This window comes from Opisthocomus hoazin, chromosome 2 (assembly GCF_030867145.1).
Source record: "Opisthocomus hoazin isolate bOpiHoa1 chromosome 2, bOpiHoa1.hap1, whole genome shotgun sequence".
NCBI classification, from domain to species: domain Eukaryota; kingdom Metazoa; phylum Chordata; class Aves; order Opisthocomiformes; family Opisthocomidae; genus Opisthocomus; species Opisthocomus hoazin.
Genome location: NC_134415.1, coordinates 131,269,837 through 131,396,994, shown reverse-complemented (window position 1 = coordinate 131,396,994; position 127,158 = coordinate 131,269,837). Strand labels below are relative to the sequence as shown.

The 127,158-nt window shown below is 57.8% G+C and overlaps 5 protein-coding genes across 8 annotated transcripts; 2 read left to right on the top strand and 3 right to left on the bottom strand.

Annotated features, from left to right (window-relative positions):
- Positions 1 to 6,902: 6,902 nt before the first annotated feature.
- On the top strand, positions 6,903 to 12,972 carry SCARA3 (scavenger receptor class A member 3). 2 transcript variants are annotated; one of them, XM_075411420.1, is made up of 6 exons: positions 6,903 to 6,990; positions 9,255 to 9,311; positions 9,379 to 9,498; positions 10,077 to 10,175; positions 10,615 to 11,658; positions 12,351 to 12,972. In XM_075411420.1, exons 1-6 carry the CDS (start codon positions 6,984 to 6,986, stop codon positions 12,788 to 12,790), a joined length of 1,767 nt encoding a protein of 588 aa, XP_075267535.1. In that variant the 5' UTR covers positions 6,903 to 6,983; the 3' UTR covers positions 12,791 to 12,972. The 2 variants fall into 2 exon arrangements, with proteins under 2 accessions (XP_075267535.1, XP_075267525.1); XM_075411410.1 differs by having other exon boundaries at positions 9,252 to 9,311.
- Positions 12,973 to 18,640: 5,668 nt separating this feature from the next.
- CCDC25 (coiled-coil domain containing 25) lies at positions 18,641 to 37,536 on the bottom strand. The gene is made up of 9 exons (XM_075415110.1): positions 37,370 to 37,536; positions 35,930 to 35,977; positions 34,209 to 34,248; positions 27,793 to 27,844; positions 25,936 to 26,011; positions 25,273 to 25,376; positions 22,225 to 22,427; positions 21,103 to 21,148; positions 18,641 to 19,298 (listed from the first exon to the last, which is right to left on the bottom strand). The coding sequence occupies exons 1-9, from the start codon at positions 37,392 to 37,394 to the stop codon at positions 19,269 to 19,271; spliced, it is 624 nt and encodes a 207-aa protein (XP_075271225.1). The 5' UTR covers positions 37,395 to 37,536; the 3' UTR covers positions 18,641 to 19,268.
- Positions 37,537 to 38,578: 1,042 nt separating this feature from the next.
- On the top strand, positions 38,579 to 62,377 carry ESCO2 (establishment of sister chromatid cohesion N-acetyltransferase 2). 3 transcript variants are annotated; one of them, XM_075411397.1, is made up of 11 exons: positions 38,579 to 38,632; positions 40,261 to 40,329; positions 41,883 to 42,879; positions 45,692 to 45,782; positions 49,350 to 49,410; positions 56,428 to 56,557; positions 58,685 to 58,816; positions 59,140 to 59,229; positions 59,886 to 60,029; positions 60,444 to 60,625; positions 61,744 to 62,377. In XM_075411397.1, exons 2-11 carry the CDS (start codon positions 40,277 to 40,279, stop codon positions 61,880 to 61,882), a joined length of 2,019 nt encoding a protein of 672 aa, XP_075267512.1. In that variant the 5' UTR covers positions 38,579 to 38,632; positions 40,261 to 40,276; the 3' UTR covers positions 61,883 to 62,377. The 3 variants fall into 3 exon arrangements, with proteins under 3 accessions (XP_075267512.1, XP_075267505.1, XP_075267494.1); XM_075411390.1 differs by lacking the exon at positions 38,579 to 38,632 and adding an exon at positions 39,437 to 39,514; XM_075411379.1 differs by lacking the exon at positions 38,579 to 38,632 and having other exon boundaries at positions 40,247 to 40,329.
- A 1,114-nt stretch (positions 62,378 to 63,491) lies between these two features.
- On the bottom strand, positions 63,492 to 74,905 carry PBK (PDZ binding kinase). The gene is made up of 7 exons (XM_009938689.2): positions 74,841 to 74,905; positions 73,671 to 73,761; positions 73,272 to 73,414; positions 72,006 to 72,175; positions 70,482 to 70,611; positions 67,713 to 67,883; positions 63,492 to 63,822 (listed from the first exon to the last, which is right to left on the bottom strand). Exons 1-7 carry the CDS (start codon positions 74,887 to 74,889, stop codon positions 63,617 to 63,619), a joined length of 960 nt encoding a protein of 319 aa, XP_009936991.1. The 5' UTR covers positions 74,890 to 74,905; the 3' UTR covers positions 63,492 to 63,616.
- A 3,545-nt stretch (positions 74,906 to 78,450) lies between these two features.
- Positions 78,451 to 123,348, bottom strand: SCARA5 (scavenger receptor class A member 5). The gene is made up of 9 exons (XM_075411357.1): positions 123,131 to 123,348; positions 121,928 to 122,046; positions 116,363 to 116,491; positions 106,858 to 107,532; positions 100,024 to 100,104; positions 97,097 to 97,195; positions 89,363 to 89,410; positions 81,282 to 81,479; positions 78,451 to 78,647 (listed from the first exon to the last, which is right to left on the bottom strand). Exons 2-9 carry the CDS (start codon positions 122,037 to 122,039, stop codon positions 78,511 to 78,513), a joined length of 1,479 nt encoding a protein of 492 aa, XP_075267472.1. The 5' UTR covers positions 122,040 to 122,046; positions 123,131 to 123,348; the 3' UTR covers positions 78,451 to 78,510.
- Between the last annotated feature and the right edge of the window lie 3,810 nt (positions 123,349 to 127,158).

The following is a 127,158-nucleotide window of genomic DNA, read 5'->3' as shown; positions in this document are numbered from 1 at the left end:
CCCCCCCCCCCCCAAAGAAGGGGGGGGACTCCAAAGAAGGGGACCCCCCTCCCCGCTAATTCCACCCCATCTCCCCCCCCCCCCGGACCCAGCGGGTTTATCGGGGTCTGGGGGGCTCGGGTTTGGCCCTCGTCGGGGCCCTTCGCTGGCGCTGGGGGGGTCTGCGGGGGGGGGGGGGGGGGGGGGGGCGGGCCGGCTGCCTTATCCCGGGATTTATAACCGCCCTATCCCGGGATTGATAAATTCCTTATCCCGGGATTGATAACCGCTCTATCCTGGGATTTGTAACTGCCTTATCCCGGGATTTATAACCGCCCTATCCTGGGATTGATGACTGCCTTGTCCTGGGATTGATAGCCGCCCTATCCCGGGATTTATTACTACCTTATCCCAGGACTGATAACTGCCCTATCCCAGGATTGATGACCATGTTATCCCGGGATTGATAATCGCTTTATCCCAGGATTGAGAACCGCCCTATCCCGGGATTTAAAACTAATTTATCCCAGGATTTATAACTACCTTACCCTGGGATTGATAACTGCCTTATCCCAGGGTTTATAACCACCCTATCCCGGGATTGATACCCACCTTGTCCCGGGATTGACAACCACCTTATCCCGGGATTGATAACTGGTTTATCCCGGGATTGACAACCATCTTATCCCGGGATTGATAACTGGTTTATCCCGGGACTGAGAACCGCCTTACCCCGGGATTGATAACTGCCTTATCCTGGGACTGATAACCACCCTGTCCCGGGATTTATAACGGCCCTATCCCGGGACTGATACCCGCCCTATCCCGGGATCCATACCCGCCCTGTCCCGGGATCCATACCCGCCCTATCCCGAGATCCATAACCGCCCTATCCCGGGATCGATACATTAAAAATATCTTAAAAATAGAATTAAAAGTGATATGAGAAATAGAAATTAAAAACATGTGTAACAAGAGAAATTAAAAAATATAAAAATATCTAAATTAAAAAGATGTATTAAAATATTTATTAAAATATAAAAATATATATTAAAGATATATAAAAATATTAATTAAAAATACATGTAAAAATATAAATTAAAATATATAAAAATATAAATTAAAAATAGATATAAAACATAAATTAAAATATATAAAATATAGGAAAATATCTAAATTAAAAATATATATTAAAATAGAAATTAAAAAATATATAAAAATATAAAATAAAAATTATAAAAATATCTAGATTAAAATATATATTAAATATATAAATTAAAAAGATATAAAAAGATAAATTAAAAATATTTTAAAAATTAAAAATATATAAAACTGTATAAATTAAAAAATATGTATTAAAAATCTAAATTAAAAATATAAAAACAGATAAATTAAAGATATATAAAAAGATAAATTAAAAATATATAAAACTATAAATTAAAAATATAAAAATATATAAATTAAAGATATATAAAAATCTAAATTAAAGATATATAAAAATCTAATTAAAAAATATAAAAATATAGAATAATATCTAAATTAAAATATACATAAAAATAGAAATTAAAAAATATATAAAAATCTAAAATAAAAATGTATAAAAATATATATTAATGGAAATATATATATAATATAATTTTAAAATATATATTAAAAATCTAAATTAAAAATACACAATATAGAAATTAAAAATAGATAGAAAATATAAATTGAAAAAATATACATAAAAAAACCCCGTATATGAGTCTCCCCGAGACCCCCAGTCACGGGGGGGGGGGTGTGACCCGAGCACCCCACGCCCCCGGCCGTGGCCCCCCGACCCCCCCGCCCCTCAGCCGCAGCCCCTCCCCCCGGTGCCCAGCCCCCCCCCCGCCCGCTGACCGGGCCCAGCGCGGAAACGCAGCCCGGGGAACTGGCGGAACTGGCGGCACTGGTCGGCTCGCAGCCCCGGGGTGGGGGCGGCGCCGGGGGGCTGGGAAGCTTCCCCCCCCCCCCCCCCCCGACACCCCCCTCCCCTGGCTCCTCCGGCTGCGGGGGGACCCAGACGGGACCGCGCTGGGGGGGGCTGCCCGGGGGGGGGCTGCTCCGCGGCCGTGGCCCCCCCGAATCCACCGTGAGGTTGGCGTCTGTGCGGGGGGTGTCGGGTTGGGGGGGGAAAGGGGCGTACGGGGCTTGCTGGGGGGCTTTGGGGCAGGAGTGGGGGCTTTAAGCAGGACTGGGGGGGCTTTTAGGCAGAACTGGGGGGCTTCAAGCAGGACTAGGGGGCTTTGAGGCAGGACTGGGGGGCTTCAAGCAATATTGGGGGGCTTTTAGGCAGGACTTGGGGGCTTCAAGCAGGACTAGGGGGCTTTGAGGCAGGACTGGGGGGCTTCAAGCAGTACTGGGGGGCTTTGAGGCAGGACTGGGGGGCTTCAAGCAGGACTAGGGGGCTTTGAGGCAGGACTTGGGGGCTTCAAGCAGTACTGGGGGCTTTTAGGCAGAACTGGGGGGCTTCAAGCAGGACTTGGGGGCTTCAAGCAGGACCGGGGGGGGCTTTTAGGCAGGATTGGGGGTCTTTAAGCAGTACTGGGGGGCTTTTAGGCAGAACTGGGGGGCTTCAAGCAGGAGTGGGGGGCTTTGAGACAGGACTGGGGGGCTTTTTAGGAAGGACTGGGGGCTTTGAGGCAGGACTGGGGGGCTACAAGCAGGACTGGGGGGCTTTTAGGCAGGACTGGGGGGCTTTAAGCAGGTCTGGGGGGCTTTTTAGGAAGGACTGGGGGCTTTAAGCAGGACTAGGGGGCTTTGAGGCAGGACTGGGGGGCTACAAGCAGGACTGGGGGGCTTTGAGGCAGGACTGGGGGGCTTCAAGCAGTACTGGGGGGCTTTTAGGCAGAACTAGGGGGCTTCAAGCAGGACTTGGGGGCTTCAAGCAGGACCGGGGGGGGCTTTTAGGCAGGATTGGGGGTCTTTAAGCAGTACTGGGGGGCTTTTAGGCAGAACTGGGGGGCTTCAAGCAGGAGTGGGGGGCTTTGAGGCAGGACTGGGGGGCTTTAAGCAGGACCGGGGGGGGCTTTTTGGCAGGACTGGGGGGCTTCAAGCAGGACTGGGGGGCTTTAGGCAGGGATGGGGTGCTTTTAGGAAGGATCGGGGGGCTTTTAGCATGACTGAGGGGCTTTAGGCAGGACTGGGGGTCTTCAAGCAGGACTGGGGGGCTTTTAGGCAGGACTGGGGGTCTTTAAGCAGGACTGGGGGACTTTTAGGCAGGACTGGGGGGCTTTAAGCAGGACTGGGGGGCTTTTTAGGAAGGACTGGGGGCTTTAAGCAGGACTGGGGGGCTTTGAGGGAGGACTGGGGGGCTTTAAGCAGGACTGGGGGGCTTAAGGCAGGACTGGGGGGCTTCAGGCAGGGCTAGCGATGTGCAACCTCTTGCTACGGCGTTGAAGCGCGGGGAGGTAAAAGCCTTATTGGGCATACTGGTTTTGACTGGGATGGAGCTGGTTACCTTCATAGCGCCCAGTATGGTGTCCAGCCGTGACCCCCAGCCATACTGGGAGCACTGGGCTGGCTGCCAATCCCCCGTCCCCGGGGCCCGGGGGACCTGGGCCAGCTCTGGCTGGGGACCGCGGGCGATGGTGGGCGGTGGCCTTGGCATCGCCGCCTGCGATTTCCTGATGTTCTTTCCTCCTTTTCCCACTTATTAATTATTAATTATTATTAATTATTAAAATGATTTTTCTCTCACCCAGGAGTGTCGTTGCTGTTCCTGTTCCTTACTGTCCCAGGGTTGGTGGGGGCACGGGGACATTTCTCCGCAGTGGCCTGTGGTTCGGACCGGGTCTGAGAGCAGCGTTGATAACGGGGGTGCTTTAATTATGGATGCTTTAATTATTGCAAATTTAAATTTCGCATATTTAATTATGCGTCTCAAGGCTCAGCAGCCTTTGGGAGCGGTGGAGGAGGAGACCGGAGCCACCCGTGTCCTACAACTGAGCCTCATCCCCCGTTAGTGACCTCCGGGTGATCTCCTGCTGGTCCTCGTGGGCTTCAGAGGGTCATGGTCCACGTCCTTCTCCATCTCCACCGATGGAGAACCATCTCGGCTCTCCAAGCCGCTCCGCTACGTCAAACCGTGGAGTCACTGAGGTTGGGAAAGGCCCTGAAGACCATTGAGTCCAACCCTTCAACCAAACGATGGAGGGCAACCACAAGCCCTGTGGGTGCACAGACCCTGGGAACCCCCCCAGCTCTGGTCCGAAAGCTGCTTGAAAGCCAGAGGAGGTGGGAGCTGTGCGATCACCCGTGGGTGCCCAAATGCAGAGCTGTGCTTAACCTGGACAGGCTGGAGAGTTGGGCAGAGAGGAACCTGATGAGGTTCAACAAGGGCAAGGGCAGGGTCCTGCACCTGGGGAGGAACAACCCCAGGCACCAGGACAGGCTGGGGCTGAGCTGCTGGAGAGCAGCTCTGCGGAGAGGGACTGGGAGTGCTGGGGGACCACAGGGTGACCATGAGCCAGCAGCGTGCCCTGGCTGCCAAGAAGGCCAATGGGATCCTGGGGTGCATGAGGAGGAGTGTGGGCAGCAGGGCGAGGGAGGTTCTCCTGCCCCTCTGCTCTGCCCTGGGGAGGCCCCATCTGCAGTGCTGTGTCCAGTGCTGGGCTCCCCAGTTCAAGAAAGATGAGGAGCTGCTGGAGAGAGTCCAGCGGAGGGCTGCGAGGATGAGGAGGGGACTGGAGCATCTCTCCTGTGAGGAGAGGCTGAGGGAGCTGGGCTTGTTCAGCCTGGAGAAGAGAAGGCTGAGAGGGGACCTTCGAAATGCCTCTAAATATCTGCAGGGTGGGGGTCAGGAGGATGGGGCCAGACTCTTTGCAGTGGTGCCCAGCGACAGGACAAGGGGCAACGGGCACAAACTGAAGCCTGGGAAGCTCCAGCTGAACCCGAGGAAGAACTTCTTCCCTCTGAGGGTGACGGAGCCCTGGCCCAGGCTGCCCAGAGGGGCTGTGGAGTCTCCTTCTCTGGAGATATTCCAGCCCCACCTGGCCGCGGTGCTGTGCCCCCTGCTCTGGGTGACCCAGCTTGGGCAGGGGGTTGGGTGGGTGACCCCCAGAGGTCCCTGCCCACCCTGACCATGCTGTGAGTCTGTGATTGACGGTGGGATCCGGAGCGTGGTGGGCAGCCATGGGGCTGGTGGCCCAGGGCCCATCTGCCACCCCAGCAGAAGGTATCTTCAGTGCTTCTGCGGCGAGCTGGCCCCGAACGCTGAGTCAGCACGGCCGCCAGAAACCCGTCAGATGGCCGGGGGGGGGGGTTGGGGGGACCCCAAAACCGCGGGGTGGGGATGTCCAGGAGCCACGGCCGAGGGCGGAGGGGCAGGCGCTGCTGCTGCGGGGGGAATATTCTAGAAAATTAATTAATAGAACCCAAATGAGAGGGACTGGCCGGGGCTGGAGGGGGCAGGGGGCTCTGGAGAGCTGGAGACCCCCTGCCCCGTGTACCAGGGGCTGAGGAGGAGGAGGGAGGCCATGCAGGGAGGAAGGCTGCTCGGGAGTAGCAGCCTCAGTGAGGAGGGGGTCTTGGCAAGGAACCCCCCCCACAAACACCCCCAACCACCACGGGACCCCCGTCCCAGGTCATTGAACTGGGAGCCAAACCACAGCACCCCTGGGTCCCAGGCGGGACCCCAGACCACAAGGCACAGCACCCAGCATCCAGGGGCCAAAGCAGGACCCCAGACCCATCTCTCCAAGCCCCTGCCCCAGATCCAGGGGCCAAAAGCAGGACCCCAAACCCAGGGGCCCACAGCAGGACCCCAGACCCATCTCTCCACACCCCCTGCCCCAGTTCTAGGGGCCCAAAGCAGGACCCCAGACCCAGGGGACCAGAGCAGGACCCCAGACCCATCTCTCCACGTCCCTGCCCCAGATCCAGGGGCCCACAGCAGGACCCCAGACCCATCTCTCCATGTCCCTGCCCCAAATCCAGGGGACAAAAGCAGGACCCCAGACCCATCTCTCCACGTCCCTTCCCCAAATCCAGAGGTCCAGAGCAAGACCCCAGACCCAGGGGCCCAAAGCAGGACCCCAGACCCATCTCTCCACGTCCCTGCCCCAAATCCAGGGGCCCAAAGCAGGACCTCAGATCCAGGGCCAAAAGCAGGACCCCAGACCCACCTCTCCATGCCGCTGCCCCAGATCCAGGGGCCCAAAGCAGGACCCCAGACCCACCTCTCCACACCCCCTGCCCCAGTTCTAGGGGCCCAAAGCAGGACCCCAGACCCACCTCTCCATGCTCCTGCCCCAGATCCAGGAGTCCAAAGCAGGACCCCAGACCCAGGGGCCAAAAGCAGTATCCCAGACCCCAAACCCCAAGACCCCGTGTCCCTGCCCCAGATCCAGGGGCCCAGAGCAGGACCCCAGCCCCATCTCTCCACACCCCCACCCCAGATCCAGGGGCCAGACCCCTGCCCCATCACCCCACATCCCCGACCCAGATGCGTGTACCCCAGCCCCGCAATCCTGACCCACAGCTCCCCCATTTCCCTAAGCCAGACTCCCGCATCCCTCCGCCCCTTGGACCAGGACCCCCTTCCCCGGACCGGGACCCCCTTCCCCAGACCCCAGGCCCCCCCAGCCGCCGCCGAGCGAGGCCGACGCGGCGTCGGTCGGACATTTGTTAGTCATTAGGGCTGGAGGGAAGGAGGGCGGGCGCCGAACTTCTCCAGAACATAGCCCCAACGCCTCGCCGTTGGGTGGCCGGCGTCCACCATGGGCGAACCCATGGGCGAACGGGCGGCCGTTGGGATGCTCCACCAGCACCGTCGCTTTTGAAGGCTCCCCAGGAAGTTTTTGGGAGCTTGGGGGGGGGCAGGAGGGATTGGGGGGGTGGGGGGGCTGGGAAAAATCCCGGCCATGCTGGCCGCTCGCTGACGCTCGCCGGGAAGAGACGCGCCGGGGGCGGATGCGGGAACCGGGGCGGTGAGGCCTGGGGTGGTGCAGGATTGAACCCGCTGCCCCCCCAGCTTGGGGGATATGAGAGGTGAGTGGGGGGCAGACGGGGTGGTGGGGGGGGACTGGAGGGGACGGCTGTGCCGGAGCGGGTAGCGGAGTTGGGGGCTCCCGGTGTTGGGGGGATGGACCCCCAGAATCCCACCGCATCCCTGCTCCCCGCGGGCAGCGTCTCCTCACGAACCGGGGACCCCCACACCACTATGGGGGGGGCACAGAGGAGCCGGGGTGGGTGGGTGCGGGCGGGGGGGGGGCTTCCAGCAATGGCAGATGACTTGTTGACTCCACTGGGCGGAAAAGCAAAATTTGGGGCAAGAGAAACCAAATTTGGGGCGGCCGAAAAGCCGGGGAGGACGGAGGGAATCGCCTCGGACCTGGTGACCCCCCCCCCCGGCCCGCAGCCCCCCCGCCTGCCCCCCACCCACCTTGCGTGGGGGAGACCGGGCTCTATAAAGCCGGGGGGGCCACAGTCACTCCGGCCGTGCCCGCAGCCCCCCGTGACCCCCCCAGGCTGGAAACCCTCCTTCTGCGGGGCCGGAGGTCGGCGAGGTCCCGGGCAGGGGGTGGCGGGGGGCTGCGGGGGGCTGCGGGGGGCTCTCGGGCACACGGGGGGCTTTGGGGAGCCGGGGGGGGGGGGGGAAGAACCATCCTCCCACCCCGGGCTCCTTCGGGGTCGGGTACCGGGGCGGAGAGCATCCCCTGCGCCGGAGCCACGGGTGGGATCCAGCCCCCGGCGTCCCCCCACCCTGCGGGAGCCCCCGACTTGTGCCCCGCCGGGGGGGGGGCCGGGCCGCGTTCCGGCTGGGCAGCGCCTGGCTTCCTTTTCTCCCGAGGGTTTTCCTTTGCTCCCGTGGGTTTTCCTTTTCTCCCCAGGGTTTTTCCTTTGCTCCTGTGGGTTTATTCTTTTCTCCCGTGGGTTTTTTCTTTTCTCCCGTGTTTTTTTTCTTTTCTCCCGTGGGTTCTTCCTTCGCTCTCGTGGGTTTTTCCTTTGCTCCCGTGCGTTTTTCCTTTTCTCCCGTGGGTTTTCCTTTGCTCCCGTGGGTTTTCCTTTGCTCCGTGGGTTTTTCCTTTGCTCCTGTGGGTTTATTCTTTTCTCCCGTGGGTTTTTTCTTTTCTCCCATGGGTTTTCCTTTGCTCCCGTGAGTTTTTCCTTCGCTCTCGTGGGTTTTTCCTTTGCTCCCGTGCGTTTTTCCTTTTCTCCCGTGGGTTTTCCTTTGCTCCCGTGGTTTTCCTTTGCTCCCGTGGGTTTTTCCTTTGCTCCCGTGCGTTTTTCCTTTTCTCCCGTGGGTTTTCCTTTGCTCCCGTGGGTTTTCCTTTGCTCCCGTGGGTTTTCCTTTGATCCCGTGGGTTTTTCCTTTCCTCCTGTGGGTTTTATCTTTTCTCCCGTGGGTTTTCCTTTGATCCCATGGGTTTTTCCTTTCCTCCTGTGGGTTTTATCTTTTCTCCCGTGGGTTATTTTTTTGCTCCCGTGGGTTTTCTGTTGCTCCTGTGAGTTTTTTCTCTGCTCCCATGGGGTTTCCTTTGCTCCCATGGGTTTTTCCTTTGCTCCTGTGGGTTTTTCCTTTTCTCCCGTGGGTTTTTTCTTCTCTCCCATGGGTTTTCCTTTGCTCCTGTGGGTTTTTCCTTTGCTCCTGTGGGTTTATTCTTTTCTCCCGTGGGTTTTTTCTTTTCTCCTGTGGGTTTTCCTTTGCTCCCGTGGGTTTTTCCTTTTCTCCCGTGGGTTTTTTCTTTTCTCCCGTGGGTTTTCCTTTGCTCCCGTGGGTTTTTCCTTTGCTCCCGTGGGTTTTCCTTTGCTCCCATGGGTTTTTCCTTTGCTCCCGTGGGTTTTCCTTTGCTCCCGTGGGTTTTTCCTTTGCTCCTGTGGGTTTTTTCTTGTCTCCCGTGGGTTTTGCAAGCAGGGGCTGGGAAAGCCACGAAGCCCCTGGGGGTGGGGGGCCGTCAGCTTCTCCATCGCCCCCTTTTTTGGGGTTTTTTGGGGCCAAAATTCAACCAAATTTCCCCAAATTTATAGTCTTGGAGTGCAAAGGGCCCCAGCCGAGTCCCACAGGGGGGAGCGGGGGGGGACGTGTCCCCTCGAGATGGTGCCACCAGGCTTTGGCCAGCTGAGGGTGGCTCTGACATCGCTTCCAGGCTTCTCCCCCGGGGGTGACACTGGGTGATGGCGGGCGTCCCCAGGGACCACCAGCACCCTCCGGGCTGGGAGCAGGGGATGCCGGGTGACAGTGGGTGTCCCCAGGGACCACTGGCACCCTCCAGGCTGGGAGCTCAGGTCCCTCCCGCGTTGGCTTTCAGCAGACGAGGCGGCGGGAGGAGAGGAAGAGGAGATGCCGACCTTCGGCTGCCGACCGAGCGGTGAGGACAACCTCCAGGGTGGGCAGGGGGTGCCAGCAGGGCCTGATCCTTCCCTCTCTGCTCTCAGGCAGGGCACGGACCAGCTGCAGCCGGTGCCAGAAGAACCTCTCCCTCCAGATGGCCGTCAAAGTCCTCTACGTCTTCTCCATCCTCCTCATCGTGGCCGTGACCGCATTGGCTGCCTTGGGTGAGCACGGGCAGGGTTGGCAGGTCCATCTTCTGCCTCCCACCCTCCTCAGAGCAGCCCCTCATAGAATCAGAGGTTGGAGAAGACCTCTAGGATCATCGAGTCCAACCATCAACCCAACAACACCCGCCCTCGGGGATGCTGGAGGTCCCCCAAAGCACCTCCAGCACCCGGCATGGAGAGGAGCACCCAGCTCCCCTGGGGTGCACGAGTACCCTGTGCGTGATGCCACCTTGCCAGGGGATGGCTTTACGCCCACGGGGGACCTCAGGGACCACCTCGAAGCCCAGAGGTTGCCACCCCATCACCTCCACGGGCAAGGAACAGCCTGGTGGGCTCAGCAGAGGAACGGCACCGTCCCCGGGGCTGGAGCCCTGGAGATGCTTTGTAGACCTTGGCCAAGCCCCGAAGCCAGAAGGCCCTGGGGACACCCACCCCGCAGAACCAGCACCCACCAGCCACCCAGCCCAGCTCTTGAAGCCCTCCATGGCGGGGAACGAGCCCAGAGGAAAGATCTGGAGGACGATCACGTCCCAGCGCCTGCCCATCTCCCCTGACCTCCTGCCTTTCCTCCACAGTGTTCAAGAAAGTCAACTCCATCTCCAACGATGTCAGCTTAGCCCAGACCTACTACGAGCAGAAGATCGCGTCCATCCAGGAGGACCTCCAGGGGTTGGGTGAGTGGCTTGCGCCTGGACCTGGAGGTCTTCTCCACGTGTCCCTCCACCTGAGCGGACCTCAGCTGCTCGACGCTGCCAGCCAGGGGCTGAAGCATCTCCACTTTTCAGGTCCTGGGGGTCCCCCAGAGCGAAGAGCCCCGCTTCTTTCCCAGGGCTTTGGGGAGGGACAATGGTACGGTCCCAAGGGTGGGGTTGGTGGTCTTGGGCTCTTTGGGGAACTTGCTGCGCGGAGGTGGCAGGAGCAGGGTGAGGGTGGGAGCTGGCGCAAGCTGGTGGCATCAGGGTGGGCCAAGCCGTGGCTCCGTGGTGCCCATCTCCAGGGTCTGCAAAGACAATCCGTGGTGAGGCTGCTCCTCTGCTCTAGTCCTCAGCAGGAGGGTCTCCAGGCCTGGTGAGGGGTGGGGTGGGATAACAAACCCCTCTGCTCTGCGCTCAGATGAGAAGACCTTGGGGAACTGCTCCCTCTGCCACGAGACGGGACAGCTGGGCCAGGAGATCACCAAGCTGCAGGGCGAGCTGGAGGAGATCCAGAAGATGCTTCTGGTTCAAGAAATCCTGCTCGACCGGACCTCCCAGACCCACAACCTCCTCTCATCCGCCAGCAACAAGATCACCAGCGAGGTGGACGACTGCTCTTTCTCCATCCGGCAGGTCAACGAAAGCTTGGGGCGGTTCCTGGCCCAGGTTGGGGGCTGGCAGGTGGTCACCTCCCAGCTCGACGGCTCTCTCAAGGGCTTGGCCCAGGAGCGCTACGATGTCCGAGCGGCCATGCAGCAGATGAACTTCACCCTGGGGCAAACCTCCGACTGGATCCAGGTCATCCAGAGGAAGACAGACGAGGAGACGTTGACGTTGCAGAAGATCGTCACCGAGTGGCAGAACTACACCCGCCTCTTCGGCGGGCTGCGGGCCACCTCCTCCAAGACCAGCGAGCTGGTGAAGAGCATCCAAGGCAACGTCGGCGCGGCAGCTCGGCAGGTCGGCCAGAACTCGGAGAGCATGCACGACCTGGTGCTGCAGGTGATGGGGCTGCAGCTGCAGCTGGACAACATCTCCTCCTTCCTGGACGACCACGAGGAGAACATGAACGACTTGCGCTACCACAACAGGTACGCGCAGAACCGCACGGCCGAGCGCTTCGAGACCCTGGAAGGTCGCATGACCTCCCATGAGATCGAGATCGGCACCATCTTCGCCAACATCAACGCCACCGACAGCCACGTCCACAGCATGCTGCGCTACCTGGATGACGTCCGCCTCTCCTGCACCCTGGGCTTCCACGCCCACGCCGAGGAGCTCTACTACCTGAACAAGTCCCTCAGCCTGGTCCAGGGCACCACGGACCTGCTGCGGGAGCGTTACAGCCTCCTCAGCGCCCGGTTGGACTTTGACATCCGCAACCTCTCCATGGTCATGGAGGAGATGAAAGTGGTGGACGTCCGGCACGGGGAGATGCTGAAGAACTTCACCGTCTTACGAGGTGAGGTGCATCCTGGTGGGCGCAGCCCAAGCCCTGCCCGGGGTTGGGGCCGGGCATGGCGGGTGGGCACTTTGGGGGGGGGGGGGTTGTTCCTTCTGCGGCTGAGCTTGGTGGGATCGGGGCTCCTCGGGAGCGTCCCTCACCGTGGAGAACCCAAACCACCATCGCTGAGGCCAAGGTGGTGTTGGGACGGCCACCAAGACCCGTGGATGCCGCAGAGTCCCGGGGATGGAGCTGCGGGGACTCGGCTCGCAGAGTGGGGGGGACAGGGGCAGCGGGGAGGTGACCCACCTCCTTCCAGCACTTCCATACTGGTCCCAGTGACCCCTCTTGCCTGGTGGAGAGGACATGGCTGCCCCTGGACGAGGGTGGCCTGGGGACATCTCCATCCACCCAGGGGGGCTGTCCCGGCTCCACGGAGCCCACCAGCACCCTAGTAGCTTCCCCGCTCCTCCATGGACCACCCACCCTGGAGCCCTACGGCCACCGGTTACGCGGCCGCCCTAATTAACGAGCCCGGACATTTCCCGGGTCCGACTTTTTTGGGGGGGGACCCTTGCGGTGGTCCCCACGGCACCATGTCCCCACACAACCCCAGTTGTCCTTGGAGCCCGCGACCCCCTGGGTCTCTCCCTATTTTGGGGTGCTGCCCCCCACCCCGGTTCCCACTCACCCCCTCCTCTCCCCCCCAGGTGTCCCAGGCCCCCCGGGTCCCCGCGGGCTCAAGGGCGACGTGGGCGTCGAGGGACCCCCCGGAATGGACGGCGACAAGGGCGACGCGGGCAGCCTGGGTTCACCGGGACCCCCGGGACCCCCAGGCCCCCCGGGACCCCCCGGCCCCCCGGGCGAGAGGGGTCCCCCGGGGTTCAAAGGCTTCCCCGGTCTCAAGGGTGCCAAGGGCAGCTTCGGGCAGTCGGGCTCCCGGGGACAGGGGGGGCCCAAGGGAGACCCCGGCCCCCCGGGACCGGTGGGGGGGCCGGGGCCAGCGGGACCCCCGGGTCCGCAGGGGAAACCGGGGCTCCCCGGGACCCCCGGGGCCGTGGGTCGGGCTGGCCCAACGGGGCCCAAGGGAGACCCCGGTTTGCGGGGTCCCCCGGGGCTGCCCGGTCCCCCCGGCCCCCCCGGCCGGTGACCCAGTCGGGGCACCGGGGGAGGGGTCCCCACAGCCCCCCCAGAGCATCCCCCGCCGGCCGGGGGGAGCGGGGGGGGGCCCGGGGCCGGACCCAGTTGGGGGGGGGTCCCCGCGGGTCGGGGCGCAGCTGGTTTGTGCTCCCCCCTCCCCCGGCCACCTCTGTCCCCCCCCAGCCCCGTGCGGTGCCCCCCCATGTACTCCCGGGGCAATAAAGCTGAACTGGGGACAGGCGGCTCCTGCGCTGGGGATACTGGGAAGGATGGGGGGGGCGGCACTGGGGATACTGGGAGGGATGGGGGGAGTGGCGGGGGGGCACCCAGACCCCAGCTGGGGGGGGGGAGTGGGGGGGCAAGAGGTGGTGGAAAGCGTGTTGCACGCGTGTGTGCGGCGGGAGGGAGCAGGCGTGAGCATGCGTGTGTGTGCACACGCGTGTGCATACGTGTGAGTGTGCGTGAGTCTGCATGCGTGTGCACGAGTCGGTGTGCGAGTGCACACGCGTGTGCATACGTGTGAGTGTGCGTGAGTCTGCATGCGTGTGCACGAGTCGGTGTGCGAGTGCACACGTGTGTGCATACGTGTGAGTCAGAGTGCGTGAGCGTGCATGCGTGGGCCCGCGTGTGCACGAGTCAGTGTGCATGAGCTTGCACGCATGTGCATAAGTGCAGGAGGGTGCATACGTGTGCATGAGTGTGCATACGTGTGCATGAGTGTGCATACATGTGCACGAGTCAACGTGTGTGTGGATGCGTGTGCACGCATGTGCACAAGTCAGTGTGCATGAGTGTGCCTGTGTGTGCATAACTGTGCACGCAAGTCCACGAGCCACCTTGTGAGTGTGCAAGCGTGTGCATACATGTGCACAAGTCAGTGTGCGTGAGTGTGCACACATGGGCATGTGTGTGCACGAGTCGGTGTGCAGGAGTGTGCACGGATGTGCATAAGTGTGCATACGTGTGCATACATGTGCATGAGTGAGTGTGGATGCGTGTGCATGTGTGTGCACAGGTCAGTGTGCATGAGTGTGCATGCATGTGCACGAGTCAGCGTGTGTGAGGGTGGACGCGTGTGAATGGGTGTGCACAGGTCAGTGTGCGTGAGTGTGCACGCGTGGGCATGTGTGTGCACGGGTCAGTGTGCGTGAGTGTGCACACAAGTCCATGAGCCACCACGCGTGAGTGTGCATGAGTGTGCACACGCGTGCATGAGTCAGTGTGGGTGTGTGCTGAGTGTGCACACGTGCACGTATGCGCACAAGTCTGTGTGTGAGTGTGCACGCATGTGCATGTGTGTGCACAAGTCTGTGTGTGAGTGTGCACGGATGTGCATGTGTGTGCACAAGTCTGTGTGTGAGTGTGCACGGGTGTGCATACATGTGCATACGTGTGCATGAGTGAGTGTAGATGCATGTACATGCGTGTGCACAACTCAGTGTGTGTGGGTGTGCATGTGTGTGCATGTGTGTGCATGTGTGTGCACGAGTTCGGGTGTGTGAGTGTCCATACGTGTGCAGCAGTCAGTGTGCGTGAGTGTGGATGCGTGTGCACACACATGCACAAGCCACCACGCGTGAGTGTGCAAGTGCGTGCACACGTGTGCACGAGTCACTGTGGGTGCATGTGGATGCGTGCACACGTGTGCACGAGTCACTGTGGGTGCGTGTGGACACGTGCACATGTGCACAAGTCAGTGTGCACACGCGGGGCATGCGTCCACACACGTGCACGCGTGTGCATGACCGCGCCTGCACCGCACACGCGTGTGCTGGGGACGTTCCTGGTCCCTGCCTGAGGACGCGTGTCCGCACGTGCGTGTGACGCGGTGTGAGCTCCCCGTGCACAGGGACCCCGTGCACGCCCCCCGCCACGCTGCTGCTCCGCTCCGTGCCTCAGTTTCCCCAACCGAGCTACGGGAACCCGGCACCTTCTCCGTCCCCCACACCCGGGCACCCACGGGGCCGCGTCGTGGGGAGCCCCATGGCCGGTGCAGGCGGCCCCGGGCGGGTTCTTGCTGCTGGCAGAGAGCTTCCTTGGGCCCTGCGACGGTTATTAACGACGCCCGGTGATTAACGGCGGGGTTATCCGCAGGATCCCAGCATGGTTGGGGTGGGCAGGGACCTCTGGGGACCCCCCACCCAACCCCCTGCCCAAGCAGGGTCACCCAGAGCAGGGGGCACAGCACCGCGGCCAGGCGGGGCTGGAATATCTCCAGAGAAGGAGACTCCACAGCCTCCCTGGGCAGCCTGGGCCAGGGCTCCATCACCCTCAGAGGGAAGAAGTTCTTCCTCGGGTTCAGCTGGAGCTTCCTCTGCTTCAGTTTGTGCCCGTTGCCCCTTGTCCTGGCGCTGGGCACCACTGGAAAGAGTCTGGCCCCGTCCTCCTGACCCCCACCCTGCAGATATTGAGAGGCATTTCGAAGGTCCCCTCGCAGCCTTCTCTTCTCCAGGCTGAACAAGCCCAGCTCCCTCAGCCTCTCCTCGCAGGAGAGATGCTCCAGGCCCCTCATCATCCTCGCAGCCCTCCGCTGGACTCTCTCCAGTAGCTCCTCATCTTTCTTGAACTGGGGAGCCCAGCACTGGACACAGCACTGCAGATGGGGCCTCCCCAGGGCAGAGCAGAGGGGCAGGAGAACCTCCCTCGCCCTGCTGCCCACACTCCTCCTCATGCACCCCAGGATCCCATTGGCCTTCTTGGCACCCAGGGCACGCTGCTAGCTCATGGTCACCCTGTCGTCCCCCAGCACTCCCAGTCCCTCTCCGCAGAGCTGCTCTCCAGCAGCTCAGCCCCAGCCTGTCCTGGTGCCTGGGGTTGTTCCTCCCCAGGTGCAGGACCCTGCCCTTGCCCTTGTTGAACCTCATCAGGTTCCTCTCTGCCCAACTCTCCAGCCTGTCCAGGTCTCACTGGATGGCAGCACAGCCTGCTGGGGTATCCACCACTCCTCCCAGTTTGGTGTCATCAGCAAACTGGCCGAGGGTGCACTCTTCATCCAGGTCACTGATTATTAATGGTTATTAACGGCCCCGGCCCTGTTCGGGGGGCCGCGGCGGGGGGGAACCGAGACCTGCCAACTCATCACACAGATGGGGCACCCACAAATCAGCACCCACGCGTGGGATCTCAACGAACCGGGCTCCCACGCCGCTCAGTGCCTCAGTTTCCCCCACCTTGCTCCACGCCACCCCCGCCACCCCGTCTCCGGACCGGGGGCCTCGGTGGGCAGCTGGAGCACATCTGGCCGCCGATGTTTGCGCAGCGGGGCTCCCGGCCCGCGAAAAATGCGCCCGGGCAGGGTTTTCACCCCCAGAAGCATCCGGAGCTGCGGGTCGCGGGCGGGCGAGGGCGATTCCAGAGCTGGGAGGAAAAGGATTCGTAAATAAACGAGGAGCGGAGGTGGGGAAGGGCCGGGCGGGAAGCGCTGGCAGCGGCTGGCGGGTTGTTCTTGGCGGGTGCTGGTGGGTGGGGTGGGCACGGAGGGGAGCGGGGTGGTGGGGGCTGCTCGGCCTCGCGCCAGCCCTGTCCTTCGCCAGGGATTGTCCCCAACCCTGCCCTGGAAGGAGCTGGCACCTCCCGGCCCGGGACAGGGTGCCCAGGGACACAGAACCCCACGGACATGGATGCACAGGGTGCTGGGGACACAGAGGGTGCTGGGGACACTTGGCCCCAGGGACATCAACACACAGGGTGCTGGGGACATGTGGCCCCATGGACATCAATGCACAGGGTGCTGGGGACACACAGGGTGCTGGGGACACTTGGCCCCAGGGACATCAACACACAGGGTGCTGGGGACATGTGGCCCCATGGACATCACCATACTGGGTGCTGGGGACACACAGGGTGCTTGGGGACATGTGGCCCCATGGACATCCATGCACAGGGTGCTGGGGACACACAGGGTGCTGAGGACATGTGGCCCCATGGACATCGACATAGTGGGTGCTGGGGACACACAGGGTACTGAGGACATGTGGCCCCATGGACACCAACACACAGGGTGCTGGGGACACACAGGGTGCTGGGGACATGTGGCCCCATGGACACCAACACACAGGGTGCTGGGGACACACAGGGTGCTGGGGACATGTGGCCCCATGGACACCAACACACAGGGTGCTGGGGACACACAGGGTGCTGGGGACATGAGGCCCCATGGACATCACCATACTGGGTGCTGGGGACGCACAGGGTGCTTGGGGACATGTGGCCCCATGGACATCCATGCACAGGGTGCTGGGGACACACAGGGTGCTGGGGACATGTGGCCCCATGGACATCACCATACTGGGTGCTGGGGACGCACAGGGTGCTTGGGGACATGTGGCCCCATGGACATCCATGCACAGGGTGCTGGGGACACACAGGGTGCTGGGGACATGTGGCCCCATGGACATCACCATACTGGGTGCTGGGGACGCACAGGGTGCTTGGGGACATGTGGCCCCATGGACACCAACACACAGGGTGCTGGGGACACACAGGGTGCTGGGGACATGAGGCCCCATGGACACCAACACACAGGGTGCTGGGGACACCGAGGGTGCCCATGGACATGTGGCCCCACAGACACGGGCACACAGGGTGCTGGGGACACCGAGGGTGCCCGGCCCGCAGCTCTGGGACCCGGCCAAGGCGAGCGCCGAGGCCCCGGGAGCCGGGTGGGCGCCGCAGCCAAGCCCAGCACCCGGCCTCACCCAGCACCCGCCAGCACCCCGTGAAAGGGCCCACTGATGGCGGCGGGGCGAGACGGGGTCCCCCGGGACTCCGCGCTTCTCCCCTGCCTCTGCTGCGGGCAGCTGGGAGAGGGGGGGTGAAAACCAGTCGCTGCACCGTGCCTCAGTTTCCCCAACAGCCCCAGGGGTGTTCAACCCCCTCCAGGCCCCGGGGCAGCTCACACACCGGGTCCCCACAGAGGTGGGACACCAGGGAGAGTTGGGGGTGGTGTTGGCTGGAGTCACCCCGGCTGAGACAGGACACCGGCAGCCAGAGGAGGCACAGCTCACCATCCTCTTCCTCCCAGCGAGCAACTGGGGGCCAAACTGGACCCCCTCACTCATCCCAGATTACAGAGGGAAGGGGGTGGACGCTGGGTGGCACAGAAGACAACTTTCAGCGTAGAATTCCGGAGATTTGCCCTTGCAGCAGGGTCGCTTTTTCCTCCTGTAATAATTCAGTAATTGCCTGACGAGACCGAAGGTTTCGGTTCGTTAGGGCGCGCTTCCCTTTTGCCTATTTCCCCCCCAAATTCTCCCCCCCCCCCCCCACCGCCAGACACCATCCTGCCTTGGCGCTGGGGGGAAACAGGGCAAGGCTACCTGAGGGGCTACTGGAGAGAGCTGAGGGGCTACTGGAGAGAGCTGGGGGCTACTGGAGAGAGTCCAGCGGAGGGCTACGAGGATGAGGAGGGGACTGGAGCATCTCTCCTCCGAGGAGAGGCTGAGGGAGCTGGGCTTGTTCAGCCTGGAGAAGAGAAGGCTGCGAGGGGACCTTCGAAATGCCTCTAAATATCTGCAGGGTGGGGGTCAGGAGGACGGGGCCAGACTCTTTCCAGTGGTGCCCAGCGACAGGACAAGGGGCAACGGGCACAAACTGAAGCCTGGGAAGTTCCAGCTGCACCCGAGGAAGAACTTCTTCCCTCTGAGGGTGCCGGAGCCCTGGCCCAGGCTGCCCAGAGGGGCTGTGGAGTCTCCTTCTCTGGAGATATTCCAGCCCCGCCTGGCCGCAGTGCTGTGCCCCCTGCTCTGGGTGACCATGCTTGGGCAGGGAGTTGGGCTGGGTGACCCACGGAGGTCCCTTCCAACCCCTACCATGCTGGGATTCTGTGGTATCCAAGGAAGAGCCTGGGAAGCAAGCATAATTCAGAAGCAAATACACGGTGGGGTTATTCTCCCTCTGTGCACACACCGCAGCCCGTGCCCGCGCACTCGATGAGGCTGCAACAAGAGCCCAGCTCGGTCTCCACCATCTCCAGCTCCGCATTTAACGAGGAGCCACCAGCTTTACCACCTGCAAGGGCAAGAGCAGCCAAATCCACCCCCGCCGCTCGCAGAGGGATCCCGAAGCTTACGCTGCCCGTCGCCAAGAGCTGAGTCGCGCCGAGTCCCAGCCGTCTCCGAGTCGCCCCGCTGCCAGGACAGCGGTGAGACGGCACGGCTGGGTTTTCTTTTCTTTAAATCTCAGGGGATTAACGGCCACACCGACCCCTTCCCTGGAATAAATAGCACTGTCTTTGGAGAACTGAAAGTCATTTCTGCTTCCTTCCACCCTGCCAGAGAGAGACGTAGGTGCAGGCACTGATCTTCTCCGCTCAGAAGTTCGTCCGTGGCACGGAGCCGCTCAGCCTGCCGGGTAGAACCAGCGCCAGGTTCTGAAGAAATGGGAGTCAGAGTTCACTTTTTTGGGGGGTTTTCTTTTTTTTTTTTTGGCATTCTCAGCGATGGTGACATATTAAGACATCCCAAACCGCCTCAGGGTTGAGACTTTATTTACATGAAGTCATCGGAATCGTTGCCATCCTGTGGGAAGAAAGGACAAATCGGGATCGTTGCGTGCACAAAAATGGAAAATGGCGAGCTCAGCGGATTTCAGATCTGCCATTAATTCCATTTTCCTGCCATTTCAGTACCAACCCCACCAGCTCGGCCCAGCCACACACCCACCAGCAGCTGCGGAGCGGGAGCAGCGCTGGGCTGTGAGGCAGCAGTGCCTGTTCGCCATCCCCGCCACGCGGCGCTTCCCCCCGGGGAGGAACCAGGGCCCGGGGTCACGTCAGCAGCCTCGCCGAACCGTCCCCGTATCGCAACGCCAGCTTCGCCCCAAGCTGGGGGAAGAAACCCACTCTGGCCTCACGTGGGGGTCGGCTGCTGAGGGGAGGAGACCCCCCCCTGCACAGCATTCCCACCGTGCCTCTCGCTGGCAAGCGTCACTAACGGGGAGCAGCCGGCTCGAGCGTGTCAGAGACGCACACGCTCCAACCCAGTTCAAGTTTCAGAGGGGATCTTCAGGTCAGGCCAACCGGGAGGAAAAAACAAAAACTAAGAATTGCTGCGCAGAGAGGAACCTGATGAGGTTCAACCAGGGCAAGGGCAGGGTCCTGCACCTGGGGAGGAACAACCCCAGGCACCAGCACAGGCTGGGGCTGAGCTGCTGGAGAGCAGCTCTGCGGAGAGGGACTGGGAGTGCTGGGGGACGACAGGGTGACCATGAGCCAGCAGCGTGCCCTGGGTGCCAAGAAGGCCAATGGGATCCTGGGGTGCATGAGGAGGAGTGTGGGCAGCAGGGCGAGGGAGGTTCTCCTCCCCCTCTGCTCTGCCCCTGTGAGGCCCCATCTGCAGTGCTGGGTCCAGTGCTGGGCTCCCCAGTTCAAGAAAGATGAGGAGCTACTGGAGAGAGTCCAGCGGAGGGCTGCGAGGATGAGGAGGGGACTGGAGCATCTCTCCTCCGAGGAGAGGCTGAGGGAGCTGGGCTTGTTCAGCCTGGAGAAGAGAAGGCTGCGAGGGGACCTTCGAAATGCCTCTAAATATCTGCAGGGTGGGGGTCAGGAGGACGGGGCCAGACTCTTTCCAGTGGTGCCCAGCGACAGGACAAGGGGCAACGGGCACAAACTGAAGCCTGGGAAGTTCCAGCTGAACCCGAGGAAGAACTTCTTCCCTCTGAGGGTGACGGAGCCCTGGCCCAGGCTGCCCAGAGGGGCTGTGGAGTCTCCTTCTCTGGAGATACTCCAGCCCCGCCTGGCCGCGGTGCTGTGCCCCCTGCTCTGGGTGACCCTGCTTGGGCAGGGGGTTGGGCTGGGTGACCCACAGAGGTCCCTGCCCACCCCGACCATGCTGGGATTCTGTGAAAACCACACACCCCTCAAAACAGTGAGCTGGGGACTAGACTAGTCGGGGACTCTAAACAGCTAGTCAGGGATGCAAGAGGTGGGTGTTGAACTGAGGGTCTCTAAGAGGAGGCTGCCGTTAGGGAGATCTCCCCTGCTCGCAAGCCAGGTTACGTCCAAACAGCTCACGAGGTGACACGTCTGGTGCCCCGCTTAAAGCTCTACCCGTTCTTCCCCTCGGGTGGGAAGGGGGCCGGAAGGACTTCGCAGACATTTCCAGCAGCACAGGCTGTGCCTGGCTGACACAGAAGCAACAGGGCCCTCTCAGCAAGCGGAGGAGAGCGGCGATGTCCTTCGCCGAGAAGGGGGAACGGGGATGTGCTCTGTCATGCAGGAGTCACCAAAAAACCAGACTGCAGTGTGGGAGCTGCACTGTCACAACCCCGCATTGAATTTCAGCCATCTCTGAAAGGTTTCTGTGGGCACCAGCCAGCTCCTACCTGATTAGAGGACATGTTCTCAGCCTTCATTAACGATGAGTAGCTCCTGGAAGGGAAATGACATCATCTCGCGTGATATGTTTTCAAAACCCTCCAACAGAGAGGTGCTTTGATACAGCAGGTCCAAGTACCAGAAAAACAGATTTATTTTTATTTTTCTTTCTGTACTCCAGCAGGCTGGACCAGTATCTGCTTATCTCATACTCTTTGGCTAATTAAAGCAGCCAGAGAAAGCCCAGGCACTATGCAGACTGCTTCTCCACAGCTTTGCTCAGGAACTACCAGCTAGATCAGCCCAGGAGGCCGAACGCCCTTTACTTTGGGGGCTGGCCAAGAGGCAGATGTGGCGCAAGGTTAAACAAGCAGCCAGGCCCCTCAGTCTGAGGCCCAGACGTGCCCGCTGCTGACTTCTCCTCGGTTTAGTTTGCTTCTCTAAGCTCTCTTTTCTGACCTTTCCATGTGTTGAACCACTCAGGAAATCCCAGGGTTATTAAAATTCCGGTTTTGCTGTCGTTTGCAGATAAACATGATTTACTGAAGCTTCAAAGAGAGCTTTTGGGGCCGGCCAGTGGATACACCCGGTGCTGTACGGGGCCACCACGACTGGGGAAGAAGCTCAGCCGTGCTGCGGCATGGACAGAAAGGTCAACACGACGTTTCAAAACGCCATCCCTCGTTCTGCGTCTAAAGGAGCGTGGCATTGAGGATTCACACAGGTTTTAATTGCCAGCAGTGCTGCATGAGGAAGCTGAAGATCTCCAGTGAAGGCTCGGCGCTTTCCAAGGCTGGCGCAAAGCTGGAAGCAACCGCTCCCATCCCAAGGGCAGGGAGAGCCGAGCGCCTTGCCCAGTTTCCCCCAATGTCTTTGAAAAGACAGAGTCCTTTCTTTTACTGATGGTTTAACAACCAGGCTTATTTTAGGAGCAACGGGGGGGAAATGCCTTTATTCGAAAGACAAAAGGAAATCACTGGGCCGTGCAGCCGGCCACGCCAGAGCAGGTCAGCTGAACGCTGAGTAACGGCCAGGCCGGCTACTAAAGAGAAACCACTGACCCGTGACTCCCCCCCAGCACCGACGGAAACTGCCGAAGTTAGAAGCCGGCACCACGATTTGCGACTTACCTAAGTTCTTCCAGCTCTTTCTTCTTCTTCATCTCTTCCTTCTCCTTCCGCTTCATCTCTTGGATCTGGGCTTTTTTCTCGTTTCGCTCCTCTCTGTCCCGGGCTTCCTTCTCAGCAGCCAGGTCTGGGAAGCGCTCCACTTTTGTCTTCTCTAGCCGGTTCAGGATCTCATTCACCTTCTTCTCCACCGTCAGCATTTTCACCTTTGGAGTGCAAAGAACTGTGATCCTTATAAGAAAATACTTTCATTCTGGCACTTTCTCAACGGAAAGAAAACACCCTATTTCCACTTTACACATGGCTGAATCCCACAAAAACAGATGCAAGGGAAAATCACCGCCACCGAGGCCGACTCAGCAGGTTGTGTAACAGCAAAAAGAGGCCCCCTCCCAGCACTCAGAAGCACATAGCTGATCAGCACAAGCACTGCTAAGTCCACAAGCGTTACTAATCTCATTTCTTGGCACACGCCTCAACAAAGAGGCCAAGAGACAAGAACCGGTCTCTGCCGACTCCCGAAGAGGTGGCAGGGGGTCTCTGCAGACCGTTTCGGGAAGAGAAGCTCCCGTGCTGCTTGTTGACTGCAGGGTTTTTAGCATTTCTTGCCCTGGTACGGACCTGTTTTAGTCAAACAATTGCATCTCTAGAGAGACTTCGCTCCCAGCAGCCAGGCTACATAACTACTATTTAAGCATAGCATTATCTGCAGACGCTAGGTCAGGCTGGGGAATGGCTTAGTACACAGAATCACAGCATGGTGGGGGTTGGCAGGGACCTCTGAGGGTCACCCAGCCCAACCCCCTGCCCAAGCAGGGTCACCCAGAGCAGGGGGCACAGCACCGCGGCCAGGCGGGGCTGGAATATCTCCAGAGAAGGAGACTCCACAGCCCCTCTGGGCAGCCTGGGCCAGGGCTCCGTCACCCTCAGAGGGAAGAAGTTCTTCCTCGGGTTCAACTGGAACTTCCCAGGCTTCAGTTTGTGCCTGTTGCCCCTTGTCCTGTCACTGGGCACCACTGGAAAGAGTCTGGCCCCATCCTCCTGACCCCCACCCTGCAGATATTTAGAGGCATTTCGAAGGTCCCCTCGCAGCCTTCTCTTCTCCAGGCTGAACAAGCCCAGCTCCCTCAGCCTCTACTCGGAGCAGAGATGCTCCAGTCCCCTCCTCATCCTCGCAGCCCTGCGCTGGACTCTCTCCAGTAGCTCCTCATCTTTCTTGAACTGGGGAGCCCAGCACTGGACACAGCACTGCAGATGGGGCCTCCCCAGGGCAGAGCAGAGGGGGAGGAGAACCTCCCTCGCCCTGCTGCCCACACTCCTCCTCATGCACCCCAGGGTCCCATTGGCCTTCTTGGCACCCAGGGCACGCTGCTGGCTCATGGTCACCCTGTCGTCCCCCAGCACTCCCAGTCCCTCTTCGCAGAGCTGCTCTCCAGCAGCTCAGCCCCAGCCTGTCCTGGTGCCTGGGGTTGTTCCTCCCCAGGTGCAGGACCCTGCCCTTGCCCTTGTTGAACCTCATCAGGTTCCTCTCTGCCCAACTCTCCAGCCTGTCCAGGTCTCACTGGATGGCAGCACATACTAAGTACTAGTAGTACTTATTACTACTAGTACTACTAGTAGGCTGGACCCTACACCAATGCTAAGCAGCTCTGCCTTTTAACAGGTCTAACAATTTCAGAGGCAGCACTGGGACGAGAGCTCTCAGAGCAGGCAGTAAAGCTCACACCCACAGACATCTCCAGAACCCTGCACAGCAAGTTCAAGTCCTGAGCCCTTCCAGACACGCGATTACCCCACCGCCCGCGAGCTGATCTCAAGCGACTGCTCAGCCGCAGGCTCTTCAGCTGTAGTGAGAGACAGCTCCAGCGGAGATCAATTCCAACGGCTAGCGCAGACCGACCCGCGATCCCCTTCGGCATCGGCTCGTCAGCTGCAGGGTGCTGCAGTGCGGAAACGCTGCACAGGCTACGCTCTGCTAGAGGCTCAGCCAGTTTGCTGATGACACCAAACTGGGAGGTGTGGTGGATACCCCGGCAGGCTGTGCTGCCATCCAGCGTGATCTGGACAGGCTGGAGAGCTGGGCAGAGAGGAACCTGATGAGGTTCAACAAGGGCAAGGGCAGGGTCCTGCACCTGGGGAGGAACAACCCCAGGCACCAGGACAGGCTGGGGCTGAGCTGCTGGAGAGCAGCTCTGCGGAGAGGGACTGGGAGTGCTGGGGGACGACAGGGTGACCATGAGCCAGCAGCGTGCCCTGGGTGCCAAGAAGGCCAATGGGATCCTGGGGTGCATGAGGAGGACTGTGGCCAGCAGGGCGAGGGAGGTTCTCCTCCCCCTCTACACTGCCCTGGTGACGCCTCATCTAGAGTACTCTGTCCAGTTCTGGGCTCCCCAGTTCAAGAAAGATGAGGAGCTACTGGAGAGAGTCCAGTGGAGGGCTGCGAGGATGAGGAGGGGACTGGAGCATCTCTCCTACGAGGAGAGGCTGAGGGAGCTGGGCTTGTTCAGCCTGGAGAGGAGAAGGCTGAGAGGGGACCTTCGAAATGCCTCTCAATATCTGCAGGGTGGGGGTCAGGAGGACGGGGCCAGATTCTTTTCAGTTGTGTCCAGCGACAGGACAAGGGGCAACGGGCACAAACTGAAGCCTGGGAAGTTCCAGCTGAACCCGAGGAAGAACTTCTTCCCTCTGAGGGTGACGGAGCCCTGGCCCAGGCTGCCCAGGGAGGCTGTGGAGTCTCCTTCTCTGGAGATATTCAAGACCCGCCTGGACAAGGTCCTGTGCAGCCTGCTCTGGGTGACCCTGCTTGGGCAGGGGGTTGAGCTGGGTGACCCACAGAGGTCCCTGCCAACCCCGACCATTCTGCGATTCTGTGTGACCCACCACCACGGATTTCCAGGTGACGTTCAGGCAGGTTCAAACACCCTCCAGGGATCCCTCTTATGCTTCAAGAGGGGATGGTTCCCTGGCTTTAGGGCAAATGCTGAAGCCAATCCACCCAGGTCCTAACATGGAGCCGTTACAGTCTGTCACTGGCTTGCAGCAAACACTTACATCCTTCTGCCGGTGAAAGCCGATCTGCCCCACATCCATGTCCGCGGTCTTCTTCAGGTTAGTCCACGGTGTGTACACCACGTTGACGTTGTTCATCTTGCAACCTAGGCAGCAGGGGAGAAGGGAGACATTTCAGTCCTCTCCCTGCTCCAGGAGGTCTCAAAGCCTTCCACGTGCATGGAACCCAGCAGTTATTCTTGTTACAAACATCACTAGCTCGGCAAGAAAGAAGAAAGAGGAGAAGTCCTTCCAGTGTTACCGTGAAACGGAAGAACACCACGGCATCATTTTCTGCAGCAACACGAGCGCTGCAGCAGCGTTAACGAACTCCAGATGGAGACCCGACTCTGCCAGGAGAGCGACTGCTACAGAAGGGGGCCCCAAGGTGGTGGCAGAGAAGAGACTGCGAGGCCTCCTTGGCTCGGACAGCAACACGGAGGCACGAAACGGGAATTTCAGAGATTGAAAATTCCTCCTTCTGAAAGTCTAACGGGCAGCCCCAGCAGCTGCAGGCGACATCTGCTTCCCCCAAGACCCGCAGGCGTAGCAGAGCGCATGGCAGCAGAAACCTCAAACACGTCTGAGCCAAAAACCACGCGCCCGTGTGGACCAGAAACACTCGCCACAAGCAGCTCCCAGCGACCTCCCGGGAATCGGCGTTACCTTGAATGCTGTTTGCCTTCACCAGATGGGCACAGTCTATCAGAACTTCTTTGGGAATGTCATCCACCGTCTGCCCCTGCGAGAGAGGAAGGCAACGTGAGCGGCTTGCTGTGCTCTGTGGACCTGTGAGCACACGGAGGCCGGGAATCCCAGAATCCCAGAGTATTTGGGGTGGGCAGGGACCTCTGTGGGTCACCCAGCCCAACCCCCTGCCCAAGCAGGGTCACCCAGAGCAGGGGGCACAGCACCGCGGCCAGGCGGGGCTGGAATATCTCCAGAGAAGGAGACTCCACAGCCCCTCTGGGCAGCCTGGGCCAGGGCTCCGGCACCCTCAGAGGGAAGAAGTTCTTCCTCGGGTTCAGCTGGAACTTCCTCTGCTTCAGTTTGTGCCCGTTGCCCCTTGTCCTGTCGCTGGGCACCACTGAAAAGAGTCTGGCCCCGTCCTCCTGACCCCCACCCTGCAGATATTTAGAGGCATTTCGAAGGTCCCCTCTCAGCCTTCTCTTCTCCAGGCTGAACAAGCCCAGCTCCCTCAGCCTCTCCTCGTAGGAGAAATGCTCCAGTCCCCTCCTCATCCTCGTAGCCCTCCGCTGGACTCTCTCCAGCAGCTCCTCATCTAAGCAGGGCACCACGCTCTGCGAACACAGCCAGGACCACCACGCTCTGCATTTTACAAGGCCGGAGTCTTCCGTGGCGTTTGTAAGGAAAGGCTCGAAGCACCACAAGCGATTTACACCCCGCTTTTCCCAAAGGTGTTCTCCCCGTTGTAGTGGCGTGATAGTTCCTCGATACGTGCTTGGTGTCGAGCCAGAAATCGCTTGTTCTGCTGGGCCCGGCTGAACTCCCCCCTCCGCCCCGCGTCGCTCGGGAACAGAGGCTGTTGATTCATTCTCCCCACGGGGGGGTCACCCACAGCCTCAGGGAGCCCCGCAGACTGTGAGCAAAGAAGGTTTTGTGCGCAGGAATGGCTGCAGAACGGGCACGTGCAGCTCTTCTACGGGTGAATCGTAACGCTTTAAGATACCGGCGTCACAGAATCACAGAATAGTAGGGGTTGGAAGGGACCTCTGTGGGTCATCTAGTCCAACCCCCTGCCGAAGCAGGGTCACCTACAGCAGGCTGCACAGGACCTTGTCCAGGCAGGGCTGGAATATCTCCAGAGAAGGAGACTCCACTACCTCCCTGGGCAGCCTGTTCCAGTGCTCCGTCACCCTCAGAGGGAAGAAGTTCTTCCTCATGTTCAGATGGAACTTCCTATGCTTCAGTTTGTGCCCGTTGCCCCTTGTCCTGTCGCTGGGCACCACTGCAAAGAGTTTGGCCCCATCCTCCTGACACCCACCCTGCAGATATTTATAAGCATTTATAAGGTCCCCTCTCAGCCTTCTCTTCTTGAGGCTGAACAAGCCCAGCTCCCTCAGCCTTTCCTCATAGGAGAGATGCTCCAGTTCCCTCATCATCCTCGTAGCCCTCCGCTGGACTCTCTCCAGTAGCTTCTCATCTTTCTTGAACTGGGGAGCCCAGAACTGGACACAGTACTCCAGATGGGGCCTCACCAGGGCAGTGTAGAGGGGAAGGAGAACCTCCCTCGACCTGCTGGCCACACTCGATGCACCCCAGGATCTCACTGGCCTTCTTGGCAGCCAGGGCACACTGCTGGCTCATGGTCAACCTGTCGTCCACCAGGACACCCAGGTCCTTCTCTGCAGAGCTGCTCTCACTGAAAAGAGCTTGGCCCCATCCTCCTGACACCCACCCTTCAGATATTTGTAAGCATTTATAAGGTCCCCTCGCAGCCTTCTCTTCTTCAGGCTGAACAAGCCCAGTTCCCTCAACCTCTCCTCAATGTCATGGGATTACCTTGTGCAACCGAAGGTAGACGTGCGCGGAAGAGAGTTTATCCACGTGAAACCTACAGAATGAAATAAAAAAAAGCACGTTTAACAGAGGAGAAGAGGTGGTGATCTCTTCTGCAAGATTAATTTCCTAACAAGCGACAAAACAGCCACTCCACGGACAACGGAATTGTGGAAATGCTGGTGAGAGACAGGTTTAAAAGCAGGCAAGGGAGTCAGAGCCGAGCCTTCAAGAAGCATCAGTTCTCTCAACGGGAGACTGAAAAAAATAAGCACCCTTTCCCCTCCTCTCTTTCTTCCTTTTAAACGCTGTGCTACACGCAGGCAACCTCGCAGGGCGAGCCTCCGCACGCGCTGTTTTGGTCTGTGGGTTTATTTTTAGGAGAAAAAGCCAGCTCGTGACCTCTGCAGGAGGCACTGCTACGCCACTTACACCACAGAATCACAGAATAGTAGGGGTTGGAAGGGCCCTCTGTGGGTCACCCAGCCCAACCCCCTGCCCAAGCAGGGTCACCCAGAGCAGGGGGCACAGCACCGCGGCCAGGCGGGGCTGGAATATCTCCAGAGAAGGAGACTCCACAGCCCCTCTGGGCAGCCTGGGCCAGGGCTCCGGCACCCTCAGAGGGAAGAAGTTCTTCCTCATGTTCAGATGGAACTTCCTGTGCCTCAGTTTGTGCCCATTGCCCCTTGTCCTGTCACCACCCGTCTCCAGCTCCTAGAGCAAAAGAAAAAAAGAAATCCCCGTTTCTCACCGGTCAGCAGACCGGTGCACGGAGCCCAGTGCTCTGCCCCCGACAGCGGGAAGAGCCCAGGACCCAGCGGTTGCAGCGGGGACCAGTCCCGAGAGCGGGTGAGCACCAGTTCAGCATCCCCTCCAGCTGCTGAGGGAGGTTTCGTAAGCCTCGATCACCCCCCCCAGCCCTCTCCCCCCAGGCTGAAGACTGCTCTCCGCTCCCGTCCCTCCTCACGCCGTGATGGCTCCAGCTGCCCCTCTCCAGGCCTTTTCCAGCTTGACTCTGTTTTTACCACGCTCACCTATTTTTTAAGCCTCTGTCTTGACCAGGACTCACTCCAACCCGGACCACGTCCAAAGATGGAAGGGGGAGACTGATCTCACGCCACCTCCCAACCATTCTTTACACCGCTTTCTTCTGAACATAAAGGGACTTTTTCCCTTCCTGCTGCAAGATGGAAAACCCTTGAGCACCAAGTTATGAACTCTCACTTCTACCGTCTGAGCCAGCTACCCCAGTTCTACTGCACCCCTCTTCAACAGAATTAAGCCTAAAAGGTGTCAGACACCGTTAGGAGAACAGCGTGACCTGGACAGGCTGGAGAGTTGGGCAGAGAGGAACCTGATGAGGTTCAACAAGGGCAAGTGCAGGGTCCTGCACCTGGGGAGGAACAACCCCAGGCACCAGGACAGGTTGGGGCTGAGCTGCTGGAGAGCAGCTCTGCGGAGAGGGACTGGGAGTGCTGGGGGACGACAGGGTGACCATGAGCCAGCAGCGTACCCTGGGTGCCAAGAAGGCCAATGGGATCCTGGGGTGCATGAGGAGGAGTGTGGGCAGCAGGGCGAGGGAGGTTCTCCTCCCCCTCTGCTCTGCCCTGGGGAGGCCCCATCTGCAGTGCTGTGTCCAGTGCTGGGCTCCCCACTTCAAGAAAGATGAGGAGCTACTGGAGAGAGTCCAGCGCAGGGCTGCGAGGATGAGGAGGGGACTGGAGCATCTCTCCTACGAGGAGAGGCTGAGGGAGCTGGGCTTGTTCAGCCTGGAGAAGAGAAGGCTGCGAGGGGACCTTCGAAATGCCTCTAAATATCTGCAGGGTGGGGGTCAGGAGGATGGGGCCAAGCTCTTTGCAGTGGTGCCCAGCGACAGGACAAGGGGCAACGGGCACAAACTGAAGCCTGGGAAGCTCCAGCTGAACCCGAGGAAGAACTTCTTCCCTCTGAGGGTGACGGAGCCCTGGCCCAGGCTGCCCAGAGGGGCTGAGGAGTCTCCTTCTCTGGAGATATTCCAGCCCCGCCTGGCCGCGGTGCTGTGCCCCCTGCTCTGGGTGACCCTGCTTGGGCAGGGGGTTGGGCTGGGTGACCCACAGAGGTCCCTGCCAACCCCTACCATGCTTGGATTCTGTGAGAACAGTTCCCAGGAGGCCTCTGTGAGAGGACCTACGACATTTTGTTGAGATGGCACTAGGACATGAAAAAAACACCACGGATGATGTCAGTGCGAGCTGCAAGATATGGAAGAGATGGGGAAAGGTGACTTTCACGGTTCAGGCAATTTGAGCATGAACCTCAAGGTCACTCCTAAATAATGGCACAGACATACCTTAAATTACGTAGTGGTAGGACAAACTTGAGCCAGAAAACGAACGTGATACTGCTACAACAAAGTGCTACTCAGCTGAAGCACAATCTCTTCTGCTAGAAGAGAGAAAGTTTGCCCTGGCCAGTTAGCTGACTGCGGACAGAGCACCCTCTGCGGAGCGCGTTAGCTGCCACCCGCCCAGCCTCCAGCTCTCCCAAGGCTCCTCAGCTCATCCTGCCAAAGGCCGCCTTGAAGAGCGAGCAGGAGCACACTCAGCGTGCTGATTCCTGTTAGAAACTGTTGGCAAAAGAGAGGGCAGCGACTGGGATACACCAGGTCTGGGCGATAGCGCCCGAAAGCATGCAAACTCCTCCCTAAAAAGCTCAAAAACCTCATCAGTGTGGCAAGTTTCTGGACTAATTAGCGAGCAAAGATGCCACAAATTGCTGCTGAATGGACTGGGAACTCCCCTTCCCTTGTTTTTCTCTTCCAATGAAGTCTCACGAGCCAAAAGCAACCCAGGAGTGTCAGAGCGCTTCCTTTTGCCCGCCCGGCCACAGCTCTCACAGAATCACAGAATGGTGGGGGTTGGCAGGGACCTCTGTGGGTCACCCAGCCCAACCCCCTGCCCAAGCAGGGTCACCCAGAGCAGGGGGCACAGCACCACGGCCAGGCGGGGCTGGAATATCTCCAGAGAAGGAGACTCCACAGCCCCTCTGGGCAGCCTGGGCCAGGGCTCCGGCACCCTCAGAGGGAAGAAGTTCTTCCTCGGGTTCAGCTGGAACTTCCCAGGCTTCAGTTTGTGCCCGTTGCCCCTTGTCCTGTCGCTGGGCACCACTGGAAAGGGTCTGGCCCTGTCCTCCTGACCCCCACCCTGCAGATATTTAGAGGCATTTCGAAGGTCCCCTCGCAGCCTTCTCTTCTCCAGGCTGAACAAGCCCAGCTCCCTCAGCCTCTCCTCGCAGGAGAGATGCTCCAGTCCCCTCCTCATCCTCGTAGCCCTCCGCTGGACTCTCTCCAGCAGCTCCTCATCTTTCTCAAACTGGGGAGCCCAGAACTGGACAGAGTACTCCAGATTAGGCCTCCTTCGAGCAGCCGCAGCTTCCACCCGGCGGGAATCAAAACTACAAACTCCTCTGCTGCTGCTCACCGACTCCAGCTCCTGGGACAGCGATGGCTGTTTTACAGGACAGGCCACTACCTGCCCACAGCACAGGCAGGGGAAAAGGCACTGGGAGACACCGGTTTTCTCCAGGCACAGCACGTACTGTGGCTCAGGAAGCTCCCGGCTCCGTCCCCAGGCCCCATCCGACTGCTCCATGGTTTCACACGTCCGCGCCTCCGCTCCCCCTGCCCCCCGTCAGCCTTTCGGTTCTGCGTCTCCGCACACGGCGATACCCAGGAGCTGCTACTCTGCTTCTCTCCCTCTTACAAACGCCAAGCTGCCCTTCCCACCTCACTCTGCCCCTTCCCCAAACGTGCCAAGAGCCTCAGCAAGCCAGCACCTACATCCCGACACACAAGCACCCGGGGTGCACGGAGCTCTTCGGGTTATTCCCACGCTGGCAGCTCCAGGCACAGCTGAACCCCAAAAAGCTTCGCAAAGGTGCTGGCTCTGAGGATGAACGAAGCAGGGAGACTGCTGCGAGCGAGCGATTCCGGACCGCTTCAAGCACCGCTGTCAAAAGGTATTGGCAAAAGTGGTTTTAATATCACGATAAAAACGCCACTTAAAAGTTTGAAGGCAAGGTTTGCTCTATTAATGACCACGTGGAAGGAACATATAGAATCATAGAATGGTTTGGGTTGGAAGGGACCTTGAAGATCATCTGGTTCCAACCCCCCTGCCATCAGCAGGGACATCTTCCACCAGACCAGGGTGCTCAGAGCTCCATCCAACCTGGCCTTGAACCCTGCCAGGGAGGGGGCAGCCACAGCTTCTCTGGGCAACCTGGGCCAGGGCCTCACCACCCTCATGGGGAAGAATTTCTTCCCAATATCTCATCTCAATCTGCCCTGTTAGTTTAGAGCCCTTCCCCCTTGTCCTATCACCACACACCCTTGTGAAAAGCCCCTCTCCATCCTTCCTGTAGCCCCTTCAGGCACTGGCAGCTGCTCTAAGGTCTCCCTGCAGCCTTCTCTTCTCCAGGCTGAACAGCCCCAGCTCCCTCAGCCTGTCCTTGGAGGAGAGGTGCTCCAGCCCTCGGATCATCTTCGTGGCCTCCTCTGGCCCCACTCCAACCCATCCATGTCCTTCTTGTGCTGGGGGCTCCAGAGCTGGACACAGGACTCAGGTGGGGTCTGACGAGAGCGGAGTAAAGGGGCAGAATCCCCTCCCTCGCCCTGCTGGCCACGCTGCTCTGGATGCAGCCCAGGACACGGTCGGCTTTCTGGGCTGCCAGCGCACATTGCCGGCTCATGGTGAGCTTCTCATCCACCAGCACCCCCAAGTCCTTCTCCTCAGGGCTGCTCAGCAACACTGGAGTTAGAATGATTCGCAGAGAGATTAGAGACCAAAGGGTAAGGGAGACCCTTCCGCTGAGCCACGAGGCTCAGGATGGACCCCCTTGCTTCCTAAACTCCTTCTCAGAGAGGAGCCCGGGTGCAGCTGCATCCAGACTTCGCCTCAGACTTCACCAACATTTTATGTCTAAAGGATCGTACGCGAATGTTTCATCAGCGTCAAAGTCACCAAGGCAAAATCGAAGATATCACGGTTCTGGGTGGTATTGGTCGCTTACCAAAGATTTCTCCGCCTCGGGGAGCGTCGCAGCTCAAGGGGAGATCACCGCCACGCAGCCAAGCAGCGAGAGCTCAAGGCAGGCTCGCTTCAGCTCTCAAATTTATGGAATGAAGTGGTTGGCTTGCAGCCAGACTGCGTCCCGTGGACAGGTACGCAGGAGACTCCTCGCACCCACACTCCTCGCACCCACAATTTTCTTTGTTCCTTGATAAAGCAGCCTTGGAAAAGCCACCTGCCAGTCACGAGCACGATCGGTGTTCCAAGCTCACGCGCACCGACGCTCACCGAGTCTCTCTGCTCCGTGGTGGGTTTACAAGGAACAGGTTGGAGCTAGAGGAGTTCACGGTCCGGCCACGGCTCAGGCATTCACCTGCCCTGGAGCTTGCACCAAATCACCACCAGCCTGGCCAAGGGGCCGAGCGCGCCCGTCACGCTCCACCCGCGGCTGCAGTCAACCCACTTCATCGACTCACAGAGCGGTAGTACGGTTAGATCCTGCCTCTAGGTCATAAATACACGGTGTACTGCAGATCGTGGGGAAGAGTGCAATTATCTGACAAGCTGTTTAGCTGAATGCCAGGATTACTGTTATTGATATTACCATTTTACATAAGGGATCAGCTGATTGTGTATGATTTACGTGCTGGATAGATGTCAGTCAATCACCTGCACCCATCACAGAGAAGCAGGGGCAACGGGCACAAACTGAAGCCTGGGAAGTTCCAGCTGAACCCGAGGAAGAACTTCTTCCCTCTGAGGGTGACGGAGCCCTGGCCCAGGCTGCCCAGAGGGGCTGTGGAGTCTCCTTCTCTGGAGATATTCCAGCCCCGCCTGGCCGCGGTGCTGTGCCCCCTGCTCTGGGTGACCCTGCTTGGGCAGGGGGTTGGGCTGGGTGACCCACAGAGGGCCCTGCCCACCCCAACCATGCTGGGGTTCTGTGAATTTTTCCGTCTGAACATGAGGAAGAACTTCTTCCCTCTGAGGGTGACAGAGCACTGGAACAGGCTGCCCAGGGAGGTTGTGGAGTCTCCTTCTCTGGAGAGATTCAAGACCTGCCTGGACAAGACCCTGTGCAGCCTACTGTAGGTGACCCTGCTTCGGCAGGGTGGTTGGACTAGATGACCCACAGAGGTCCCTTCCAACCCCTACTATTCTGTGATTCTGTGATTCTGTGAATTCAGAACCAACGGGGTCCCAACAGCTGCACCCGGGTCTGCTGCAATCCACCTCCACCCTGGGATTGCATCTGCTAAGTGGCCTTGGAAAAAACAGGCTCTGCAGTGCCTACGGAACCAAGAGGGTCGTTGCCACCATTTGACTCCGCTGCATAACGAAAGGCAACTTGTCTCAGCAAGTTTCAGTACCTACCAGATATCTTCAGGCCAGCCATACTTTATTAGGTCTTCATCTGTAGGAATAAAAGTTTCAGTAAGCAAAGCCCAGGATCTCATCGTCCACAAATCAAACTATGTGACAACAGCAGGAACCCCCCACTGCTGGTCAGCCACGGCACGGCGACTGAGCAGAAACAGAATAGGGCTTTAACGCTGCACCTGCCTGCTCCAGGGATGGCAGGAACAGGAATGCCAGGAACAGTTCCCACACAAAATTATGAAATTTTGAAGGGAAAATATGTTTCTTCAAAAATGTGCTGATGACACAGAGCTGGGAGGAGTGGTGGATGCACCGGCAGGCTGTGCTGCCATCCAGCGAGACCTGGACAGGCTGGAGAGTTGGGCAGAGAGGAACCTGATGAGGTTCAACAAGGGCAAGGGCAGGGTCCTGCACCTGGGGAGGAACAACCCCAGGCACCAGGACAGGCTGGGGTGACCTGCTGGAGAGCAGCTCTGCGGAGAGGGACTGGGAGTGCTGGGGGACCACAGGGTGACCATGAGCCAGCAGCGTGCCCTGCGTGCCAAGAAGGCCAATGGGATCCTGGGGTGCATGAGGAGGAGTGTGGGCAGCAGGGCGAGGGAGGTTCTCCTCCCCCTCTGCTCTGCCCCGGGGAGGCCCCATCTGCAGTGCTGTGTCCAGTGCTGGGCTCCCCAGTTCCAGAAAGATGAGGAGCTACTGGAGAGAGTCCAGCGGAGGGCTGCGAGGATGAGGAGGGGACTGGAGCATCTCTCCTGTGAGGAGAGGCTGAGGGAGCTGGGCTTGTTCAGCCTGGAGAAGAGAAGGCTGCGAGGGGACCTTCGAAATGCCTCTAAATATCTGCAGGGTGGGGGTCAGGAGGACGGGGCCAGACTCTTTGCAGTGGTGCCCAGCGACAGGACAAGGGGCAACGGGCACAAACTGAAGCCTGGGAAGCTCCAGCTGAACCCGAGGAAGAACTTCTTCCCTCTGAGGGTGACGGAGCCCTGGCCCAGGCTGCCCAGAGGGGCTGGGGAGTCTCCTTCTCTGGAGATATTCCAGCCCCGCCTGGCCGCGGTGCTGTGCCCCCTGCTCTGGGTGACCCTGCTTGGGCAGGGGGTTGGGCTGGGTGACCCACAGAGGTCCCTGCCAACCCCGACCATTCTGTGATTCTGTGAAATATCAGTCTAATGAGGAGGAGACTTTTAGGGCAAGGCCTCAGAACAGCCACACTAACATTTTGCCCTTGGAGTGAGACACCAACAACTGCTGTGGATCCGCGAGGCACAGCGGAACCGTAGGAACCCTCCACTTTGAGGGAAAGGTTGGGAAACCTACGGAGTACGAATGCTCACTGGAGAAACACAGACTGAGCAGAGAAATGGAAGGCTGATTTGCAAATAGTTAGCAGACAACCTGAAAAACAGCACTTTTCTCTAGAAAGATTATTTCCAGTTAATTGAGTTTTCACTTGTATTTGAAGGCAGTTACTCTGCCTAGAGAATTTACAAAATTTATGTATCCTAACTGAAAGTAACACAGTGGATTCTGAAATCCACTAAAAATCAGGGGTAAATCAGAAAAAAAAAATCAGGGGTAAATCAGAATCTCTTGCAAGGGTTGACAAGTTTTTAAAGAATATTTCAAGTTAACACATACAAAGACATCTTTTCGAAACCATCTTAAACCCCCACAAATCTAAATCAAGCCATTCAGCATCATTACATTCATGTACTTACTTTCGTACTTGTCTTTTCCCATGTAAATGGTGTAAATGGAAGGGACAACTGCGGGACAGAAAGAGGAAAACAAATCAAAAGGGGTTGGGATAACCTGTGCAAGGAGTGACACACACACACCAGTCTTGGCCACAGAAATCAGAATGAAAACTGCTTCACCCACCCATCCCGCTTCCCTCCGAGGGGCCCACAGAAGATTGTTTTGCATATCCTCCAGATTTTGACCCAAATGCTTCAGAGGACTTCGGAAAGCGGCGTTTCCACTGCTTTGTGTGGAAGATTATCCAGCAAGGAGCAGCTTTCTGGGCAAAACACCCTCAACATCCGGCTGGGTCAGACTGAATCTGAATAACTGTATAACCACCACTCTTTCCAGTGGTGCCCAGCGACAGGACAAGGGGCAACGGGCACAAACTGAAGCAGAGGAAGTTTCGTCTGAAGATGACGAAGAACTTCTTCACTCTGAGGGTGATGGAGCTCTGGAACAGGTTGCCCAAGGAGGTTGTGGAGTCTCCTTCTCTGGAGAAGGGACCTCTGTGGGTCACCCAGCCCAACCCCCTGCCCAAGCAGGGTCACCCAGAGCAGGGGGCACAGCACCGCGGCCAGGCAGGGCTGGAATATCTCCAGAGAAGGAGACTCCACAGCCCCTCTGGGCAGCCTGGGCCAGGGCTCCATCACCCTCAGAGGGAAGAAGTTCTTCCTCGGGTTCAGCTGGAGCTTCCCAGGCTTCAGTTTGTGCCCGTTGCCCCTTGTCCTGTCGCTGGGCACCACTGCAAAGAGTCTGGCCCCGTCCTCCTGACCCCCACCCTGCAGATATTTAGAGGCATTTCGAAGGTCCCCTCGCAGCCTTCTCTTCTCCAGGCTGAACAAGCCCAGCTCCCTCAGCCTCTCCTCGGAGGAGAGATGCTCCAGTCCCCTCCTCATCCTCGCAGCCCTCCGCTGGACTCTCTCCAGTAGCTCCTCATCTTTCTTGAACTGGGGAGCCCAGAACTGGACACAGCACTGCAGATGGGGCCTCTCCAGGGCAGAGCAGAGGGGGAGGAGAACCTCCCTCGCCCTGCTGCCCACACTCCTCCTCATGCACCCCAGGATCCCATTGGCCTTCTTGGCACGCAGGGCACGCTGCTGGCTCATGGTCACCTTGCCCACCAACTCCGCAGCCCCTGAAGTGCCCTTCAGCCGCTGCCGACTCCAGCCCAGACCGGGTCCCTCACACTCAGGCCAGCCCGGGGCCTCGCGAAACGGCGCCAAGGGGGCGGAACACGGCTGCTGAGAGGGGCAGGAGGACGGGCTGCTACCGCCCGGCTCTGCTCGCTGAGGCCGCGGGCAGGGGCGCGGCCTAGCGCTGCCCTCACCGCGGCGGGAGCCGGCCCGCCACAGGCCTCGCCCGCCCGGCGTGGGCGCTAGGGCCCGTAGCCACTCCCTCCTCGCCGCACTCACCGTTGGAGGTGAAGTAAAACACCATGGCGGCGACTCCTCAGCCCGCCGGGCCCGGGCTGCACACGGCGGCCGCTCTACCGCTCCGCCACGGCCTGCCGACTGGGGGCCGGGAGGGAGTGCACAGCGCATACGCACGGAGCCATTCCGCATGCGCAGTATGTCGGGAACGCTCATTGACTCTCTATGCGCATGCGTGATCTGCCCAGGCGGCGAAGCCAGAATAATCATTGCGCATGCGCAGAATTCGGGGACGTGAGGGCAGAGGGAGTCGCGCGCATGCGCCGGGTGCTCCGGCAGTGCTGGCACTCCGCAGTGCGCATGCGCCGCTCGGGGTGGGTTGGGGGGGAAGAGCCGCGTCGCCCTGTGCGCATGTGCGGAGTTCCTCCGGCTCAGTGTGTGCAGGTCTGGGCACAGTTTATTTAATTTTTTTCTGGATAGGTGTCAGACGCCTTCGGAACGTGCCTGGGTGGCGCGGGAGGATCTCAGAGAGGAGCCTCCGCGGAGCTGCCGCCGTCCTATGATTCCTCCCAGGCCCCCCTCAGGCCTCAGCGGCCTCCCCGAGGGGCTCCGGATGGCGCGAAGCGCTGCGAAGCGGCGTCGCTCGCCGCGGAGCCAGGAAGGTGGTGTCACCCAGCGGGAGAAGAAACCTCCCGTGGCTTCCTCAATTTTTGTCTTCGCTGCCGCGGGTTTCGCCGTCCTTCGCCTTCTCACCCAGGGGAGCGGTTTTTGTGGCGGAGCAGAGGCTGAGGGCGCCGTTTCAGACCAGTTTGCCCCTTGCCAGGCGAGAGGCGAGACTGCAGGCTGCCTAGCCCTGGGCAATGGAAATGCTTCGCAGCCATCCCGCCTGCCGATGGCCCACTCAGAAGACAAAGCGCTGCTGAGCACCCCCTGACCACCCCCTTGATCTCTGTAAACGCCTCTCGATTCGCTCCGTCTCTTCGTGCGCCGAAGGCCTCCCCGTGAGCCTCCCGCGCCGCGCCCGGACTACAACTCCCATCAGCCCCCGCGCGGCCCCTCGGGCAGCAGCCGGCTCTGCGCTCGCGAGGCACGCTGGGAGTTGGAGTCTCTGAGAGAGCCGTATGCCGAGCTGCGCCATCTCATTGGCTGGCGGAATGGATGGGGCGGGTGCCAAGCGGCGCGCAGCAGTCCGGCCAATGGCGATGGTATGCGTTGTGATTGACGAGGCGCTCGGCCAATGGGCGGCCGGGCGGGAGAAGGCGCGAGGGTTCGAGGCGCGCGAGGGAAGAACGCGGCGGCGCTGAGGTGAAGGAGCGCGGTCGGGCCGGGGTCTGGGGTTGTGGGCCCGGGGGCCGCGGTTGTGGGGCCGGAGGCTGCTGAGGTGCGTGTGGAGGGCGGGGGGCAAGCGTTTGGCGCCGTGTCGAGGCGTAGGGCCTGTGTTAAGGGAGCGAGGGGTGCGGGTGTTGGGGCCTGGTGAGGTTCTGAGGGGGCTGAGGAGGGGGTCGCTGGGCCCGGGGGGGGGGGGGAGGGCTGTGGGACCCTGGGCTGGGGGTTTGGTGCGGTGCTGAGGTGAGCAGCGTGGGGCCAGGCCCCGGTGCGGGGAGAGGGGGGTTCTGGGGGGGGGTTTGGGGCGCTTTGGTTAGGTCCTGGGGAGTGGGAGAGGTGCTAGGGGTAAGGGGCTGGTGCCTTAGCAGGGCGTAGGACGCCTGTGGGGTGCTGGGGTGAAATACTGAGGCGAGGGGCTGGCTGGGAACCAGACTAGGAATGTTTTGGGAAGGGGTGCGGGTGGCTGGGGCCAGCAACGGAGAGCTGCTCTGCGGGGAGCTGTCTGCGGGATCCCCAGGTTAATAATACTGCAAGTTGTGAGGTTTGCTCCCCCACAAGCACACCATTTGACTCTCCTGCTCCTCCATTTTCTTCTCCCTTCCTCTGCACCTGATAGCTTATTTCCCAGGTACCTGCAGGCTCATCATTGTTGCTCTGTGCCTCTAGGGCGTTGCCTGAAGTTCCCCTCTGCCAGCGCTGCTCTGTGCTGAGGTTTTTCGACTCCTGCTGCAGCGACGCAGCGCCTGGCTCCGTCCTCTGCCACCGCTCATGTCCTTGGTGTTCCTGGGCTTAACAGTTTGTCGTCTCTGGGCTGTCAGCAGTCACCGCTTCCCCAAAGCAGCGATGCATTAAGGCGGGCAGGTTAGGAGGAATTTCCCCCTGCTGGCAGATTATTGAATAGATTGTTATTTCTAGGAGTCTATGAATATTTATTATTAGCCCTCTTGGGTACAGGGCATTTGTTTATTCTGGGGTTTCGGTTGTGAAACGCCACGTAACAGCAAGCTGTGCGATCATTGTCTGAAACTGGAAGAGGTGGAACAAACAGCATGTAGTGTTAAAGTGGTTTCAATGGCTACTGTGTCAACAAAGGCTGAAAAAGTGTGGTTTATGGTACTTGGCGAGAAGGGAGCTGGGAGAGAAACTCTCAGAGTCTGCTGGGTAGCGAGCTGCCTCGGCTGGAAGGCAAACGCCAAGGGGAAATCCTCATGGGAATAAACTGACCATGGATACGGGCAGGAGCAAGCAGGTTTCTAGAAACCACATCAGCGAGGTCTGGAATGAGCTTTGCGAGAGGAATACGAGAGACAGAAAGTAAAGCACATTTCTGAATCTTCTGCCTCCATTTTAAAGAAGGGAGTTTTGGAGGCATTTGTTCAACCAGAGCAGGGCTTGACCTGGGAGGTCTCTTCTGTGTGCGCTTGTTTTAGGGCTTATGCTCGACTGAAACGCAGCCCTGCGTTGTTCTGATCTCTGTCATGCTTCAGCTGCTTCTGTTCAGTGCTTTCTTCCCAGTCCCCCACCTTCTTTTCCTTCTTTACTAAATTTGTTTTGTTGTGCCTTTTACTGGAAATCTATTCTAAGCTATTAAAAATGTGGTCTTGTAGGTGCTCTGGTGCAGACATGGCAGAAGTTACCCCACAGAAAAGGAGCCGTAGTTCTACGGATGCCGATGGGTATGTTAACTGTCCACAGACTTCGTTTTTCTAACAAAACCAACTTAGTTGCTGCATGTGGAATAAAATAGGTGTTTAAAACCCTTCAGAGCTTTTAACGTAAAGTGGAAAAGATATGAAGATGTTTCTGAGACACAGCATCAGCCAATGTTTATTATTCAGTGACTCAGAACATTTTCACATTGCACTGAGCATCTTGAGAGGTTTCATCTAACATAAAGAGAAACTGAAGCTAAGAATGATCTTCAGTCTGTAGCATAATATGGAACTGGACATGAGAAAAAGCCGTGACACTGAGCTGATGCTTTGCGGGCCCACATTGGCAGGTTGCATCAGCTTGCATTAGGGCATTATTTTTTTTCTTTTATTAAAGAAAGGTACCTTGCTTTGGCAGTCACCTCTGTCCAGTGCGTGTCCCTGTACGTGACATTCATGCACAGACCTAGCCCCGAGTAAATCACAAAACCAGCAGAAGCCTAAAAACTGATTGTTTAGAAACTTAAGAAATAAAACCCCTGATGTTTGCATTTCCGTGTGGTAAAGCTTCAGTCTTTCCCATCTGGAAAGACTTTTGATACACAGTACTGAAATGCTGATGTCTGTGTGAATTATCTGAATCATCTTCTGGTGTTCATAGAAAAATAGTTCTTTGTTATGTATACCTCAAAAATTATAGACGTTTTTTCCTCCCTAAATCTCGTAGAGGAGAAGCCACTGGCCATGAGCAAAAAGCTGAGCTTTGAATCGAAAAGAACAGATTGTTTCTCATTCTTTCGTAACTCTACGAGCTGAACACATTTTTCTCATGCTTGTCCTGTGCTTGCCCCCACACAAAAATATTTCTGAGTGGGGGAGACCAAGAGTGGAGTTTGATTTCTGAATTAGAAGGACAAATTCCTGAGATAGGCTGTAAATACTCGCTGAGGAGACGCCTCGCTGTGTTGTGTGGCAAATATGTTACAGCCAACAGCCGCTGAGCTTGTCCTTCATGTAAGCAGTATCTCCTTTTGGGCAGCAGGTTGAGGAGCCGTTAGTGATTTACTGATGAGGTTTGAGATTCTGAAATAGCTGTGAGAGTGAGATTTCGGGGGGTGCCTTTCAGAAAGTGGTGTAAAATGTTGTGAGATCCCCTCCCCCCAGCTTTATCAGTCACACACGGGGGTGGGGGATGCACGAGCTTTTTCAGAGGCGCAAAACCGAGTGGACAGAGTCGGTCTCCAATAAACCAAACATTTTTTTTCCCTCCTTATCCATGACCAGTGCTGACCCTGTCAGCAGCATTCCACAGAGCAGAATGACTGTTGTTCCCCGGTGCTTTAACAAGTTCAGGCAGGAAAACAGATTTGCTATTTAAAAAAAAGTGTGGAGAATGGCGAGACAGTCTTAGGCCTTTTGATATTTGTATATTATACTTTGATACTTGTATTTGTTACAGGGCGTATACCAGTGCAGGCAACTAGGCTGAGGGAAAATGAAGTGTTGTTTAAATTAAATAATGATTGAAAAGCTTTCGGTAACAAATGTGACCTTTTGCTCCGTAATGATTTTCACAGTTCAACCTCAGCCTTTGAGACTCCTGTGATAAAAATGATGATGGGCTTTGCTGAAGGTCTGCCTCCGCTCAAGAAACCGAGAAATAAGTGGTCTCCTTCTCAAATAAAATGGTCCTCGAGCTCTGGCGATGAGATGAAAGAAAACGAGGCCGTCCCGGTGAAGCCGGCGCTGTCGAGGAGGCTGGATATTTCACCCCTGTGGGCAGCCAGCGTTCCCACGGCCGCACAGAAGGACTCCTCGAAGAAATTATCCCCAAAGATCGCTTCCTCGTACAAGCCCCTTGTGCCCGTGGTGTCTTTTTACAGCAAGGAAAAGCGATACCTTACTCCTCTTGAGAGGAAACAACTGAACGAGAGCCGCTCTTTGGGCGAGAGGAACAGGGATGAGAATCTCCCAGCTGCCAGCAGGACTGAGAAGATGAACGTGAGCTTGAGCAGGAACGCCAGCTCAAAGCCAACCAAGCACGTGGCCAACTCCAAGCATGGCAAATCTGTCCCCAAAACGCTGAAGAAGGCAAAGGGAGAGGTACCAGCGGGAAAACCCAGTGTGGAGAAGGAGAATGTGAATTGCCTGATTAAAAAGAAGATGGATTCGCCCTTCAGAGTCCTAAGCATGACAGTTAAACCAGCCCTGAAACTCCAGCTGGGAGCGGCGTTCTTTTCTGCCAGGAAGAAATCGCACTCTAAAAAACCAGTTGTAGACACCAAATCTCTTCAGGATCTCCCCAAATCTCTGCAAGAAAACGATCAGCCCGGACCACCGACAACTACAAAGTCTGATTCAGCTGACGGAAACAAAATTCTTGAGGCGGGTGGCGCGTTGAGGAGCATTTCTGTGCCTCAGGAGAAGAAAAATGAAAACAAGGAGGCCTTTACGAGCTGCGCAAATCGAGAGAGAGGTTCAGCACGTGAAGGAAAAACATCTCCGCAGGGAAGCAGAAGCACCTCTGGTCCCGTTTGTTCTTCAGCTGGAGGAGACGGCGGTGCAGAAAGCGTGGTAAGTCGAGGTGTCACCAGGAGCCGTGGAGGCCTTGGGGTGACGCACGCTGAGCAAGCTGAGGGTGACATGTGCTCCAGTTCTTCGGACAGAGGGTGTTCATTTAGATATGTCAGTGGATTTTCCCTAAGAAAACTTCTTTCACAGATTTATTCCTGCCTTATGCAGGCATAAAACTGCGGTAAACGTTCGGGGAGTTCTCATCAGCGTCCCTGTCTGCCGCTAGCTCTCTGCTGCAGTGCAATATTCCGTTTATGATGGCTGAAAGGAAAGCTTTCTGCGTGATGTTTTTCCAAAAGACAATCTGTATCATTTTTTTTTCCCCCTGTGATAAAGGGCAAAGCTGCAAAACAAGTTTTTAAGCGTCTTTTTTTCCCTTTTCATCTTGTTTTGATAAAGGTAACGAATGCCAAGTCTGACCTTGCTGAGCTTTGTGGGAGGCCGTGAGCCCGCATCCTGGGCGCTCGCCCTCGATAACGTGTCTGTCTCCAAAACATCACCTGCCCCGAAGCTGGAGTGGAGGAGGCGTTTCTCGAGCATTCTGCTGCTGTGCCTCCTTGGAGCCAATTTTGGCTTTCCCCAGCCCCGGCCAGTGAAGTAATTGTACAGAGAAAGCAAAATGGTTTCTAGAGTGGACTTATTTAGAAGTTTCTCCTGGGTCACAAGGTGTTGCTTGCTGGTACAGCCTGTGCCGTCACTCCAGCGGCGCTGGCAGGCTGCAGTATGGTCTGGGATTAGCTTTTTGGCGATTATTTTCCCAGCCAGGAGCTATTCGTGCTCGTTCTGCAGCTCCCCGCTCCAAGGAAGTGAGACTAAAGCCCTGTTTCCCAGGCTTTAACAAACCAGCAGCGAGTTTTCTGAGCTGGGCCGTGTTTGAAGAACTGTCACATTTTTGTGTATCACTGGACAGGTAGAAGCAATGCTCAGCGGTTGCTGCCTTAGCAGGGAATACTCCTGGTGACAGAAAAACGTTGGTTTGGGTTGGTTTTGGTTCTTGTTTTTTAAGCATACTTTTGATTCTTGTGCAAATATGTTTAGCAGTGCTGGAACGGTTAAACTTGGCAGCGAGTCTCGCTGATTGCCAACCAGTTAACGCTCGCCAGACCTCGCTTTTGATTTTATGGTTTTGCTGGAGAATTGTTCAGCTTGGGCTGTCTAACGCGGGGTTTCGGTGTGAGGGTGGCAACGGAACGGGGGCAGGAGTAAAACACAAATCCCGAACAGGTCTGCAAACTATTTCATTACACTTCATGTCATATTTTGCTGTCGTGTTCTGGCATCTGAAAGGTCGGGGAGTAGGAAAAGCCGGTGGAATACTACCGTAGTATTTTATGCTGGGCATTGAAAGGGAGTGGTGAACAGGATGGGAAGCTGTTTTTATAGGGCTAATGTGTTTTATATTCCTGTGCTGGTTCAATAAAGGACAGTTTATTGCCTCCTTTGTTCACCTGCACTGGTTTAGTGTCCCTCTCGTATTCCTGACTTGATTGTCAATATGTTTTTATAATGCAGCATTAATAAAACACAAACGCTAGCTTGTGCAATCTAATCTTGCATGTGCAGTAAGAAAAAAAAATATATACATATAGAACTTGAAAGCATTTGAATCTGCTGTGACGGCAATTTTAGGTGTTGGCAAACTATTTCTTGGAGGTTAACCAAAAGCATGGAGTGTTTGAAAATGAAACTTAGTGCCTCGTGTTACTACAAGCAGAACAACGGCCAGGTCTGGGCCTTGATCTCGTCTCAGATTCTGCTGGAGCCGGTTGCTTTACCTGGCGACTGTCTAGGGTTGCTGATCAGATGGGAAATAATACGCTGTCGTACACAAAACAAGCAGAGCTCGAGGCAAGCAATGGTATGGTTGAGGGAACTGGGCTTGTTCAGCCTGAAGAAGAGAAGGCTGCGAGGGGACCTTTGAAATGCCTACAAATATCTGCAGGGTGGGTGTCAGGAGGACGGGGCCAAGCTCGTTTCAGTGGTGCCCAGTGACAGGACAAGGGGCAACGGGCACAAACTGAGGCACAGGAAGTTCCGTCTGAACCCGAGGAAGAACTTCTTCCCTCTGAGGGTGACGGAGCCCTGGCCCAGGCTGCCCAGGGAGGCTGTGGAGTCTCCTTCTCTGGAGATATTCAAGCCCCGCCTGGACAAGGTCCTGTGCAGCCTGCTCTGGGTGACCCTGCTTCGGCAGGAGGGTTGGACTAGATGACCCACAGAGGTCCCTTCCAACCCCTACTATTCTGTGATTCTGTGATTCTGTATGGCAAACTTTCATTTTTACAGAACGTTTGTGAGAGGCTTCCAAAAGCTGTGAAGGTGCATGGTGGTAGACAGAGAATGAAGCAGAGTCCCAGAAATGCTAAGCTGAAGAACTAATGCAAACCTCTATAGTTAAGATTTACTAAAAAAAAAACAAAACAACCCAAACCCATGTCCTGCAGTAAAACAAAAAGCAGGGGCATAAGTAGGTGTTACGGTGTTGAGAGTGAAAAAGGCGAAGGCAGGCAGATGAGAAATGCGGGTGGAACTCCGTGAGGCTGCGAGTCACCTGCGGGAAAGGGGGGTTTCCTCGGTGCTGGGGGGCTATGCTTTCAGCAACATTTGCAGCTTCGGCGTTCCGGTGTAACTTTAATCACGGGGAGAGGGGCAGTCTGCTAAGACCGCGCTTCGTTACTGGAAAATACACTCCATAAAGTCAATTAATGCTCGTTGTGAAGGTCACATGAGCTGTATGGGATTCTGTACCTGCTGAGAACTTCATCAGCTGGAGAGTTTTCTGTTTGCTCTAAAAAGAAATTGTCTTAATTTATAGGGTGTTGATGAAGTCAGTTCTGCTGCAGCCTGTGAGTCAGACGATTGCATTATTCCTTCCAGCCAATCTCCGCGTAAGGCGAATAAGCGAGGTAAGTTGGATGACAAATATCTTGGTCTGTGGCTTTTGTTACGGTGGGGAAACGAGGCAGAAGAGACTTTGAAAATCCCTTGGGTTACCTGTGATGCCGCACGTCACCTGCTTTTCCCCAGCAGGCCCAGCTCTGCTGAATTCCTGTGTTCACCTATAACTGAGTGTTTAAATAAGCTGGGCAGTAACGCTGGAGATGCTGCTGCCTCCCTGATGAATCCAATTTAGTGTTGAGCAGTATGTCAGTTGGTTTTTATCCCCATGTCTAACCTATCTTTCCTCTTTGCTTTACTACATAGCCCATTCCCAGTAAGATCTGGGAAATTATTGTACTTGAAACCTATTATTCTGTTTTTCCCCATTCTTTTCTCCCTGGACTGTTACCTGGATCCTTTCAGATTTCCTTTTTAATCTTGATTTTTAGGCATCCGACTCGTTCGTTTATTTTCTCCAGCCTGAGCCGTGTCTTTCCTGGTGTGGCACTCCCAAGCAGCTCTCCATCTGAGCCTTCCGAGCGCTAATTAGCAGGAAGGGAGTAATTCATGTATTTCGCATGCGACGAACGCATACATTTCCACAGGAAACGCTGTATTTGGGAGATGCCTTTGGTTTGAGGTAGACAGTAACCCAAGTGTTCTGCTCGCAGCTGCTGCCCAGAGGGTTGGTCCCTCTCTCTTATTTTGCTCCTGCTTGTTGTTAAGGGTAGTGGTTCCCCTTAGCCTTCTTTCAATCCATTTCTTTCTGACTATTTTCAATGTCAGAATGCTTTTTAAATTCAACTCTTAAATGCCCCTAGCTATTACCTACAAAGTTATAAGCATATATTATTATTTACTCCTGATGGTCACCAGGAAAAGCTCCACTCTGTAACTTCTGTTTTGGCAGTGAATTATTAACGATAATTATTTGAATATGATTTCCCCCCTCCATCAACTGTGCCCCTTTTCTTACGGTTGGTTTACAGAGACCGTGCTTCCCTACTAACGCAAGGCAATTTTCAAAAGTTATACATTAATTTTAAGACACTTATTATTTTACCTCTTGGGAATAACAAGTGGCACTAAAAAGAAAACATGTTGCTTAAATATTATTTTATTAAGGCAAAATCTGTTGGCCTCTACCTGCTGTCTCATCTTCCAAGTATGCACTAACAAGTGCCAGTATGTTTCCAGAAGTTGAGGTCATGTTATTTTATCCGAATTTCCTGGTTTCTCTATTTTTCCCTTTTAAAAATAGGCAGTGTTCGCTATTCTAGCCCCAGCAGCCCCGGGTGAATTCAGTCCTTGCTAGTCTGAAGAGGTCTAATTTATCAGAGAGTTCTCTTTACACCTTTCCCCAGTGAATCTTCCTATCTCCTTTGTGTCTTAATGGCACTGACCTCTCTCATCACAACTAATTCTTTTACTGATGACTGAAATAAAAAGGCACTAAGTGTTCTGCCATTGTTTGTCCTCTGGTTTTAGGGTTTCCTCCTCTCTTGGTAGCAGAAGCTTCTGGGTTTTCCCCTTGCTGGGAACTGGTACTGTGGGCTTCCCAGGCAGCGCTCAGTTTGCAATTCGACATTTCTGCTTTCAGTCCTTTGTGTTGCTGCTCTGCTTTCACAGAATGGCAGGGTTGGCAGGGACCTCTGTGGGTCACCCAGCCCAACCCCCTGCCCAAGCAGGGTCACCCAGAGCAGGGGGCACAGCACCGCGGCCAGGCGGGGCTGGAATATCTCCAGAGAAGGAGACTCCACAGCCCCTCTGGGCAGCCTGGGCCAGGGCTCCGGCACCCTCAGAGGGAAGAAGTTCTTCCTCGGGTTCAGCTGGAGCTTCCCAGGCTTCAGTTTGTGCCCGTTGCCCCTTGTCCTGTCACTGGGCACCACTGGAAAGAGTCTGGCCCCATCCTCCTGACCCCCACCCTGCAGATATTTAGAGGCATTTCAAAGGTCCCCTCTCAGCCTTCTCTTCTCCAGGCTGAACAAGCCCAGCTCCCTCAGCCTCTCCTCGTAGGAGAGATGCTCCAGTCCCCTCCTCATCCTCGCAGCCCTGCGCTGGACTCTCTCCAGCAGCTCCTCATCTTTCTTGAACTGGGGAGCCCAGCACTGGACACAGCACTGCAGATGGGGCCTCCCCAGGGCAGAGCAGAGGCGGAGGAGAACCTCCCTCGCCCTGCTGCCCACGCTCTGCTTAATGCACCCCAGTTTCTGTTCCTGTTGTGACTCCTTGAGTTTCCAGTGAGAGAAAAAGCCATGCTTTAGCCCTGTTTGTCTCCTACTCCACTTCCTTCTGGCACATCTGGTCTTAATCTGTTTCTTGCAGAAGTTGCCAGCACTCCTGAGCTTCCCCCCCCCCGCCTCCCCTTCAGTCTTGCTTCACATGGGAACTTATTTATCCGCTCTTGGAGCGTAGTGCAGTCTGGTTTCTTGACGGTCGCCCCTTCTCTGCCATGCCTCCTCCTCTTGCTCGGAGGAGTGGCACGCTCTGCTGCCAGCCGCTTCTTTCTGCTCTCTCCAGCTCTGTCTAAAAGCCTCCTGTTACTGTGTGTTTTCCACCTGTTTGTGAAGCCGTTGCCATCACATTCCCAAAGATTGCCTGACATTATTTGCCTGCTGGGGCCTTTCCCAAGAAGTGTCTTGGCCCTCTCGGATCCTGCATTTCTAGGAAGCCGTAGGCTTTTTATTGTTTATTAGTGTCTTCTTCATGACTCCTCACAATCTTTTCCAATACTGCTATTAACAAGAGACGTTTTTATTGTGTCCTGCTTCCCAGAAACAAGTGGTTCATCTTCCTGGTATGTTTTTTGGAGGCTGTTTGGGCCATTTTTTCTGCTAATGTACTTTACTATGTTTCTGTAATTGCTAAGAAGTCTCTGTCTATTTGTGAATGCAGTCAAAAATGAGAGCAGAAAGCAGACTAGTACCTAAACTTTTTACACTTGAGGGAAAATATATTCCTACCTATTAATTTGCTTGTGTTTACTTATCGAAGTCTTTGCTAAGTTATCCTAAAACTTGCAGCTTGTGTGCTGTAACCTAGCGCTGAGCCCGTCATTACCCAGCTTCTCTAGGATGAAGCAGCTATAGGTTCAGGCTTCCTCAGCCCAAATCATGGAAAATGGAGAAACCTGTGCTTGACTAACATTTTAACTAATAGCCAAGGAAACACCAAACTACCGCAGCAGAAATTTCTGCTTCGTAATTCCAATGTGAGAAGGGAAAGGAGAATCACAGAATCATGGAATGGTTTGGGTTGGAAGGGACCTTAAAGCTCATCTGGTTCCAACCCCCTGCCATGAGCAGGGACATCTTCCACCAGCCCAGGGTGCTCAGTACCAGGTACCTTCGATCCACTGAAGTGACACTGGTCAGGCTAATTATGGCTGGATACCACTCATGAACACAACTTTTACATCCTGCAGCATCGACAGTTCCCAGTGCTCTTAAAAGCTCTTGTCTAGAGAGTTCCGTTTCGCTGTTGTGTGTCCTTTTAGAAGTCTCACTGGTCTTTGAATTTCCCTTTCCCCATATCAATGTGTTCTCCAACTAAAAAGGACTCGAAACCACACTAACTTCACTCGTCTTTTCCAGTGTCTCCTTCAAATGCTGTTGTCTACCCCATCTTCAGTGCACCCCCCACCAGCAAGAAAAGGTAGGTTTAATCTTTCCTGGCTCTCTCCAAGCATGATCAGAAGTGCCATATCTGCAGGATTAATATTTTTTAAAAAAAAATTATACTGCTTCTAAAAACAACAGCTTAGCTTTTTCCCAATACATGTAAGGTTTAGAAGTCTGAAGGCGTTTTGGGTTTGTTTGTGTTTTGGGTTTTTTTTTGTTTTTTTTTGTTTTCTTTTAAGAGAAGGTGAAAGATTAAATTTGCATTGGTTTAGGGGGATTCTATCCTGTGAATAAGGAAATACACACTTGCTTACTGCCTATAGTACGTTTCACTTCTGAATTTGTACATATTATTGAGCTGATGGGCTTTACTTTTTGGACTGAAGGGGAAATAATGGCATTCTCTTAGCTGTTGCTAATGTTAAAATCATTAGAACAAGGGGGACTGTTTCAGCATATATTCATCACCAAGCATGGCACAACCTTGGGGGCAGATGTGTGTTAATTATTTGTACTCCTCCTGTGAGTTCTGTATCTCCGTGTCTGGCGCGTCCACAGCGAGCAGTAACTCAGCCTTTACGTACTGGCCCTTCGGCAGGGACCTGCGCCTCCTGGTCAGCCCGAGGCCTTCGGCAGCGCTAGCTCCGAGCTGGAGTTCACAGAATCATAGAATCACAGAATGGTGAGGGTGGGCAGGGACCTCTGTGGGTCACCCAGCCCAACCCCCTGCCCAAGCAGGGTCACCTAGAGCAGGGGGCACAGCACCGCGGCCAGGCGGGGCTGGAATATCTCCAGAGAAGGAGACTCCCCAGCCCCTCTGGGCAGCCTGGGCCAGGGCTCCGTCACCCTCAGAGGGAAGAAGTTCTTCCTCGGGTTCAGCTGGAACTTCCCAGGCTTCAGTTTGTGCCCGTTGCCCCTTGTCCTGTCGCTGGGCACCACTGCAAAGAGTCTGGCCCCATCCTCCTGACCCCCACCCTGCAGATATTTAGAGGCATTTCGAAGGTCCCCTCTCAGCCTTCTCTTCTCCAGGCTGAACAAGCCCAGCTCCCTCAGCCTCTCCTCGTAGGAGAGATGCTCCAGTCCCCTCCTCATCCTCGCAGCCCTCCGCTGGACTCTCTCCAGTAGCTCCTGATCTTTCTTGAACTGGGGAGCCCAGCACTGGACACAGCACTGCAGATGGGGCCTCCCCAGGGCAGAGCAGAGGGGGAGGAGAACCTCCCTCGCCCTGCTGGCCACACTCCTCCTCACGCACCCCAGGATCCCATTGGCCTTCTTGGCACCCAGGGCACGCTGCTGGCTCAGGGTCACCCTGTCGTCCCCCAGCACTCCCAGTCCCTCTCCACAGAGCTGCTCTCCAGCAGCTCAGCCCCAGCCTGTCCTGGTGCCTGGGGTTGTTCCTCCCCAGGCGCAGGACCCTGCCCTTGCCCTTGTTGAACCTCATCAGGTTCCTCTCTGCCCAACTCTCCAGCCTGTCCAGGTCTCGCTGGATGGCAGCACAGCCTGCCGGGGTATCCACCACTCCTCCCAGTTTGGTGTCATCAGCAAACTTGCTGAGGGTACACTCTAACTCTTCATCCAGGTCGTTGATGAAGAAGTTGAACAAGGCTGGGCCCAGTACTAACCCCTGAGGGACACCACCAGTTCCAGGCCTCCAACCAGACTCAGCGCCGCTGATGCCAACCCTCTGAGCTCTGCCATTCAGCCAGTTCCCAATCCACCTCACTGCCCACTCATCCAGCCCACACTTCCTCAGCTTCCCTAGGAAGGACGTTGTGGGAGGCTGTGTCGAAAGCCTCGCTGAAGTCTAGGTGGACAACATCCACGGCTCTCCCCTCATCTACCCAGCCAGTCATGGCATTGTAGAAAGCTATCAGATTGGTCAGGCATGATTTCCCCTTGGTGAATCCGTGCTGACTACTCCTGATAACCTTCTTTTCCTCCACTTGCTTGTTGATGACCTCCAGGATAAGCTGCTCCATCACCTTTCCTGGCATGGAGGTGATGCTGACTGGCCTGTAGTTCCCTGGGTCCTTCTTGCCCTTTTTGAAGACTGGAGTGACATTGGCCTCTCTCCAGTCCTCAGGCACCTCTCCTGTCCTCCAGGACCTCTCAAAGATGATGGAGAGTGGCTCAACAATGACATCCACCAGCTCCCTCAGCACTCGTGGGTGCATTCCACCAGGGCCCATGGATTTGCAGGCGTCCAGATTGAGTTGGCAGCAGAGCTGTCGAAGCAAGTTGTCTTTACTCCGTTTGGCGAGCACGGTGGGCACAGTGCAACGCTGCTGCCGTGCAGCGCGCGGGGAGGCATTGCTGTCCCGCGCTGGAATCCGCTCGGTGGCGTGGCTTTCTGATTACACCTTTTATTCCACACTGCAGGCAGCAGACGTAGCGCGTGCTCGTGGGTTCAGCCCACCCACATCGCCCATCGGCACGGCAGCCGTGCCTCCGGCGTGGCCGTTCTTGCCACGCTTGGAGCAGCTGAAAACTCGGCTCTGCGTTTAACTGGGCCGGTTGACCTGCGACTCCCTCGTTGAGTAACGCTGGAAAGGCTGATGGGGCAGGGCAGGGGCTCTGCTCAGGCCAGGCTGAGGCTCTCGCAGGAACTGGCAGCTTCTCTGGCTCTGCCACACTCCACCTTCTTTACCACTTAAGCCTCTAGTTCATTAGTTTTCAAACTGTTAAAATGACTCAGTGGTGCCCAGTGACAGGACAAGGGGCAATGGGCACAAACTGAGGCACAGGAAGTTCCGTCTGAACATGAGGAAGAACTTCTTCCCTCTGAGGGTGACGGAGCACTGGCCCAGGCTGCCCAGAGGGGCTGTGGAGTCTCCTTCTCTGGAGATATTCCAGCCCCGCCTGGACAAGGTCCTGTGCAGCCTGCTGTAGGTGACCCTGCTTCGGCAGGGGGGTTGGACTAGATGACCCACAGAGGTCCCTTCCAACCCCTACTATTCTGTGATTCTGTGACTCTGTTTGGGAAGGCACTGGCTTTTTAAAGTTGGGTGGAGCTAAAGGTTTCAGAAGGCTTTACCTGCCTTGTGCTGCTGGTGTAGAATACCCGAATTCCGTAAATTTAGTGTCAAACTGATCTCTCATTGCTTTTCTATAGCAACCCTTCCTGTGATACACTTGTCTAAACATTACATTGTCATGGCTAACACTGACCAACAGCTTCATGGTGGTTTTTTTTTCTTTTAACCTGAGAAATACTGGTGTAGCAGCATGCTCAGAAGTTTGGATCTAGGTGCTGAAGACGAGACAGAAGTGTTAATAAAAATGGGTAAAAAGGGTTAAGGGAAGCACCTGCTCCTTTTCCACTTTCCCATGCTCGCCTGGGTGGGCCTTTCGTAAGTTTGCTGGGCGATTTTTTGATAATTAGGGTGATGGAAATGAAGCACGAGCATGTGAAGTTTGATTTTTTTTTTTTTGATTCTGTAAAAAGCATGAGACTGCTAAATTACTGGCAGGCAGTGGGACTCTTTACTCGTGAGGTGGAATTGTACTGCCTGGTGCCTGTGCTTCCGATTAGCTGATTTCTCCAATTAATTTGCTGCTGTAGTCGTAGACCTCTAGTGGAAGAAGATTGGTTTTACCATGCAACAACCAGAGCCACTCACCCCTCTCCCATCTTGAATCAACTTCTTGATACGTTTTGTTAACAACTAAAGCATTCTGAGCAGAGTTTGTTGTGAACATTAAAAAAACCCCACACTTGAAGTTGCTCCTAAAAGAGCCAAAATAAACCTTCCGAGACTTGTGCTACTGTAGTCCTCTGCCACTGAAGTGTTGAAAGAGAAATCTGATTGCAATATTTGCTTGGCTTCCTCATGTGGCTTTTCACATACCTTCCGTGGTGCAAGTGGAACCCTGGATTCTGTGGAAATCCCGGTGTTTGTGATTAACTGCAAATCAGTCTCAGAGCTGCAGTTGTCCCTTGGGAAGCTGATGAGCACAAGCTTTTCCTACATGAAGTATCTGCTTTGGAAAGTCCCCTTAGTATCCAAATCTATAAAACTGTTTGGTGTATCTCTAAATTAGTTCCATGCAATATAGTTACAATTTCCCACTTCCAGATTGCTTAAGAAATGCCCCCCCTACATACAGAATTCTAAAAGTAGGTTAGAAAAACTGTAAGGTAATTAACACCCCTAGCAATGTGCTTCCTTGTAGCTGAAGTCCACATTCTAAACTTAAAAAATTCATGTAAAGCCTCCATGTCTGGATCTCAGTGTGAAAGATTCCCCTTGGCCGTGCTCCGGTCTGCTCCCCTCTTTGCAAAGCTGTCCCTGCTCGATGGCAGAGGGGAGCTTCGCCCCAGCACCCCGGGGTGTTCCCGAGATGATGCCAATCCCCTGGTCCAAAGCTGGCATTGGTGTGAGGGGCTGGGACTCGGGGAGGGAGGGATGAAGCAGCCGCCGAGCTGGGAAGCAATTTTGGGGACCCAGGAGTAGATACAGTGTGGGCTTGAGACCAAGCTGTGGGGGTTCTCGGCCAAAACCTCGTCACAAGTTCTTGTACGCCTTGATCAAATCCTGGATGAAACGGTTCGTAGGTTATTGGAGTTCAATTTTTTGTTTTCTTCCTTAATTTTTTTTCCCCCCTTGAGGGGAGGGTGGTGCTGATGCGCACTTCATCGTCAGCTTTCCTTGGAGAAGAGGAAAACTTGAAGCTTTGTAAGGCGATTTTGGATGAGGCTGCTTCCCCCGCCGAGTCTGGCAGGGTAGGACCTCAGCAAGTTTGCTGATGACACCAAACTGGGAGGAGTGGTGGATACCCCGGCAGGCTGTGCTGCCATCCAGCGAGACCTGGACAGGCTGGAGAGTTGGGCAGAGAGGAACCTGATGAGGTTCACCAAGGGCAAGGGCAGGGTCCTGCACCTGGGGAGGAACAACCCCAGGCACCAGGACAGGCTGGGGCTGAGCTGCTGGAGAGCAGCTCTGCGGAGAGGGACTGGGAGTGCTGGGGGACGACAGGGTGACCATGAGCCAGCAGTGTGCCCTGGGTGCCAAGAAGGCCAATGGGATCCTGGGGTGCATGAGGAGGAGTGTGGGCAGCAGGGCGAGGGAGGTTCTCCTCCCCCTCTGCTCTGCCCTGGGGAGGCCCCATCTGCAGTGCTGTGTCCAGTGCTGGGCTCCCCAGTTCAAGAAAGATGAGGAGCTACTGGAGAGAGTCCAGTGCGGGGCTACGAGGATGAGGAGGGGACTGGAGCATCTCTCCTGCGAGGAGAGGCTGAGGGAGCTGGGCTTGTTCAGCCTGGAGAAGAGAAGGCTGAGAGGGGACCTTGGAAATGCCTCTAAATATCTGCAGGGTGGGGGTCAGGAGGATGGGGCCAGACTCTTTGCAGTGGTGCCCAGCGCCAGGACAAGGGGCAACGGGCACAAACTGGAGCAGAGGAAGCTCCAGCTGAACCCGAGGAAGAACTTCTTCCCTCTGAGGGTGCCGGAGCCCTGGCCCAGGCTGCCCAGAGGGGCTGTGGAGTCTCCTTCTCTGGAGATATTCCAGCCCCGCCTGGCCGCGGTGCTGTGCCCCCTGCTCTGGGTGACCCTGCTTGGGCAGGGGGTTGGGCTGGGTGACCCACAGAGGTCCCTGCCCACCCTGACCATGCTGGGATTCTGTGTGATTCTGTGTGACCCTTCTCCTTGCCCCACAGGGCTCCTCGGCCCGTTGAAGGGTGCGCCTGTTCTAGGTGTGTGACCATAGCTGTAATTTTATGCGCTAGTTAAACAAGTCAGGAGCACGTCTGTGGGACTGTTTAGGGGAGACTTTGGGTTTTTTGGATCCCAGTTAGGTGCAAGATTGCCGGAGCTGAGCAGCTTGCTGCTGCAAAACCCCCAGCCTGCAGCAGGGCATTTTGGAATTCGAATTGGATGTAAGCAGCAGTTTTCGGAGGGAGCTGCTGGGCTCGGGCACCTATTTCTTTACCCGCAGTTTCCGTACTTCACGGACCTGGCCCTCTGCTTTTTGGTTTGTTATGTCTCCCTTTGACTGTTCGAGGAGCTGCTCGTGAGGTTCAACAAGGCCAAGGGCAGGGTCCTGCACAGGGCTCGGGGCAACCCCTGGTATCGATGCAGGGATGGAGAACAGCCCTGCCAAGAAGGACTTGGGGTGCTGGGGGATGAGAAGCTGGCCATGACCTGGCAGTGAGCGCTGGCAGCCCAGCAGGCCAACCATGCCCTGGGCTGCATCTCCAGCAGCGTGGGCACAGGGCGAGGGAGGGGATTCTGCCCCTCTGCCCCGCTCTGCTGAGACCCCCCCGGAGTCCTGCGTCCAGCTCTGGAGCCCTCAGCACAGGGCAGAGCTGGAGCTGTGGGAGCGGGGCCAGAGGAGGCCCCAGCAATGATGCGAGGGCTGGAACCCCTCTGCTGGGAGGAGAGGCTGGGAGAGCTGGGGCTGCTCAGCCTGGGGAGGAGAAGGCACCGGGGAGACCTGACAGTGATCTTTCAAAACATGAAGAGGGCTTGTAAGAAAGCTGGGGACAGGCTTCTTAGCAGGGTCTGCAGTGACAGGACGAGGGTTGATGGCTTCAAACTGAAAGATGTGAGATTCCGACTGGATCTAGGGAAGAATTTGTTTACGCTGAGGGTGGTGAGACCCTAGCCCAGGTTGCCCAGAGAGGTGGGAGATGCCCCATCCCTGGAACCATTCCAGGCCAGGCTGGACGGGGCTCTGAGCACCCTGATCTGGTTGGAGATGTCCCTGCCCATGGCAGGGGGTTGGACTGGATGGCCTCGAAAGGTCCCTTCCCGCCCAAACCATTGTATTCTATGAATTTCCAATATCATGGAAATGGGGTGGCTGTGGAAACGAGAGAGGTGCTTAATGAAGAGTTGTTTAACTTCTGATGCAATTGTGGCTCTTCCTAGAGCCCCTCTCCTTCTCTCTGACCTCCGGAGGAGCTGGGACCACAGCCGCCCAGAACCTTTGCTGTACCTGGCTTAGTTTTGGGTGTTCTGCAGTAAGAGCCACTACCCTGCCCTGGCACCCAGCATGTAATTATAACCTTTGTCTGCAGAAACTGATTTTCATCCCTCTCTGAAATCATTTTCAGGACTCAGGCTGCGCTGGATGAGCTGACTTCTCCGTTTGGGTCCAGCCCACCTGCAAAACCGTCTCACGCCTCGCAGAAAAGCAAGAAGGCAAAGGAGCTCTGCAAGGACTCCAGAGATCAGATGATCATTGTAAGTTTTCCTGCGGCGCATGCCGAGTCCTCGGGGCAGCTTGGTGCTGAGGAAACAAGAAATATATCTTGAGGTTAAGCAATAAGTAGATTTCCTCACGTGTAAACCTCAAACCAACCACGCTGTGACGACCGTAGCAGGGCAGTGATTAACGTATTTAGCGCTAGACGAGGACAGGGTAGTAGCTGGGAAATTCATTCTTATGGTTTCCCTGGGACTAACGCTTGATTACGTTTTAGAATTCAAAAGAGATTTATGGAACATAATATTCAAAAAAAAAAAAAAGAACCCGAAGAGAAACTTGGCCAAGCCTCTATGGATGCTATAAGAGTGAATTTGGCTGGGTAATTTTCCTTTCCCACGGCTCCCGAGAGCTGAGCCCGGTCCGAGCTCGCCCCGTCACCGAGCGAGTGCCCCTTTGGTAGCTCCACGCCTGCCTTCGGTGCTGAGCTTGGAGCAGGAGGAGGCCGGTCGGTGTTGCCGAGTCTCACGTGTCGTGTAGCCGTCACGGCCGTGGGCTTCCAGAAAACGCGCCCTGAGCGATGAGGAATTTTTCAGTGAACCATTTGTTCTCGCTTGGTGACATGCAGACTTTTTCAAGCCTGTTTCCTGAGCAAACAGGGCTTTTGTGATCGTTCTCGTCTGCTGGTCTGCGCTTTCTAGCACCTTTTGAGTCGTTTGGATGATTTCTGTCAAATGTGAGACCTCACAGATATGAATTTTTTGAGTGTTTTGAAATCCGGTCCCCGTGGAAGAGAGAAACCTGGGAGGAAAGCAGCCCAGGCTGGGTGTTGGAGTGCCGGGCCCGCGGGTGACAGGCTGTGGGTGCTGGGACGCGGCGGGGAAGCCCAAACTGGGACGTGGGGAAGGGAAAGCAGTGCAGGGAGATGAGAGGAGTCCATAGCAGACAAGGCCCTGCTTCCCCTCGGGAGCTGGAGAGCAGCCTGCTGTTTGTCTGCACAGCTGGCATTCAGCTCCTGCTCTTCCCCTCCCCGTGCACCGATAAAAATAAAGTTATTTTAAAATGAGGTTATTTGATATCAAAGAAAGTTATTTTTAGATAAAAACTCTGTGTAGTCTTTTCATCAGTTACCTGTGGTTTTTTATGGTGCTCTGATATTTTGCTCAGTGGGGGTGTTGCTGATCTATTTCATGGCTCATTGAAAACAACACATTCATTGCGTTCCTTGGATAACTTATGCTGCAGAGTTCTGAATATTCTGCAAATAGGCAAAAGTTTGTCCTCCTCATCACAAACTCAAATAAAAACAAAGCCTAGAACCGTTGATGATTGTTACTAGAACCAATTCTCAACCTCGTTCCTTCACCGTAATCACAGAATCCCAGCATGGTAGGGGTTGGCAGGGCCCTCTGTGGGTCACCCAGCCCAACCCCCTGCCCAAGCAGGGTCACCCAGAGCAGGGGGCACAGCACCATGGCCAGGCGGGGCTGGAATATCTCCAGAGAAGGAGACTCCACAGCCCCTCTGGGCAGCCTGGGCCAGGGCTCCGTCACCCTCAGAGGGAAGAAGTTCTTCCTCGGGTTCAGCTGGAGCTTCCCAGGCTTCAGTTTGTGCCCGTTGCCCCTTGTCCTGTCGCTGGGCACCACTGCAAAGAGTCTGGCCCCGTCCTCCTGACCCCCACCCTGCAGATATTTAGAGGCATTTCGAAGGTCCCCTCTCAGCCTTCTCTTCTCCAGGCTGAACAAGCCCAGCTCCCTTAGCCTCTCCTCCTAGGAGAGATGCTCCAGTCCCCTCCTCATCCTCGTAGCCCTGCGCTGGACTCTCTCCAGTAGCTCCTCATCTTTCTTGAACTGGGGAGCCCAGCACTGGACACAGCACTGCAGATGGGGCCTCCCCAGGGCAGAGCAGAGGGGGAGGAGAACCTCCCTCGCCCTGCTGCCCACACTCCTCCTCATGCACCCCAGGATCCCATTGGCCTTCTTGGCACCCAGGGCACGCTGCTGGCTCAGGGTCACCCTGTCGTCCCCCAGCACTCCCAGTCCCTCTCCACAGAGCTGCTCTCCAGCAGCTCAGCCCCAGCCTGTACTGGTGCCTGGGGTTGTTCCTCCCCAGGTGCAGGACCCTGCACTTGCCCAGAGTTCTCAGCTGGCTTCGTTTCTCCCTAGGACGCCGGTCAGAAGCATTTTGGTGCCATCGTTTGCAAGTCCTGCGGCATGATCTACACGGCCGCGAACCCGGAGGATGAAGCCCAGCACATCCAGCACCACGAGAGGTTCCTGGAGGGGCTCCGATACGTGGTGAGGCGACGGCTGCGCCCGCAGCTCCGCGGGAGAACGCGGTGGGGGGGGAAGCAGCGCGCGAGCTCCGGGTACAAAGTCGGGATGGCTGCGGGAAAAAGGTTTTGTCGTCCGGAGGGGAGGTTAAAGGGTGAGTTGGGCAGTTCCAGCAACTGTCTGCCTGCATCAGTTTGATGAATGTAACTTGACTTTATTCCTGAAAGCTGCAGTGGTTCAGGTTACAGCTTCGTCTGCCAGAGTCTTCCCTGAATCACTTCCTCTCTCATGCTAGACCACTCACTTGTTGTTTGTTTGGGTTTTTTTTTTTCCCCCCTCTGTGGCAGGGTTGGAAGAAAGAACGCGTTGTGGCGGAGTTCTGGGATGGGAAAATTGTCTTGATTCTTCCAAACGACCCAAAATACGCCGTCAAGAAGGTACATGTTTGTTTGGTTTGGGGTTTGTGCTGTAGATTAGCCTTCTGCTGGCTCAGCCCCCAGAAACGACCTCAGTGCGTGGTCACACATCGCTTGCCAGCGCACCGGGCGGGCAGGAGAGCCGAGGGGGGCTGTGGCAGCGAGCCGGGTCGCTGCGGACACCCCCCCCGACACATCCTCGCCCTGCTCCCCGCGCTGAAGCGCTCGCTCTTACGTGACCAACATAACCCGAGCCTTTCCGTCCCGAGCACCTGGGGGAGAGGCAGCTGCGCTCTGCGAGAGGTGAAGAGGGGTGAAAGCACGAGGGAGAGCGTGTTCCTTAATGTCCCCTGCACCGTTAGAGCCTGGTCTTGTGTAAGCACAGGGTTATTTGGGGGAACCAGTCCCCTCTCTGACAGGTTTCACGCCAAAGAACGCGCGTATTTCACTCTGAGGGTGACGGAGCCCTGGCCCAGGCTGCCCAGAGGGGCTGTGGAGTCTCCTTCTCTGGAGATATTCCAGCCCCGCCTGGCCGCGGTGCTGTGCCCCCTGCTCTGGGTGACCCTGCTTGGGCAGGGGGTTGGGCTGGGTGACCCACAGAGGGCCCTTCCCACCCCTAACGTTCTGTGATTCTGGGATTCTGTATTAGTTCCTCTCTCTGGGTTTTGTTTTCTTAGGCAGAAGACGTGCGAGAAATCGTGGATAATGAATTGGGATTTAAGCAAGTTTCTTTGAGCCGCCCAGCCAAGACTAAAATATATTTGTTTGTGTCCAACGAGAAGATGATTGTTGGGTGCTTAGTGGCTGAATCAATCAAGCAGGTACATGTTATTAATTGTGGGGGGGGGGGGGGGGTGCGATGGCAGGGTCAGAACTGGGGCTGTTTGCGTAACCCTGTGTATCGGAAACCCTGGCTTAGCACGGGCCGGGGGGACTAAAAGTGAGGAAATAAAACCCAAACAAACAGAAACCCCGCCTAAAAAGCAACAACAAACTGAAAATAAGGAAAAGCTCGTGCTTTTGCCAGGGTGAGGTGTTGCTGGCAGGAGTTAGCCGAGCTGGCACAGTTGGTACCGCAGCGAGCTGCCATCTGCCCCTGGTCCGGGTGCTGCTTCACGTGGTGGTCTGCCCCATAAGAGAGGAGGAGGAGGAGGCAAGGCTGGGCATGCGGGAAGCCCCCTGGCTCCACGTCCCGCTGCGAAGGAGCGGTCTGATGCCTCTGCTCGTCCCCGCAGGCTTTCCGGGTGCTGTCGGAGCCGGGAGCCGAGCCGTGCCCCGGCCAGGAGGCCCTGCAGCAGCACCGGCCTTGGCGCTGCTCCACCGAGCCGGAGCCCGCCGTCTGCGGCGTCAGCAGGGTCTGGGTGTTCGGCCCCCGGCGCGGGAAGGGCATCGCCCGTCGCATGGTCGACGTGGTCAGGTATGGGCGACGTGGGCAGGAGGGCAGCGGGGAGCCGGGGTCCTGGCCGGGGCTTGTCCCTGGGGGGGGGAAACGACGGTGGCAGCGAAAAGTGTTTAGAAGAAACTTGTGGAAAGGGATAAATTCGTATCATTAAGCAAGTCTGGAATCCCCACTTCACGGCGGAACGATATCAAGCAGACAGATATTCTATGTATATCTAATATTTTTAATTTTAATAATACTTTTATTATACTTTTATTATGAGTAATATTTTTATTTAAAATCCGACACAAGTGTGGGCCAAGCTGTTAACAGCTGTGTATAACTGGAACACAGAGCTACACAGACTGGATTTTCCAAGAGAAACTGTGCTTCTTGAGAAAAATATATGTTTTGTTTTGTTTTGTTTTTACTGGACAAATTGATGGGCCCAAACCCTGGAGTTTTTCCAGGCAGGAAATTCCGAGCTTGAAAAGCTCGAACCAAACTGGAAGAGTTGAAAACTTCCCCTCGTTGGTTGATGTGGACTCCCCAGAGAGGGAGCTCGGTGGTCCATGAACCTGCAGTAGCACCGATCTGCTGTGCGTCAGATCTGCTCGCTATATGTGTATAAAATACTATATTTTATATATGTACGTACATAACTACATAAAAACGTGATTGTATACCACTAGATACATTATGATCATATCTGGAGCTCAGTATTCTGGAAGTCCATGAGCCGGTGCTCGGTCTCCGCTCGCCCCTGCGTTAGCGTTCGCTGTGCCACCTCCTCGACGCCGTCCAAACCCGCGGGCCAGGCCAGCCGGTGGGTGCCCCCCAGAGCCCTGGCGCTGCCGCTGCCTTCACTCGGGACCTGCTCCGAGATACGGGACTGCAGCCTCCGGGTTTCCGTGTGAAACTCTGTTGGGGGGTTTTACGCCTGGGGTCAGTCTGGTGTTCTCCTTCTCGCTGATTTTAAACTGCCTCCTGGTTCCCAGTTACACCAGAATCCAGGACAAACTGGCACCTCACAACGGCCTTCTCTGGTTTGAAAGCAAAGCTCCAGAAGAGATAAGAGCTCCCTGCAGGGGAGAGCTTGGGGGAAAGCAGCTGGTTTAGGAGTGGGATACCGATAGCTCTGCTCTCTCTTTCAGGAGCACCTTCATGTACGGCAGCTACCTGAGCACCGACGAGATCGCCTTCTCCGACCCGACGCCGGACGGCAAGTTGTTTGCAGCCAAATACTGCCAAACCCCTAGCTTCCTTGTCTACAACTTTATTTATAATAACTGATATGACTTTATTACTACAAGCTGAGGGTCGCTTCAGTCCTCTGATGTGATGTTTAATGAACACTTAAGCGTTGTTTCCTGGCCAAACGCTGTTTTCCTGCTGAGCGCTCGTTCTTCCTCCCCTTGGGAGCGAGCCGGGGGGGGGGACTGTGTCACTTTGTGTACAGAGCTGTGTTCTGTGTTAGCCTACGCCGTGGAACCTTGCTTGGATTTCAGGTAGGTTTGTTTCTTCTGAGATGAAATTTTATTGCAACTAACTTAATTTCTTTAAAGAGGTTTAATTAATATAAAGGTGGCTGGTTTTCTCCCTGGTGTGTGGGTTTGTAATTCTGAGCTCTGCAGCGCGCGTGCTGTAAAAGGCAGGGTAGAAGCCTTAGCGCAAGCAGTTGCTAAATTTATGCACAGAGTATGAGAAGCCTTAATCTGGGGCAGGATTCCCCCACCAGCGTGTGAGACCTGGCACCCTCACGCTGTTGTGCTGCAGGGGAAGCTGTCACGGGGGCTGCCTGCTCAATAAAATGTGTGAAACGCTGCTGCTCGAGGTCGTTTGCGCGTACGGAAGGAGGTGTGGGAGCGCTTCCAGTGCTCTCCTCCTTTGAGGGGAGCAGAGGAGAAGGCGGCAGTGGCTGAACCAGAAGCCTGAGGGCTGCAGGGGAGGGAGCAGGACAAGTCCACGAAGAAACCTCTCCAGTGGTGGGCAGGAATTTCACAGGATCCCATCATGGCAGGGGTTGGCAGGGACCTCTGTGGGTCACCCAGCCCAACCCCCTGCCCAAGCAGGGTCACCCAGAGCAGGGGGCACAGCACCGCGGCCAGGCGGGGCTGGAATATCTCCAGAGAAGGAGACTCCACAGCCCCTCTGGGCAGCCTGGGCCAGGGCTCCGTCACCCTCAGAGGGAAGAAGTTCTTCCTCGGGTTCAGCTGGAACTTCCCAGGCTTCAGTTTGTGCCCGGTGCCCCTTGTCCTGTCGCTGGGCACCACTGGAAAGTCTGGCCCCGTCCTCCTGACCCCCACCCTGCAGATATTTAGAGGCATTTCGAAGGTCCCCTCGCAGCCTTCTCTTCTCCAGGCTGAACAAGCCCAGCTCCCTCAGCCTCTCCTCGCAGGAGAGATGCTCCAGTCCCCTCATCATCCTCGTAGCCCTCCGCTGGACTCTCTCCAGTAGCTCCTCATGTTTCTTGAACTGGGGAGCCCAGCACTGGACACAGCACTGCAGATGGGGCCTCCCCAGGGCAGAGCAGAGCAGAGGGGGAGGAGAACCTCCCTCGACCTGCTGCCCACACTCCTCCTCATGCACCCCAGTTCCCCAACCAGCAGGATTTCCTTTAACAAACCCCCAGGAGACTGGGTTTTTCTCTTAACCCTAAACCCCTTTTACTGCGGTACGATCCTGCCTAACAGCCTGTCGTGTCAGGAAGCCTTTGTCTTCAGCTTGCAGCTGCTCTCCCTTGGTGATGTTGTCCTGCTGCCCCCAACCACCTCGGGAACACAAACACTTTACCCAGGCCCCCTCACCAAAGCTTGCACTGACCTGGCAGAGACACACACGCACTCCCTGCGGAAAAGAAAAGCACCACTTCTACACTGGGATTAAGAAAAAAACCCACAATTATGTTTAAAAACTGTCACAAAAATAGTGTTAGTTCGACACAAACACTGAGGGAAAGGTTTAAAGCAGCTGTAACACGACAACTAAACGCACAACTATTGCACAGAGTGTGGAGCGCGGGTGGGTTTACTCCTGGGCCAAGGTTGCCTCCAGGGCTTCCACGATGCACGCGGCTGAGGGACGCTTCTTGGGGTCCTCGCTGGTGCACACAGAGAAGAGGTCGATCATGTGCTGGTAGGACGAGTCCAGTTCCTCCATGTTGAGGGCTGGGCGGGTTCCCAGGGCTGCGTAATACGCTTCCTCGTCAAAGGTGTCTTCATCAGAAGACTCGTCTGGACAAGAAGGCGACAAAGGTGTTGAGAAGGGTTCTGGAACTCGCTCGGCTTCCTTGGATCACGGGGATTTGCTGTGACCATCATCCATCACAGCCTGGTTTGGGTGGGAAGGGACCTTTCAAGGCCATCCAGTCCAGCCCCCTGCCATGGGCAGGGACATCTCCAACCAGATCAGGGTGCTCAGAGCCCCGTCCAACCTGGCCTGGAATGGTTCCAGGGATGGGGCATCTCCCACCTCTCTGGGCAACGTGGGCCAGGGTCTCACCACACTCAGCACAAACAATTTCTTCCTTAGATCCAGTCTGAATCTCCCCTCTTTTCAGTTTAAACCCATCACCCCTCGTCCTGTCACTGCAGGCTTTCTTACAAGCCCCCTTTATATTTTGAAATATATTAAGATCACTGTCAGGTCTCCCCGGTGCCTTCTCCTCCCCAGGCTGCCCAGCCCCAGCTCTCCCAGCCTCTCCTCCCAGCAGAGGGGTTCCAGCCCTCGGATCATTGCTGGGGCCTCCTCTGGCCCCGCTCCCACAGCTCCAGCTCTGTCCTGTGCTGAGGGCTCCAGAGCTGGACGCAGGACTCCCGGAGGGGTCTCAGCAGAGTGGGGCAGAGGGGCAGAATCCCCTCCCTCGCCCTGTGCCCATGCTGCTGGGGATGCAGCCCAGGGCATGGGTGGCCTTCGGGGCTGCCAGCGCTCACTGCCAGGTCATGGCTGGCTTCTCATCCCCAGCACCCCAAGTCCTGCCTTGCAGGGGTGCGGTGGGATGTGACCTTGGTGTCAGCTTCCCTGTTCCTTTGTTAACACTAATTACTGCCTGGGATACATCATTACTTTAACTTAAATTGCTTATTTTGAAGCTGTAGCTGCTTCAGCAGAACAAACCTGAGTCACCCCTGCAGAGCTGGCTGGGAAAAAAGCTCCGCAGCCAGGAGATGCTGAGAGCAGGAGGGTGAGGAAAATTCCCCGGCTGCCTGGAGACCGAGTGAGAAAACACCAGCCAGCTTGTGGATCCGGGCCAGCACGAAGGCTGCAGCAAGAGTTTTCCCTGCACAGCCCGTAGGATTTTTAGCTTTGTATCGCTCCAGGGCGCAGACCTGCCCGCAGGCAGCTGTTTGCATCCCCTGGATCATCTCATCCACTCCCCTGCCTCATCTGCTTGGTGCAACTCTGAATGATGGGGTGGCCAAGAAGGCCAGCGGCATCCTGGCTTGTACCAGCAATGGGGTGGCCAGCAGGACTGGGGCAGGGACCGTGCCCCTGTACTGGGCACTGGTGAGGCCGCAGCTCGAGTGCTGTGCTCAGCTTTGGGCCCCTCACTCCAAGAAGGACATGGAGGGGCTGGAGCGTGTCCAGAGCAGGGCAGCGAGGCTGGGGAGGGGTCTGGAGAACAAGTCTGATGGGGAGCGGCTGAGGGAGCTGGGGCTGCTCAGGCTGGAGAAGAGGAGGCTGAGGGGGGACCTCATCCCTCTCTCCAGCTGACAGGAGGGTGGAGTGAGGAGGGGTTGGTCTCTTCTCCCAAGTAACTCTGGAGATGTTCAGACTAGATATTGGGAAAAATTTCTTTCCTGCAAGAGTGGTCAGGCCTTGGACCAGGCTTCCCAGGGCAGTGGTGGGGTCCCCATCCCTGGAGGGGTTCAATCACCGTGTGGATGTGGCACTTGGGGATATGGTTTAGTGGGGGACTTGGCAGCGTTGGGTTTACAGTTGGACTCGACAGTATTCAAGGTCTTCTCCAGCCTAAGTGGTTCTGTGATTCTATGACAAATCCCACTTGGGCGCAGAGGAGGTCCCTCAAGCTGCTTCCCCCGTGCTTCATCAGAGGCAAGCGGGTGGTTGGCAGCCCGGGCGCAGCCCCGAGCACCCTCCCTTTAAATTCTCTTTTCCAAACGGTTCAGCTGCCTCTAATATTTTTGTGCACCGTTTCAAACACGATGTCACCTTAAGCTTTTCTGGCCACACCGTTTCTGTGGTATCTCAACAGCATCCACCACACAGCCACGGCCTGGCAGATGGCTCCTGGGCTGCTGTGACAGCGAGGGACATGGGACGGAGCAGGAGCACGGCCGAGCACACTGTGGGGCTCTTGGGGACATCACTCAGAATCACAGAATCACAGAATAGTAGGGGTTGGAAGGGACCTCTGTGGGTCATCTAGTCCAACCCCCCTGCCGAAGCAGGGTCACCTACAGCAGGCTGCACAGGACCTTGTCCAGGCGGGTCTTGAATATCTCCAGAGAAGGAGACTCCACAGCCTCCCTGGGCAGCCTGTTCCAGTGCTCCGCCACCCTCAGAGGGAAGAAGTTCTTCCTCATGTTCAGCTGGAACTTCCTGTGCCTCAGTTTGTGCCCATTGCCCCTTGTCCTGTCGCTGGGCACCACTGAAAAGAGCTTGGCCCCATCCTCCTGACACCCACCCTGCAGATATTTGTAGGCATTTCTAAGGTCCCCTCTCAGCCTTCTCTTCTTCAGGCTGAACAAGCCCAGCTCCCTCGGCCTCTCCTCGTAGGGGAGATGCTCCAGTCCCCTCACCATCCTTGTAGCCCTCCGCTGGACTCTCTCCAGTAGCTCTTCATCCTTCTTGAACTGGGGAGCCCAGAACTGGACACAGTACTCCAGATGAGGCCTCACCAGGGCCTCACCAGGGCACTCAAGCCTACGGAACCACGCTGACGGGCGTCTGAGGAGCAGTGGGATTTCGAGGAGCTCTCTCCAGCTGTTAGACGAGCAGCTGGAGCACTCACAAAGAGCGCCGGCTCGCAGTGATGAGTTACCACCATTTATCAAGTTCTCCTTCGGAGTTAAAAAGCTACACGAAGTTGAAAGCAGCCCAACCGCTTGTGCAAACGGTGAACACCACCAACGAGCACCCTCCGTGCTGCGGCAAACTCCCCGTGAAGAGAAGCAGGGCTGGGAGAGGCAGCTGGCCCAGAGGATTGCAACCCTTTTGGACGGCAGCCCTGGGAGACCCAGCACCTTGGGGGTACTGACGTGCGCTGTAAAACTCAATGCTCCTAAGAGAGGACGGCTTTTCTAGGAGAAGAACTCGCCCACCAGCAAGGTATCACAGAATCACAGCATGGTAGGGGTGGGCAGGGACCTCTGTGAGTCACCCAGCCCAACCCCCTGCCCAAGCAGGGTCACCCAGAGCAGGGGGCACAGCACCGCGGCCAGGCGGGGCTGGAATATCTCCAGAGAAGGAGACTCCCCAGCCCCTCTGGGCAGCCTGGGCCAGGGCTCCGGCACCCTCAGAGGGAAGAAGTTCTTCCTCGGCTTCAGCTGGAGCTTCCCAGGCTTCAGTTTGTGCCCATTGCCCCTTGTCCTGTCGCTGGGCACCACTGCAAAGAGTCTGGCCCCGTCCTCCTGACCCCCACCCTGCAGATATTTAGAGGCATTTCGAAGGTCCCCTCGCAGCCTTCTCTTCTCCAGGCTGAACAAGCCCAGCTCCCTCAGCCTCTCCTCATAGGAGAGATGCTCCAGTCCCCTCCTCATCCTCGCAGCCCTGCGCTGGACTCTCTCCAGTAGCTCCTCATGTTTCTTGAACTGGGGAGCCCAGCACTGGACACAGCACTGCAGATGGGGCCTCCCCAGGGCAGAGCAGAGGGGGAGAAGAACCTCCCTCGCCCTGCTGCCCACACTCCTCCTCATGCACCCCAGGATCCCATTGGCCTTCTTGGCACCCAGGGCACGCTGCTGGCTCATGGTCACCCTGTCGTCCACCAGGACACCCAGGTCCCTCTCCACAGAGCTGCTCTCCAGCAGCTCAGCCCCAGCCTGTACTGGTGCCTGGGGTTGTTCCTCCCCAGGGGCAGGACCCTGCCCTTGCCCTTGGTGAACCTCATCAGGTTCCTCTCTGCCCAACTTAAGAATACATACTGTATACAGAAACATACCTTCGTCATCAAAGACATCACTCAAGTGGGGCACGGAGAGGGTCATCATTTCCCAGAGTGTCAGCCCAAAAGCGAAGATGTCGGCCTTGTCGGTGATCACGCCGTCATCCTGCAGAGCCTCCTTGGGCTTCCAGGGCTCGGTGCCGATGTAGCACATCTCCGGGTCACTCACTGGAAGGAACAACACAGCTCGGGTATCTGCCAGGGCTTGTGGACACCAAGACAGAGTCGCAGCTCGCCACACAGCAGGGACTGAGCAGGTCGGTCAGCTCAGGCGTGAGCCACCCCGCAATGAAGAACCGAGAAGTTCTGTGTTTCACCCAGAATCCCAGAATGTTTGGGGTTGGCAGGGACCTCTGTGGGTCACCCAGCCCAACCCCCTGCCCAAGCAGGGTCACCCAGAGCAGGGGGCACAGCACCGCGGCCAGGCGGGGCTGGAATATCTCCAGAACATCCCAAGTGTTTCTCCTCGGCTCAGCCCCGTCGGGAAGCAGGACTGGGGTGAGAGCACCCACCGGGCACCTTCCCCAGGGGACAAAGCCAAGCCGAGCCCGGTCCTCACAAGCCAACCTCCTGCCAGCCGCGCAGCCCTTTCGTTTCCTCCAACCCACGTTCTCAGCGCTTTGTTCAATTTAATGCCTCCTTGACCTTAATGAGCCGCGGGGGAGCGGAAGCGATCAGCTCTCAGCCTGACGAAGGAAGCACCAGCTCTGACTCGATCCCTCGCGCCCCTCTCTGAATCGCAGGCTCCGCTCCCAAGAGGAGGCTGCCACATTTCCCCCCCCGCTCTCCCTAGAAAACTCCTGAGCTCTCCGCAATCTCCGCTGTTCCAGAAACTTTTCTCGTGCGGGGCCGATCTTCAAAGCCCGGCCCGTAACGAGACGCCAATGCCGAAATCCCTCAACGCTTCACAGAATCACAGAATAGTAGGGGTTGGAAGGGACCTCTGTGGATCATCTAGTCCAACCCTCCTGCCCAAGCAGGGTCACCCAGAGCAGGCTGCACAGGACCTTGTCCAGGCGGGGCTGGAATATCTCCAGAGAAGGAGACTCCACAGCCCCTCTGGGCAGCCTGAGCCAGGGCTCCGTCACCCTCAGAGGGAAGAAGTTCTTCCTCGGGTTCAGCTGGAACTTCCCAGGCTTCAGTTTGTGCCCGGTGCCCCTTGTCCTGTCGCTGGGCACCACTGCAAAGAGTCTGGCCCCGTCCTCCTGACCCCCACCCTTCAGATATTTAGAGGCATTTCGAAGGTCCCCTCTCAGCCTTCTCTTCTCCAGGCTGAACAAGCCCAGCTCCCTCAGCCTCTCCTCGTAGGAGAGATGCTCCAGTCCCCTCCTCATCCTCGTAGCCCTCCACTGGACTCTCTCCAGTAGCTCCTCATCTTTCTTGAACGGGGGAGCCCAGCACTGGACACAACACGGGCCGTTGCGCCTTAACGCTTGGCTGCGACAGGGACGGGGACCCAGCACCCTCGTCGTCGGTGGGTGCCCCTTGTCTCCTCAAGACCGGAAGGAGGCAAAGCCAACGTCTTTGGGCAGAGGGGGCTTCTGCCCGTTAAACCAGCCCAGAAACCGATACTTTAACCACCCTCCGCTCTGGGAGATGACGCTGGGGCGCTGCCTCCAGCCCTCTCGCGCCTTATAAAAGGGAACAGCTACTAATAAAAATGTAATGGAGCAGCTTTATGAATTATGAGGCTGTCGCAGGCGCAAGCACTGCGTAAAGCAGCAGAGAAAAGCATTCTTGTAATTAACCCAAACACATTCCTGCTGTTCGCAGCCAAGCCACGACGCCATTAGACATCTGCTTCTCATTTCCATGAAGTCTTTATCACGCTCGCAGTTGGCTCGCGCTTCCTTCCAGCCCCACGAGAAAGATGCATTTGCTTAACTCTCTGGCAAGAGCATCTCCTCAGTGGGGCCTGATCCAGCGTCCCGTGCACAACGGCACTTACAACCGCAGGAGACAACGTACGAGCGCGGAAGGGCACGGGGCAGATGTCACAGGTCGGGAGGATTGTTGCCAAGAAGGCCAGTGGTCTCCTGGGGTGCATTAAGCAGAGTGGGGCCAGCAGGTCGAGGGAGGTTCTCCTCCCCCTCTGCTCTGCCCTGGGGAGGCCCCATCTGCAGTGCTGTGTCCAGTGCTGGGCTCCCCAGTTCCAGAAAGATGAGGAGCTACTGGAGAGAGTCCAGCGCAGGGCTGCGAGGATGAGGAGGGGACTGGAGCATCTCTCCTGCGAGGAGAGGCTGAGGGAGCTGGGCTTGTTCAGCCTGGAGAAGAGAAGGCTGAGAGGGGACCTTGGAAATGCCTCTAAATATCTGCAGGGTGGGGGTCAGGAGGATGGGGCCAGACTCTTTGCAGTGGTGCCCAGCGACAGGACAAGGGGCAACGGGCACAAACTGAAGCCTGGGAAGTTCCAGCTGAACCCGAGGAAGAACTTCTTCCCTCTGAGGGTGCCGGAGCCCTGGCCCAGGCTGCCCAGAGGGGCTGTGGAGTCTCCTTCTCTGGAGATATTCCAGCCCCGCCTGGCCGCGGTGCTGTGCCCCCTGCTCTGGGTGACCCTGCTTGGGCAGGGGGTTGGGTGACCCACAGAGGTCCCTGCCAACCCCTACCATGCTGGGATTAAAGCTGGAACCTTCCAGAGACCCCCTTCACCCACGCACAGTGCAAACCACTCGCCAGTCCTTCCCTCTGAGGACATGGGCGGGTAAACGTGCCCAGCTCCAGCAGCCACCAAGCAATTCAGGACTCCTTCCCCGCATCCCGACCTACCAGTCATGTTCTCATCCAGGGGCATGGACAGTCCCACGTCACAGATCTTGACAGCTTCAAAGTCACCTTTAACGACCACGTTTGAAGACTTGATATCTGCGTGGAGCAGCTTCTTATCGTTGTGAAGATACTACAAGGCAGAGAGGAGCCGTTAACACCCGCTTGCAGCTATGGGGAGGCAGGAGGAGCTGTCGGACTTGGACAACAAAGCACCAACTTCTTAACATTTAACATATTTAGCCTTAAAACCTCGAGGATGGGTCAACAACTACCTTAACTCTTAGGAAACCAGGGGCAGGTTGTTCCATCTAGCCTGGAGTGGAGGCTTGTGGTTGCCTTTTAGTGAAAGACCCTGAGAAGCCCCTCTAGCAACAAGCACTTGCGAGCGGTTGCGAAGCGTGGGCGTTAGCCGACGGCCAAGCACGCATCCACGGTACCCCGGGAGCTCAGCGCTGCGTCTTTTCCCCTCTACACTGCCCTGGTGAGGCCCCATCTGCAGTGCTGTGTCCAGTGCTGGGCTCCCCAGTTCAAGAAAGATGAGGAGCTACTGGAGAGAGTCCAGCGCAGGGCTACGAGGATGAGGAGGGGACTGGAGCATCTCTCCTACCAGGAGAGGCTGAGGGAGCTGGGCTTGTTCAGCCTGGAGAAGAGAAGGCTGCGAGGGGACCTTCGAAATGCCTCTAAATATCTGCAGGGTGGGGGTCAGGAGGACGGGGCCAGGCTCTTTGCAGTGGTGCCCAGCGACAGGACAAGGGGCAACGGGCACAAACTGAAGCCTGGGAAGTTCCAGCTGAACCCGAGGAAGAACTTCTTCCCTCTGAGGGTGACGGAGCCCTGGCCCAGGCTGCCCAGGGAGGCTGTGGAGTCTCCTTCTCTGGAGATATTCCAGCCCCGCCTGGCCACAGTGCTGTGCCCCCTGCTCTGGGTGACCCTGCTTGGGCAGGGGGTTGGGCTGGGTGACCCGCAGAGGGCCCTTCCAATCTCTACCATTCTGTGATCTCCTCAGCAGCGCCAGCTCAGGACTCGCTGCCGGGGCTGCCCGGGCTTTCCCCTGACTGCTGGCGTAGCCTGGGGAGGCTCGGAAGCCTCGGAAGACAGAGCACGGCTGAGTCTCCATTTCCCCCCTTTTTCCCCTAACTGCGGGGCAGCTTGGCGAGAGGAGGGCCACAAGCAGGGAGAGCGGGCAGCAGAACACTCGTGACAAATCTGCTGCGTCTCTTTTGATACCGCTTCAGTCTCAAGCCTCGGGGCTCGGTTTGCACCTGACCCCCTACAGCAGCCCGGTAAAAAACCCAAAACCCACCAAGGGCTCAGATGCAGCGTCATAGAGTGGTTTGGGTTGGAAGGGATCTTAAAGATCATCTGGTTCCAAGCCCCCTGCCATCAGCAGGGACATCTTCCACCAGCCCAGGTTGCTCTCCATCAGCCGACATGGCCTTCTCACACACCCAATTCACTGATTTTTCCAGTGTCACCAGCGTACACGATTCCACCCAGGACAGCTACGGTTGACGCTCAACGTACCTTCAGCCCCCTCGCCATGCTCAAGGCAACTTTGAAAATCGTGGCAGCGGGGAAAGGGCCCAACCGTTTCGCTCTTCGTTCTTCAAGTAAGTCAGTCAGACATTTTTCTCCTCCGTACTCCATGGCCAGACACATGCTTCCATCGTTGGCCTCGGTAAACGCCCGGTAACCTTCCAAGAGAGACTGGTTTGTTAGAGAACCGAAGCAGGCACCGGCGTTTCCGCGTGCCTGCCAGTCCGATGGAGCTGGGGCATTTGGGGCTGCTCCCCAGGTGCTTTCCCGGCGGCTGCAGCAAACCCCAAACAGATTCATGCCCCCAGAGAGCTGGCTCGCGGCTTTCCGTGGCGAGGTGAAGCCACAGGAATGCCCGTGGAGACCTGGGTGGCTACAAGCAAGAAGAGTGTGGGCAGCAGGGCGAGGGAGGTTCTCCTCCCCCTCTGCTCTGCCCTGGGGAGGCCCCATCTGCAGTGCTGTGTCCAGTGCTGGGCTCCCCAGTTCAAGAAAGATGAGGAGCTACTGGAGAGAGTCCAGCGCAGGGCTACCAGGATGAGGAGGGGCCTGGAGCATCTCTCCTACGAGGAGAGGCTGAGGGAGCTGGGCTTGTTCAGCCTGGAGAAGAGAAGGCTGAGAGGGGACCTTCGAAATGCCTCTAAATATCTGCAGGGTGGGGGTCAGGAGGACGGGGCCAGACTCTTTGCAGTGGTGCCCAGCGACAGGACAAGGGGCAACGGGCACAAACTGAAGCCTGGGAAGTTCCAGCTGAACCCGAGGAAGAACTTCTTCCCTCTGAGGGTGACGGAGCCCTGGAACAGGCTGCCCAGGGAGGCTGTGGAGTCTCCTTCTCTGGAGATATTCCAGCCCCGCCTGGCCGCGGTGCTGTGCCCCCTGCTCTGGGTGACCCTGCTTGGGCAGGGGGTTGGGTGGGTGACCCACAGAGGTCCCTGCCCACCCCTGCCATGCTGGGATTCTGTGATGCTGTAATCAGGTCCATGATGTACCCGACCAAAGGCACAGGCAGCCCCGTGACCGGTCTCCGAAGCGTAAGGACGGGGCCAAGCCCACAGCGATCCTCCCCGTGTGTGTCCTCCCGGCTATCACATCCCGGGGCTCCAGACTTCGGCAGCCAGACGGGAGCTCTGTAACCCACAGCCCCCGCTGCGAGGGGGGCCCAGAGCCACCCTTGTGTCACATCAGCTGCCTCCAGAGTCGGCCCCCAGCAGCTCGATTCGCAATTTCCAGCGGCCCAGACTAGCGCTGGCAGCTTACCCACGATGTTGGGGTGCTGGAGGTCTCTCAGGATCTTGGCTTCATCGTTGAGTCTCTGCTGATACAAGCTTTGCTGGCCCCTGTTGCACTTGGAATCCACTTTCTTCACCGCCCATGGGGAGCGAGACAAACCCCTGGGAGATCTGCAGGGGGGAAAACCCACGCATCTACCTTTAATTTGTGGAATTAATAAAGAACAATGCTAAAATAAACTCAAGTTTGCCAACGTGCGCATGGCAGAGGTGCCCTCGACTCCGGGCCCGTTTGAAGGGGCGCGGGCAGCACCTGAAGGTCGGTGACGGCAGCCCCCTCGCTGGGAGCTCCGTCCCCTCTGTTGTTCTAGGGACAAAATGACGCCAAGCCCCGTTCCCGAGCCGCGCGTCGCGCCCGCGCTCTCACCTTTTCATCAAGTAGACCTTGACCCCCGTGCCGTATCCAAGCCTCTGCATGAAGGGCGAGGCCGGGATAGTGACCGAAGCTGGCCCCCCACCTAAAAAGAAAAGAGAAACCCAGGTGTGACCCCACGCAGCAGGTCAGAATCACAGAATCCCAGCATGGCAGGGGTGGGCAGGGACCTCTGTGGGTCACCCAGCCCAACCCCCTGCCCAAGCAGGGTCACCCAGAGCAGGGCGCACAGCACCGCGGCCAGGCGGGGCTGGAATATCTCCAGAGAAGGAGACTCCACAGCCCCTCTGGGCAGCCTGGGCCAGGCTCCGGCACCCTCAGAGGGAAGAAGTTCTTCCTCGGGTTCAGCTGGAGCTTCCTCTGCTCCAGTTTGTGCCCATTGCCCCTTGTCCTGTCGCTGGGCACCACTGCAAAGAGTCTGGCCCCGTCCTCCTGACCCCCACCCTGCAGTTATTTAGAGGCATTTCGAAGGTCCCCTCTCAGCCTTCTCTTCTCCAGGCTGAACAAGCCCAGCTCCCTCAGCCTCTCCTCGTAGCAGAGATGCTCCAGTCCCCTCCTCATCCTCGCAGCCCTCCGCTGGACTCTCTCCAGTAGCTCCTCATCTTTCTGGAACTGGGGAGCCCAGCACTGGACACAGCACTGCAGATGGGGCCTCCCCAGGGCAGAGCAGAGGGGCAGGAGAACCTCCCTCACCCTGCTGCCCACACTCCTCCTCACGCACCCCAGGATCCCATTGGCCTTCTTGGCACCCAGGGCACGCTGCTGGCTCATGGTCACCCTGTCGTCCCCCAGCACTCCCAGTCCCTCTCCGCAGAGCTGCTCTCCAGCAGCTCAGCCCCAGCCTGTACTGGTGCCTGGGGTTGTTCCTCCCCAGGTGCAGGACCCTGCCCTTGCCCTTGTTGAACCTCATCAGGTTCCTCTCTGCCCAACTCTCCAGCCTGTCCAGGTCTCGCTGGATGGCAGCACAGCCTGCCGGTGCATCCACCACCCTTCCCAGCTCTGTGTCATCGGCAAACATTGTCGAATACTCTCCATGAGGAGATACTGAGTGAGGAGTAAGAACAGGGCAAATGCACATGATATCAATCACCCCAAAAATCGTCTCCCCACAGCCACGCATGGCCCCATGGCAATGTTCAGGGCTCGGGCCCGAACGTGACTCACCGGGTTTTGCCCCACGGGCCGGGTTCTTTGGAGACCTGAAGGCTTCCATCGCCGCAAACCGTCTGGATCCCTGCAGCAGAGGAGAAACTTTATCACACCTCCACCTCGGAAAGTGCTGGAGGAACCCCTCAGAAGCAGCCGGGAGCACGGGAGCTGGAGCCCTGACCCACGCAGGAGCAACTTACTCAACTTTGTTCAACTTCTTCATCAATGACCTGGATGAAGAGTTAGTGTACCCTCAGCAAGTTTGCTGATGACACCAAACTGGGAGGAGTGGTGGATACCCCGGCAGGCTGTGCTGCCATCCAGCGAGACCTGGACAGGCTGGAGAGCTGGGCAGAGAGGAACCTGATGAGGTTCAACCAGGGCAAGGGCAGGGTCCTGCACCTGGGGAGGAACAACCCCAGGCACCAGTACAGGCTGGGGCTGAGCTGCTGGAGAGCAGCTCTGCGGAGAGGGACTGGGAGTGCTGGGGGACGACAGGGTGACCATGAGCCAGCAGCGTGCCCTGGGTGCCAAGAAGGCCAATGGGATCCTGGGGTGCATGAGGAGGAGTGTGGGCAGCAGGGCGAGGGAGGTTCTCCTCCCCCTCTGCTCTGCCCTGGTGAGGCCCCATCTGCAGTGCTGTGTCCAGTGCTGTGCTCCGCAGTTCAAGAAAGATGAGGAGCTACTGGAGAGAGTCCAGCGGAGGGCTGCGAGGATGAGGAGGGGACTGGAGCATCTCTCCTGCGAGGAGAGGCTGAGGGAGCTGGGCTTGTTCAGCCTGGAGAAGGGAAGGCTGCGAGGGGACCTTCGAAATGCCTCTAAATATCTGCAGGGTGGGGGTCAGGAGGACGGGGCCAGACTCTTTGCAGTGGTGCCCAGCGACAGGACAAGGGGCAATGGGCACAAACTGAAGCCTGGGAAGTTCCAGCTGAACCCGAGGAAGAACTTCTTCCCTCTGAGGGTGCCGGAGCCCTGGCCCAGGCTGCCCAGGGAGGCTGTGGAGTCTCCTTCTCTGGAGATATTCCAGCCCCGCCTGGCCACGGTGCTGTGCCCCCTGCTCTGGGTGACCCTGCTTGGGCAGGGGGTTGGGCTGGGTGACCCACAGAGGTCCCTGCCCACCCCGCCATGGTGGGATCCCCTGGAGGACCCTGCTTTGGTGGGGGGGTCCTCAGAGCTCCCAGCTCACCCCGCCACGGTGGGACCCCCCCACTCCAGACACACCACAGCCCATTAACGGACTCCCATTTCAGAAATCGCACCCATGGCGGGGTGGGCTCAGCCGGTAACGAACCCCATAAAGGGTCTGGGGGCGGGGGGGGGGGGGGGGGGGGGGGGCTCAGAACTCAGCCCAGAGCCTGAGATTGGTGCCCGAAGGGAGCTGGGGGGGCAGGGGATGTCCCCAGGCTGCTCCCACCGGGACAGGGCCCCCCCCCCCCCCAGCCCGCAGAGTCCCACCCCAGGGTGAAGGGGGGGGGTCCCAAGGTGAGGGGACTCTGTGGGGGTGGGGGGTGTCCCGGAGGGGGGGGGTTCCCTGCTTCCCCCACCCCCCCCCCCCCCCCGCGACCGACGCCGCCGCGGCCTCCCGGTCCCGCCTCGGGGAGGGGGGGGGGGGGGGGGGGGGGGGCAAGCCCGGGGGGCTTCTCCCCTCCCCCCGGCACCCTAAACCGCCGTTACCGATCGTTACCGTTGCCGTTGCCGCCACCGTTTGAATCCCGAGGGCGGGAATTGTCGTTGTCCCCCCCCCCCCCTCTACGGCGGCTGCGGGCGGCCAAACGCCGCGGAACGCGGAGGGAGGGGCGGGGCTAGGGTAGTGGCGGAGTCAGTGCAGTGGGCGGGGCCTATGGGCAGGGAGAGGCGGGCGGGGAGGGGCTTAGGTCCCCAATGTTTTTGCCGGGGGGGGGTGTTGGGCGTCCCCAAGGGGCTTTTTTTTTGGGGGGGGAGAGTCTATGAGGGGTGCTCCAGGCTCTAGAGGGGTCGCCAAGCCTTTGGGGGGGGCTCCATGGGGCCCCCAAGGTGTTTAGGGGGGTCTCCAGGGTGCAGCAGGGGTCTCCAAGGTCTTGGGGGTCTCTGGGGGGTCTCTGGGGGGTCCCCAAGCCCTTGGGGTGGTCTCTGTGGGGTCCCCAAGGTGTTTAGCGGGGTCTCCAGGGTGCAGCAAGGTCCCAGGGCCTTGGGGGGTCTCTGAGGGGGTCCCCAAGCCCTTGGGGGGGTCTCCGTGGGGTCCCCAAGGTGTTTAGGGGGGTCTCCAGGGTGCAGCAGGGTCCCCAGGGCCTTGGGGGGTCTCTGAGGGGGTCCCCAAGCCCCTGGGAGGATCTCCATGATGTTCCCAAGGTGTTTAGGGGGGTCTCAAGGGTGCAGCAGGGTCCCCAAGGCCTTGGGGGGCCTCTGGAGGGTCCCCAGGCTGTCGGGGGGTCTCTGTGGGGTCACCAAGCCCTTGGGGTCGTCTCCGTGGGGTCCCCAAGGTGTTTAGGGGGGTCTCCAGGATGCAGCAGGGTCTCCAAGGTCTTAGGGGGTCTCTGGGGGGATCCCCAGGCTGTCGGGGGTTCTCTGGGGGGGTCACCAAGCCCTTGGGGGATCTCCGTGGGCTTCCCTAAGGTGTTTAGGGGGGTCTCTAGGGTGCAGCAGGGTCCTCAAGCCCTTGAGGGGTGTCTCGGGGGTCCCCAAGCCCTTGGGGGGTTCTCTGTGAGGTCGTCTCTGTGGGGTCCCCAAGCCTTTGGGGGGGGTCTCTGTGGGGTCCCCAGGCCATTGGAGGGGTCTCCATGGCATTGCCAACCCCCAGGCCATGGAGGGGGGGGGTCCTCTTTGAGGTTCTCCAGGCTTCCCAAATCCTTGAGGGGTCTCTGGGGGGTCCCCAAGTCCTTGGGGGGGGGTCTCTGGGGGGGTTCCCAAGCCATTGGGTTATCTCTATGGCATGGCCAGCCCCATGGCGGGCTCCCTTTAGGGCCTCCAGGCCATGGGGAGGATCCTCTTTGGGGTTCTCCAGAATTCCCAAATCCTTGGAGGATCTCTGGAGGGGTCATCAAGCCCTTATGGGGGTGTCACTGGGGGGATCCCAAAGCCCTTGGGGGGTCTCCATGGCATTGCCAACCCCCAGGCCATGGAGGGGCGGGGGTGTCCTCTTTGACGTTCTCCAGGTTTCCCAGATGCTTGGGAGGTCTCCATGGGGTCCTCCGGCCCTTTGGGGGGTCTCTGGGGGGTCCCAAGCCATTGGGGTGTCTCCACGGCATCGCCAGCCCCTTTGGGGGGGGCTCCCTTTAGGACCCCCAGGCCATGGGGTGGGGTCTTCTTTGAGGTTCTGCAGGGTTCCCAAGCCCTTGGGGGGGTCTCTGGGGGGGTCCCCAGGCCCTGGGGGGGAAGGTGTCTCCATGGGGTGCTTGGGGGGCACCCCAGGATGTTCTGTACCCCCACCCAGCACACAGGGGCTTCTTGAACCATACCCGAGCCAGACCAGGGGCTGTGTTTATGCCCCCCCCACCCCCCCCACCCCATAACCCCCTGGACCCCTCTTTGCAACCCCCCCTGCCCCCTACAAGCACATCTGCGCCAGCACGGTAGAGATTAATAAAAAAGCATTTATTTCTCTAATAATAAAACCATTTCAGGCAGCACGGGGGAGATCTGTGGGGCTGGCCGAGACCCCTCCCCAGACCCCCGCAGCCAGAACCGGGGGTGTCCCCCGTCCCCCCCGTCACGGCGTCAGGCATTTCACGCCGGCGTCCTCGGCGTGCCCGCAGTTGGTCTTGCCCCAGCTGGAGAAGCTGCAGCGCAGCAGGCTGTCCTCTGTCCCCTTGCAGGAGACGTCGTCCATCCAGATCCTCCCTGTGCCTGCAAAAGCCAGCAAGAACCAGTGACCCCCCGCCGTGAGCAAGGGACCTCTGGGGATCCCCCACCCACCTCCCACCAAAGCAGGGTCACCCAGAGCGGGGGGCACAGCACCGTGGCCAGGCGGGGCTGGAATATCTCCAGAGAAGGAGACTCCACAGCCCCTCTGGGCAGCCTGGGCCAGGGCTCCATCACCCTCAGAGGGAAGAAGTTCTTCCTCGGGTTCAGCTGGAGCTTCCCAGGCTTCAGTTTGTGCCCGTTGCCCCTTGTCCTGTCGCTGGGCACCACTGGAAAGAGTCTGGCCCCGTCCTCCTGACCCCCACCCTGCAGATATTTAGAGGCATTTCGAAGGTCCCCTCTCAGCCTTCTCTTCTCCAGGCTGAACAAGCCCAGCTCCCTCAGCCTCTCCTCGCAGGAGAGATGCTCCAGTCCCCTCCTCATCCTCGTAGCCCTCCGCTGGACTCTCTCCAGTAGCTCCTCATCTTTCTTGAAGTGGGGAGCCCAGCACTGGACACAGCACTGCAGAAGGGGCCTCCCCAGGGCAGAACAGAGGGGGAGGAGAACCTCCCTCACCCTGCTGCCCACACTAATGGATGGATGGAAGAAGAGATGGAGAGCAGCCCTGAGGAGAAGGACTTGGGGGTGTTGCTTGATGAGAAGCCCAACATGACCCGGCAGCGTGCGCTGGCAGCCCCGAAGGCCACCCGTGCCCTGGGCTGCATCCCCAGCAGCGTGGGCACAGGGCGAGGGAGGGGATTCTGCCCCTCTGCCCCGCTCTGCTGAGACCCCCCTGGGAGTCCTGCGTCCAGCTCTGGAGCCCTCAGCACAGGACAGAGCTGGAGCTGTGGGAGCGGGGCCAGAGGAGGCCCCAGCAATGATCCAAGGGCTGGAACCTCTCTGCTGGGAGGAGAGGCTGGGAGAGCTGGGGCTGGGCAGCCTGGGGAGGAGAAGGCACCAGAGAGACCTGACAGTGATCTTAATATATTTCAAAATATAAAGGGGGTTTGTAAGAAAGCCTGCAGTGATAGGACGAGAGGTGATGGGTTCAGACTAAAAGAGGGGAGATTCCGACTGGAGCTAAGGAAGAAATTGTTTATGCTGAGGGTGGTGAGACCCTGACCCACGTTGCCCAGAGAGGTGGGAGATGCCCCATCCCTGGAACCATTCCAGGCCAGGTTGGACGGGGCTCTGAGCACCCTGATCTGGTTGGAGATGTCCCTGCCCATGCTGGGGGGGTTGGACTGGATGGCCTTGAAAGGTCCTTTCCCATCCAAACCAGGCTATGGTTGATCATTGTCTCCATTTGCCCCCGTGGAAACGCAGACCCCAGGTCTGCCCGCTTAGGTGATGGGTGCAGCACAGTCCATCTGGCACGTGGCAGTGGGGTGGCCCCTGATTCTGGGGGCTACCAAGCCCCCGGAGATGCACAACTCCTGTTCTGGAGGAATCACCACCAGGAGACGCACCAGCCATCAGCACGCAGGGGGTTGTGGCCATGGCAAGTCACTGGACATACCACACTCGATGGGGCATCGATGGGGTTCTCCTGCCCCACCAAGGGTGACTGCAGGCAGCCCCGAGGTGGGGCAGGACCTTTGGGGCTTTGCCTCTGCATCTGCTGGGCATCACCAGGCTGCTGGGCTGGGGGCTTTGGGTGCTTTCATTGTCGTGCCAAAGGGGTCACGGGAGGAGGAGCAGCAGCTCTCCCCTGCTGGGACACCCCAAGTCAAGCCTATCACCCAACTCTGGTTAATCACCAGGTGATCATCATGTCACCAGGCTCTGGATAATGGTGTGCCAGGATCTCAGATGGCTGTACCAGCTTCAGGGGGTGGTAGAGGACCGGGGTTGGAGACAGGGAGAAGAAACCCAGGACTGGGCAAGCAGGGCACTGGTGGCAAAACAAGCTCTGAGGTCTCCCAAGGTTGTTGTGAAGGACACCAACTCTTGGAGGGGTCCAGCCGTGCTGGTAGAGAAGGTCTGGCCAACCCTGGCAGAGAAGGTCTGGCCAACCAGCGTGGTCATGGCTAGATGACGGCCACGGTGGCTACTTGCTTTTGGGATCCACCATCTCCTCAGCAGCCCCAAGCAGCTGGGGAGAAGGCAACTCAAGGAGTTAAAAAGCCTTCGTGGGAGGGGAGCTGGTCTGGGCAGAAACACCCCAGCCCGACAGTTCGGGGCCAAAGGCCACCCCTCCGCCCGCCAAAGCCTCCCTGACATTTCCCCTATGTTTTTAAAAGCTTTTCCTTTTTTTTTTTTTCCCCCGCTTTTGTTATTCTAAAAAGAAAAGAGATCTCAAAAAAGTCACGTCCGGCTGAAAAAACCCCAAAACAAGCTCGGGGACGGTTCTGCAGCGCTGAGTCAGCCGGAGCAGAGGAAGGAGCCGCCGGGGCCAGCGCCAGCGATCTGCTCGCACGCGGCCCCGCGAGCCAATGCCGAAAGATTTGCAGACACCCAGGGCTGACCACGCTGGACAAACCAACGCTGAAGGTTCTCGGGCCGCCACAGCCCCTGTCCTGCTTGCGGGGACGTGCTGGATGCCTCCAGGCTCCTTTTTGGGGGGACTTTGGTTTATTTATGGGCTGGCCCCAGGTAGAGATGTGGATGGGGTGGGGGTAGGGGTGGAGGGGGTCTTACCTTGGCCGAACCGGGCCATGCGGTACACCTCCTCGGCGCCTCGGAAGCCCAGCATCCGGCACACCACGTCTCCATCCTTCTTGTCCCAGCCGTCGTCGCACACCGTGCCCCAACGTCGGTCGTAGAAGACCTCCACCCGTCCCTCGTGGGAGCCGGAGCCGTTCACCAGCCGAATCATCCCCTCCTCGGTGGCTGCCACTGGGGAGAGAGAGGGAGGTCAGAGAGGGCATGGTGGCACCTCCACATGTGTGGAGGCATGGTGGCACCTCCACTTAGTGGTCAGGCATTGGACCAGGCTCCCCAGGGAAGTGGTTGAGTCCCCATCCCTGGAGGAGCTTAAAAACTGTGTAGATGTGGTACTTCAGGACATGGTTTAGTAGGAATGGTGGTGTTGGGTGGATGGTTGGACTGGATGATCTTAAGAGGTCTTTTCCAACCTACGATTCTATGATCCCACATGGTGCCCTTTGCCCACCTTGGACCACCTTCCGTGCCCTCCCCATGGTGCCCATGGCTGCAGAAAGCCCTGGGTGATGCACCTCCAGGTGATGTGAGAACATTCCACCACCATTGGATATGGTACTAGAGGGGTCCCATCAAACCCCGGGTTTTGTTGGGGGAAGCTGAGCCTTGCAATGGTCACGCTAAGACGAGAAACCGGTTTGCAGCTAAAAGTGCTGCAGGGAGGGGAGGCACCAAGCAAGGATCAGTGCTGAAGCCATCAAGGTGAGACCAAAGGGAGACAGCTCAGGCTTTTGATCAGAAGAGAGATCACAGAATCATAGAATGGTTTGTGTTGGAAGGGATCTAAAAGATCATCTGGTTCCAACCCTCCTGCCATCAGCAGGGACATCTTCCACCAGACCAGGGTGCTCAGAGCTCCATCCAACCTGGCCTTGAACCCTGCCAGGAACGGGGCAGCCACAGCTTCTCTGGGCAACCTGGGCCAGGGCCTCACCACCCTCATGGGGAAGAATTTCTTCCTCATATCTCATCTCAATCTGCCCTCTGTTAGTTTAGAGCCGTTCCCCCTTGTCCTGTCACTGCACCCCCTTGTGAAAAGCCCCTCTCCATCCTTCCTGTAGCCCCTTCAGGTACTGGCAGCTGCTCTAAGGTCACCCCGGAGCCTTCTCTTCTCCAGGCTGAACAGCCCCAACTCTCTGAGCAACCATGAGGGAGGAGGAAGTTGCCAGCAAAACCGGGGCAGCAATATTCTCCAAAAGGCACTAGAAAAGGAATCTCAGATGTTTGGGAGGCTCTTCCAGCCTGGAGATAGGACTCCAGACCAAGTCCAGGTGGACCTTGACTTTGTGCTTGAGGGGACGGTGAGGGGAGGTTCATGTTGGTCTGATATGCTGAACTTCTCCTCCTCCCCACCGTGGCTTTGCTCCCTCTGCTCCCAGTTGCCTTTCTGTGGCTGCTCAGCCTTCCTCCCCCCATCACCTCCCTCCTGCCAGGTGAGACCAGCAAGGTCACCCTTCATTCTTCAGCCACGGAGAAGCACGGGGCGGTGGTGGTTTATCTGACCGAGGACGGACTGAGGAGCTCAGCACCAAAACCAAACCCCACTGGTTCTTCCTCCACCCCCATCCAAGGAAACCCAGCAAAAGGAGCACGCCACAAATCCCATAATTTGGGATGAGAAAGGGGTCGAACGGAGAAAATCGCTGGCAGGCAGCTGGGCTCGCCCCGTGACTCACCGCGGGCTGGGACAGCAGCCACGGGTGGAGCTGAGGTCCCCCAGACAAGGTTGGATCGCAGCTGCTTATTTAAAGACGTTTTCCCAAAGCCAGGGTGGGTTTCTTTTTCCCTGTCAAAACACTCATTCCCATCGGAAATCCTCAAGGATATTGCTTCTCACACGCGAAGATAAATGGGGTTTGGATTGCCACGTGAAGCATTTCCAGGCAGGCCAAGGTCTCCTCCTTGATGTCCATCAACTTTCCAGCTCGTCCTCTATGCCCAAGGCTGGTCCTCGGTGGAGAAGGAGTCGGGGGGCTGTGGTCGCCTTCCATGCCACCAAAACCACCGCAACCACAGCCGCCACCAAAGTCCCGGCAATGTAAAAGGGAACAAAACCTTCTCATCTGCTGTGGTTTCGCCAGTACATGGGACCATGGCAGCTTCTCAAGTGGTGAACCCCGAAGGTCTCCATGCCAAGAGGTGACCATTGCAGAGGGAGCTGCGAAGAGCTGGGCAAAATCTGACATCTGTCCGACATCTGCTTAAACTTCGTGCTGGTGGGATGTCACGGGCAGCCGTGCTCGGCTGAGGTCCCTTTAGGCCCCTTGGCCAACCAAACTGGTGACCATGAGTTTGGCCAAGGTGGACGAAGCGGGATCCCAGCCGGCCCCGGGCTCTCGGGGCCGGGAGGTGCAGGGTTAACGGGACATTTAGAGACCGGAGCTGCGTCTGGGACTTGTTGCACAGAGATGTGATGGGTTTTGGCGTTGTCGGCTGGCTGGGACCTACACGAAGGTTGGGTTTTTTCATGCTTCAGGCTCTGGGTTTTCCCTGGCTCGCTCCCAGTGGGAACGGGGCCACGTCTTCCGATGACCTCCAGAAAGCACAGTCCTTGCCTGGCCTTGGCCGATCTCCCACTTCCAGGACCTGCTCAGGGTTGGGGTCAAGAAGTGGTCTGGAAACCCTCAGCGTGTTTTCTTGGATCTGGGCAGAGCATCGGGTTCACGGAGGAGCCAGCAAACATCTCGTGCCGCCCCTGAACCATCTCGCTGATATTTTGCGTGGCCCTGCCATGGACCTGGCGGGGTGGCATCGCATCTCAGCAGAGGGGTTTGCTTGGGGTGCTGCCGGCTGTCTTCTTCAACCAGTCCCTGCTATCTGGGATGGGGTTGTCTCCTCCCAGCCATCGAGCAGCTTCACTGAGGCGGCTGCCTTGGCTCTCCCCAGGGATGGTGTCATCTGAGGGCTGGATGAAGCGACTCTTCCAAGCACGTGTGTTGGAGCTGTGGACGTTGCCTGGAGCTGCCAGGGGATCTGCTCCTGCCAAACCAAGCTTGTGCCGTGTCCAACGCCGGTGTCCTCTGCTAGGGATCCAGGCCAACTTCCCTCCTCCAGGCGAGCAAGTGGAGGGTGGGCTGTGGCCAGGGAATCATGAGGAAGAACTTCTTCCCTCTGAGGATGATGGAGCCCTGGCCCAGGCTGCCCAGAGGGGCTGTGGAGTCTCCTTCTCTGGAGATATTCCAGCCCCGCCTGGCCGCGGTGCTGTGCCCCCTGCTCTGGGTGACCCTGCTTGGGCAGGGGGTTGGACTGGGTGACCCACAGAGGTCCCTTCCAATCCTGAACACTCTGTGGTTCTGTGAAACCCAGTGTCCAGCACTTCTTCTCCACACCTCAGGTCAAGCTGGTGAGCTCCGTGGTGTCACCTTCCTGGCTCCATGTGTTCGGTGACACCGACCACTGCTACTGCTGCTTCTGGGGGTCCCCTTGCCTTCTCTCCCGGTGGCAGGGAATGCTGTGGCTTTGGGAACGCTGTCCCTCTTGCACCCTGGAGCATCCCAGCGCAGGGGACCCTTCCCTGGGTGCTGTCACCTCGTGTCTGTGATGGCTACAGGAAAGCAATAGCTAAATGGGGCACGGAGCTCCCCGGCTGGTGTAATCCCCCCCGTGAAACCATCCAGCTCTCCCTCCAAAGCTGCCCATCTTCCCTGGTGCCTGGAGAACAGGCAGGTGACCGATGGTCTAGGACCAGCTCCCTATATCCGACCTCAGCTGGCTACTCATCCTGCCCAGGACCAGCTCCGTACCTCCAAACCAAGCCAGTTGCTCATCCCCAAACCCTCATTCCTCCCCCCGCGAGTCCGTCCTCACCCCGGCTCTTTGCCGGATGCTCATCAGAGCCCGTGCGTGCTGGAAGATGACAACTGCTTCCCCGAGGAGAGGAAGGGATGCGCAATCAGGGCACGGATCCAGGCACAACCGGGACGTTCCCATTAATCAGCAGGGCGAGGGCTGCTAATAAAACCACGGAGCTCACCCGCATGAGTCCTGGCCACAGCCCTTCCACTTAGCCTCTAGCAAGCACTGCTTACAGAGCTCATAAAACCTAATAAAACCCAGCAGTCTCCTCCCAAACCAGTGCCAGCTCCCCATAACGGCCCTGCAGCCCAGTCCAGCCCAGCTTGGGGCTGTTTTGGTGCCCACGAGCCCTGGGGACTCCGCAAAAGCTGCAGCTGGAGTCGGGGCTGCATTTGGGTCCTGACCCCGAGGAGCCAGTGGAGCCTTCGGGAGATGCACGGGGACCAAAGCGGGTTGTCCACCTCGCCGTGCTGCAGAAGGTTATCCACAGAATGACAGAATGTTCGGGGTTGGCAGGGACCTCTGTGGGTCACCCAGCCCAACCCCCTGCCCAAGCAGGGTCACCCAGAGCAGGGGGCACAGCACCGCGGCCAGGCGGGGCTGGAATATCTCCAGAGAAGGAGACTCCACAGCCCCTCTGGGCAGCCTGGGCCAGGGCTCCGTCACCCTCAGAGGGAAGAAGTTCTTCCTCGGGTTCATCTGGAACTTCCCAGGCTTCAGTTTGTGCCCGTTGCCTCTTGTCCTGTCGCTGGGCACCACTGGAATGGGTCTGGCCCCGTCCTCCTGACACCCACCCTTGATCCAGGATCAGGCCCTCCCGGGCTGCAGCTCCAGAGCAGCGTGGGATCATCTCAGCCCTGCTCTCTGCCTGCAGAGTGGCCTGGCTCCGTCCATCCCGGAGCAGCTCCCCGGCCCCTTCCCTCTCCGATATACCCCATAAACCCTAAAAGCGTCATTTCTTCCTCGTCCTGCGCGTCTGCATTCGTTTTTTGCTGCGGCAACGACTTCCGAACTCCTTGACCTTCCCCCCTGCCCAGCCCCCAGAGACAGCAAAAGGAAAAGCTGAAGAGGAGAACTGGCCGAGAAAACAAGGGCCTGATTCTTTGCAGATGGGCTGAGATCTCACCTCCCCCCTGGTAATGGATACGAATGGTTCCAGCTGAACCCGAGGAAGAACTTCTTCCCTCTGAGGGTGACGGAGCCCTGGCCCAGGCTGCCCAGGGAGGTTGTGGAGTCTCCTTCTCTGGAGATATTCAAGCCCCGCCTGGACAAGGTCCTGTGCAGCCTGCTGTAGGTGACCCTGCTTCAGCAGGAGGGTTGGACTAGATGACCCACAGAGGTCCCTTCCAACCCCTACTACTCTGTGATTCTGTGATTCTGTAATGGAGACCATCTGCCCCCAGCTCCCCGGGCTCCCCACCGCCCTCTCCCGCTGCCCCTGCTCCAGTCCCTTGGGTTTGGGAATAGGGATGGAAACATCAAGCTTTCAGGGGGGCAGATGTGGGGCACAGCTGTCCCAGGAGGTTCAATACTGATGTAGCCCGTGGTTTGTGCTTTGGAGATGGGACCCAGCAGTGGCTGGATGGGGCTGGGGTCCTCGGTGCTCGCTGGGGTGCTGGTGCGTCCCACCGGGGTGCTCCCCACTCCCCAGCTGCCCCTGCTCCCCTGTCACCCTGCCGCCTCCTTGCTCTTGCTGAGCATCGTTGGAGTGTCGTGGTGGCTGGTGGTGGGGACCTGGAGCCTCTGCACGGGCGCCCAAGGCAGGAGGGACGTCCCTGGGGTGGCAGGAGGGATGTCTTCAGGGAGGGATGTCCCTAGAGAGGCAAGAGGGATGTCCTCAGGGTGGCAGGAGGGATGTTTTCAGGGTGGGATGACCCTGGGGTAGCAGAAGAGATAACCCTGGAGTGGCAGGAGGGATGTCCTCAGGGAATGATGTCCCTGGGGGTTGCAGGAAGGATGTCCTTAGGGTGGCAGGAGGGATGTCCTCAGGATGGGATATCCCTGGAGTGGCAGGAGGGAGGTCCCTGGGATAGCAGGAGGGATGTCTTCAGGGAGGGCTGTCCCTAGAGAGCCAGGAGGGATGACCTTGGGGTGGCAGAAGGGATGCCCTCTGTGTGGGATGTCCCTGGAGAGGCAGGAGGGATGTCCCTGGGGAAGCAGGAGGGATGTCCTCTGTGTGGGATGTCCCTGGAGTGGCAGGAGGGATGTCCCTGGGGAAGCAGGAGGGATGTCCTCAAGGTGGGATGTCCCTGGGATAGCAGGAGGGATGTCCCTTGGGTAGCAGGAGGGATGGTCTCAGGATGGGAAGTCCCTGGGGTGGCAGGAGGGATGTCCTCAGGGTGGAATGTCCCTGGGATAGCAGGAGGGATGACCCTGGGGTGGCAGAAGGGATGTCCTCAGGGAGAGATGTCCCTGGGGTAGCAGGAAGGATGTCCTCAGAGTGGCAGGAGGGATGTTCTCAGGGTGGGATGTCCTCAGGGTGTTAGGAGGGATGTCCTTAGGGAGGAATGTCCCCAAAGAGGCAGGAGAGATGTCCAAAGCTTGGAGGAAGCCATCAGCATCTCCAAGGGCCTCGTGGACAAGGTCCCTGCATGGCATAGCCATAGCACGGGAGAGGGTGGGCAGGATTCGGCCCCGGGCTCATCTCCTGGCATTTCTTGGCTTGCCAGCCCAGAAGGCCAACGCTGGGGATCCGTGGGCACGTGCTGATCTTGGCCCCAGAGGAAACCCCAAAGCAATGGCAGAGCAGGGGCCTCCATCCAAATGGGTGTTTCCATCTTTAAGCCCTGGAAAAACACTTCCTTGGGCCAGTCCTGCTGTGGGGCTACAGGGTGGACGAGATGGTTCCTCCCAGCCCCTCATTCCTCTCCGGGCTGCCCCTGGGTTGGTGACGATCACAGAATCCCAGCATGGCAGGAATGGGAAGGGACCTCCGTGGGGCACCCAGCCCAACCCCCTGCCCAAGCAGGGTCACCCAGAGCAGGGGGCACAGCACCACGGCCAGGAGGGGCTGGAATATCTCCAGAGAAGGAGACTCCACAGCCCCTCTGGGCAGCCTGGGCCAGGGCTCCGGCACCCTCAGAGGGAAGAAGTTCTTCCTCGGGTTCAGCTGGAACTTCCCAGGCTTCAGTTTGTGCCCGTTGCCCCCTGTCCTGTCGCTGGGCACCACTGGAAAGAGTCTGGCCCTGTCCTCCTGACCCCCACCCAGAAGATATTCATAACCATATCTCAGATCCCTGCTCAGGCCTCCAACTAGACTCAGCGCCGCTGATGCCAACCCTCTGAGCTCTGCCACTCAACCAGTTCTCAATCCACCTCACTGCCCACTCATCCAGCCCACACTTCCTGAGCCTCCCTAGGAGGATGTCATGGGAGACAGTGTCAAAAGCCTTGCTGAACTCAAGGTAGACAACATCCACGGCTCTCCCCTCATCTACCCAGCCGGTCACGCCATCATTGAAGGCTATCAGATGGGTCAAGCGTGATTTCCCCTTGGTGAATCCATGATGACTACTCCTGATAACCTTCTTTTCCTCTACTCGCTTAATGATGACCTCCAGAATGGGCTGTTCCATCACCATTCCAAGGATGGAGGTGAGGCCGACCGGCCTGTAGATCCCTGGGTCCTCCTTCTTGCCCTTTTTGAAGACTGGAGTGACATTGGCTTGGGCACCTCTCCTGTCCTCCAGGACCTTTCAGAGATGATGGAGAGTGGCTCAGCAATGACATCCACCAGCTCCCTCAGCACTCGTGGGTGCATTCCACCAGGGCCCATGGATCTGTGGGAGTCCAGATTGTAGATGATGGTGTTTGCCAGCGAAACACCTGCCTGGGTGGGCGACCTCAGCCCCGAGCTTGACCCTGTTTTCTTCCTCGTGAAGAAGCGGGGAATGAAGACCCCCAGCCAGCTTCGAGCATCCTCAATCCGGCCCCATCAGCCTGGCCGGGATCTCGGCACGCTGAGGGCTCCTGGGGCTGCAGAGCAAGGGGCTTCCTCCTGCTTGGCTCTACCTTAACCTCACAACCACTTCTCCTGAGCATCCTTGGTCCTCGCATGCTGCTGACATCCCTCCCACCTCCCCGTCAGCTCCGGCTCCTCCTTGCCCAGGCAGGACAACCCAAGTGCGGAGCTCAGCAGCCTTGTCCCGGCAGCGACCACCACTTTCCTGCCTGTTTTGCAGCAGACATTTCTCCCACAGGTTCCCAACCCCTCCAAAACCCTGCCTGGAGCACCCAGGAGATGACCATGAGCAAGCACTTACCTGTGCCACCGCCTCGGTCCCCCTTCTCTCCCTTCGGACCTCGGTCACCTGGGAAAAGAAAGAACACAGGGCATAAATCTTGATAAAATCAGATATTTTTACTGTATATCCTGCTCTTAGGTAACGCCATGTGTCTGTCGCTCCTGGAGGGCTTTATCAGTTTGGGGAAACTGAGGCACAAAGCAGAAAATGACTTGTCGACCCTTCTTCAGACCCCCCGGCCGTGCTGCCTGGTGATGGAACCCAGCTTCTCACTCCCCTGGGTCGCTGCTTTTTTGAAGGCAAAACCAACCCAGCCCTGGGAAAACTCAGCTTGCTGCGGGGTTCAGCCCCCTCCCCGGGCTCCCCGTTTGCATTTCGTGCCCAGCGTTGCTCTTTCCCTCTGCGTCTGCAGGGAGGGGGCCCTGCCTTGGCACCCCCTCGGTGGGGGGGTTTAGGGCTGTGCGATAACCCCTGCTCGGGGTGCAGGGTGAGGGTGGGAGGATGGGGAAACCCCCCAAAATCCTCCTGGGGTGCGTGTCCCGTGGCGGAGGGAGGACGGGGGGCTGGCTGTCCCCCAGACCATCCCACCCACTCTGCTACCCCCCCTGCCCCACACAGCCGAGCCCTGGCTGCCGGGCAGCGGCAGAGCAGGGGTAAAGAAAAGCAAACGCTGAATTAGGGGCTAAAAAATCCTCTATTTAGTGCTAAAAAGGCTCTTTTTTTGCAGGGGTTGGGAACTGGGACGTGGTTTCTCGCATCCTCGGTGAAGCATCGCCCCGTCCCGCACCCAGCTGGTACCTCCTGACGAGCCAATTTCCCGAACCAAGCCCCGTATCCATCGAGAAGCGACGCTGCTGGGGGGCTCAGACCAGCTGGGTAAACAAGCTGCCTTCAAACCCCCCACCATTTCCGTCTAAAAATAATGAGCTCACTAATTATCAGTGTCACGGCTTGGCTCTCCCCGTGGCTCGTGAGCACGGGCTGCCTCTGCCTGCGTCCCACCGCCTCCCTTCACCCCTGCCCGCGCTCCGGCTTTGCTCCGGGCAGGCAGCAGCCACGTTTTTCCACGGTGGGCACCACTGAAAACACCATCCCGAGTGGGGCGGTGGGCTTGGTTTTGCTGGTGCTGGCTTTGCCCTCCAGGGAAGGGGCTGGGGAAGGGTCTGGGCTGCTCCGGCCAGTGGTGCTCCGGGAGACCCCCAGCCCCGCGGCACAGCCCCGCTTTGATGTATCCTCCTCTTTTGTCTCCATGTAGGATCAACAAACAACACGCACACGCGCTCAGAAATTTCTTCTAAAGTAAAAGAAGAAGAATCAGAAGAATCAGAAGAATCGGAATCAGAAGAAGAATCAGAATCAGAATCAGAAGAAGAAGAATCAGAAGAATCAGAAGAATCAGATCAGAATCAGAAGAATCAGAATCAGAATCAGAATCAGAATCAGAAGAAGAATCAGAATCAGAAGAAGAAGAAGAATCAGAAGAATCAGAAGAATCAGAATCAGAAGAAGAAGAATCAGAAGAATCAGAAGAATCAGAATCAGAATCAGAATCAGAAGAAGAATCAGAATCAGAATCAGAAGAATCAGAAGAATCAGAAGAATCAGAATCAGAAGAATCAGAATCAGAAGAATTAGAATCAGAATCAGAAGAAGAAGAATCAGAATCAGAATCAGAAGAATCAGAAGAAGAAGAATCAGAATCAGAAGAATCAGAATCAGAAGAAGAAGAATCAGAAGAATCAGAATCAGAAGAATCAGAATCAGAATCAGAAGAAGAATCAGAAGAATCAGAAGAATCAGAATCAGAAGAAGAAGAAGAAGAAGAAGAAGAAGAATCAGAAGAATCAGAAGAATCACAATCAGAATCAGAAGAAGAAGAAGAAGAAGAATCAAAAGAATCAGAATCAGAATCAGAAGAAGAAGAAGAAGAAGAATCAGAAGAAGAAGAAGAAGGAGGAAAAAAAAAAGCGCATGCAGGAAATTCTTGCCCTTTAACTGGGAGGCTCTGGGAAGGCGCGATCGCTCCCCTGGGCAGCCGCAGCTGCGTCGGATGGAGGAAAGCTGCCTGCAGCCTGCCCCGCTGATGGGAACCAGATGACAGCAGACCCCGAGCAGCAGGAGAGCGGCCAGAGACGCGGCTCGCAGGCACGGGACGGCAGTGGGACGCCGGAGCAGCCCCTGCTCCTCACCACCTTCCTTCCCCAGCCCCGAGGAAAGGGGGTTGGAACGCAACAGTTGCGGTTCTCTTGTGTTTGTCCCCCAAAACCTGGCTCTTCCAGAGCAGAAGTGCTTTTCCTGCAGAGTCAGGTCTGCATCCTATAGCACGTCACATGGGGATGATGGAGAGAGGTGGAACGGTGGAGACCGACAGACACGAATGGATCAGCTGCGCTGGGCAGAAATGCCATGGTCTGAAGCTCCTGGAGTCAATAACTCCACTGCTGGGTGGTTGCTGGTCTCATTAGGGTGGGACAGCAACTGGGACAAGTCACAGAATCACAGAATCCCAGCATGGCAGGGTTGGCAGGGACCTCTGTGGGTCACCCAGCCCAACCCCCTGCCCAAGCAGGGTCACCCAGAGCAGGGGGCACAGCACCGCGGCCAGGCGGGGCTGGAATATCTCCAGAGAAGGAGACTCCACAGCCCCTCTGGGCAGCCTGGGCCAGGGCTCCGTCACCCTCAGAGGGAAGAAGTTCTTCCTCGGGTTCAGCTGGAACTTCCCAGGCTTCAGTTTGTGCCCGTTGCCCCTTATCCTGTCGCTGGGCACCACTGGAAAGAGTCTGGCCCCGTCCTCCTGACCCCCACCCTGCAGATATTTAGAGGCATTTCTAAGGTCCCCTCTCAGCCTTCTCTTCTCCAGGCTGAACAAGCCCAGCTCCCTCAGCCTCTCCTCATAGGAGAGATGCTCCAGTCCCCTCCTCATCCTCGTAGCCCCTCGTAGCCTCCCCATCCCCAAGCTGTGCTACTGCGTTAGGTTCAAGCTGAGTTGTTTTTTTGGTTGTTTGTGGTTTTTTTCACTTTTTATAAATCTGGCAGAGGAAAGACCCTTTAACAGAAAGGAGCACCTTATGGACGATGCCATCAGATCCACAAGGGTGCTTTAAAACACAACCCGTCCCCTCTGCCTTATCCTTCCCCATCCACCTTGGTTTTTCCCGTGCAGTCCTCCAAGTCCCATCATTTCCTTGCTCTCCTGGAAAGCTTTTCTCCTGCTTTTCTCTTTTTCTCTACTTCTCATCTCTCTTCTCTCCACAGAAGCTCTCTGGTGAGCAGAGAGGACAGCCCCTTCGGTGGCACAGCTTGGTGGCTTCACCCCTGGGATGAAGCCCAGCTCCTCGAGGTGTCAGGGCTGGAGAGCATCTCTAGCTGGTGACAAAGCCCCTGTGAGCTGCGACGGAGAGATCCTCGGGGCTGGGACAGAGCCCACAAGTTCGGGAGAGCCCCTTGCTGGCATCACTGCTGGTCCTACCAGGAGGTCCTACCCAGTGCCTTCACCCAACAAGTGTCAAGGTCTTGCTCAGCCGTTTCCCACTGTCGATGAATCAGCGCAGCTCAGTCTGTTTTTTCTGGACCGTGCACACAGTTTCGGCGCAGATTCCATGACGAGTGACCCTCAGCTCTTCCCTTGGCAGAAGTTCGGTCCCCGCTGATGTCCTGCTCCTGGGCATCACCTCCGCTCCAAAAATCAGCTCTGCTGAGAGAGGCAGGGGACAAAACCTGCAAAGCTCATGGGAGAGGACATCACTGGAGGAGGGTGGAAGGAGCTCCTGGGTCTGCAGGGTGAGGTGGACCACTGTGGCCTCACAGCAAGCCCCGGGAGATGCCAACCCCTCATCTTCACAGGGGAGGACTGCCTTCAGCAACATGCCAAAAATGTCCTCCTTGCCTGCCCGTGGTGTTTAGGAAGGGGACTTCTCTTCTTGCCCTGCATTTATCTGTAGATCAGCATCGCTGCCTTGGCTCGTTTGCTGCTGTTTCCTCCTGAACATGTTCCCTGCATGATGTTCTCCATGGAAGAGTGAGGAAGACTGATGTGTACTCACTTTCCAGAATAATTTTCCCCATTTGGAAATGAGGAAAATAATACTCCACCAGGGTAATTTTGAGGGAAAATGCATCAAGGATGGGAAAACACCAACAGGGGAAAATACTCGGGACTCTGCTGTGGAGAGGAGCAGCTGTCCCTCGACCAGGTCAGATCATTTCTGCAAGATGGTTTGGCGTGGGATTTTGGTGAGGAGGCCCCAGATGCCCCCTGCCCCAGGACAAGTTGTGTTTCCCGGGGAACCGATAGCTCTCCTGAGCTCAGAAGAAAGTCATTATAGATGTGTAAGACTAGTGCTGCAGAAAAACAGGCCTTTCCTCAAATCCCAGGCTTGGACCGTTGCCTGGCTTGGTGTCTGTTTCCTATAAATTTCAGAGAATCCCATAAACTGTAGAAATTCGGAGCTTGCTGCCAGTGTGGTTTGCTATTTATTAAAGCAGGGTTTGGATGAAACCCCCTTATCTGAGCAGCCCTGACCTCTGGGAGGTGGGAAACAGGGGCTGTAGTTTGGGGCTCCCTTCGTAAGGGACACATCCAAGCCCTGGACGCAACCTCTATCCACACGGGCCAGGAAGGGCAGGTGGAGGGAGGGACCCCTGTGCTGGTGATGGGCTCTGGTGGGACATGAGGGTGGTCCATCCCCCTGGGGGGAACACCCAATGGCTTTGCTGCCCTCGAGTTGTCCTCACCCCAAACCAAGGACGTCTCCAAGAAAGGCATGAGGAATGGGGTGCATCAAGGCTATGGCTGGTGGAGCCCTGGAGATAGCTAAGCCTTCTTGAAGCCAAGAGGCCTCCTCTGATGCAGAGATTATGCTACATCAGTGAAAGGATGATAGCTAGCAGCAATGCACCTCATGGCAAAGACCTGCCAACCTTTTGGCATGCTGTCCAACCCATCATCTCCCAAAACCAAGAGCAGAAGTGCTTCATCTCCCCAGGCAAGTGGACTTGAGATGCAGACTGTCTTTGGGGAAGGGTCACCAGGCTGGTGGAGGACGATGCTCTGCTACTGCGGAACGGCCATGGCTCTCCCCTGGAGGGAGGGGCTGTGCTGGGGGGGGGGTCTCCACCATCTCCTGTCCTGGTAAGCACTGGAGAAAGTCTTCATCCTCAGTGTTGTGTCTCCAGAGAGCTCCTTGCTGGAGACGTGACGCCCACCATGGGGCCTGTCAAAACTTCTAGGCACCGACCCGGCATGGCAGCTATCAACATCTCTGTCTCAAGGGTGGAAGCATGATGCAGGAGCCCATCAGCCTCCTCCCTCCAGAAGAGACATGTCCTGTGGGGATGCGCTTTGCAGAACAAATCTGGCGTCGGGGCTCGGTCCTCTACTGAAGCCCAATTCAACTCGCCAAGGCTCCTCGGGATAATTTGCTCGTCTAACGAGTACTTGGCACCGGCCAGCGATCAAAGCCCACTTTCCTCTGCTCCGGGGAAGGGAAGGAAGCCACGATCCCGAAGCGCGTTGCGGTTCTGGTGGGCAGACCTCGCCGTCTGATGCGCTGCCAGGAACATCTCGGCGCCGACGCTTCCCTCGCGCGAGCACCCGTCCCCGCAGCGCTCGCGCCTTTGCAGGGCTCGTGCCGGGGAGGTACCCAAGGGGGGGAGTCTGACCTCCCGCAGCATTTTCACCCCATGGCTTGGCTGAAGTCCTGCACCCCCACAACAGGATATTGCGATCCTGCAGGCCAGAGCTACCTCCAAGAAACCCAAGAGATAGCGCTGGAAAACAAGCGTGAAATGCTGGTTTCCTTGTTCCTGCAGCACGCAGGGCTCTGTGCCCTGCTGGCAACTTCTGCCTTGGTGGGAGCATGGAGACTTGTCCCAGCCACATCAGCTCAGAAACCCCGGGCATCCGGTTAGATGGGATGGGGTGACAGAAACGGCACCCAGCAGCGTTCTTCAAGGCTACACAGCACTACATAACTGTCATCTAACCAGCCATGTGGCCAGAAGGGCCACCTCCAGCAGCTAATGGGCCCCAGGAGGTCAGCTTGTGCCCAGACTGGGGTGACTGGGAGAGCGGTGGGGTGAACAGAGCCATCACGTCAGTAGGGTGGGTGATCACAGCAGCGACGGCTTGAGGGAAACAGGACCAGCAGGCACTAATACTGCAGAAGACCTTCTTGCCTTGGTCTGAAGCTCTGGGAGCTTCACACTGCTACAGGAGGAGCCCACTGGCAGCACCTCATCTCCTGCATCTCCTTTCCACCTGGACCTAAAGCTTCCTTGGGCTGCACTGGGAGGCGGATGGAAAGGTCCTTCTCCTAGAGACGTCACGAAGTGGAGTAGGGATGGAAGACGTGCTCCTGCCCCTAGACTACAAGGGGCTTTCTGGTGGCATGCAAGATAAAGGAGCCACACCGCTGTGGCTACTGCACGTGAAGGATGGGCCACTAGACACGACACGGGCGTCTCACCCCAACCCTTGCCCCTGGCAATGACCAGCGCTTTGGAGGATGTACAGCAAAACTGGACACCAACCCTGGCCAGCTCACAGCTCCAAGCCAGGTTTGCAGATAGAAGAGAGAGAGGACTTCTAAAGAGGATATTTTTCCTTCTGCCTTCACACCTGCAACTCGCCCAAGGAGCTCGCTGCACAGAAGCGAGAGCTTGCAAGACAAACAACATATGGGACCTCTGGAAGAAGGTCCTGCCTGGACACCTCCTGCCCAGACTGCTGCCTGCGGGGCTCTGGGCATTTTCCAGACCCAGACAAAAGTCTGTGGCCATGGCCCCAGGTCCTGGTGGCCCGTGTGGCCACGTCCCAGGTCATCATCACCCACAAGCATGAGATGAGGGGAGTTCATCGCTGTGGCCCCCTTCGGCTTTGCCCAGGGAGGTGCTGCTTCCTTGGGCTGGGCTCTTCCCACCTCCTCCTGCCCACAAGGCGTTTTGAGGCAGAAAGAGCATATTTTGGGATTATCCATCCCGTTTTAGGTTGCAGCATGGAACTGCTTTTAAAAGATCTCCTGGGACGGATCTGTCCTGCTAAATAGGTGCGCGGCCACTTCCTACACCCACAGCTTCTCCCTGCTCTTAGCCGGGGTGTGGTGAGATGCTGCAAAACCACAGCGAGCCAGAAAAGGCCACCAGAACACAACCACGAGGCTATTCCTAAACCCCTGCTGGAGCCAAGCGTGGGAGGGCAGCCTGGCAGGTCCTCACGGGGCTCTGGTGAGGGCTCGGTGAGGGCAGCGCTGCCCACCCTGAACCCCTCGGCATGGCAGGAGCATCACAAACCCAACCACCCTTCTCCCTCCAGCCCCTGGGTTCTCTCCACCGTTGTACCTTGGTGGAAAGGGTGACGGAGCCCTGGAACAGGCTGCCCAGGGAGGCTGTGGAGTCTCCTTCTCTGGAGATATTCAAGACCCGCCTGGACAAGGTCCTCTGCAGCCTGCTGTAGGTGACCCTGCTTCAGCAGGAGGGTTGGACTGGGTGACCCACAGAGGTCCCTTCCAAACCCAACCATTCTGTGATTCTGTGAAAGGTCTCGGTGCAGAGGTTTGTTGATGCGCACGCTCCCAGCCAAGCAGGATTTCCTCTCCCCCCAGGAGCTCCAGGTGTGTCCCAACCCAGGGGACCCACCACCCTCGCACCCACAACCGGTGTCTCTGCCCCTCATCCCAGTGTTCTCCAGAACCAGTTTGCTGCCCAACAAGCCCAGCCAGACCCCACGACCAAGCCAGGAGCATTGGTCCTTACCTTTGAATCCTCGCATCCCCACTGGACCTGGAGGGCCGAGGTCTCCTTGGTCTCCTTTCAAGCCACGTGGTCCTGGTGGTCCTCTCTCCCCGGGCAGCCCTGGAGCGAGGACAAAGATGCAAAGTGACCCTGTTGCAGCAGAGATCTACAAAAACCAGCTGTGCACACACACACACGTGCACACGCACATGTCCTGCTTGCCAGCAGACGTGCCAGTCGGTCTCTGGTCCATTGCCAGGAGTCAGGGACCATCAGAAGACACCTGAGAGACCAGCCCATCCTCTCTTTCTGCACCTGCCCCTGGAACCAGGGTGGAATTAACCCAGAGATGGACTGGTGCTAATGCAGCTCTGAGCGTCTTAGGGCTGAGATTAAGGTAACTGGGCTCCAAAGCTGGAGATGAAGGAGGAAGAGCGAGGAGGCAGGGTTGAGCAGAGACCCCAAGGAGACAGGAGGTGCCGAGCATGAGCTGCATCCATGCATGCTTACAAGGTGGGTTTGCTATTTAATGAAGCAGGGTTTGGATGAAAACCCTTTATCTGAGCATCCCTGACCTCCAGGAGGTGGGAAACAGAGGCTGTAGTTTGGGAGCTTGGGGTCCCTTCGCTGGGGACACATCCAAGCCCCAGAGTTGACTTCCATCCACACGGGCCAGCAAGGGGAGGTGGAGGGAGAGAGCCCTGTGATGGTGACAGGCTCTGGTGGGACCTCTGGGTGGTTCCACCAGATTGACCCAGCAGAGATTCAGCCCCAGACTGAGCCTGGGCTGGATCTGAAGCTCCCAGGGGAGAAGCCCTTCAGATGGAGCTCCTCCAGCACCCGAGCTCAGCCTCCTGTCTGGCACGATGCTGCCCATCTCCCCTGCCCGTGCTGAGGGTGCCTTGAATCCCCCTGGCGCTGCGCCCTCCCCTTGGCTGGGCTTTACCAAACACAGTCAATGTTTTCCTCTGGTTTAGGAGGAAAAAAAGCTGCCAGGAGGAATTTGGGCACCAGCTCCAGTGGACATGGTCTGGGGCTTAACTCCTTCCCTTCCGCGTCCGGCCAACACCTCGCGTCCCTCCTCGAGGGGATGCTGCAGCGTGTCGGGACCTGGCTATGGAGCTGGGTAGAGGAGCTTGGCTGAAGCAGGATGGCAGATTTGCTGTGGAAAAGGGGATTTGCCAGGGATGGTTCACAGCTCCTGGCTGCACCTGAACCTCAGCTTCCCGCACCCAAAGGGCTGGTGCTGTGACCGCATCCAGAAGAGCACCAGAGCAAACGAGATGGAGAAAGACCTAAAAATAGTGACCCTTTCAGCAACTCTTCCCGAAGGTGAGCCCTCCAGAGACTGTTTTGTTTTTCTCTTTAAACAAACAAAAAAAAGAAAAGAAAAAAGGAAAGAAGCCAGACGATATATTTCTGATGCTTGTTACACCCAAGAAAAACAGCCATGAATCTGTCAACGCAAAAAAATACAGCTGTCGGCGAAACGAGGACGGGCAGCCAGCGCTGAGAAGGGCTTTCAGGGAGCGATCGGGTTTCCAAGTTGGCTCTGGCTCACTTGGCTGGTCCTGCCGCCCGCCGGGGAGCCAGGGGACAGGGGGTACCAAAATATGGGGTTTTAAGCCCAGCCCAGGACCAGCAGCTCAGGTGTTGAACCCCCCTTCTCTGGTAGTCCTACGTGGGTCATCTCTTCAGGAGTCAAGGAGGAGCCAGGGCTGGATGCCCTGGATGGAGAGAGGTACTGGAGAGAGTCCAGCGGAGGGCTGCGAGGATGAGGAGGGGACTGGAGCATCTCTCCTGCGAGGAGAGGCTGAGGGAGCTGGGCTTGTTCAGCCTGGAGAAGAGAAGGCTGAGAGGGGACCTCAGAAATGCCTCTAAATATCTGCAGGGTGGGGGTCAGGAGGACGGGGCCAGACTCTTTCCAGTGGTGCCCAGCGACAGGACAAGGGGCAACGGGCACAAACTGAAGCCTGGGAAGTTCCAGCTGAACCCGAGGAAGAACTTCTTCCCTCTGAGGGTGACGGAGCCCTGGCCCAGGCTGCCCAGAGGGGCTGTGGAGTCTCCTTCTCTGGAGATATTCCAGCCCCGCCTGGCCGCGGTGCTGTGCCCCCTGCTCTGGGTGACCCTGCTTGGGCAGGGGGTTGGGCTGGGTGACCCACAGAGGTCCCTGCCCACCCCGAACATTCTGTGATTCTGTGAGAAGGAGGTCCATTCCCCAGGCAGGATGGAACCTGTCACCTCAACAGGAAAAAGTCTTTTGGGGGCAGAAAGTCCTCACCAGAGGGGACCCTCCACCACCTCCGTGCCATCCCCGGCTCTTGGGATGCAAAGCCAGTGTTTCTAGGTTTGGCTCAAAATTGGAAACAGGCTCAAGCCGAGTCTTGTTTCTTAGGGTGGGGGGGTGTCTCCTGTGGTTTTTCAAATTGAATTTCTCTCCATAACAATGGTTGGAATTAAGAAGGGGAAAAATTTGGCATTTTTGACATTGAAAAAGTGTCCTATGAAAAGCCTCAGAGCTGCAGCTGGTGGCCAAGTCCCCTCTGCCAGGCTGGATGGACCCACACCGGGTCCCCACGTGCTGCCGGGGGGGTGCAGGCAGCGGGGCCAGCCCTGGTGCCTTGTAAGGACTTGCTGTTAGTGAGCACGGGGTGGTGGCCAGCTCCTGCACAAACCCGGGCTGGGTGGCTGTGTCGAAGGGGCCTGGTGGCATCAACCTGCAGGTGATGGACCCTTGCAGCTCTCGCTGTTCAGAGGAGAAAGACTTTTTGCCCCAAAGAACCGGAATTTTGGCAGGAGATGGGGCAGCAGGTGAATCCTGTTGCTCTTCAAGCCAGCAAGGTCCCAAGGGACAGGTTGGGAAGTCACCTTGAGGTGTCCCGCTGACTCTATGGACTTTGGGTGAAGGCTTGCAGGGCTGTGGCCACCCTGGACGTGTTGTTCCTTACCTCGCAGCCCAGGCAGGCCGGGAAGACCGGGTTCACCCTCCATCCCTTCATGGCCTTGGTCTCCTTTGGGTCCTGGTGGCCCTGAAAGACAACAGGTATTGGCATGGAGCCATCATGCCCCAGCTTTGCAGCAGATGCATGAGCGTGTGCACCCACCCACCCTTCACGGGCTGTTATCATCCATCAGGTGTCCAGGAGCCTCTAAGAAACACAGATCCCTGCAGACAGGGGCAAAGTGGTGGCGAGGGAGCTTCCCAGCAGCCTTCCTCCACCATTTATGGATTTTAAAGGCCAAACATGACCTGTCTCGCGTGCCAGAAGACTTCACCTTGCGGCTCCTGCACTTCCACCTGAGCGTGGCTCTATGGGAAATTCCAACCTCCTGGAATTTCCTTTCGACCAGAAGTCGCGACATCACCAATGAAAGAAAGTTTAGGAAAAAAGAAGGAAAACAAAAAAAGAAATGCATTTTGGAAATATTGAGGTGAACCTTTAGGAGAGGATTTGCACCACTGATCTCATCAGGAACCGTCCATTGGTGACTGCTCTGCAGCACAAACTCTCGTGAGCGAGCAGCAAGTCTAGGGTTGGACTAGATGACCCACAGAGGTCCCTTCCAACCCCAAGCACTCTGTGATTCTGCGATTCTGTGAAGTCCAACCCCGTAACGGAGATCTATTCCTCAGCCTGCAAAGGGCCAAGTCTGCAAAGCTGAAAACAATTATGAGCTAAATCCATTGGAAGAAAGAATTTGAACAGCAAAAAAAAAAAAAGACTCGTGGGATGATAGAAAATAGGGCAGAGAGAGGCCTGGAGGGGTCATTTGGTCTTTGTCCTACCAAGCCAGGGTGATCGCTGGAAACTCTTAAACACTATTTTCCTAGAAACCCCAAAAGCCGTCATCTCACAGCTGTGCAGAAAGCAGCCCAGCAGCCACAGGGCTACAGGCGACACGGTAACGCAGGAGTTGTGTTTTTATAGAATGAAAGGACGCGTGGCGGTCCTAACGAACGAGGAATTAGGATCTGCGAATTAATGGGGTCCTGAGCAGATGAACTGCGGCAGGCTCGGGAGATGTCCTGAGTTGGAGATGGTCAGGGGCTGGGAGAGGACTATGGGGATATATCACAGGATCCCAGCATCGTAGGGTTGGAAGGGCCCTCTGTGGGTCACCCAGCCCAACCCCCTGCCCAAGCAGGGTCACCCAGAGCAGGGGGCACAGCACCGCGGCCAGGCGGGGCTGGAATATCTCCAGAGAAGGAGACTCCCCAGCCCCTCTGGGCAGCCTGGGCCAGGGCTCCGTCACCCTCAGAGGGAAGAAGTTCTTCCTCGGGTGCAGCTGGAGCTTCCCAGGCTTCAGTTTGTGCCCGTTGCCCCTTGTCCTGTCGCTGGGCACCACTGGAAAGGGTCTGGCCCCATAACTGGGGAGTGTGGCCCCATATATCACATTAGCTTGCCCTGAGTTTCCTCTTCCTGAGGTGATGCACGTCTCTGGGTGCTGAGCGGGCGTGGGGATGGACGCTGGACCCTGGGGACACGTCTGCTGTTCTCAGCTGGCAAAACAAACGGGTGCAAAGAATAATGGACGCCCGGGAGAGCTGAGTACAATGAGGAGGCATTTTGGGGTGGGAATGAGAGGACCCACGCACAGCAGGGACGGTGCCTGGCCCTGAGTAGGAGAGGCAGGACTGTCCTCCATGGAGAAGGTCCAGCAACGTAGCATTAAAGAAGGGCATTACACAACAGCCATTAAATCATTGCGTCACAGCCTGGTTTGAGTGGGAAGGGACATTTCAAGGCCATCCAGTCCAGCCCCCTGCCATGGGCAGGGACATCTCCAACCAGATCAGGGTGCTCAGAGCCCCGTCCAACCTGGCCCAGAATGGTTCCAGGGATGGGGCATCTCCCACCTCTCTGGGCAACTTGGGCCAGGGTCTCACCACCCTGGCTGTAAAAGTGGATGTACTGAAATCCGCTGACTTGCCTGCTGGAGTCTGAAAAACCGAATAGGTGAGCAAATAAATCAGCAATGGGAAGCACCTGATTACAGACACAGGCAAAGCTGAGTACAGCCATTGATTTTCCGTGCCCCAGAAGAGCAAGAGGGAGGTCAAGCCACGCCAGTTGGTTAAAGTGGAATAACGTGGGTGCGTTCGGGCCGCCCCATATCACCCACCACCTTCTGAAATACAGAACTAATGGAGAATGCAGAAGTAAAGAATTAAAACGTGTCGATGCCATCAATCTCAGCTTGTGGGGCATTACAGAAAGCAGAGCCTGCCAGATTTCCATGGCTTTATAGAGGTGAAGGTGAGTTTGGTGGGTAGCAGGGGGAGAGTCAAGGCTTTTCTGCCGACACATCTCCTGCCTGAAGGTCCCAGGTGTCCCAGGGATGAGCACTGAAAACTCTGCATGACCCAGCCACGCTCCTCGGTTCGGGTCAAGTTCTCCCCTCCCCTGCTGCACCCCAGCGCAGAAAAAGTCGGGCTGCTGAAAACCACTTGCTTAAACAAAACAGATGCTTTCCCACCACCAGTAAAACTGAAAGCAACCCTGGAGACGTCTGCAGCCGGAGCCACCGAGGAAAGGTCTCCCATTTCGTCACCCTGACTTTGCCCCGAGCGTCCTCTCCGATGGGAAGGGGTCCCACACCAACGGCACTTGGAGCAAAACTACTGCTGACACGAAATGTCTCGCTTCCCTCACGCCGGCTCCAGCACGGCTCGGCTGAGGTCCCCTGTGCGGGGGCAGCTCCGACAACTTCCATCTGCTCTGTTTTTATGGGCACACTGGGAAACAACCCGCACTACGGCCCCACCTCAGTTCTGTTAACCCTGGAAGGGACGTGGGAGCTGCCTGCTTGGGGCACCTCTCGGTGGGAAGGGGTTTGGAGCTGCCCTTCCTCCTTAAAATCAGCTGCTATGGCGCAGCTCCCCACTCCTCTGCCACCATCTCATCTTCATCTTCATCTTCATCTTCATCTTCATCTTCATCTTCATCTCGTCTCGTCTCGTCTCGTCTCGTCTCGTCTCGTCTCATCTCATCTTCATCTTCATCTTCATCTTCATCTCATCTCATCTCATCTCATCTCATCTCATCTCATCTCATCTCATCTCATCTCATCTCATCTCATCTCGTCTCGTCTACCATCTACCATCTCAGAAAACTGTCCCACAGGACATCGGGGAAGTCAAGGGCATGGACAGGCTCAGAAGAGGACTAAGTTTCGTGGAGGATGACCATGGGCAGCAGACAATCATCTCACCTGCTCCGTGAGAGCTGGAGGCTGGGAGAACACAGCCAGGGAAGAGACATGTTGTCCCTTCTTCTCTTTCCCTATTGCCTGGAGTTCAAAACGTGGCTTTGGGGATGGGCAGATCTTTGAGCTGATCCTGTTTGCTGGCTCCCAGGGTTTGGCATTCACCCTTCAGAGCTTTTCCCACCACAGTGAGCCCTGCAGTCCATCAGCCACCAGAATATCTCCTCTGGCCTACATCCAGGCAGCTCCACGAGCAGAGAAGGTCCCGTCCCCAGGGACGGCTGGTGGGATGGGAGCAGCTGGGGTGGAGGATGGAGGAGCACTGGGAGGGGTGGTTGGGAGAGGCCGAGCAGCACTGCAGACACCATGCCAAGCCGGTCCCCACCCCACAGCGTTCGGGGTTTGCGCTCAGGAAAGAAAATCCCAGCCCAGATGCACCCCTGCTTCCCTCTGCTGCCTGCAACGGGCTGGGCTGCTCGCTGCACCCACGGAGGGGGAAAAAAAAACCTCCCAAAGCGTCGGGACCAGGACTGTCCCGACATGCACAGATCTGACGGCCAGATGGGACCGTTGCGATCGCCCCGCCAGACCTGCTGCGAGCCAGCACGTCCCACCCAGCGAGCAGTGCAAGGCTGCGATCCCGGGCGTCCTCCCTCCTGGTGACAACGTTATTTAAGAGCCAGAGCCCCTCCGTGCCGCGAGGCCAAGCCCTCTCCCAGACACGCGAGCTTCTTGGCGTGGTTGGCTGCTGGAGACGAGCCCGGAGACCTCCCCAAGCTGCCATCACCTCAAAAGCCAGAGCCTGGGGTAGCTCAGGTCTTGGGGGAAGGGAAAGGCACCCCCAAGCAGGCAGCCCTGCATCGCCCAGGACTGGTTCTGCTGGTGCAAACCCAGTTGGGAGCACGGCAGATTCATCCGAGGACCTTTGGAGCCAGGGTAGACCTAGCTGGGCACAGAGGTCCAAAAATTCTCCAGCCCCACGGTCCATCGGTGCCATCAGAAAGCGGGGAGGGAGGAGGGATGGGGAGGGAGGGAGGTGGGGGCTGCCAGGAATGTGTCAGAGCAGCGGCGGATAAATCAGGTGCCGACCCGTCGGGAGGGGACGTGTTTTGCTTTCTGCTTATTAATTGGAATCACGTGGTGCATGGGTGTTGGGCTCCATGACAGCTCCCTTCCTCAATGGCTTCGTCCAAGAGAGGGTGACGTCCTCCCCCATGGCAGCTGGGGGGAGAGAGGGCACCGGGGGTGGGTGGGCAGCTGTGAAAACCTCAAAGCAGCGGGTGCAACGTGATCCCACAGGATCACAGCATGGCAGGGGTGGGAAGGGACCTCTGTGGGTCATCCAGTCCAACCCCCTGCCGAAGCAGGCTGAGGGAGCTGGGCTTGTTCAGCCTGGAGAAGAGAAGGCTGAGAGGGGACCTTCGAAATGCCTCTAAATATCTGCAGGGTGGGGGTCAGGAGGACGGGGCCAGACTCTTTCCAGTGGTGCCCAGCGCCAGGACAAGGGGCAACGGGCACAAACTGAAGCCTGGGAAGCTCCAGCTGAAGCCGAGGAAGAACTTCTTCCCTCTGAGAGTGACGGAGCCCTGGCCCAGGCTGCCCAGAGGGGCTGTGGAGTCTCCTTCTCTGGAGATATTCCAGCCCTGCCTGGCCGCGGTGCTGTGCCCCCTGCTCTGGGTGACCCTGCTTGGGCAGGAGGTTGGGCTGGGTGACCCACAGAGGTCCCTTCCAACCCCTGCCATGCTGGGATCCTGTGAGAAATAACGCTCTGCTTGGAGTTGGGGGTTTCAAAGCAGAGGAACAGCCCGTTACATCTCCACAGGAGCAAACTGACAGCGTAGAAGTGGGGCAGCGACCACTCCCCAACCTCTTGGTCTGCCCCCACAAGCTTGCACCAGGCTCTTCTGCGTTTCCTCACGATTTCTCCCCTCCCATGGCCTGTTCATTCGTTTGGGACTGAACGAGCCTCTTTGATCAGACCATGGTGTTCAGCAGCTCTGGATGTGTTCCACGGGGAATTAGCCCAGCGCCTTTTGGACCCGCTTGGGTTTCTGCCTCCACAAAGTCCTGCAGCAAGGAGCTCCAGCCAGGTGAGAAGGTGGCACGTGGGAAAGGGCTGTCCTGAGCCTCTCCTGGTTTTGCTGCCCACCATTTCATCAGGTTCCCTCTTGCTCTTGTGCCAGAAACCACAAGGACACTCACGACTTTGCTGTCTCCCATCACAGCCCTGCTCAGCTGCCCCTGTTCCTGAAGACCTCAATCCTTTCCCTTCCCCATCGCCCCACGAAGTCAAGCAGCTCCCAAGGAGTGCAGCTCCCTCCACTCCCTCTCCTATTTTGTCCTCTGAGATCTTTGAAGCCACCTCTCCCTTGGTGCAGCACAGAGGGATCCTCCTCTCACTGCTCCCCAGTCACATCAGGCAACTGGACTGGGGTCCACCACTGCAGACATGGGTGTCTCCAGTGCGGACACCTCCACCTGAACTGGTGCCCTCGGAGCTGGGCTGTCCTAGGAGACCTAGGACTGGGGGATGCAGAGAAGTGGGTGATCCCACAGCAGCAAGACAGCAAGATGTGAAAGAGCCAGAAATTCCTGGCATCAGAGAGGAAGAAACATCCAACCAGACGGTTAACCCTGGCCATCCAGCTACGCTCACGAGATAACGATGGGACAAATGGCTGGACCTTGCAGATAGTTAAGAAAAAGGAAGGAGATGCTTAGCAGGCTGAGGGGGAGATTACCGAGGCAACAACATAAACACCAAAAAAAGGGGATCAGCAAAACTGGAGTCAATGGTCAAGACTTAGCAGGGATGGGTTGTTCGTATCACCATGATGAGGGTGGTGAGACCCTGGCCCAGGTTGCCCAGAGAGATGGGAGATGCCCCATCCCTGGAACCATTCCAGGCCAGGTTGGACGGGGCTCTGAGCACCCCGATCTGGTTGGAGATGTCCCTGCCCATGGCAGGGGGTTGGACTGGGTGACCTTGAAAGGTCCCTTCCCAGTCAGTGATTCTATGAATGGGGAGGACCGAGGGTGGTAAAGCAGAAGAAGATGGGAGACGGAGAATGGAGTAAAGGGGATATGCAGTGAAGTGAATTACGTGATTGATGATCACAGAATGTCCGGGCTTGGAAGGGACCTCTGTGGTTCATCTAGTCCAATGATGACTGAGGGTACTGGTGGGCAGCTCTCTGCTTGATCACTGCAGTATGATGCAGGGCAGAGAACCACCATCTCTGCTGCACTCGGTCTGGTTCACTTTCACGGTCAGGAGGGACCTGGTAGAGTTTTTTCCTGGTATCTTTGAAGGAACCTTGGGAGCTTTCTTCCTGGCATGGATGGAGGAGCATTTAGAGAGCCCAAGGTGATGGAGACACCTGAACACCACAGACACCTGAGCAGTGGTGTCTGGTGGATTTGATACACCAAAGAGCACCTGAGACATCCCCACAGGACATCCCCATGCCCCAGGGACCATTTCCACCACCACCCAAAGCACCGAGGACACCCCGCTCCTCACAACAGCTTCATGCGCCAGCGAGGGAGCTGCTTACAAGAGGCTTTCAGCTTACCCCGTATCACGGAGATGTTCTTCAGCGCGACGGAGTGCTCCCAGTCCTTCAGCCGCAGGTCCTCCGTCACGTTGTTGAGGATGGCCAGCTCGTGCTTCAGCTGCTCCTCCATGGCTATGTGGATGAGGCGCATCTGCCGGGCATCTTCGGTGGCGTTGCTGATCAGCACCTGCAGGTCCTGGATGCGGGTATGGTGGACGTTCACGTCGTAGGAGAAGGTCCTGTTCATGGTGTCCACGGCCCCGTTCACGGCTGTCACCTGGTCGCTCAGGCTTTCCACCCTGCTGCCCAGGTGGCTCAGGAGGTGGTCGTGGTGCTGCAGCAGCAGACGGCTGCTGTTGCCTTCCACGGAGAGCTTGTACATCTCCTGCTGAGCTGTGTCGCTCTGCTGGGTCAAGCTGTCCCAGAGGTTGGACACTGCCTTGTCGGTTTGGCTGGCTTGGGTCTGCAGGCTCCAGAGCAGCCCTTCCAGCTTCTGTAGTGACCCCGTCATGAGGAACAAGGAGTCCGAGTGGTTCTGCAGGAGGTCCTGGAGCCTCCAGATATGATCCAGCACGTCCCCTTTCAGAGGTAGGTGCAGCAGCTTCAGCTGCATGTCCCGAAAGCTCTCGTTGAGCCGGTTGACGTTCCCCATCAGCACCTTCAGGTCCTCAGGGGATGTCTGCGGCCTGGAGACTGCAAGGGATGAAGAGGAGTGGGACATCAGAAACCACCCCATGCAGGTGGTGACCCTCCTGAGAGGTACAACACCGTCTCCTCCCAAGGAGCACTTGGATGTGCCCCTGCTCCTTGGGGCTTGGAGGTGGAAGCCCAACCTCGTACCCCAAAAGGTTCATCCCATCAGCCCCTCTTTGGCCCCATGGTTTTCTCCATGGTTGGAGAAGGAAGATGGTTGCTGAAGGACTGGAGAAGGAGGCACCTTGCTCAGGAAGGACAGCAAAGGCTCCCAGCAGCTCTGGGCTTTCTGCTGGCCCTGGGCTTTGCCAGATGGGTCATGATGCTACAAAGCTCTGCCTCGTGGCTTCACCCGGTTTGGTCAGAAGACTGGCTGCTAACAGCATCCGCTTCCCTTTCCTAAAAACAGACCTTAAAAACAGCTTCATCCCCCGCTGAGGTTTTAATTTTCATTTGAACAGTCAGGTTTCCCTTCTGGCTGCTGATCTTGGACCTGAGCTCAGCCCCTCGCTCTCTAATGAAGACCATCAGGCTGGCTGGGCAGGTCTCCACGGCTCGGGGTGCGGTTTGCCGTCAGCCTCCCAGCGCCGCATCCCGCACCCGGGGGCTGCCAGGGCTCTTCCCGAGGGAGGAAACCCACCGTGGGCTCATCCTCCACCTCTGAATCCCACCCCAAGCCCCTCCTGGCCTCGTGCCAGCTCCCAGACCACCATCTCTGGAGATATTCAAGACCCACTTGGACAAGGTCCTCTACAGCCTGGTGTAGGTGACCCTGCTTCAGCAGGAGGTTGGGCTGGGTGACCCACAGAGGTCCCTTCCAACCCCGACCATTCTGTGATTCTGTGAGCTGGGAACCTGGAAATTTGAGGGGGGAACCTCTCGCTCTCAGCAGCTCCTCGCACTGCTCCAGCAAATCCCTGCCCAGCTGGCCCAGTAGCACCCAGTAAAGCCCGATCCCGGACCCCATCGTGCCGCTGAACCCCAAAAACGCCGAGCCAGGTGGGGGAATATCATCTTCTCCCTCCGCCTTGCGCCGACGCTGGGTCTCCAGCGCAGCCCGGGGTGGGGGACTCAGAGCCAAACCCACACAAATAATGAGAATTATTCTTTTTTTTAAAAAAAATGAATAAAAAATAAAAAAGAATCCCCATTGTTCCTTAAGCTGTGGTGGGGCTTCGGCCCAGCTCAGCCCCGCGTTTCCACGGAGCAGAGACCCGGCGATGGCGTTTGGTTCGAATTAAAAACACGGGAGCGAGGAGAGGGTGAAAGCAGCCGCCCGCACGCGAAGGGGCTCGGGGCCACCCGCGGCGCCGGGGGACTGGGGGGACCCACCGTCTTTCGTCCTTTAATTAGTCCCTGTTAATCAGTCCTGCAGCTGGGCTGTCCCAGCTTCCCAGGCTGCAGCGTGCCAGCTTGGAGATCTCCTGGGGCACGGTGATGCTATTTATCACAGGGTCATAGGTTGGAGAAGACCTCTGAGATCATCAAGTCCAACCGTCACCCCAGCACCCCCATGCCTGCTAAACCATGTCCCCAAGTGCCACATCCACACGGTTTTTGAACCCCTCCAGGGATGGGGACTCCCCCACTGCCCTGGGCAGCCTGGTCCACAGCCTGACCACTCCTGCAGTGAAGAAGTTTTTCCCAATATCCAATCTGAACATCTGCAGAGTTACTTGGGAGAAGAGACCACCCCCCCTCTCTGCCCCCTCCTGTCAGGGAGCTGCAGAGAGCGATGAGGTCCACCCTCAGCCTCCTCTTCTCCAGACTGAACAGCCCCAGCTCCCTCATGGGACTTGTTCTCCAGCCCCCTCCCCAGCCTGGCTGCCCTCGCTCGGTCGCCTCTGCACGTCCACCGGGGAAGAGCAGCCTGGTGTGGCCAGCACCGGGAGAACTCACGCCAAGCCCGGGTCCTGCGGTGGCCAAGGACCGGGACGCAGGGGCGAGAGGTCCCCAGGTTGGGGTGAATCCCTGCCAGAAGCCGCCGGGATCCCCCCGGCTCTGCCCTGCGTGGCCCTGGCACCGCGGCCACCGCACCGAGAACATCCCGCAGCCAGAACACGCGCCGGGACGCTGCGGGCAGCAAGGTCCTGGGCTGCTCCGTGCCCGTCAGACAGCGCACGCGTGTAGGAATGCACACGCATGCACACAGCGTGCACACGCGTGCTGGCACATAGTGAACACACACATGCATGCACGCACACACGTGTGCGCACACATGTGCACACGCACACACACGCACACAGCACACACATGCACACAGTGAACACATGCATGCACACATGCACACATGCATGCACACGTATGCATACAGCACACATGCATGCACGCATGCAGAGAACACAAGCACACACACGCATGCACACAGCATGCACACAGTGAACACAAGCACCCATGCACGCACATGCACACGTGCATGCACATGCATGCACACAGCTCATACATACATGCACGCACACAGTGAACATAAGCACACATGCACACATGCACACAGTGCACACACAGCACACACACAGTGAACACATGCACACATGCACACACACATGCACACACGCACACACACATGCACACACATGCACACAGTGAACACAAGCACACACACACAGAGTGAACACAAGCACGCATGCACACATGCACACACATGCATGCACAGAGTGAAAATGAGCACACATGCACACACGCATGCACACTGCACACACACATGCAGGTACACAGTGAACACAGGCACACATGTATGGACACACATGCACACACACACACATGCATGCATGTACACAGTGAACACAAGCACACATGCACGCACACACATAAACAAACCACACACGCATGCACACACACAGTGAACATAAGCACCCATGCACACACGCATGCACACTCATGCACAGAGTGCACACATGCACACAGTGACCACAAGCACGCATGCACACATGCATGCACACACATGCACATAGCACATGCATGCATGCACAGAGTGAAAAGAAGCGTGCATGCACACACGCATGCACACACGTGCACATGCAACGCACGCATGCACACACATGTGCACATGCACGCACATGCACACAGCACACATGCACACACTGAACACAAGCACACATGCACACATGCACACACGCATGCACACTCATGCACACAGTGCACACATGCACACACACAGAGTGAACACAAGCACGCATGCACACATGCACGCACACATATGCACACAACACACACAGGTGTGCATGCAAACGGTGAACACAATCATGCATGCACACATGCACGCACACATGCACACAATGCACACACGCATGCATGCACATAGTGAACACTAGCACACATGCACGCACACATGCACGCACATGCATTAACACAGCACACACGTGCATGCATACAGTGAATACAAGCACCCATGCATGCACGCACACGCATGCACACACCACACACACACGGTGAACATAAGCAACCATGCACACACGCACGCACACGCAAGCACAAAGTGCACGCATGCACGCATGCACACACACATTGAACACAAGCATGCATGAACACAGCACACACAGGTGTGCATGCACACAGTGAACACAATCATGCAAGCACACATGCACGCACATGCACACACACAGCATGCACACGCATGCACACAGTGAACATGAGCACCCATGCACACACGCACACACACATGCACACAGTGCACACATGCACACACACAGTGAACACAAGCACGCATGCACACATGCACGCACATGACATACAGCGCACACACGTGTGCATGCACACAGTGAACACATGCACGCATGCATGCACACATACACATGCACACACCACACACATGTATGCATGCACACAGTGCACACAAGCACACATGCACACATGCACACACACATGCATACAGCGCACACACGCATGCACATACACACATGCACACAGCACACACGTGTGCATGTAAACACTGAACACAACCTTGCATGCACACACGCACACACACGCATGCACACAGCGCACACACGCTTGCACACACACAGTATGCACACCCCCGACTGCTCGCGGCAGACACGGGCGCACACGCGTGTGCACACGCACACATGACCGCAAACATTGACATCAACGCCCACGTCTACGCGCACAGCGGGATGCGAACGCGCCTGCACGCCCCTGCCCTCTCCACACCCCATTGCAGCCCGTGCACACGCACACTGCGCACACGCACGCACGCACACGCGTGTTTCGCACCGCGGGCGAAGGGTTTGGGGAAGGATGGGGGGCAGGGGACGGGGGGGAGCTGCCAGCACTCGGCTCCAGCAAGAGCCAGCCCAGACCCAGCGCAACGGGGCCGTCGGCAGCTCTTCGGCAGCTCCGGATTTCTCCGTGTGCCAAGGAGACACAGACAGAATCACAGAATCCCAGCATGGTGGGGGTGGGCAGGGACCTCTGTGGGTCACCCAGCCCAACCCCCTGCCCAAGCAGGGTCACCCAGAGCAGGGGGCACAGCACCGCAGCCAGGCAGGGCTGGAATATCTCCAGAGAAGGAGACTCCACAGCCCCTCTGGGCAGCCTGGGCCAGGGCTCCGGCACCCTCAGAGGGAAGAAGTTCTTCCTCGGGTTCAGCTGGAACTTCCCAGGCTTCAGTTTGTGCCCGTTGCCCCTTGTCCTGTCGCTGGGCACCACTGCAAAGAGTCTGGCCCCGTCCTCCTGACCCCCACCCTGCAGATATTTAGAGGCATTTCGAAGGTCCCCTCTCAGCCTTCTCTTCTCCAGGCTGAACAAGCCCAGCTCCCTCAGCCTCTCCTCGTAGGAGAGATGCTCCAGGCCCCTCCTCATCCTCGCAGCCCTCCGCTGGACTCTCTCCAGTAGCTCCTCAGACCCGCTCTGGAGCCGGCTCACGGGGAGCAGGAGATGGTCAGGGAGAGCTCATGGCCGTGGGGTTGGGGCTGTTGCTCCGGCATCCTCGGAGCGTGAGTTTTGGGGCTACAGCTCTTGAAATGGAGGGTGCTCTATTCCTTGGGTGCTTCTGCTGGGCACCCAGGAGCGCCGAGCGTGGAAACGGGGCCGCTCGCAACGCAAAGACCAGCACGGAGATGGGGTGCGAGCCAGAAAGAGCCGCTCGGCGCTGGGTGCCCAGGGTGCCCCGACGTGGGGCCAGGCAGGGATGTGGGTTCAGACCCCGAAGTACTGGGATTTAACCCAGACCTTGCCAAAAAACCCCAGGATCGGAGCCCGACCTTTGGGCTGGGTGCCTTTTTGGGGGGATGAGGGGGGAACAGGGCTGGGGAGGAAGAGCGTGTGCGTCCCCAGGAGCCAGAGAACGCTGCCAGGCTTGCGAGAGAGGACGTTCAAAGCAGGCTGCGTCGGAACCACCTCGGTGCTGTCGCTGAAAACACCCCATTCCCACAGCTCCGAGGTATTTTTCGCCGTTTACTCCTTTTCTGACCCATTTCCACGGAGCTCATCGTGAGCCGCGGGGCGCCTGCCTGACCCAGCTTCGGAAAGATGCTCCGGGGAGCTGCCGTGCCAAAGCCACCGCGTTCCCATGCCGGGGACACCAGGATGTGGCCCAGGCAGCGTTGAGTTGCTTTCTGGGGAGCCACCGGGGCGTCCCGGCTCCATCACCTAAGAACATCAGGTCTGGAGGTGAGCAGGACACCCCATGCTCATCTGCCCATGGGGTCTGCTCCGGGTGGGAGTTCACTATGGCCGTGGGAGGGCAGAGATGGCATCAAATGGTGATGTTCGTCTTATGGCATCGTGGCCAGGTCTCCCCAGCCCAAGGAGCGGGTGCGAACAAGTCTACGTGCCTAAAAGCCATATCTTTGCACCTTCACCTCTGATGGGAGACGAGGAACGCTGGGCAGAAGGTCTCAGCTCCAACACGCTGGTGTCTGGTCTCCACTAGCACAAAGTGGGATGTTCCATGGGAAAACCAAGCCCTCCGTGGTTAAGGGTGCCCATGAATAACCAGTCCTGGGCCTCTGAGGACCATCAGCTCCACCGTTGAGGTTTCAGTTTGAAGCTGGAGTCCATCAGCTCAACGTCGAGCTTTCAGCCTGAAGCTGGGGCCCATCAGCTCCAGCGTCAAGGTTTCAGTCTGAAGCTGGGGCCCATCAGCTCCAATGTTGAGGTTCCTCATTGAAGTTGGGGACCATCAGCTCCGACGTTGAGGTCTCAGCCTGAAGCTGGGGACCATCAGCTCCAGCGTTGAGCTTTCAGCCTGAAGCTGGGGCCCATTAGCTCCACGTCGAGCTTTCAGCCTGAAGCTGGGGCCCATCAGCTCCAATGTTGAGGTTTCAGCCTGAAGTTGGGGACCATCAGCTCCAACGCTGAGCTTTCAGCCTGAAGCTGGGGACCATCATCTCCAGCATCGAGCTTCCAGCCTGAAGCTGGGGCCCATCAGCTCCAACGTTGAGGTTTCAGCCTGAAGCTGGGACCATCAGCTCCAATGTTGAGGTTTCAGCCTGAAGTTGGGGACCATCAGCTCCAGCGTCGAGGTTTCAGCCTGAAGCTGGGGACCATCATCTCCAGCATCGAGCTTCCAGCCTGAAGCTGGGGCCCATCAGCTCTAATGTTGAGGTTTCAGCCTGAAGCTGGGGCCCATCAGCTCCAGCGTCGAGGTTTCAGCCTGAAGCTGGGGATCACTGGGGCTGGCTCCCTGGCCTACACGTGGCTCCTGGCTGGATGGGGTCTCCGGTTGATGAGCTGCTCTTTGCCCTGATGTGAGACCAGCCAGGACCTGTGGTTTTTCTTGATGTGAGAAGACCACTCCGCGGTCGGCACGGCTGGCTCCAGCACTTGTGAGTCAGCTCCAAAGCCAGAGGCTTGGCTTCAAGTTCCAAACATACAGAAAGCAATAACGAAAGAGTTGATTTCCTCCACGTTTTGCCTTTCTTTCCCAAGATTGCGGTCCACATCTGGGAGGTAAGGTGGTTTTACTGGGGTCTTACCGAAAGCTGAAATCCCGCCGGTCACGGCACTCCGGGAGGTGGGGCTTTGAAGATGCCCGTGACGATGAGCCCGCAGCCCACCACGCCGTCAGTGTGACTGTGAGTGCTGGAGCTGCTTGCGGGTGAGCTCCCGAGCTCTCTGCACAATCATCCCTCTCTTGGGCCAACAACAACATCAGAACAATGTAACGCGAGGAAGAAGGGGGAGAGGCTTCAAAAATTCCAGCGAAACCTTCTCCGTCCCTTCCCCGGCCTGGGAAGGAGACTAAACCCACCCTTCTCCAAAGACAGAGGCTGCTTCACGGCGCTGGCGTTACCCCGGCTGGAGATAAACACGGCACCCGTCACCCACCCCAGCTGCCCGCGGGAATTCATCCCGAAGGGATGGCGCGGAGGCAGCACTCAGCCCAGCAGCGAGCGGAGATTTGGGGCTGGAAAGGGGAGGCCCCCATATCCCCCCCTCCGTGGGTGCTGGCGTTAAAGCTGGGGAGGGAGGAGCTGCTCCTTGGTGGTGGCATTTGCCACCTGCGCCCGCTGTGGCACGCGTCCAAGACCCCCCCCAACCACCAGAGCCCCACATGAGGCTGGAGAGTTGGGTGCAGAGGAACCTGATGAGGTTCAACAAGGGCAAGGGCAGGGTCCTGCACCTGGGGAGGAACAACCCCAGGCACCAGGACAGGCTGGGGCTGAGCTGCTGGAGAGCAGCTCTGCGGAGAGGGACTGGGAGTGCTGGGGGACGACAGGGTGACCATGAGCCAGCAGCGTGCCCTGGGTGCCAAGAAAGACAATGGGATCCTGGGGTGCATCAAGAAGAGTGTGGGCAGCAGGGCGAGGGAGGTTCTCCTCCCCCTCTGCTCTGCCCTGGGGAGGCCCCATCTGCAGTGCTGGGTCCAGTGCTGGGCTCCCCAGTTCAAGAAAGATGAGGAGCTACTGGAGAGAGTCCAGCGGAGGGCTGCGAGGATGAGGAGGGGACTGGAGCATCTCCCCTACGAGGAGAGGCTGAGGGAGCTGGGCTTGTTCAGCCTGGAGAAGAGAAGGCTGCGAGGGGACCTCAGAAATGCCTCTAAATATCTGCAGGGTGGGGGTCAGGAAGATGGGGCCAAGCTCTTTTCAGTGGTGCCCAGCGACAGGACAAGGGGCAATGGGCACAAACTGAAGCCTGGGAAGTTCCAGCTGAACCCGAGGAAGAACTTCTTCCCTCTGAGGGTGCCGGAGCCCTGGCCCAGGCTGCCCAGAGGGGCTGTGGAGTCTCCTTCTCTGGAGATATTCCAGCCCCGCCTGGCCGCGGTGCTGTGCCCCCTGCTCTGGGTGACCCTGCTTGGGCAGGGGGTTGGGCTGCGTGACCCGCAGAGGTCCCTGCCAACCCCTGCCATGGTGGGATCCTGTGATTCGATTAGGGTGGTCGGGATGCAAGGGGGGGTTACTGGGACCATGGGTTAAACCAGGCATCTTCCCAAACTCCGGAGCCGGGGCTCAGCCTTCCCCCAAGCAAAAAATGGGGAGTCGGTGCAAACCCAGCAGCCACGACCTAGTGATGGGGAAACATCTGAGCCCCAGACACGGGGGTCCTGAGCTTCACCGTCCCCAGCACGTGGTGCTTGGACACTGAAGTGATTCCAGCCTCGAAGCTTAAATCAAAACCGCTCCAGGCGCTGTGGGCTCACGTCATTGGCCCTAAGGAGATGGAAGTGGGTCATGGAGGCGATGCCTGCCTTGGCATCGCCTCCGCGCCCCGCTTCTCCTGGATCCCATATTTTCCTCCCCTGGATGGCGTGGAGAACCCTCCCGAACACCCCTGCAGAGGCAGCAGAAACGTGGTCCCATGCCCACGGCCAGACCTGGTTCTCTGAGCACAGCGCAACGTCACCCTTGTGGACCGCTGCGTCGCGGAGGGAGGACCCAGGCTCAGCCCTTACCCGCGAGGATGAAGACCCCGACGAGGATGAGGAAGACGAGGAGGTAGAGTCCCACCACGGCGTACTTCAAGGCCGCCAAGGAGCCCAGCCGGCCGCAGCGTCCCGCTGCCTTCGTCCTCCGCCCGGGACCTGGGGGACAGAGCAGGGTGTCAGGGAGAGCATCACGCACCCAGCCAGCCTGGGCTCTACCTCCCACCGGGTGAAAATATCTCAGATATCATTTCAGTGATGTCTCTTGGTGCGGGAACGGCTCTGTGTTGCCCCGGTGTCGATCTGCGTGGCTTTACAGAATCACAGAATGGTAGGGGTTGGAAGGGACCTCTGTGGGTCATCTAGTCCAACCCTCCTGCCGAAGCAGTGTCACCTACAGTAGGTTGTAGAGGACCTTGTCCAGGTGGGTCTTGAATATCTCCAGAGAAGGAGACTCCACAACCTCCCTGGGCAGCCTGTTCCAGTGCTCCATCACTTTCCCCAAGTGGGCACCATTGATGCTCAAAGGTCCCAGTGGCTATCCCAGGTAGGAGAACATCAGAGTCATCCAACCTTGTTGAGCTGTTTCCATTCCAGCTCCCAGCCTTCACCTCATCCCCTGCCGTCCCTGCCTGCAGCCCTGCGACTCTCCCTGCCCAGCAGGCAGCAATCAGGGGATGGAGGAAGGCAGGATGAGGGGTGATGGGCTTAAATTAAAAGAGGGGAGATTCAGACTGGATCTAAGGAAGACATTGTTTATGCTGAGGGTGGTGAGACCCTGGCCCAGGTTGTCCAGAGAGGTGGGAGATGCCCCATCCCTGGAACAAACCGAAGCCTGGGAAGTGCCAGCTGAACCCGAGGAAGAACTTCTTCCCTCTGAGGGTGCCGGAGCCCTGGCCCAGGCTGCCCAGAGGGGCTGTGGAGTCTCCTTCTCTGGAGATATTCCAGCCCCGCCTGGCCGCGGTGCTGTGCCCCCTGCTCTGGGTGACCCTGCTTGGGCAGGGGGTTGGGCTGGGTGACCCACAAAGGTCCCTGCCCACCCCTGCCATGCTGGGATTCTGTGAACCATTCCAGGCCAGGTTGGACAGGCTCTGAGCACCCTGATCTGGTTGGAGATGTCCCTGCCCATGGCAAGGGGTTGGACTGGATGCCTGGAAAGGTCCCTTCCCACCCGAACCATCCTGCGATTCGATGATGCCCGACTCCTGACATCCCTGCCAGCCCCTGCTTGCCCAAAGCTGCGCTAGCTGCCACCCAGCTCCGCTTCACCCCTGTCACGAGCAGAAGATCTGTGAGAGAAGGAGATGGGGTTTTGCAAATAAAATATCTGGGAGGAAAATGCAAGGGAAGAAAAGGGAAGGAAAGGCTCCCGCGCCATGAACCCAGCAGCACTGAAGGCCTCTGGTTTTGGGCTTGGGGCATGCTCAAAGCTCAAGCCCATGTTGAAATCTGGGCCAGGTCGTGGTCTCCGGTGGCAGCCGGAGCCTGGTCTGGGTACAGACCCCGCATCCCTCTGCCCCCAGCCCCAGGTGTTCAGCCTGACACCTTGGCATGACCCCGCGCTGCTGGGACAGGGTGCAGGGCGTCAGGTACCTGCGTTTTTCAGTTGGACCCCTGCAGCAGCACAAGGGTTCTGAGAGCAGCTGAGAACCACCAACTTCATGCCAGGTCAGCTAGAGCTGCCCAGTTTCACCCCTTGCCAGATCAAGATGTCTCCAGGGAGATGCCAACAAAAGGTGGAGGAAGAGTGTAGAACACCCACCACCTCAATATCTTAATATCAATATTAATGGCCTCAAGTTGCATCAGGGGAGGTTCAGATTGGATATTGGGAAGAATTTCTTCACTGGAAGAGCGGTCAGGCCTTGGACCAGGCTGCCCAGGGCAGTGGGGGAGTCCCCATCCCTGGAGGGGTTCAAAAACCGTGTGGATGTGGCACTTGGGGACATGATTTAGCAGGCATGGGGGTGTTGGGGTGATGATTGGGCTTGGTGATCTTGGAGACCTTCTCCAACCTGAATGATTCTATGATTTGGGTGCCTCCATCCCATTTCTTCCTGTCCTTTCAGCCCTGAGGACCAGCGTAGCACCCACCCAGAGCCTTCATCAACCCAGCAGAAGGGGGAAAGCCAAAGCCAAACCACCCAGGGAGGAGACCACGCTCATCCACGGCCCTGAGCAATGCCCACCTCCAGCCACGACCATCCCTGCCAGGTCTGGGGACCTCACCCATCTCACCTCCCACCCACGGGGCAGGAGCTCAGCTCCCTGCGGGACCAAGTCAGCGCTCGGGGTGCCAAAGACGAAGAGGAGGGACAACAGCTTGGCGGTGTCCCTAGCCTGGAAGGGACCCTTCCCCAGCCAATGGTCCGTGTGTCTGTCCTGCTGCAGGACAGGGAGGTTTGCAAGGACCTCCACCCAGCGAAGGGTTACGCCGGGTGCATCCCTTCACTCAGCCCCAATTTGGGGCTCCAAAATGAAGAAGCGCTGAGGTCAGGCTCGGAGGGGAGTTGGCAGGGACGTGGAGGGTGCACGGGGCACCCCAGTTCAGGTGTGAAAGGTGGTGGCCACCCCTCTGGGACCCCTCCATCTGCCATTCATCACCCGCACGCCGTTTGCCGGCCAAACAGCTGGAGCTGAGGGTTTCGGCATGAGGAAAGCCGCGATCTTTTTTCTGACATTAACACTTAGATCAGGTCCTGGGAGGCTCCGGGAGGAGCTGGCCCCGCGCCCCGAACCACCCACTCCTCCTTGCTGCTCTCCGAAGAGCAGGAGGGACCGCAGCTGCGCAAGCAGGGTTGTCACAACCGCCCTCTCCGAGGAGCTCACGGGCGGGCTCCGGCCAGTAACCAAGGGGAAAAGCAAATATTTCTTCCCCCTGCCCATGCCCAGGGGAGCCGGAGCTGTGGCCCGCCCGGTTTTTGGGGGGTACAGAAGGTGGGGGAGATGAAAGCAGCCAGGAGTTGTCATCTCCTGAGCCCTGGGGGTCTGGGGCTGGTGTCCTGGGGGTCACAGCGAGTCCTCGGCGTCACAGCGAGTCCTCAGCCCCACGCCGAGGGTTTTCCGTGAGCCCAGGAGGGACTCGAGTGGTCCCGTCCTCGTGATGAAGCTCTCGGGGTTGTCCTTGCCCCTGTCCCGCGGAGCTGGGGACCGGACACAACCCCACAAGCCCTGTTCCAGCAGCCTCTCCCGTGGGAATGGGGTCCCTCGGGGGGCCAGCTCTGCATCGGGGTGCGTGGTGGGTGAGCAGATCTGCTCTGAGTGATCCAGAGCAACCGACCACAAAAACACCAAAGTTGGGGAGAGACCTTCAACCCTCCCTGCCACTGCTCCGTGCCAGGGCAAGGTCTCTAGATGACCCACAGAGGTCCCTTCCAACCCTGAACATTCTGTGACTCTGTGATTCTCTGCTGGGAATGGTGGCCTCGGTCGTGGAGGACACCATCTTTTCCCTCCCATCTCTTCCAGCATCGCTGCCTCCACGATCCACCACCCCCTGGCCACATTTGCAGCGTGGCAGGGCATGGGGACAGCCCCCGGGCAGGATCTGCCCCTCTCTCTGCTGCAGGAAGGTGGAGTGGGTCCTGGATTGGAAAAGCTGGCAGCAAGAAGGTGGGCAGAGGCAGGAGCATAGAATCATCGAATCCTTAAGGTTGGAAAAGACCTCCAAGATCACCAAGTCCAACCATCAACCGAACACCCCCATGCCTGCTAAACCATGTCCCCAAGTGCCACATCCACACGGTTTTTAAGCCCTCCAGGGATGGGGACTCCCCCACTGCCCTGGGCAGCCTGGTCCAAGGCCTGACCACTCTTCCAGTGGAGAAATTCTTCCCAATATCCAATCTGAACCTCCCCTGAAGCAACTTGAGGCCATTGCCTCTCATCCTGTCGCTGGTTACTTGGAAGAAGAGACCAACCCCCGCCTCACTACGGGAACCCTTGCGAGGTGACATCAAGTTTGGGGAATGGCATCAAGACTCAGGCTTCACCTGGATGGGAAATCCACCCTCTGGACTCCACGCTGTCCCCATCCCAGGGGGCTGAAGGGCAGGAGAAGACACCCACGCAGCAACATCACCTCTTCTCTTGCAGTAACCACCACATGCCACCTGCGCCGTGTGAGCATCCAGAAGCAAATCGTCCAGGGCTGGATGTTCCCAGCTCACCCAGTGCCTGGATGTGGCCCAGCCTGGAAGAACCCAGGGCTCTCCATCACACCCTGGGGATGTCCCACGTGCCCAAAACCAGGAAGGTGAGACCCCATCACCCCGATCCCATGCTTGTGGTGGGCGACAGCGGTGCTGGGAAGCCTGCCCAGAACAAGACCAGTTTCCTCAGCAACCTCACAGGTCACCAAGCAAAGCTGCCAGCAAAGGGGACCCTCTCACTCCTTGAGATGCTTGGGTGCTTGAGCACCCAACTCTACCACCCTGCCCTCTCCCAGTCAGTTGCAAAGGCCTTTGGAGAACCTCATCGGGGCTGTTTGCTTGTGGACCAAGCCTGGACCTGGTGAAACTTGGACAGCATTTCACGGGGCAAGAGTGAAGGAAAAGAGCTCAGGAAGTCCACCGAGGAGACAGAGGCCAGCTAAGGTGTGTAGGAGATGCAAGCAGGTCCCACTGTGTCCTGCTGCCCAGCCCCACTGCTACTGTCCCCACTGCATGACATCTCCAGACAACATCACACGCCAGAGAGTCAGAGGCTTGGAGGAGAAAAGAGAAAAAAGTCCAAACAACAAAAAAAAACCCCAAAAATCAAACTTTAGCAAGCGAAGTGACTTTCCCTGGAGCACAACCCTGGTCAGTGGCAGAACCAGATGAGACCCCGGGCAGCTTGAGAGGCCCGTGGTGCCATGGGTCTGTCATCCCCACCTCCAACCAGAAAGGGAGGGACAGGAGCAGAGGCACAGAAACCTCCTTGCAGTGGGATTCCCGGAGCGTTTCTCCTGGTGAGACCATGCTAGCAGGAGAGGAGAAGGTTCCTGCTCCGTTTTGGACACGCACCTTCATCATGGTGCTACCTCCACCAAGGCACCCTCACCCTGGGCAGCCCCCTTCCCGGGGCAGGGATCACAGAATCATGGAATCATTCAGGTTGGAGAAGACCTCTAAGAACACCAAGTCCAACCACCAACCCAACACCCCCATGCCTGCTAAACCATGTCCCCAAGTGCCACATCCACACGGTTTTTGAACCCCTCCAGGGATGGGGACTCACCCACTGCCCTGGGCAGCCTGGTCCAAGGCCTGACCGCTCTTTCAGTGAAGAAATTTTTCCCAATATCCAATCTGAACCTGCCCTGATGCAACTTGAGGCCATTGCCTCTTGTCTTATCGCTGGTTACTTGGGAGAAGAGACCGACCCCCCCCTCACGACAACCATTGCTCCTCTGCTCTGGTTCCCTGGGACCCACAGCTGGAGCTGAGCACCAAATTCAAACCAGACACCTTTGCCTGCATGGGGCCAAATTGCTGAGCTGCTCCCTGAGCAATCCAAGCTCCGACGTCCCCCCCAGAACCTCTCCAGGTTTCTGCCACCAGGTTCAAAGCCCCCCCAGCCCCAGACCGAGCCACACGCGGAGCCCGCTCTCACCATCCTCGCAGAGGTTCAGTTTGGAAAGGTTCCTTCCCTCGAAGGGCTCCTCGAAGACGGAGCCGTTCTCCCTCTCACTGAAGGTGTGAAGGTACATGGCCTTGTTCTCCATCCTCCCGCTGCCGGTGGAGCAGAACAGGCACGTGAGATGGTGCTTGGTGGCTACGGTGCATCCCGACACGGCAGGGGCCCGATCCTGGCCAATCCCACGGCTCTGGCACCACAGCCTGGTGCCACGTGGTATGGGATGGTGCTGGGGATGTGGACCCGGTGCTAAGGGACCTCTCTGCTCTTGCTTGGCGTGGCCCAGCGCGTGGTTCCTCAGCTTGCCCACAGCCCCAGACCCTCTCAGCGAACACTGGTGGGCGAGGTCATCAGGACCACGGGCCCACCACCGGATAGTCCCGCCTGCATCCTTGCAGCTCCTTGTGATGCCCACCACCAACACAGACCCCCGGCTCTTTGGCCAAGGAGGGGGTCCCACCACCCCTCCCATGCTTGACCACACGCCCTGGAGATGTCCAACCATGGTGCCCACTCCAGGCATGTCCTGGCTGTCTGTCCCACCCCAGGGTTGGGGAGGTGGGGGCTCAATGTGCATGTGCGAGCCACCCAGGACCTCTTTCACCCCTAGAAACTGGGGTACCCCTGCAGCCACACCACTTCTAGGTACCCCAGCACGACCAAGAACCAAGACTGCTGTCCCCCACGGACCCGATCCTGGGGTCACCACCTCGCTGGTCCCCACGCCATCAGCCCCGGGGGGACATTGTGGCCCCGCTGCCACCCAGATTTGATCGCAGCACCCAGCTGGGAGGGTGTCTTCAGCCCCCAGCCCCTAGCAGTGCTCTGGTGTGGAAGGGGTTAAAACCCCCCCTAAGGACCTGCTGAGCACCCCCAAAATCATCCAGTGCCATGCAGAAGGGTGTTGCGCTTCGTGGGGACCCCCAGCTCCTGCCATTCCTCCCCCCCCCAGCCAAAAGCAGCCCCGCTGGGAGAGAGCTGGGCGGGGACCCCCCGCGCCCCTGCTCCCACGCCCACGGGGGGGACATCACCCGTGTACCCCGGGGTGGCTGCTCCCCACGCAGGGATGCTCGGGGAGACACCCCACGCTGGGAGGGGGGGTGGGGGGTGTTCATCCCTCCCCGCACCCCGTCCCGCTCCCCTTTCCCGCAGCTGCGTGCCCCATTTCTCCCCACTCACCTGCCCGGCGGACCCACTCGGGACCGAGTTCCCCCGCGGCCCCTTCCCCCGCCTTCTCGCTCAGTCCCCGGGCTGAGCCATGGTGGCCGGGACGGGGGGGCGAGGACAGCAAGGGGAGCCCCCGACCTCACCGCCGGCTCCCCACGGGCGCGGAGGGGCCGCGGCTCCCATGGGTGGGGGGTCCCCCGGGGGTGGGCAACGCGCAGGGGGGGCCGGTGCGGCGGCTGCGGGGCTGGGAGGCTGTGAGCGGGGACTGCTCGGCCGGGAGGGTTTTGTAGGCGGGGAACCGGGGGAGGGGGGCCGGGCTGCCCACGCCCCCCCCCCTCTTCCCTCCCCACCAGCCCTCCGGGGCCGCCCCCACCGCCCATTCGCCGGCCTCGGGCCGCCCCGGCTGCGGGGGGTCGGGCAGGGGCGGGGGGGTCGGGGCCGGGGCATCCCCCGGGGGAAATGGAGCATCCCCCGGGGGGAACCGGAGCATCCCCCTGGGGTCGGGGCCGGAGCATCCCCCGGGGGTCGGGCAGGGGCAGGGGGGTCAGGACCGGAGCATCCCCCGGGGGAACAGGGGCTGGAGCATCCCCCGGGGGTCGGGCAGGGGCAGGGGGGTCAGGACCGGAGCATCCCCCGGGGGAACAGGGGCTGGAGCATCCCCCGGGGGTCGGGTAGGGGCCGGGGGCCGGAGCATCCCCCGGGGGTCGGGGAGGAGCAGGGAGGGTCGGGGCCGGGGCATCCCCCGAGGAAAACGGAGCATCTCCCGGGAGTCGGGGAGGGACGGGGGGATCGGGGCTGGAGTATCCCCGGGGGAAACTGGAGCATCCCCCGGGGGGAACCGGAGCATCCCTCGGGGGTCGGGCAGGGGCAGGGGGGTCGGGACCGGAGCATCTCCCGGGGGGAACCGGAGCATCCCTCGGGGGTCGGGCAGGGGCAGGGGGGTCGGGGCCGGAGCATCCCTCGGGGGTCCGGTAGGGGCGAGGAGGTCGGGGCCGGAGCATCCCTCGGGGGTCGGGCAGTGGCTGGAGCATGCCCCGGGGGGAACCGGAGCATCCCCCGGTGGTCGGGGCCGGAGCATCCCCCGACGGAACTGGAGCATCCCCCGGGGGCAACCGGAGCATCCCCCGGGGGTCTGGCAGGGGCAGGGGGGTCGGGATCGGAGCATCTCCCGGGGGGAACCGGAGCATTCCCCGGGGGTCGGGCAGGGGCCGGGGGGTCGGGGCCGGGGCATCCGCCGGGGGAAACCAGAGCATCCCCCGGGGATCGGGCAGGGGCAGGGGGAGGGTCCGGGCCGGAGCATCCCCCGGGGGAACCGGAGCATCCGCCAGTGGTCGGGCAGGGGCGGGGGGGGGGTCGGGGCCGGAGCATCCCCCGGGGGGTGCCCTCAGCTTGAGGAGGGGGAAGCTTCTCCCTGAAAATCCCGTCCCTGGGGCAGGAGGTGGGTGCGTGGGGTGGTCCGTGTCCCAGCCCCAGTGGGTCTCCACACCTTCTGCTCCCCCTTTGGTGCCCAGCTCCCCGCCGGCTCAGCCCGCAGTCCGCAGCCCCCAGAGAAGGGGAGATGTGCTCATCCCCCACTGAGCCCACGGGAAACTGAGGCACGGAGGACCAGAGCTGACCCTGAACCACCGCTGCTCTCGCCCTTGGCGTGGGCCGTGCGGAGAGATGCAAGGTGTGCACCCACCATGGTCAATCTCTTGGAGGGGGCAAGGTGGGGAGGAAGATTTAAGGTGCTGCTGCGATGCCCTCGCTGGCTGTGTCCCCTTGGGGTGGGTGTGCATGGGTGTCCCACTCCCGTCCTGGGAATGCCACTTGAGTGAGCACTGGGAAGACTGGGATGGTGGGGTCACTGCTAGCTTGTGTCTGGTCCACCACCCGCAGGGACGATGGGGCCTGGAGAGCTGAGCACGCTGCGTCACGCGTTGAGCCGCTCGGTCCCCAGGTGCCATTGGACAAGCTGTGGCGACCCCCTTTTTTGGAAGCCATAAACACGCTGGGACCAAGACTTGGGATGCGGATGTCAAGACCTGGAGGGAGAAGGTCAAGCGCTTCTCACCCAGGGGCACGTCCAGCCGTGGTGCCATCCTGAGGACACACGTCACCTCCTCCATTAGGAGGGAAGATCTGCAGGGGTGCAACCACCCGGCTGCCGGTCTCCTCCCACTGTGGTGCATTGGTGGCCACCTCCGAGCAAGGCTTCTCCTTGGGACACCTACCATGGACATTCCAAAGGTCTGGGAGAAGGAAGCACAGCACACTCCGGGTCTGAACACCTCGGGGTAGGGCACTGACCGCTCAGCTGCCTTTCCTCTCATAAAGGCCAAAAGCATCATCAGAGTCTGCTCCTTTCAGACCTGGCCAAACATCGGCAAACGCTGCCCCAGTGAAACCAAAACTGCAGCAAATAGAGATGACGATTGTGGAGTATTCCCAAGGTTTCATCTTCATACCAAACACCCGACCAAGCAGTCCAGTTAATTCTTTCGCATTCAAAAAACCCACACAAAACCAACACATTCTCATATGATCCAAAAAGGATAATATTTTATTCGACTTCAGGTAATTTCCAGCAGCCTTGGGCTTTTGCATCTTTACGGCCTTCTCCGTTTATACGCCACTCGAGAAGTTTGCTGTTGGACGGTTTGGGTCTGATTCAGGGTAGGCGAGTCTCATGCTGCTGGCTTGTGCTGGAAATGCAAAATGCATCCGGAAAGAAAGGATTCACCTTTATAAAGAGTGTAAAAACTACGCCTAAGCTACAGATGTGAAAACCTGATGAGGTTCAACAAGGGCAAGGGCAGGGTCCAGCCCCTGGGGAGGAACAACCCCAGGCACCAGGACAGGCTGGGGCTGACCTGCTGGAGAGCAGCTCTGCGGAGAGGGACTGGGAGTGCTGGGGGACGACAGGGTGACCATGAGCCAGCAGCGTGCCCTGGGTGCCAAGAAGGCCAATGGGATCCTGGGGTGCATGAGGAGGAGTGTGGGCAGCAGGGCGAGGGAGGTTCTCCTCCCCCTCTGCTCTGCCCTGGGGAGGCCCCATCTGCAGTGCTGTGTCCAGTGCTGGGCTCCCCAGTTCAAGAAAGATCAGGAGCTGCTGGAGAGAGTCCAGTGCAGGGCTACGAGGATGAGGAGGGGACTGGAGCATCTCTCCTATGAGGAGAGGCTGAGGGAGCTGGGCTTGTTCAGCCTGGAGAAGAGAAGGCTGAGAGGGGACCTTCGAAATGCCTCTAAATATCTGCAGGGTGGGGGTCAGGAGGACGGGGCCAGACTCTTTCCAGTGGTGCCCAGCAACAGGACAAGGGGCAACGGGCACAAACTGAAGCCTGGGAAGTTCCAGCTGAACCCGAGGAAGAACTTCTTCCCTGTGAGGGTGCCGGAGCCCTGGCCCAGGCTGCCCAGAGGGGCTGTGGAGTCTCCTTCTCTGGAGATATTCCAGCCCCGCCTGGCCGCGGTGCTGTGCCCCCTGCTCTGGGTGACCCTGCTTGGGCAGGGGGTTGGGCTGGGTGACCCGCAGAGGTCCCTGCCCACCCCGAACATTCTGTGATTCTGTGACCAACTATTAGTATAAATGCAATTAAACTCCTACACCTCATCTATCATCCTATTTCCTAGAAGACGTTCAACAAAGCAACTGAGACACCAAACAAGGCCAACAACAGGGATAAGCCCCTTCGCGAGGTGCTGACAGATGTGATATGGGAACTACGAGAGACCCACACCCTCCTGGGTCCTGCATGTAAGCTCCTGAATCTAACCCACGCCGTCTCCGCAATGCCCACACGCATGATGGTCAACACGGGAAAGCAATGAACCGATTGATAAAAGCCCCCCCAAAAAATATGGTGATGGAAAAAAGGCAAAGGAAGAGTCTTCTCACAGGTCCCTTTGGTCAATCCGGCTGTCAAAGGGGTTTCGGCAAAGCCTGGATTTCTCACCATTCCTTCTGGAAAGCTGCAAGGAGAAGAGCAAAATTAAACAGATTTAGTTGTTGGCCTTTTTTTTGTTTGTTTTTAGAAAGGGAAGAAAATGATAATGTATTCAGT

Bases quoted from the DNA above. Each gene is read 5' to 3' on its own strand.
- SCARA3 (XM_075411410.1), top strand. The intron at 9,312-9,378 runs GTGAGGACAACC...CTCTGCTCTCAG, and splicing joins CTTCGGCTGCCGACCGAGCG to GCAGGGCACGGACCAGCTGC. The intron at 9,499-10,076 runs GTGAGCACGGGC...TTTCCTCCACAG, and splicing joins GACCGCATTGGCTGCCTTGG to TGTTCAAGAAAGTCAACTCC.
- CCDC25 (XM_075415110.1), bottom strand. From the start codon at position 37,394: ATGGTGTTTTACTTCACCTCCAACG. The intron at 26,012-27,792 runs GTAATCCCATGA...CCTCTCTCGCAG, and splicing joins TCTACCTTCGGTTGCACAAG to GGGCAGACGGTGGATGACAT. The intron at 21,149-22,224 runs GTAAGTCGCAAA...TTTCCCTTCCAG, and splicing joins AAAGAGCTGGAAGAACTTAG to GAGCTACTCATCGTTAATGA.
- ESCO2 (XM_075411379.1), top strand. From the start codon at position 40,247: ATGTGGTCTTGTAGGTGCTCTGGTGCAGACATGGCAGAAGTTACCCCA. The intron at 42,880-45,691 runs GTAAGTCGAGGT...CTTAATTTATAG, and splicing joins ACGGCGGTGCAGAAAGCGTG to GGTGTTGATGAAGTCAGTTC. The intron at 60,030-60,443 runs GTACATGTTATT...TCGTCCCCGCAG, and splicing joins TGGCTGAATCAATCAAGCAG to GCTTTCCGGGTGCTGTCGGA.
- PBK (XM_009938689.2), bottom strand. From the start codon at position 74,889: ATGGAAGCCTTCAGGTCTCCAAAGAACCCGGCCCGTGGGGCAAAACCC. The intron at 67,884-70,481 runs GTAGGTCGGGAT...TGTTCCTTCCAG, and splicing joins CCTGGATGAGAACATGACTG to TGAGTGACCCGGAGATGTGC. The intron at 63,823-67,712 runs GTATGTTTCTGT...CTTCTTGTCCAG, and splicing joins TGATGTCTTTGATGACGAAG to ACGAGTCTTCTGATGAAGAC.
- SCARA5 (XM_075411357.1), bottom strand. From the start codon at position 122,039: ATGGAGAACAAGGCCATGTACCTTCACACCTTCAGTGAGAGGGAGAAC. The intron at 116,492-121,927 runs GTGAGAGCGGGC...TCTGTCCCCCAG, and splicing joins ACTGAACCTCTGCGAGGATG to GTCCCGGGCGGAGGACGAAG. The intron at 89,411-97,096 runs GTAAGGACCAAT...TTCTTTTCCCAG, and splicing joins GGGGATGCGAGGATTCAAAG to GTGACCGAGGTCCGAAGGGA.